At 38.8% G+C, this 134,916-nt stretch overlaps 7 protein-coding genes across 7 annotated transcripts; 1 reads left to right on the top strand and 6 right to left on the bottom strand.

Annotated features, from left to right (window-relative positions):
- Window positions 1-16,087: 16,087 nt before the first annotated feature.
- Window positions 16,088-17,560, bottom strand: LOC130738468 (uncharacterized). The gene has a single exon (XM_057590454.1). The coding sequence runs from the start codon at window positions 17,529-17,531 to the stop codon at window positions 16,227-16,229; it is 1,305 nt and encodes a 434-aa protein (XP_057446437.1). The 5' UTR covers window positions 17,532-17,560; the 3' UTR covers window positions 16,088-16,226.
- Window positions 17,561-22,845: 5,285 nt separating this feature from the next.
- Window positions 22,846-25,825, bottom strand: LOC130738467 (uncharacterized). Its single transcript, XM_057590453.1, has one exon. It carries the CDS (start codon window positions 25,532-25,534, stop codon window positions 23,099-23,101), a length of 2,436 nt encoding a protein of 811 aa, XP_057446436.1. The 5' UTR covers window positions 25,535-25,825; the 3' UTR covers window positions 22,846-23,098.
- A 4,342-nt stretch (window positions 25,826-30,167) lies between these two features.
- On the top strand, window positions 30,168-30,605 carry LOC130736688 (uncharacterized). Its single transcript, XM_057588487.1, has one exon. The coding sequence runs from the start codon at window positions 30,168-30,170 to the stop codon at window positions 30,603-30,605; it is 438 nt and encodes a 145-aa protein (XP_057444470.1).
- A 4,447-nt stretch (window positions 30,606-35,052) lies between these two features.
- On the bottom strand, window positions 35,053-36,512 carry LOC130735476 (uncharacterized). Its single transcript, XM_057587446.1, has one exon. The coding sequence runs from the start codon at window positions 36,434-36,436 to the stop codon at window positions 35,132-35,134; it is 1,305 nt and encodes a 434-aa protein (XP_057443429.1). The 5' UTR covers window positions 36,437-36,512; the 3' UTR covers window positions 35,053-35,131.
- Window positions 36,513-46,369: 9,857 nt separating this feature from the next.
- Window positions 46,370-56,617, bottom strand: LOC130738466 (damage-control phosphatase At2g17340-like). The gene is made up of 12 exons (XM_057590452.1): window positions 56,237-56,617; window positions 55,193-55,258; window positions 55,034-55,100; window positions 54,829-54,897; window positions 53,785-53,925; window positions 53,134-53,262; window positions 52,913-52,999; window positions 48,092-48,166; window positions 47,941-48,018; window positions 47,746-47,823; window positions 46,775-46,837; window positions 46,370-46,685 (listed from the first exon to the last, which is right to left on the bottom strand). The coding sequence occupies exons 1-12, from the start codon at window positions 56,404-56,406 to the stop codon at window positions 46,608-46,610; spliced, it is 1,101 nt and encodes a 366-aa protein (XP_057446435.1). The 5' UTR covers window positions 56,407-56,617; the 3' UTR covers window positions 46,370-46,607.
- An 8,214-nt stretch (window positions 56,618-64,831) lies between these two features.
- On the bottom strand, window positions 64,832-65,614 carry LOC130735475 (kunitz-type serine protease inhibitor DrTI-like). The gene has a single exon (XM_057587445.1). The coding sequence runs from the start codon at window positions 65,569-65,571 to the stop codon at window positions 64,984-64,986; it is 588 nt and encodes a 195-aa protein (XP_057443428.1). The 5' UTR covers window positions 65,572-65,614; the 3' UTR covers window positions 64,832-64,983.
- Window positions 65,615-124,957: 59,343 nt separating this feature from the next.
- Window positions 124,958-125,657, bottom strand: LOC130735474 (kunitz-type serine protease inhibitor DrTI-like). The gene has a single exon (XM_057587444.1). The coding sequence runs from the start codon at window positions 125,612-125,614 to the stop codon at window positions 125,027-125,029; it is 588 nt and encodes a 195-aa protein (XP_057443427.1). The 5' UTR covers window positions 125,615-125,657; the 3' UTR covers window positions 124,958-125,026.
- Window positions 125,658-134,916: the final 9,259 nt, after the last annotated feature.

The raw sequence follows: 134,916 nt of genomic DNA, 5'->3' as shown, positions 1-134,916 counted from the left end.
CGTAATCAGTCAACATCATATTGTGAGGCTGCAAATCTTCGACAGTCTTCCCGATTTTCTTAAGCAAGAACTTCGGCATTAGATTGATTGCGGCACCTCCATCGACTAGTACCTTGTTAACACCAACCCCTTCATTGCGTGCCCACACGAAAAGAGGCTTAAGGTGCTTCTTCATTTCCATATCTGGCTTCTTGAAAACAGCACATTCGTCTTCAACTCCTCCCTTGGTCATTACATAATAGCATAGGGGATTATCGTCGTCTTCTTCAACGTAGTAGTCCTCTTCATCATCAGTGACCTCAGTCTTTACATCGAACTCCTCAAGAAGGATCGAGACTAGGCTGCACATTGACTGAAATTCAGACTCAAGCATCTCAAAATTGTCTTTCATCTCGACATCCTCAGTCTGCTTTTCTTTCCCTTTCGCCTGGTTAGTCGTCACCCAGTTTCCAGCATTCTTCATACTCTGTTTAATAACTTGAATAGGAACCAAAGGGGTCCCTCCACTTTGGTCTCTCAGAGCTTGATTGGCCCACCTCAAGGGCTGACTTCTCCCTTTGGTGACGCCTCCACTGAGTCTTTGTCATTGGATTTCGACCCAAATATGACCTTGGGACATAGGTATAATTCTTGCTGTTTCGAGAATTATCCATATAGGCAGACCCATTTCCCAGTTCGACCACTTTAACCTTAGGGTGAGGCGCCTGGCTCCTTGTCATCCACTTGTTGAATGGCACTCGACTCGGTGGCACATAGGTTCGACCACGCCCCCTTCCAAACCCGAAGGATCCTCTTCCCCTCACGAAAGGAGAACCGGCTCGTCCTCTGGATCCGAATCCAGAAGACCTTTCAGGCATTATCCTCTAGCGGCGCTTCTTGGTTTCAGCATTCTCTATAGTTTGAGCAGCCACTTTGTTGAATATGACACTGCACCTTGGGCACAACATCACCTTAGAGTAAGACTTCTGACAACGTTGCAGGAATTCCAGCAGACTCTCCTCCGAACGAGGATAGACCATCTTCCTAGCAGTTTCGACCTCTTCCTCCACAGATGGAGAATCCATTCCTTCCTCAGAAAGTTCGACCTTCTCTATTCCCGGAGCAACCTGGTTCAAATCAGACAACTCGACCATCATGATTCCAGCTGGTTCGACGTAATTGGCGCTGCCAATCTGCATTGGGTTAGAGTCAATTTTCATCACAGCCTTATCCTTTTCTTCGAATTTGAGTCGTCCTTCTTTGATAGCAGTTTGCACCAGATCCCTGAAACGTACACAATTATTAATCCAATGGCTGAACACATTATGAAACTTACAAAACTTTTTCCCTTTTCTTTGGTCGAAAGGTACTTCTTTTTTGTCAGGAGGGACTTTGATTTGTCCATCTTTTAACAGAATATCATAAATCGCATCACATTTAGTCACGTCAAAGTTATACGATTTCACTGGAAACTTGCTAACACCTTTGTTTGTTTCTGTATTTTTGGACTTGTAAGGCTTTAACATTTTACAAACATAAGGCGGTCCCGACACTAACTCGCCTACATCAACCTCTTGTTGCTCGACCTCATCGTAGATGCCTTGATAAGAGTCATAATCGACTTCATATTCACAACTCTCGACGAACGCAACATTTCCCTTTTTTGGGACTCTATTAAATTTCTCTTTTTCGAGTTTTAAATTTTCAATTTGTCTGACCCTATCAGCCAATTGAGCCATATCCCTAAGATGCTGGGTGTCTATTTTCTTACGATTTGAATAGTCCAAGCCTCCAGCCGCCATTTCGACTAACTCGTGTTCTGGGACCTGGGTGAAGCACTTCGACTTCATTTGCCTAAACCTATTCAAGTAATCGTCTATAGTTTCTTTAAACTTTCTTTTCACGCTAGCCAGTTCCTTCAGACTAACTTTCGACTCACCCCTAAAGAACTATTCATGAAACACTCTCTCTAACTGAGTCCAATTATGGATTGAATTAGGCAACAGAGTAGTAAACCAAGTAAAAGCATTTTTAGTCAAAGAACTCGGAAAATATTTCATTTTCAAGTTCTCGTTAGTGGCTATATCCCCCGCTTCTATTTGGTACCTAGCGATATGCTCGACCGTTGATTCTCCGGTATCTCCCGAGAACTTAGTAAATTTTGGGACCTTCCATCCCCTAGGCAACTCAGTCTGGAGAACAAACTCAAAGAAGGCCGAGGCGAAATGGGGTCGGTTCGCGTAGCCTAAATTGAACCCATGTTGGTTCAATAATTGTTCGACTATTCCCGCTATATTTTGATGCCCCCCAACGTTATTCTGTCTAATTCACTCGACTATCCTATCTGCATCCATATTTCGGTTTATCAAGACAGGATTCTCGACATTCTGAGGCACTTGAATGCCTGGATTATCTAATTGATTTCGACCACCCTACAATGCCGGTATTTCGACATGGGCCTGGGGCGGTTCATTCTGAGGAACTGCGTTAATTTCAACAGCATTATTCAATGTTGTACCCACACGGTTCGCCACCTCGTTTCGAGGGACTCCAAATGCGTCCGCAATTCAACCCATTTGTCTTGTCAATTGCTGATAAGACTCATTTGTATTTTTAATAAAAGGGTGAAACACCGTTCCTATTTGTTGGGCCAACATATTTACCATTTCATGGTTACTATCATCCATCTGCTGTCTTAATACATTAACAGATGTACTCGTCAAGGAATTTCCTAAGAGATTGACATTCACCCCTGCCATTCCTTGAGGGTAAATATTGTTTTGACCCCCAACATTAGAGGTCGAAGCCTGATGTGGATTCTGCGGAGATCCGACTGACACTATGTTGTCTGAATATACGGCAGGGAATGTTTCCACTCCAGCCATTAACCCAGGAGGCATTCCAAATGGCGGATTCATTGGTATGTTCACCAGTTGGGGACGAGGTACCCCAACAACCATCTGTGACACCACTGGAGTTGTCGGAGAAGGGAATGTAGCCGCCTGTGATACCGTAGGTATCACATTTTCGGCCACATTAGTTGTAATTGCCTGTGCCGTTCCAGAATTCAAGACATTTCCCTCGACGTTCGCTCCAACACTGGGATTTTTGGCCTGATTTGCCGAAGGTCCAGAGTTCGCGGGAGGGGAATTGCCACTCCTTGATCTACCATTCGCCATATTCACTAATCTTCCACTTCTTAAACGTATAAACGTGGACCAAGAAAGTTTGAATGGTAACCAGAATCACAATTATTTTCACAAAGAGGTCCCATTAGGCGTGCCAATTTGTTTACACCAAATTTTGGTAAAAACAAACAGAGAATCCAAAGATCAATCTAGGACTGGATTCGAGTCCTCCTGGGTTCTTTGGTGAAAATAAACTTAATTCAATCAAGAAAAACTAAAGAAAATTGATAAGAAGTTGTAAACAAAATAGATAAATTCGACTCAAGTAAATAAAGGGACAAGTAAACTTTCTGAATAACAATTGAATTTAAAGTACAAAGTGTTTCACGAATCCCTACTTTTTTCCTCTAACTTGGCTTGTAATCATTGTGATCAATTGTAAGTGCTTGAGAGTTATTTCGAGTAAAGATTCTGAACCCCAATTCCATACAAAAATCTACTATTTATAGACCTAACATGTAACTGATTCCTAACGGTCAAATGATAAAACAATTACAAGTGTCTTCTATGCGCTCCTTTGTCCTGCACGCGTCCTCACATCTTATACGTGTCTTTCATGAGCTGTATCCAAAATAACCGGCTTCCTGTGCCGAACTTCATTTACCTCGAAGGGAACTTTTTAGTCGAAATTAACATGTCGAGGTCACTTGACACTTAACAAATTTTTCCTGAATCTTCTAATTTTCGACTTTATCATCAAATCGAATTATACAACATAGGTCGAAATTATTCAAACTTTTTGGTTAACAGCAGGCCCGGCTTAGGCCACGCAAAGCTTGGCTCGGCTCGGCCTATTTCCACCCCAATATACAAAGTGTTAACATAATTTTTTCCCTCACGTTGTATATAAAATTAAAATAGAAGAAAAGGATCTCTAAAACACCGAAAAGAAAATATAATTCGTGTACTTGAAGTACATTCTTCTTCCATTAAAAGGGGTTGTCTAAATGACTCTTGATAAAAATAGGGTTAAATCACCCTTGATGAGGTGTCCCCAATAATATTATAACATGTGATTTTATAAATTTCAACTCATTTAACTATTCTTTTTAATTTATATTTTCATTTTACTAACTAATCAATTTACACAATAAACCAATCAATTAGAATAATATAACATAACTCCTTTTTTAAAAATAAAAAAAAAATTCAGAACCCGTATGACATTTTGGAAGCTATCCAAGCTCTGCCATTATTTTCTAACCTGCCATAGCCGCAACACTTAATGGGGTTCAAGAATAATTGTCATGGAACAACAATTAAATCAATTAATTTTAAGTTTACGAAAGTAATAGTACTTCAATTGGGAATTCTCATCACACTATAATCACCGCTTTGCAATTGTTCAAACACTGCTTCAATTGAATCTGGTATAATTTTTGTTGCTTAAGTTCGCATACGAGATTAATCCCAACAACTCCTCATTGATTGTCTTCGCCAAATCTTGCAAATTAAATTCCTCCAGCAAAGAGGCCAAGAAGAAGAGCAAACAAAATAAATTCAGAAATCGTGGAAGAATTGGGGATTAGGGTTCTAAATTGTTTCTTTTGAGAAAAAGGAGTTATGTGTTATTATCCTAATTGATTGGTTTATTGTGCAAATAGATTATTTAATAACATGAATATTATGAAAATATAAAATAAAAAGAATAATGAAATGAGTTGGAATTTTTAAAACCACATGTTACAATATTATTAGGGACACCTCATCAAGGGCGATTTAACCCAATTTTTATTAAGGGTCATTTAGACAACCCCCATTAAAATAATGACAGCTACCCATATATGACTATTTATCTAGACTTTTTTTTATTTAAAATAAAAAAACACTAAACGATAGGGTTATTTTCAGCATAAAAATTAACACAACACCTCGACGTTGACCTTAATTTTCGCTTTTTAACGTTGAGTAGACTGACATAATATGTCAAATTTAAATCTTGGCTCACTTAATCATGATGTCGACAGTGCTAATTAGCGTCACCTTGGCCCCAACAGAAACTACTATGATCAACAAACATGGCATCCGTCTTTCGTTCATTAGTGGTGCATGGTTCAACATTTGCGCTAATTTCACTAGACAATCTTAGCATCGGCATGGACAAACGCTAAAATGAAGTGTAGATTTGGTCCATCTCTTAGACCAAGAACCTTCAGCAGTTACTTTGCTCGATTGACTTTGTCGGTATCAAACTTTCCCACCTCAAGCCCTCACACTTTCAGACCCTCACTCTCACCTAATTACTGCTGCCTCGCATTTCTTCCGCCCCACTACTGCTCCACCTTTCCTCCTTTCGTCGCCTCCACCTCTACTTTCTCAAACCCTCACACACTCAAACCCTACACCCACATGATAATTCATAGGCAAATGTACATAGACATTACATAGTATTAAAAGATCGAACACATGAATTATGGTTGTTTACTATCGATATTCTCTAATTTAGTCATTGAAAGAACAACCGAAAAAGTTGGTTTATAGTGATCTCAATACTAGCAAAATTAAGAAGAAAGCAATTAACACGATTGTTGAAATCATAGAATAAAACACACTGGGGAATTGATTACGTTAATTACTTACTACGCTTACCACTCTAGTTATATGAATTTAGTTTTGATTATCTATAATGTTGTACCTAATTATTCACTTATTAGTCACTTAGTCAATTAAATCTTTTGATCAAATAGTTAGAGTTATCTCTTAGTCCCTAATCGTATTCAATCAAAGCTTGAAGAAAAATTATAATCGGCCCAACACAACAAGGCCCTAACCCTTATCCATAAGTGTATAAATTTCTAATCAATTACTTCTCGAATCCTTAATTTGAACCAATTTTTCAATTGCGCAGAAATTAGCAAACTATCCACATTCATATGGATTCAATAATAACAGGGAAATAAGGGTCAGTACACGGTTCGTGATGGTTATGCGTGGCTCAATGGTTGTGCTCATGACCAGCAGGGAGATCGTAAGATTGACTGGGTTTGGAAGCTTAAAGTGCCCGAAAAGGTTAGAGTGTTTGTTTGGTTGGTTTTACATAATGCGATTCAGGTTAATCAATTGAGAGCCCGTTGTCATCTAGCTGCGGATGCTACTTGTACGCGGTGTTCGAACGGCATAGAAGATGTTCTTCATTGCCTGCGGGATTGCCCGCAATCCTGGGATCTTTGGCAGCGTTTGGGGGCAACAAATTGGGCTAATTTTCGCTGCTCTGATCTCGAGCGATGGGTGACCTCCCTGTCTCGTGGTGTTCATGGTGTGCGTTTCTTGGCTGGGTTATGGGCTGCTTGGAAATGGCGCTGCAACTTGCTGTTGGACGCTCATCCGTGGCCTTTCGAAGTGGCTTGGCGTCGGCTCTCTCATGATCACGACGATTGGATTCGTAGCAGCCAAGAGGTTGATCTTTTGCTGTGTAACGCATGGTCTCCTCCTCCAACTAACATGGTGAAGTGCAATTATGATGGGAGTTTCTGTGATAGTAATCAGCGGATTGGTGGCGGTGGAATTATCAGGGATCACCTTGGCCGTTGGGTGGTGGGCTGCTACTCCGGGGAGTCTGGAGATAGTGCGTTCAGAGCAGAAGCCGTGGCGATGCGAGATGTTCTCCAGTTAGCCTGGGATAAGGGGTTTAGGCTAGTGATCTGTGATGTTGATTGTGCAGAACTGGCCTCCATAATAACAGATGAAGCAGCTTCTCAAAGACATGCAGAGTTTCTGGTGCTTTGTTCTATTCGTTAGCTGCTAGCCCGAGAGTGGAACGTCAGGATCAACTGTGTGCATTGAGAGAGCAATATTGTAGCAGACTACCTTGCCAGGAGAGGTGCAGCATAAAGCTCTTCTGGGGCTTGGGTCATTGAGTCTCCTGACCCGGATATTGAGTACCTTCTCTTAAAGGACTCGTTGTCCATTCTTTAGTTAGTTTTCTTTGTCTTTGTTAAATTTCCGATGTATCAAAAAAAATAATAACAGGGAAATAACACATGCATGAAAAGAAAGATTCATATATAAAATAGATTGTATTAAAACAGAGCAAATAATCAACTACACCATCCCCATTACAAAGGCGTTTAGCTGCTCAAAGCAAACAGAGAAGACAAGGAAGAGGAAATATGATAACTCATAACTATACAAAACAATAAAATATTTTCCCCAAAGGATCTCCAATATCTCCATGACCATAACGACTCTACATTATTTTCCAATGAGTAACAATTGCAAAAAAGATCTGAAAAAATAAGTCTTAAAAGTTAAAACGTAACTTAAGTGAATTTAGTGTGTAACTGGAATGATTGCGCCACAGACCGGTGCGGCCGCGCTCTAGAAAGACGTAGCATTACGATAAATGAATTGACATCGGCGCAATAGGGCCGTTCTTTACAAGGATTGTGTACTTTCAAGCATCAGACATGGAACTGGCGCAATGGCGCACTTCAGCTGTCGCGACGACTCCCCTCTTGTCAGGTTTTTCTAATATACTACCTGATTCCCACACATGAAAACCAAGAAAAACACATAAAAACAGCTAAGAAAATCCTAAGATAAACTAGAAAATGCAAAAATGCATGAACTAAGACTAAAGTGCACGAAAATACCCCGATTTTATGAATAAATATTATATAAAATAATAGAAAATTAATGGCACTGAATCCACAAGTCAACACCCAACATCTGTGTTGCCGCCCCCACCACTCTGTCACCCCTGCTCTGAACTCCTCGTTGCCCTTACTCTCTACTATCCGTTGCCACCCAAACCTTAACGCCCATATCTCCTTTTCCTCAAACTCACACTCTCAAACTTTCATCCCCACATCCCCGACCCCACCGCTGTCGCTACCACAGCCTCTACCGCTAGCATCACCTTTGTTGTCTTCTCGCAAGGTCATCGCCTCTGTTGTTGTCATGTTTTTGCCTTGTTCTTCTTACTTCCCCTTTCCTAGAAGACACTTGTATTAGAATATGCTGATTTGAATATGGTTTAATGATTTCAATTATCACATCCTTAAATTCACATTTTTCCAAGTTGTTGATTGTATGCATCTAAGCTATGAATTGGTTTTGTAAAATGGAATGGAGGAAAAATAAAAAATATATTCATAATTGATGTTCACATATCATAATTTAAACCTTGTGGTAACCCTTGGACAATAGCTCTGAATTTCAAATGCTTTGGTTGTAGAAATGCACCCGCACTTTATGAAAAGGGACCACCACACACACACTATATGAAAAGAGACATATCATTCACTTCTTTGGAAAATGTAATAATATTGAAATAGAAAACTCTCATGTTTTTTATGTTGAAATACTCATGGATATTAGCTTCGAGTGGGAAGCAATATATATGAATTATAGGTTGGATATATATGACTATGGACTTCATAAATGTATTCTTTTCTTACAAATTCATATTTTTATATGAGTGTGTGATATTTACATATAGGTTGTTGCTGGATTGTCTTAATTTGATTATATAAAAGTTTTTCGCAAGCATGTTGTTGAGTTCTCAAATGGTCTCAAGTCCATTTGTGATATAGTAGTCACAGGTAATATAATTCTCGACATTTTATATAACAAGTCATATAAGTTTTTTTTATATAAGCTAATAGAATGTATTAGAAAGGAGCACTAGGGGTGCTTCAACCTTTAAGATAAAAGGAAGAAGAGAGAAAAAGAAAAAGAAAACCAAAATAAACATGGGAATGAATAACAAAACAAAGCTAGAAATTGAAAACTAGCTACAGGCACCAGCTCGCAGGGGAGAAGGAAAATACAAATCTCATTCCTAATAATCCAAGAAACCATCACCCCATCTAATTGCTACAGGTAGCAAAAGATAAACTCAAAATAATCATTCCTTGTGCTCCACCTCCTCTCTCTAGAAAGCCCTTTCACAACAAATACCAACAGAAAGTAATAAGAGCCTAGAAGTGGGAATTATAAGATGGTTATTAATCTTTGGTGTGGATAACATAATATGATTTTTTTTTTAAATAATTGTACCACATAATGTGAAACTGATGAATTAAAAAACTTACCGATATGGTCTAGATGTACAATAATAGGAATAAAAAGACTTCTCAAAATGATCTCAAATGCATTTACAGAGAACACAACCTTAACAACCAATATACTTCACAAAAAACATCTTGCTCCACTTGACTTTCATTTATCATGAAATGTTTCATACATGACAACTTATAAACAATCTTTATGGCTTTAGAGCTATGAAACATTCTTCATACTCTAACTCTTTTTGCTTCTATTTCTTCAGATATTTATCTCAAGAGGGCTAGAAATAAAAACTCTCATAACATAATTCCCCATCAAAATTTCGTGTCTCCAATGAGAAGGATGTTTTTCTCCAAAGAAACCATTTATGTTATTCCCTTGGAAGAAGCAACCATCAAATTGGCAGACGGCAAGGTTTGTGCGGATAATCATGTCAGGATTTTTTCTAATTCTAGCACTCTTGACATGAATGTTCGTGGAAATAGAAACAAAACTTGTTGAAATGAGTAATAGCTCTAAAGAAAAAAAAGTTTCTCATAAGTCATCTTGAAGCATTTCATGATAATTGAAAGTTCTTTAATAAAGCTTCCTAATGACTTGTAGAGACGGACTCCAAGCTTATAAATACATGCGTAGTCGTTCATTTACGTATGTGTTACTCATTGTGCTTAACCCTGAGTTCTTCATATATTTTGAGATTATCTCTTTACTATCTCACTGACTTGAGTCAGAGTGCCTTCTGCAGGGTATACCTCTATTGTGTCCAAGCAACTCCATCAAGCTAGTGAAGTCAATCAAAATCACACACAAGCACAAGAAGCAAGGAGATATGAGTAATCTTATTTTAGTAAGAACAATAAGTATCCAAACAATTCAAAAGATATTTCCTAGGAACCAAATTAAAAGAATAATGTAATCTCAGCAGAAAAAACCTAGTGAAACATAGGTGTTTTTCACTTTTTCTGGAACAGCATGTACAAATTTACTTTAAAATAAAACCTTCAGATGCAAAGTTTTTATTGGATATATAAATTTTTATTGGATATATGAACAAAATAGTGAAAATACCATTTTCTTGTATCAAGGTTTTAATTTTACATAAATGGTTTCTTAACTTCCCAACGCACTAATGAAATCTCACAAAGTCAATTAAAAAAGACATGGTACAAATTTACATGATAAATTTCAATTGACATAAAAACTTTTATTAGTAAAACAAAGAATGAGCACACTTTCGAAACCAATAATGTTATTTACATACCTCTCATTTGAGGTGGAAGAGGTGGAATGAGGAGAGAGATAGGAAAAAAAGAAAAAGTAAGAGATAGAAAGTATGAGATGTGATAGATGATAAGATGAGAGAGATAGAAACAAAAAGAGGTGAAAATGAAGTGGTTAAAAAATGAGGTGTGTATATATCATTACCCCTTTCGAAACAAATTTGAGAACAGAACATTTCACTGTTTTTATTTGTGTTACCTTGTTGTGAATGGCAAACCCTAAAAACAACAAAGGGTTTACACTTCACATAAATTGTTTTTACCACACACGTATAACACGTTACACAGGACCCTCTGTGGAGGGGTAGGTAGGGCTAGTTGATACATGGCAAGCATACCATACCATAGATCTTAAAATCCACAGTGCAAGATTTTGACATAGGAGATGAATTGATTAGTGTGTAATCATTATCCTACTACAGTCCACGTTTGATCGGAGAATAATTTATTAATGTGTAATCATTGTCATCATCACAAACTCAAATTTTCGAATCTAGTAAAATACTACCAAGGTTAAAGTTTACAATGGTTAAATAGCAAATTAGCATCAAAAAGACAATTAAAGGGGAGGGAATTTCATCTGTGTCTAAAATCAGCTCCTCCATAATGTTCCCTTCTGACTTTTGTTGTTTTTTTTTTTAATTTATCATATGCTAGATCAATTAAATTCGAGTCGTGTATGATCATTATGTGAGACAAAACTCCCCATATTAAATATTTAAGCAGTAATTCATAGGGACTCAAACCTAAAACGTCTACTTATACTAAAATAACTTTGTGTAAATTAATCTAATGGTGAAGTTCCCTTTTAAGATTAGTATACTTTTATTTTATATGAACAAAAGAAAAATTTAAAATAAAAACACTAATGGCATGTTCGGATTAGTTTTTTTTCTCTACCTAGAATCAATTCAAAAGATGAAAAAATGTTCATCTCAAAATTGTTTTGATTTTAAAATTAGACTTAATTGCACATTTGCTCCCTCATCTTTCATCATTGTGCAATTTTCCTCCCTCATGTTTAAAACGAGCGAATTTACTCCCTCATGTATGAATTTGTGAAAATTAGCCCCTTCCATTAGTGAGCCGTTTGAAGATTAACGGAGGTTGCTGATGTGGACGTCATTAAATGACGTGGCTCTGACATTTTTGCCACTAAGACTCCATGTAAGTAAAAAAAAACAAAAATTCAATAAATAAAAAATTTCATTTAAATTTAAACAAATCCTAATCATCATTATTATTAACTCTCTAATAAATCCTAATCACCATCATCTTCATCTTCTTCTGCCTATCAAAAAAAATCTTCATCTTCTTCTACGTTCAAACCCAGAAAAATTTCCAAACCTAGATAAATAATCTCAGATTGAATCCAAAGCCCTTTGTTCCTTATACAAAATCCCTTCATCTTCTGTACCTGACGTCTCAACAAGTCCCAAATTCACAGATCCAAATCCGAATCTGAAACTATGTTCATCTCCATCATCTTCATCCCCTTCTTCAAAATCCAGAAAAATGAAAACATAAACACAAAATCTTGATCAAAGTCATCAGACCCACCATCACCGTCCTCTCCCCTCTTCATCAGAGCCACAAGACTTGGCCAAACAGAAAGAAAAAAATCAAAGCTTTCTTAAATCCAGAATTCTTCTCCTCCTCCGCACCTCAAAATCATCAGTCACAACCCAAAATCAACCTTCCTTTGAGTTTTGGGTATCGATCTGGGTTGGAAGCGATCTCTGAGCTTAGATCCAATGGCTATTCGCGATGGATGAAGGAGGAAAATCTGGGGTTCTGGGTCAGACCCACTAACATTCGGACGAGGTTGATGAGACTGGCGGAGGAGGACGGCGAGGACTAGCAGAGGAAGACGGCAAGGACGATGTTGATTATGAAGACGGTGATCTTGTTCCTGGGTGCATATTAAAAAAATTCAATCTTTCAATGTTTCTTTATTTGGGTTTTTATGTGAATTCAGTTGTGGTATATATTCAGATTCGGAAAATGGAAGAGTCATTTCAAATCCGGAAGTCACACAAACCGGTGGAGTTGATAAAATGGGTAATTAAGTACTGATTTTTGCACTTGGCTTGAAAAATCACTTCTTTTCAAGTTACTTACTGGAAGTTTTGATGTTATGAAACTGTTGTGCAAAAAAACGTGGAGCTTGAGTAGCAGCAGCACTGTGCTTTAATTTTAAGTTGGTTGTTGAATTAAATTGTTTTATTTATTTTCTTTTTTATTTACTTATGTGTCTAGGCGGTATAAATAGTAAAGTGGTGCAGAAGAAAGGTTAAGGTGGTGTAAATAGCAGTGCCACATAAGCAATTTCGTTTAATTTTGGATGACAACTTAACGGAAGGGGCCAATTTTCACAAATTCATACATGAGGGAGTAAATTCGCTCGTTTTAAACATGAGGGAGGAAAATTGCACAATAGTGAAAGATAGGGGAGCAAATGTGCAATTAAGCCTTAAAATTAATTGTAAAATAGTTCAAAGGATCAAAAGATACCAAAACCCAAGATAATAGCAGTTACAACACTATTTCTCTGAATCTGGTGCGTATTGTACACTGCTCTATTACTCAACTTTTTTTAATGATCGTTTCCTCTCTCTGCTTTTCTTGTTTGTTTTTGGGATCAAAGGATAGCCTAATTTATGACTCTTACAGAGACTAGATACATGAGGAGCTCTTTCTAGTTTCTACATTTAGTAATGGAAATCAATAAATTCATGAGGGCAGTGAAGAGTTAAGAGTGAAAAAAGTTGACCATATCAATGAAATTATATGGTAAAAGTATGTACCTTCAAATGCAAAACAAGCGGATTGTGTTTAGTGGGAAGAAAAAGAAGAGACATTAAAAAGAAAGATTAATGATGGGGGAACATTGAAAGTGTGAAGATTCTTGTAAAAAGATGGTCTTGTCCTTTGCCAATCATCACATCCTCCTCTCCTATACAACAACCATATTGTAATGAAAAATGATAAAATTATAGATTATAACTTACAAGCAGAGGGAAAATAAATGAAAAAAAGGATCTTTTACATTTAGTTGGTCAGCAGTCAGAATTGCTTGCCATTGCCGACATGATTTACTGTCACTACACCAAATTGAGTAGAAAGATAAATAATCAGTTCTGAAATTAGCAATACACTACTAATGAGTTCAGTGAGCCACAGAACTTTTCATTCACCTCATTGTTTGACTTTTTGACAGTCATTAAGAAGATGCAGAAGCTTTCATTATTTCTGGCCTTGAGGTGGGTGGAGATACTTAAACCCACAGAATAACTAATGTGCTCCAAAAACAATAAACTAGATGGTATATAACAATGCAGATAAGTACAAAATGTAGATTTAATGAACATTTGTTGAGTGCAATATTTCCATATTTTGTAAGAATTGCTCCACAATGAGAGCATGCAGCAGAGGTGGTAGATGATGGAGGTGATCCACACACTTCCTCTAGTCAGCAATTCCAAGTGAGTGTTTGAATTTCAATTCAAATGGGTAGAAAGCACATTCAGTCCATTGACATAAGAGATATAGATCGATGAAAAACACATTTAAACTGTATTGGAATGTACGCTAACAGAATTACAAATACACAAAATTGTTTGATGATATCAAACAGCTTGAATCCATTATCGAAATCTGACTTATCTGATCTTGAACAAGTGACTAGGAATAAGGATAAGCATCCTCTCATGTCACATGAAATTGTCATGTGAGGTCGTGTGTCTGAATTTAAATTTTTATTACGGTCAAGATAATCTTAAATTCACACATTCAAATAATGAATTGTTTAAACTTAATCAAACTATTAATATTTTTTAAATGTGTGAATTTAGGATTGATCTAATAGCGCAGAGAATCCAAATTCAAAATTTGAGCATGATAGTGTCATGTGATTCATAATATACTATGGAGTTTTAAAATGCTTACACTCATGTTTCTTTTACATCTCACTTATACTTTGTTTTTCTTATCTTTTTTCTATTTTTATTACATCACTCGTCTCATTTCCTCTCTTTTATTCCTATTTCTCCCTAGAGGTGTAAAGTGGAGAGGTGTCGAGACAATACATTCTTATTCTATTAGCAAGGAATTCATACTTCATTAGTACTAAAAAGCCTATGACAGAATATTATTTAAGAGCCAATTTATTTATTTCATAGATGATGGATTATGATTTTGCATTCTGTTATTTTCAATAGTCCTATTCCTATATGCACGCATGGTGTTAGCAGAGGTAGTTTTAACTATTGACAAAGAAGACTGGAGAGTGCAGTGCTTGCATAAGGTTGATGGTATTTCAGAATTCAGTACCAATTTCTGAAGCATGACAATTGACAACAACAAAAAAGGTGTCATGTTGATATGACTGACAAAAATGATATAAGATTGCATCACCACCAGAACTCTTGAACCACCAACCTTCTGCTCAGGGCTTCAATAATCCCCTGCAATAATATAGATTCAAATATAGTTCAATGGTGCAAATTGCAATAACCCCCCTCAGCCATATCATGTATACCTCCTAATTACCGACATGCCTCCTTCCTTAATTTTTTCATTTCTTTTTAGATGCTAAACTCCTTGGTTCAACTTTTTTCCCAAGACTTTTTTAGCAATCATGGCAAGGTAGACTATTAATTCTGAAAATTTGCAATTTTTTTAAATTGAGATAAAATTTTACACAAGGTCCCATTAACAGATATATTATATCACAAAAAATAATGTTCGAATCAAAAGTTACCAAAGGTTGTGGGACAGTAGCTAAACATAGAGAATAATAAGTAAAATATGCTTTTAGTGAAATAGTTTTACTTTAATCCTTGATGTGAATAAAATGGTAAATCAGATCATATATACAGGAAAGATAGTATAAATACTAAACAACTATTGACACTGTATTTATTTACTACAGTTATTCAATATATATCAATTTACAGTAAAAAAAAGTTCTTTGGTGCATCCATGGAGAATTAAGTGAAACTGTTTTAAAAATAAGTAACTAAAATCAAATACATACCCTTTTATATGGTCTTACTCTTAACATACTTCACACAAAAATAATACAATGACACTATGTGCATGAGAGAGACAGTGTATGGATGGATTGATGTGAAGGAAGGCCACTCATACCTCACTCTCCTTTGACCATGACATGGATACCCACTCCCCCACTGTGGGCCTAACCATTTTGTAGGAACAAACACACCAGGAGATAGCCAGATTATTAGCTATCACAATGCTCCTTAGAGCAACTCCAACCCCAAAATTCTTATCTGGTTTCTTAACACACTATTCAGCACTATTCAGCACTATTCCTGTGGGCCCTGTCTGCCACATCAGACTTAAGAAACTCCTAAGAAACTGAAGCAGATTTTGCTCCAACCCATGGTTTCTTAAATTACTATTTGAAGGGTCCCACCCGTGTCCCACCATACAACATAAATTAATAATATTTATTTTCACTCAATTTAGATTTAAAATTTAATACTAAATCAATACTTCAACTTAAAAATAATTTAATTAAAATTAATACGAATTTAATTATTAATTACTAATTTTACTTAATATTTAAAACAATTAAATTTAAATATCGGCATGCTAACTTGAAACAAAAATAAAAAAGTACATTGTGTTATTTCTAGCAAAAACAATTTTATTGAATGATAGAAATAAAGACGAAAGAAAATACATGACAATGAAAAATAAGCAACAATACATTTGAAATGAAATACATAATAACACTTGAAGGTTAATTTTCATTATTCTCGTTTTCGGGAAGCTGCCAAATATGCTCCACCAAGTCTGCTTGAAGCTGGTGATGAATTGACCTATCAATTTGATGTGCTCTTCTTTCCAAGATATTTCTAAAAGCGGGAATAGGACCACTTACTACTTCAGCATCCAATATGTCATTATTGACCTGATCATAAACAAAATTACCTCGGTACGTGTTGCGCTCATCTTCAACAATCATGTTGTGCAATATGATGCAAGCATACATTATTGACTTCATCTCATTCGGATGCCAAAAGCGTGATGGACCACGAACTATTGCAAACCGAGATTGGAGAACGCCGAATGCACGTTCAACGTCCTTTCTTGCTCCTTCTTGTCTTTTCGCAAATTTTTGCCTTTTTTCTCCTTGCGGCATTGGGATGGTCTTCACAAATGTAGCCCACGGGGGATAGATACCGTCTGCTAGATAGTATCCCATGTTATACATTGTTCCATTCACGCTAAAGTTCACCATGGGAGCATTTCCACTCAAAACCTCATTAAAAACCGGAGATTGATTTAGCACATTAATGTCATTGTTAGAACCTGCAATGCCAAAAAATGCATGCCAAATCCACAAGTCTTGTGATGCCACTGCTTCAAGCATGATTGTGGGCTTTCCATGATCACCTCGGGTGAATTGACCTTTCCACGCAACTGGACAATTCTTCCATTCCCAATGCATACAATCAATAGAACCCAACATACCTGGAAATCCACGAGACTCGCCCCATTGAAGTAAGCGGGTAATGTCTTCCTGGTTCGGGCGCCTCAAGTATGTTCCACCAAATACTGCACACACACCTTCCACAAAATTCTTTAAGCACTCAATTGCAGTACTTTCACCAATTCGAACGTACTCGTCAACACTGTCAGCAGGTGATCCGTACGCCAACATACGAATAGCGGCGGTGCACTTTTGTAATGGTGACAGGCCTTGTCTTCCAACTGCATCGACAGACATTAAAAAGTACGGGTCATGAGACCCAAGGGCCCCTACAATTCTGAGGAACACATGCTTTCGCATTCGAAACCTTCGTCGGAAAAGCTCTTCCGTGTACACAGGATTTTCGGAGAAGTAGTCATTCCACAACCGCTCGTTCCCAGCTTCACGATCTCTCTCTATCACCTTTCTTGTTCGCTTGGGCCTAACGGTGTTGGCACGTCGTTGATAAAACTCCATCTCCTCCTGCATCATATCTTCTATAGTCGTGTCATTGATAAGTTCGTCAATGACAACGTCGTAAATGTCCAAGTCGGCCATATTGTTTGGATCCATTCTATGACACAATGAGAAACTATCAGTGTAATTGGATAGGAGGAAGAAAATATGAGAGGACAAAACAACTCTTGAATGTTGAGATGAATGAAATATGACATGTATAAATAAGAGAAACAACAACGGCTATATTCTCCAACGGCTATATTCCACAACGGCTATATTCCCCAACGGCTATATTCCCCAACGACTATATTCCCCAACGGCTATATTCTCCAACGGCTATATTCCACAACGGCTATATTCCCCAACGGCTATATTCCCCAACGGCTATATAGAACACATAAGTAGAAACGCAGTACACATTAAGAAAAATTCGAATACTGAAATTACAACATTAATGCAGAATACATAAGTAGAAATGCTAAAATTACAACACTGATGCAATACACATAAGTAGAAATGCTAAAATTACAACACTAATGCATAATCAATAAGTAGAAATGCTAAAATCACAACATTGGCACACGCTAAGAAAGACAACAACAAGAATTAAGACATTCCTAGTTCTTTCATGGCGAATTCAACTAGGCGCTGATGCGTTGCTAACTGCACCTCGTTCATTTCAGATGTGTCCTCCATAAGGATATCTTTGTATTCCTTCAATAACCGCGCCTTTTGAAGTTTGTTTTTTTCCTTTCTCACCTCCAGTTCTTCAGTCTTGAGCTTCTCAAAACTCGCAAGGAATCCCAGTTTAGCTTTCCCGATGGCTATCATCTCGGAGTTAGGAACATAATCGAGATCACTTGAAGCTGTGTCTCCTACTTTGGCCTTCCTTTTCTGGTTCTTTTTTCCCAACGGGCGGGTTGCTGGTTGTGTGGCCTCATATTCGTCGCCCTCGATTGATGCACTCCGGTCAGACGATGTTGCATACACCCCATCTACTGACTTCTTCTGCCTCGTTGAACTGGTTGTCATAAATGTTCCCTTCCACTTTGGTTCATCCTTCACCAACCGCCATTCATTCTCATGTTTGAAATCTTTACCCGTATCTACATGATATAATTGATGCGCCGTAGCCATGATGTCCTTATCTGAGTGTCCACTTTTCCAATGATTGACGGCTTTAGTGTGGCAACCGACAAATTTTTGAAGATCAGCATTCAATTTATTAAAATGAGATTTCAGGGATAACCATGTCCTCGAAGGAGAGGCATCGTCGCGGTACTCCTCATATTGGGCTCGAATCTTATTCCAGAACAAATCTGACTTTTGCTCATTTCCCACGACCCGATCGGTAGAAACGTTGAGCCATGACTGAAGAAGAAGTATATTATCTTTACCACTCCATTTGGTGCGTTTATTTCCGGATTCTTCAAGATCAATATCATCTAGACCCCGTTGAGTAGAAAATTCAGGCTCCTCGGGCATAGCCTCACATTGTGTACTTGAGACTTTTGAACTACTGCTGCTACCAGTAGGAGGTGCTTGGTATTGTGGTGGATACATGCAATATTGTGGATTGTTTGGATAAGACATTTGTGATGGATATGATCCCATTTGACCCTGAGGTTGGTTTTGATGGTAGAACGATTGTGGAAACATTTGATACGAAGGATTTTGAACATTACCACCGGTGTGAGGAGGTTGGTTTTGAGGGTGACACATCTGCGGATGTTGGCTTTGTGGTTGATACATTTGCGGATGTGGGTTTTGTTGTTGGAACATCGGCATAGGTTGGCTTTGCGGGCGAATCACCTGCGAATGTTGGTTTTGTTGTTGGAACACCATCATAGGTTGGCTTTGCAGGTGAATCATCTGCGGAGGTTGGTTTTGTGGCGGAAACATAGGCGAAGGTTGCAAACCTTCACTTGTAGGAGGTGTTTCATTGTCGAGCAGTGGATAATATTGCTCATAAGGATTAGACATTGTGAGAAATTTGAGAATTTTTGGACAAGAGAGAAATTGTGGGAGTAAATGTTGGTGTTTCAAATGGTCTACTGCACTATATATAAGGTAAAGAATCTGAGAATTGAAAAAACGGTCGGAGAATTGAAAAAACGGTCAGAAAACGGGCAGAAAAACCGGTCAAACCGGTCAATTTAAAAAAATTCAAAAAAAAAAAGCCCAAACGGGCAGAAAACCGGCACCAGCCGGTGGGATGACCGGCTCAGCCGGTCACCCACTATATAATCTATTTTTCCTCACTCTCACCCTCAGACCCAACCCTCAACCCTAGCCGCTCCTCTCTTCTTCCTCTCTTCTCCCACGCTCAGCTTCTTCTTCAACCTCTCTCACTCACCTTCTTCCTCAAGCTCTCACTCACCTTCTTCTTTTCCCCTTCCTCTTTCCCCCTTCCTCTTTCCCTGACCTGCAGCGCCTCCTTTTCCCCTTCCTCTCACCCTGACCTGCAGATCCTTCCTCTCTGCCTCACTTCTCCTTTTCTCCTTCCTCTCGACACCTCCCCTTCTCCTTCCTCTCTCCCTCACTTCTTCTCCCTCGATCTCTCTGGTCCACTCCTCCAAAGCCCCAACCGATCACCAAACATCAACCGCCGCCACCAAACAACCACATGCAGTCACCATCGGCCACCAAACAACCACCACCGCCACCATACAGCCTCAATCCGACCCCCACAACCCCTGTTTGCAAGCTTCAAAGCCTTGAAGCTTGCAAAAATCCTTCCTTTTCACACATGCAAGGGCCAATACTCTCAGATCAGAGCTTCCAGAACTTCACCAGAGAAGATTTTTTTATTTATTTATGTAAATATCAATTTTTGTGTTTTAAGTTTCAATTTCTTCATGTAAAGTTTCAATTCATTCAATAAAATTGCAATTTCCGTCCTCTGATTATGTCTCTGTTGAACTTGAATTGTTCAATTTCATCTTTTCTGTTATGTTTGCCTCTGAAAGCTGTTGGGGGAGTGAGAGAAAATATATTATTTTAGTTAAGAAACTGAAAAAGCAAAGTTGCTTGCAGAAGCAACCATGGACTGTAGTTAAGAAATTGAAACTGCCAACTAAGCAAGCTCCAATGGCTTGAAAAGCTAAGAAACGGTTCTTAGCACCTCCAACCTGGTTAAGAAACCAGCGTTGGAGTTGCTCTTAGGCTACAAAGATTCTTATCTTCTTCCGAGGTTGACACACGTCAAAACCTTGTTTGATTTGCCACCCCCTACTGCTTCAAGCAATTCCAACTCTGCAACAAAAAGTAACATTCAAATTTTGGTAGTCAGCCATTTTTTTTTCATATTTCTAGAAACTTAACTCCTTATTTAACAAGGATAGTGAATAATACGTTTGGATTAGCTTCTCTTTCATTAAAATTCATTTGAAATTAATATCAAAAAATAAAATTCATTTGAAAATTTATAAATTATCTTAAAATATTCTCGCCATAATTGATTCTGCATTAGAATCAATTATGTAAGGGTTTTCAAATATGCATGGAGATTGTTCCTATCATGAAATTATATCACAAATTTCACCAGATTTCTTATTTGATGAAGCTCAGGACAGCTTCCTAATTGTGTGAGAACACTAATCATATGATCTCTAGTTGAAGTGAAACCATGACTTAGGAACAGATGTAGAGATATCCCAAGTTATATTTATAAACTGTTGAAAACAGAAGTCAGCTATTTTTAAGTAATGTTTGTAGAAACTAAAGTCCCTATTTAACAAGAGCATCTTGTTGCAGGAGTGCATATCATGTTTGAACCGATCTTCCCCTTTATCATTTTTTTCAAATTCAAAAACTATTCATAACAGTTTCCCCCAATTATTGATTCTCCAATCAAAATCAATCATAGTGGAGTTTCTAAACATGTACTGAGATTGTTTCCATTATGAAGTAATATCACAAATTTCACCAGATTTCTTAATTGATGAAGTTTTCGAGACAGCTTCCCAATTGTGTGATAACACTAATCATATGATCTCAATTCTCAAGTTGTGGTGAAACATAACTTAGGAATAGATGTAGAGAAATCCCAAGTTATGTTTACAAACTGTTGAAAACAGAAGACGCCAAAACTTGAATAATTATAAAAGGTGAGGCCATGAATTGGACAGATACATGTTTCCTCTTTTCTATAAAGGCAATCTCATATGCATCATTAGCCCTCTGAAAGACAGAAAGGAATAACAAATATTGTTCAGAAATGCCACAGCTTGGAGGTTGAAATTTACTAGAAAGTGGATTTTGAGTTACTGACTCACTGGTTTGAAATAGCATGGTGGGGTTGTAATACCTATTGACATGTGAAGTATATCAACAATCATGTGACTAAAGTGTAACAGTTGACTGAATATGAAACCTTTCATAAGTAAATGAGAATCCTCTGTTATCAGTAGAAAAGGTTGGAGGTAAGTCCAAGAAGAAGAATAGGGTCAATGTTCAAGGTGGTTCAGAAACTCCGAAAACATTACGTGTATGTTTGAAAATCCTTCTACAATTGATTATGCCTAAGAAACAATTATGAGAAAGAAGCTTCTGTGAATAGTTTATAGTTTTCAGAATTGGTTCTGACTAAAAAGAATCTGATTCAAACATGCTATAAGAGATAACTGTTTTTGTAACCCTACAAGTAATTATAACTTACATCAGGCAGTTTGCACACAGCAGATAGACCTTTATTTTCTTTGTCAACTCAGTTTATAACTAACCATGAGCACAAAATTCTTTGGATGTGAGGGAAATCAAGTGGTTCAATAGTATGATAGTTCATCTCTGTTCAGTAAGACAACTTAGTTTGGCATGTAGAATCTAGACAAGGTATAGTGTTACGGCCTATCAAGACATGAACTATCATTGAGATCCAAGATGTATAATTTAAATTCCATGGACTACTCCAGTATCCTTTTCTCCATTCAGGTGAAGAAATCATGTTGATATCCCCCTCCCGGTGATGTCATTTTGTCGTTGAAAAAACTTGTTCTAGCCATAATGTTTCCTGCTTTTTTAATAATTTTTCATACAGAACCATAAAGATTCAGAGTGCTTTAATTCTTCAAATATTTTTATGAGTGTTTTATATCAATATCATCATATCAGTGTCAAATGTCAATAGCTTAAAAAGAGAACCACATAAATTTAAAGGTAATCATTAATTCATAAATCCAGGAAGCTATTTCCAAGGGAAATTAATATTTCTGATGTAGCATTTGATCTACACAAGTGAAAAAGAAAAACAAGTAGGAGAGTACTATATTCTTGTCTGAGTATCTCCTTGACAATTTAGAATTGAATTTTTCACACACAACCAACTTCATAAGGAACTTTGTAAACATGGCGTTCCTTATTATGGCCAATTTAGACATTCATTCCACAAGAGATAATGAGGCACAGTTTTTTAAGTTGAAGATTAATATTAGAATTAGGACTCAAAACCATTCTCATTACAAAATCACTAGCAAAAATACTGTGACATTCTTCTTGCTCCTTCCTGATCATAACACAGTCACTAACAACATGCTCTTTAGGTCTCCTCTAATATCCTTTTTGTTTCAACCCAGAGACCAGAAAATTTTCCACTAGATGGAAAAGAATAATTAGAAAAGCACTTCAAAGAATCAGATAAATCCTACAATTACACAATTCTACAGGAGTTGAAAAGAAGCACATTACACTAAGGTTGCATCAGCATAGACCTCAGCCAGCATGCCATCCTCACTACCACTCATGGCAAACAGTTCTGCATCCTTCTCTTCCTCACTGGAAAAATCTCTCCTTTCAAGCTTAGCATGAGCTGCAATGTATACCATTTTCTGAGCTCTTTCCAATGAAGCGCTCGAGTGTTGTTTATTTGCAGAAATTTTCCTCATGAAAGACCAATTACTCTTAAACCCAGATGAGGTTGCATGCAGGAAAATGAGCCTCACTGCAATCTTCCCCAGTGATTTGAACTCACACAAGCATGTTTCCCAGACAAGCCTACTGCTCAGTGGATTCGCAACTTTCATCTTTCCGGTCATCGGATCCCTTTGTTTCATCTGAACAGCCTGTGCATAAAGTGGATCAAGCCCTTCTGATCTCCATTTCATTAGCTCCATCAACACAACATGAGCTTCTTCTCTTGAGGCTAGCCGAGTCAATAACTTATCCACATCTTTCTCCTGCTCGCGTGTCAAACACTTGAATGGAGGAAGGTACTTTCCACTTGTGTCTTTAATCAAGTAAAGTGGATCAAGAATAAATGCTGCTGACCAAGCAGGGTGATAGTTTTTTCTGAACCTTTTTTCAACTATTTTATCAACAGGTCCTTCCATAACATTGTACTTGCCACACCACTCCTTCACTTTGGTTCTCAGCTCCTCCCAAAGAGGCAAGCACCGACCAATCAATGGCCTCTCAGCTTCCATGTCCTGAACCATTCCCTTGATAATCTTCACAAGTGAATAAACTGCTTCTAGTTCATTCCAAAACTCCTCATTCTGAACCATCCCAGCAACTTCTCTGGCCAGTGGATCCTCCATGCACATTACCTTAAACGAGTCCTCCAACATTACCATTTGGATGATTCTAGCACAGGACAAAATGTCCTCCAGCATTGGAAACACAGATGCAAAGTTTGTCATAGGGTCACATTTCGGTGGAGGGACTCGAAGCAACCCGGGATAGTCCATCTCCTGCATCCGGTACTTGAGAAAAATATTCCTCACCTGAGATTCAGTGTCTATAAAATTTGCAACCTTTAGGCAATTCTCAGTCACAACCCTGAAAAGTGGTAGCTCTTTGTTAAAATCCTTGATTAAACTAATGAACCCCTGAAGCTGACAAGAAGTATTTACCATCCAATGGTTCTGAATCTCCAAGTTCCTCAATGCCTTGGCCTTAAACTTGTCCGCAACAATCCCCACACACCTCTGCACCACGCTCCCGCTAACACCGGTCACCGATTCCCACAAAACCTCCTCCGCATACTTGGATGAAACCACTCCCCCGGTGGACACTGCCTTCTGGAACACACTAGTCCCATTAGGAAGATTCACCATAAACTTAACCAGACTCTCACCACCACAACACAAGCTATACCAATTCCTATTCTTCCAACCATCACTAGCCACCTGAAAAAACATTGCATCCCTTACCTTGGCCTCAGACTCAGCCTTGGCCTCACTGAACCTAGCATCAAGCCTAGGACCTGAAATCTCACGCTTCAGAGTTGTTGGCAAACCCACCTGACCAAGAAAAGCTTGGAACTTGCGGTGCTCAAGAGTAGACAAAGACACAGACCCACAACACTCATAGAACCAATCAGCAAGCAATTCCAAAGCAGAATTAACCTGTTCTTTACTCAAAGCAGGACCAGGTGAAGTCTTGGGACTCTTGAGCTTCTTCACACTGTCCTCAAACATAGCCAAAGCACACAAATCTTCCTTCCCACCAGACAGCACCAAATGATGCTGCTGGTGCGGGCTCACCGAGTTACCGTGCACCTGCGGGTACCCCATTTCAACCATTGCCAAGGCATGGTTTTGATAAGAAGCCACAGGTGAACCAACACCCCCCATTTCCGGCGAACTCCTCTTCCGGTTCGAACCGGCCACCGACGAGATGGGAAGCGGCGAAGGGACCGAACCGGGCTTCAAACCGGAGCTGAAATTGGCGCAAGTTCCACGCTTCAAGTGCTCAGAAGCGGTTCTGGAAGGGTTTGAAGCAGAGAAAACAGAGTCACAGAGGGAGCACTTGAGCTTCACCGATTTGGGCATGCCCGTGTCGGGATTTCGAACCAGAAGGGGTTCCAAGTGCGCCCAGTACCATGCCCCTTTACCCTTGATCGCCTTGGTACGAACAGTGACGAGACCCTCGTAGCGTTTGTTAACGGCTTTGACAGCAACGTCGTCGGAGGATGAAGAAGGGAGAGGGTCGGTGGAAGTGGAGGTGGTGGAAGCCATTGTTTTGGCCAAAAGGGTGTCTGAATTGGGGACCAAAATGGAGTCTTGGGGTTCCCTGAGGTGAAGGGTCAGAACGGGGTTGCAGTGCTGTGAAGATGGAGCTGAGCTTGTGGTGAGGGTGGTTTCACCATTGTGGTGACAGTGGGATTCGTTTTGGGGCATTTAGCCCATAAAGGGTCGCACACTGACCCTGTAACAGAGCCAGGGATGCGCAGAGAGATGGGGAAAAGATGAAGTAGGAGAAGGGTGCAAGGTGTTTGATGAATTGTGTGAGTGAAGAAGAAGAAGAAGAAGAAGAAGATGAAGATGAAGAGGATGATGGTGGAAGAGAGTGAGTGGTGATGTTTTTCTACTTGAGACTACAAAAATGAGTAGAGAAGAGAGGTGCATATAGAGGAGCTACTGAACAGGGAACAAGGAAGAGAGAGAGAGATGAGTCAACAAAATTTGTATTTCTCAACCAAAAAGGGGCACTCTTTTTTGTTTTACTTATTTTATTTGTTTCTTTTGTTTAGAAATTAGAGATTGGAGGTTTTTTTTTTTTTCTAGAAGGAAGGGGATAGGAGTTTAAATTATAATATGTAATAGTAAAAAATATCATTTATCATTTAAAATTATTTTATCATTTAGGTTTATTTTTTATTGTTTTAGAGGCAAATATTAATTATTAGTAATGTTAATAAATTAGTTATTCTCAGGATTTGAACCCTTCACCCTTCACTCTCAAACTCTTATGTCTCCTAACTCTTACTACTTGAACTAACCTTTGAGGACCCTTTATCATTTAGGTGTATTTTGGTTTGGATGACATGACTTGACGTATCTCAATATATTAACGAAAAGTCTAATCTACAATGTTAAATTTAACCTCGATTACTGAAGCATAATTTTGGCACGTTAAATTTTTTTTTAAGAAATTCTATTTAAGAGATTTAAATTAGTTTCTAAATTTTTAGATGCACAAGGCTCGAATCTAATACATTGCTTAAGTAATTAAGCATATAATACTTAAGAAATAATTAATGCATTAATTTTTAAATTATAAGTTAATTAGTTTTGGAGATAATGGTAAATACATGGCAAATGTAAAATTTTTCACACAGTCATCAAATTGTTTTTTTCACTACATCAGAAAAATAAATTGTATATTTCATGTTCATGGATTGATGATGGACCTCCCTACTCCAACCCGTATGTTTCATATCCTTTGAGTTATCGTTTAGGGATAGTCATCAAAGAGCTAGAGGACATAAGGGTTGGGGAGAGAAAGGTTCAGGGCTCGAATCCTGGAAGGAAATTTAAAGGGATTTTCTAACTTACTAACAACTAACCACTAACATTTGCCTATAAAAAAAATCAAATTGTTTTATGCAACATAAAAAATACAATTTTAATTCATTTATATAAAAGAGGAACGTAATAATTTATCAAATGTGGCATAAAATAGTTGGATATTAGTGTAAAACTTCTTTTGCTCGAACGTGTATATCTCTTAGTTTTATTTAATAAAAAAATGCAGGAATTATAATTGGCTCTTATTCACTGTTGTAAGTGAATCCATCAAATATCGTGTCTATAATTTAATAATTAAGTTAACAGTGTTTTTTTTTTTTGAATGGGGAAAAAATTAACAGTGTGATTGTATTTGAATTTAGTCATAGCTTAACTTGATCTTGACTGTTGATATTTTCATGTCGTCAAAAATTTAATCTAATTAATCTAATAGACAATATTTGATCAGTTCTTATTTTTCTGGAAGAAACTCTATTTTTCTAGAAAAAAAACCAATTCTAATTTTTTTATCTTACATAAAAATTAGGTTTTTTTCTAGTATTTTTCCATTTACACAAAAACAAAAACCTATACCGCTTAAGATAGAGTAAGATATTGAGTTTGATTGGTTTTCAAATGGAGAGGGCCTGAGTATGGATTGAATAGGAATATAGGATCCTCGAGTGACTTGGGAAGAGGATTTTATGGTCGTTAGCTTTTCTCAAATCATTTTCTTCCTTAAAATAAGAAAAGCTCTTAAAAATTGAGGGTTAACTAATTAACTTCAATTATTAAGCTAGCTACTTGCTTACTTTTGTGGCTTATCTAAAAAAAACTTGCTTACTTTTGTCGTCTGGTTATTTGATTTATTCTACGTTTACTATTCTAATATTCTACGTTTACACAGTATATTATCACTTACTCAAGTAAACATTTAAACTTTTACAAAAAGAAAACAAAAATTTATTTCAATTAATTAAAAGAGTTTAATGGATATGCACTGACAGTGTAAAATAGTTTTACACAGTCATCCAATCAAAGCATGCCACATAGGAGAGATAATTACATTTGACTTTAATTTTAATTAAAAGAATAAGATATTTTCTGATTTGGCGGAATTCAATTGGATGTCTGTGTAAAACTATTTTACACTGTCAGTGCATATTCATTAAACTCTAATTAAAAACTCATCTTGTCGGTAAATATGTTATGATACCCTATTTCATTTCAGTGTTTTCAATTTATTTATTTTTTGTGCAAAGGGAGGGCTAAAGCCCAAAGAAAAAACTAGACAAGAACAGAATGCGGGAAAGAGACTTCCGCTGCATCAGACCACAGGTAAGTTGCGACTCCAAGGGGAGGAGAAACCAAAGAATTCAAGCCAATATTAAGGTCATGAGTCATGTCAACTAACCGATCCGCCACCTGGTTGGCTTCCCTACGCACGTGAACACACGCCACCTCCCTATCCCGCGCCATCAGGGCCTTTACCAGGTTCACCATCGATGCATAAGGGTGAAGAGGAGAGCACCCACCATTAATCAAGTTCACCGCGCAGTAAGGGAATCGCTCTCCACAATGAGACGAGGCCACCCCGATCCTAAGCTAAAGTAATGGCAGAAAGGATTGCCCAAAATTCAGCCCAAAGAACTTTAACTTGGCCAAGGTTCCTGGCGAACCCAATGAGCCAATGACCATCAGAGTCACAACAGTTAGCCTGTAAACCGCCACCCCTCACTGAACCAACAGTGTTGAATTTCATCCACGACACTTGCGAAGGGGACCATCCCACCTGGATGTGATGATAACTACGAGTCGTGGAAGCTGAATGTGACATCGTTGCATGACACTGGCGGTAATCCAAACTCAGACGCCTAGCTGACGTAAGAATCTGCTGCAAAGTATATAACAATAGTTATGTCTTCTTAATAATAAAAATAATAATAACAATATTATTATTATTATTATTATTATTATTATTATTATTATTATTATTATGAAAAGTGTGATTGTTTATAGTTATTTGGACATGATTTGACTTATGTTCTAGTATGTCCAAAAGGCTAATAAGCTTAATATCATCCGGCTCAAAGGTTCCACAATCAAGTGAATAATGTAATATCAACAGGTCAAGACAGACAAAAGTGAGTTCATTTTGTCCGATAATTAGTCGAGTGGATTTAAGATAGTACACTTATAAGACAATTGCAAGCTTGTCTATGGGCATCCATCATCTCAGAAGTTAATACATAAAGGCTTCACTAAGGTTCACCGCCTCGAGTATGTCTCTCACTATGTCTATAAATATATATTTGATTGTTCATTTACATAAGCGTTACTCATTTTGTTAACTCATTGTTCTTCTATGGCTTTGAGTTTGAGTGGAGAAATGATGTTCACAAGTACATCCTTTACAAGGATGGGAAAATAGTGGGAAAAACCTTCGATAATACTCTTCCCCCCTCAATTTAAAAAGTCCAAAAATAATACATGTATGAAATCTAGAATGAAGTGTAAAATTATAAAAAATAGCTACATTAAAATTCCTAACTTTAATACACGCCTCTATAATTCAATAATAACCTGAAATATATGATTGTTGGTTCATTAGTTATGACGCTTCAAGTTTTGAAAAGCTTAAAAGAACCACACGAGTTCAAGAATCTAATAGGTGTTGTCTTAGCCAAGAGATGATTCAAAGCAAATGTTTTAAATTAACACTTAAAAGAAGTTTTTTTATCTTATAATGCTTACAATGCATCTCAAACATTTTATACGCATAAGCTAGTCAAACTTGACATTACATTGCATTGCTTGCCAAGATGGGGCCCACCCTTTCTAGTCAGCCAAAAGGCTAATAGGCCCAATACCGTCTAAGGTAGTCCGAAGGTTCCATAACTAAGTGGTCACCATGTTGGCTAACCGTGACAGCCAAAAACGAGTTTCATCTCATCCAACAATCAGCCAAACATATTTAAACCAACACATTTATAAGAGAATTAGAATATTGTCTACGAGCAACCATCATCTCAAAAGTCATACTCATACGTAAAGACTTAAAAAGTACAAGACTTATCGCATCGAGTATGTCTCTCAACATGCCTATAAACACTTGTGGCGACGATGAAGGGTGTTGAGTTGTGAATTGTGACATATAAGTTATGACAATGGCACGATTGAACGTTAACTATATGCATGTCAATGCCAATGTAGTTTTACGTATCTCAATGCACTAATGAAGAAATTATAATTTGTCATATTCTACTTAATGTGGATTTTAAAAGCAGAATTTTGACATGTTGGTTTTCTCACGTGAAAAATGAATTAAAATTTGGCACTCCTTATCTTCCTAATTATAAGTACATTTTACATGTTTTGCATATCTCTCAATATGAGTTAATTTATTTTGGTAATACATATAACATAAGTTAACTTAAAATGTCAATTAAACATTTAAATTATTTTTGCACGTTAGCCCTTAACAATATTTTATGCTCCATATTCATTTGTAAATGTTAGATAAATGATCAAAGTTAACGTGGATGCAAGATGGTCAGGAGCAAATTCCACGAGCTTCGGTTTTGTTGCTCGATCTCACTCTGGAACGATGCTAGTGGCTGGCACGCACGAGGAAGATCAACGCATGGACCCCTTGGTTGCCGAAGCATTAGCCCTGCGTTGGTGTATGCTACAGGCGAGAGAACTGGGAATGGATAGTGTGATATTTGAATCTGACTCTCTTTCTGTCATTAGAGCAATGAAAACCGATTCAAGTGCTTGGACTATTCAGAATATCATCCAAGACTGCCATGCTTTAGCAAAGGATTTTAATTACATCTCGTTCTCCCATGTAAAGCGTAATGCTAATTCCCCAACCCACATGCTTGCCTCTATAGCTTTTAAGTTTAATGATCATGTATGGTGGGATCATCCCCCAACTGAGAGCATCTTCTATTTGTAGATGCAGCTTTCTTTTAATCAATGAAGTACTGAAATTCAAAAAAAAAAACATTTACAAATGAATTCTTTCAGTGTTTTTAATAAGGGACAATTTAAAATTAACAATCTTTTCATAAATTTAAGATAACTTTTAATTTAAAAATTAGTTAAAAATGGCTTCTAGATAAAATAAAAGAAGTATAATTTGACTCTCATCTTGCAACTTAAATGTCTGTTTGTACATGTTATTTTTAGATAAGTCAAATATTACCATAGCCCAACTCCCAAACACGTTCATAAATATGGATTAAGATCTTTTATTATAACTAAATGATGTCTCTTTTCCAATTTACCTAATGAAATTTATGATACGTAAAAACACATGAATATATGACATTTATAATGTTTTATAAGTAATTTATAATTGCTGTGATACAATTTCATTTGTGGCTCAGGAACTGCGACAGTATTTTGAGACAGAAGACATATAGCCCAAATCAACTTTCATGATGTAGATGAGATTCGATTGTTTTTCCTCACTATATACTAATCAACTATCAACATGATAACTTGCATATATATTGCCGTAGTTCACACTATAGAATTAACATAAACATAAACATAAACACCCCGATAAATTGAATGGAATCCTTCTTTATCATGATTTGGCGATAATTAAGACGACATTAATTATTGAATGATTAAAGAAGGGGGAGGGGGGAATGAACAAAGAACAGTATACATGATTGTGATGAAAAGTCAAAACTATACATACATATACACTTGGTTTTGGTGTGGAGCGATGATGAAATAATTTCACCTAAAGCATGTGGTTGTTAAGCATAGACTTTACAAGTATTATATCAGTTGTAATGTCTCATTCACCTTTTAAAAGAAAATAAAAAAAGGGATAACAACGCATTGTAATTGATGCTTTTATGTCAACTTTTGTAAACACGGACAGTATTTTATTGTCACATAATGTCTCATCTTTTGTAAATTAAGCAGTGATGTACTCAGAAGCAACCAAAACCATTGGATGCGTTTTGATTTTTTTGCCTTCAATTGAGTTGATGATCTTTTCCTTTTTTGGCCACTTACTATTAATCAGTGGAGTAGAACTTAAGACAATGGAGTGCTTAATTTCATTTTATAATATAAAATGATTCTGAATCAGGAAAAAATGAATAAAAATTGGGAACTACTTTGTTCGTTACAAAGGGAAGAAAAAATTATTATATAACTAGTTCTGTAACCCGTGCGTTGCACGGAAATTTAATGTTGTAATATTTTAATAAATAAATAAGCTATTTTTGTATAAGGCAACCCTGTAAAGATAGATGAAGAGAAAAATGAAACAAATAATTGTAATTGTAATTGTGTTGTGTACATCAAACATTTCCAAAAACTTCCTTAAACACTACATTTACAGTACTGGTCTGTTGTTTGCCCGCCTCATCGAGTATACAAAGTTTAAGACATTTTCTTGAGCGTACTCTAGAAAGAGCTACATATAACTGACCATGAGTGAAGACGGGCCTCGGAAGGAAGAGACCAACATGAGATAGTGTTTGTCCTTAGCTCTTGTTTATGGTCATAGCAAAGCATATTGCAATTGGAAACTGTCTTCTTCTGAATTTAATTGGAAATTTGAAATCAGAAGGAACCAAGTCCATTCTTAAAATGTGCACTTTGTCACTGACATTTGTTCCTGTGATAACAGTTGCACCAATAAAACGTTCACCAAGTTCATCTACAATTAACCTGGTTCCATTGCATAAACCTGCTGCTTGGTCTATATTTCTCAAAAGCATGATTGGAGTACCAACTTTCAATAAAAGTTTGTGGTTAGGCATTCCTGAACTTTTAGTGTCGTTCAAAAATTCGGTGCTAAACCACTCACCTTGGATTTCAGAATCCTCATCAGATCGTAAGGCAGAGTCGGAGCTCAGATATTCATGCTCTGGTGCAGCTATCATCCCAAGCATGTATGTGTTTATCATTTCAACAGCCTCTAGTGTAGGGGCCAATATTGCCCTATCTTGAAAGAACTGAGGGTCTTTCATTTTGTGCGCAAAGTCAGGATATGTATATCTAATCAATTCCATTAATGGGCCAGGACTATTTGGGATGAGCAGATCTGGCGGGATTTGGACTTCGTACTCTCCTCCTCCGAAATCTGGATGGTCGCCATTTCCAATTTTACCAATTCCACATTTTACCGAAAATAATTTTGTGTTCATATCTTATCAATAAATATCTGAACTGAACAAGTTAAAGAAACATTAGTTAGTAAATAATTGAGCTCTTTAAACATTTAGTTGAATGTTGAATTTGTTGATTATGAGCATGAATTAGAATGATTTATTGAAAGATAAGTCTATCCACTTAATGTGATCTCAGAGTGTACTGTTGAAAAGATTAGTCAATAGATATGGTGCCCACTAGGGTAGACCTTTATTATTTTGGTCCACCGGTGCACCAGGGCTATTACAAACTTTGCACAAGGGTTATTTCAGACTTTACCCCTTTCTCTCCTTCTTCCTCCCACCCTCTCCTTCCTCCCAGCTTCCAGACCAATCTGAATCTTCACCACTTCAATCTCTCCACCATTGTAGCCAACTCCGTCACGTTGTCAGCCATGGCCCCTGCTTCCACTCTCTCCTTCCAAACCCGAACGCAGCTCTGTCATTCAGAACTCCACCTTCGATTACAGACCCATTTCGACCTCATCGGTGTCTCCACCACTTTCAGTCACCCCATCCCACCCAAAGCTTCTGCACCACCATCATTCAGACATTCACCCAACCTCCATCTTTCTCTCTTTGGAAAAAAAAATCAGATCTGGAGGTTGAAAGCATGTAAATTGCTGCAATAAAATTCTTCATGTAAGTTTCAGATCTGGGTTTTACATAATAAGCTCTCGTATTTCTGCAACCACAACACTGAAAGTGACATTTGAAAAGAGAAAGTTTTCATTTTTACAGTTTTGAAGCCACAGTGGTGGGGGGAGGAAGCCCACAACTCATAGCATTATTAGCCGAAATTAACCATCTGGGTTTTCTTTTTGCTTGCTACTTTTGAGTTCCTGTATGGAATTGGCATAGCATTGGAGAAACACAGACACGCCGGAAGCACAGAGAAAAGAGAAAGAAGAGGGGTTGTCAATTTCCAGTTTTGCCCTTTTAATCATCCATCCAATCCTAACCGTTCACTTAAAGAATATTCTAAGATTCTTGGATCCAATGATATTTAAGACTGGTGCACCGGTGGATCAAAAATAAACTTGTCTATCCTAGTGGGCACCAATAGATATTAGTTGTGAGATACTTTGATGATAAAGAATAAAATAAAAAATCTGAAATATGGTAATGTGGGGAGTGAAAATATTTATTCAATTCGTTTTTTTTTATAAGAAAATTATTAATATGAATTATATGTGGGACATTAAAAGCATTTATCGACTAGGAAATTTTATAATGCCGTATATGTGATGAAATAGTGACGGCTAGCTATTGTAAATGTGAGAGGGAAAAGTTGCTCAGTGCGTGAAATGAAAGCATTTCTAGATCTTCTTGGACATGTCATTTGACTAAGTAAGACTAATGTTACTCCTTAATCCTTCCACAACTGTCACCTACCTACTAGATGGAGAATATATTACATTATTTTTTATATTTCTAAAATATCTAAGAGCATTTAATTAGTTAGATCAAACATTCAACTAAAATATGGGACAATTACCATTGGGACATAAGCGCTCAATCAACCACAACATATCGGACATAAGCACCACTCTATATGCCATCCCACACATCTAGTTCTTACAACTCAACAAAAGATCTTCATCCTAATTTTTCAGTAATTATAATACTCACCATTAAACTTAAGTGACCTATTCATAGAGGTAACCTCAATAAGAAAGGATCTAGATGAAGTCATTTTATGTGTTCCAATCCAGATATAAGGAGTATTAATGTTTCCAACGAAGCTCTGATGCCAATTGTAATGATTAACTCACCTAAGGGTGTAGGGTGTGGGGAATTAGATGGTTCTTCAGAGCAACTCCAACCCCAAAATTCTTATCTGGTTTCTTAACACACTATTCAGCACTATTCAGCACTATTCATGTGGGCCCGTACTGCCACATCAGACTTAAGAAACTCCTAAGAAACTGAAGCAGATTTTGCTCCAACCCATGGTTTCTTAAATTACTATTTGAAGGGTCCCACCATACAACATAAATTAATAATATTTATTTTCACTCAATTTAGATTTAACATTTAATACTAAATCAATACTTCAACTTAAAAATAATTTAATTAGAATTAATACGAATTTAATTTAAATTTAATTTTACTTAATATTTAAAACAATTAAATTTAAATATCGGCATGTTAACTTTAAACAAAAATAAAAAAGTACATTATGTTTTTTATAGCAAAAACAATTTTATTGAATGATAGAAATAAAGACGAAAGAAAATACATGACAATGAAAAATAAGCAACAATACATTTGAAATGAAATACATAATAACACTTGAAGGTTAATTTTCATTATTCTCGTTTTCAGGAAGCTGCCAAATATGCTCCACCAAGTCTGCTTGAAGTTGGTGATGAATTGACCTATCAATTTGATGTGCTCTTCTTTCCAAGATATTTCTAAAAGCGGGAATAGGACCACTTGCTACTTCAGCATCCAATATGTCATTATTGACCTGATCATAAACAAAATTACCTCGGTACGTGTTGCGCTCATCTTCAACAATCATGTTGTGCAATATGATGCAAGCATACATTATTGACTTCATCTCATTCGGATGCCAAAAGCGTGATGGACCACGAACTATTGCAAACCGAGATTGGAGAACGCCGAATGCACGTTCAACGTCCTTTCTTGCTCCTTCTTGTCTTTTCGCAAATTTTTGCCTTTTTTCTCCTTGCGGCATTGGGATGGTCTTCACAAATGTAGCCCACGGGGGATAGATACCGTCTGCTAGATAGTATCCCATGTTATACATTGTTCCATTCACGCTAAAGTTCACCATGGGAGCATTTCCACTCAAAACCTCATTAAAAACCGGAGATTGATTTAGCACATTAATGTCATTGTTAGAACCTGCAATGCCAAAAAATGCATGCCAAATCCACAAGTCTTGTGATGCCACTGCTTCAAGCATGATTGTGGGCTTTCCATGATCACCTCGGGTGAATTGACCTTTCCACGCAACTGGACAATTCTTCCATTCCCAATGCATACAATCAATAGAACCCAACATACCTGGAAATCCACGAGACTCGCCCCATTGAAGTAAGCGGGTAATGTCTTCCTGGTTCGGGCGCCTCAAGTATGTTTCACCAAATACTGCACACACACCTTCCACAAAATTCTTTAAGCACTCAATTGCAGTACTTTCACCAATTCGAACGTACTCGTCAACACTGTCAGCAGGTGATCCGTACGCCAACATACGAATAGCGGCGGTGCACTTTTGTAATGGTGATAGGCCTTGTCTTCCAACTGCATCGACAGACATTAAAAAGTACGGGTCATGAGACCCAAGGGCCCCTACAATTCTAAGGAACACATGCTTTCGCATTCGAAACCTTCGTCGGAAAAGCTCTTCCGTGTACACAGGATTTTCGGAGAAGTAGTCATTCCACAACCGCTCGTTCCCAGCTTCACGATCTCTCTCTATCACCTTTCTTGTTCGCTTGGGCCTAACGGTGTTGGCACGTCGTTGATAAAACTCCATCTCCTCCTGCATCATATCTTCTATAGTCGTGTCATTGATAAGTTCGTCAATGACAACGTCGTAAATGTCCAAGTCGGCCATATTGTTTGGATCCATTCTATGACACAATGAGAAACTATCAGTGTAATTGGATAGGAGGAAGACAATATGAGAGGACAAAACAACTCTTGAATGTTGAGATGAATGAAATATGACATGTATAAATAAGAGAAACAACAACGGCTATATTTTCCAACGGCTATATTCCACAACGGCTATATTCTCCAACGACTATATTCCACAACGGCTATATTCTCCAACGGCTATATTCCACAACGGCTATATTCCACAACGGCTGTAAGGCCCAAGTTTTAAAGCTTTGGATAAGTGAATAAAATAAAAGAGTTTATTTGATTAAGATAAATTTGTGAAGGAAAAAGGTTCAGGAAAAGTCCAAGAATTATCGAAAAACCGATAAGAGTTATAGCACGACTAACATACGCTTAATCCTAGGTCAAAGGTATTAGTGAATAGTTAATTTACGCTTTAGGACACGATGGAAACTAATTCCAAAAATCCTCAGAGAAATGTTAGAACTTCTCTTTTCCGTCCTTAAACAATTATTTCGATGCGAAATCCTGGAAAGTACGAACGTCAAATTCCAATTCTCGGAAGTTTGCCGAAACGGAATCCCTGATAGTTCGAGAAACCTAAGATCAACAGACGATGAAGACTTTTTCTATTCGGAGCTGCAAATGAAGATTCCACCCGCGTTCTCCTATTTCTCTCGTCATTCCTAATCTTTCTTCAGAAGGAAGTTTTCTCATCCGACGATCACTGCAAAAAGTAGTTTTTCGGGATAAACCGACTTGAACCGACTCACACCGATTTGGTATCATTTGGTTTAATTCCAAGAATCCTGTTTTGAGTTCTGGAATTCTGTCGCCAGAACCTATCTTAGAATGCGCAGGAAAAATCGGAATCGCAAAAAAATCATTTTTCCGCATTTTCCAAAACCTATAAATAGCTCAAAAATTAGATTTTTTGCCAAAAAACTACCCATTTCCCTCCCCAAACCCGCGAGCATCAAGAGAGAGAGAGAGATCCGGATCTTCGTCGTTTCTTGCCCGTTTGCTTCACCGATCGTCGCTAATCGAAGACCTCGAGGTAGGTAAACTATACTCTCCTTCGAATCGTCGTTTCTGTCCACTTCTCCTACGTCTTTCTGAGTTCAAAATTTTGAGGTTTTTGAAAAACTGTTCAAATAAGCTGATTTCAGTGTCTAAACTTATTCCCTGCATGCTCCTGAGCGTGTTCTGCGGATTAGATTTTGTCAAATGTCGACAAAATGCCGCCGGGATCAATTTCTACCTTAAATACCCATTTTTCGGCAAAGTCGCAACCTTTAAGCTGAAATCTATCGACTTGGCTTAGTGCTAGTAGGATTAATCGTCATAAACGTCGTTGTTGACATCCCCATCCAATTTGTTTTTCAAAAATCCAGTTTTGAAATTCTGAGTTTAAAATAATGACCAAACTACCCCTATATCAGTTTTCGATCCGAAAATTTTTCCGAGCTTAGAACCGTCTTAGTTACGGCGTATGTTAACCTAGGAACCAAGTTTGATCGAAGAAAAATCAACCCTCCCAATTAAGGAAAGTGGCCGAGAGCTATACCAAGGGGGGAGGAAATCCGACTTTTTCGAAAACTTGTCTTAACGCGTTAGATTGTCGTACCACAGAGTTTGTAATGTACCGTGTAACCCTAGGACTTATTGCTTGCTGAGTTTCTGACTCAATGTGTTGATTTCTGTGATTTTGGCTTAAGGTTCTTTTGAGGAGTTTCCTGGAGATCAAGGCGAGGAACGTGAAGGAGGTTGTGAGGAAAACGCTGGAGGAGTTACAGGTGAGGGCTACTCTCTGAATTACTAGATAATGCTTTAGGTGTCGATGAAATGCGACTTGATTTATGTGTTATGCACCTAATTGCTAAATGTCTGAAATGATTTCTGAGGCTTCGGCCGAACTTGTTGAGTACTTGATGCCATGATATTGTGTGCTAAATGATTCACATGCTATGTGCTACATGGTTAACTTAGGATGTGTTGGAATATGCTGTTTATGCCTATTGGTTGAGCTGTTTCATTGATGCTATTCCACTCGTGCCTATGTTTCTGGAAAGTGAGGATTACGGGCAAGTCATGCCGAATTTTTATGAGATTTTGAGAGAGTTTGAAAGGACGAACGAAGTTCGGACCTTGTTATATTTTAATGGATCGAGACCTTCTCAGAAATTAATTGGGATTATGGGATCCCTGAAACTCATAGGAAGTATCATAAGACTAAACGAAATCTATTTTCTCAAAGAAAATTCATAAGACATTAATCAATCTCTAAACCCCTTGAACAATGATAACAACTTTAGATAAGAGCTTAGAGCCTGAATATTAGTCTTGAAGATATGAGAAGTGTCGTCGAGTCCAAGTTTTGAGGAACTTACAAGTTTTCGAGTATGTTGATACTCTTTTGCTCGATGAGCAGGTTAATGTTTGGCTATCTAAAGTTTAGCCGGAAACTATGAGTTTCCAAGTACTTCGGTACCTTTTCGCTCGATGAGCAGTTTATTGATTGGCTATCTAAAGTTTAGCCGGGAACCATGAGTTCCAAAGTACATTCTTCTTCTTTTGATTAATTCATTTTGTCGCAGAATCGACATTTGCCTTAGGGTATTCTTTTTAGAGACTTTAAGTTATTTAGAACACGTGGCGACGTGTCGGGTGAGGTCGGAGACGTTGTTTGGCTAATCACTTGCATTCATGCACTCATTTTGAGGTTAATACACGGCGTGATACCGGACCTCGGTGGATTCCAAAATGGTCATAAGACCCGGATTTCCATATTTAGGACACTACGGTGGTCCTCAGTAGCAGACGGAATGGCAGACCTACGGGTTCACTGCTGATCTGACTACTTTTGTGTGGTGTAAGAGACGCCCGAGCGGAATGGTCCCACTATGGCCGGTGTTAGGGCTGACTCGTTGGTGTCCATCCTTCTTCCGGAATGCATTTTGTTAACCAGCATTGCATTTCATGCAACATACATTCTGACTTGGTTGCTGAGTGTGATTGGTACTTGTTTACCCTAATTGAGGCATGCTAATTGTTATTATGATCTTTTATATTTTTTGCGATACATGCAACCCTAGGATGTTATCCCTAAACTCTAAGCCTGAGAGGCTAATAATTATTATCCCATATATATATATATATCTGGCTTTAATATTTATATAATTCTTTGGAGTTGACCCTCGCGTCTTCTGTGTGTGTTTGGGCGGACTATGCCTTTGTCAGATGTCCATGGCGGACCGGTTCACGATGGTTCACCCTTCAGGGGAAACTAGGTTGAAGAAGCTTGATCAGGAGGACTACGGTTCAGGGGTGGTCGACCCCGCTGGCCACCGAGCGACTTACTCGAGATGAGATTAGTGTAGGAGTAGAGTCTTAGCTCTGACCGTCATTGTTTCTTTGGGGACAGGGTAGTTTCCCGCCTATAGCTTTTTGTGTGGTTCCTCTACGGGGATCACAGAGAGTTGGTTGGGCTAAGAGGTCTTGTTTTAGGCCATCTGGGCTAACTCATTCTCATTTTGAGGGATAGTGTTGCGGACACTTGACTTTTCTTTTGGTTTGTACTTTTGCCTACGGGCGTTACTCTCTTTTACTTTCCGTCACTGGAGGTTTACTCGTGACGTGGTTTACAACTTACAGTGGGGGCTGTAATCATATTGTATATTAGTTCTGTTATCTTCGTTTTAGAGTTTCATCTCTTTCTGTCTTTACTTACATTATCGAAAAAAAATAATTCACGTTTTTCCGCTTAAGTATTTCTTTTTGGTTACTAAAGTGACGCCACCGAAATCGGGGTGTTACAACGGCTATATTCCCCAACGGCTATATTCCCCAACGACTATATAGAACACATAAGTAGAAACGCAGTACACATTAAGAAAAATTCGAATACTGAAATTACAACATTAATACAGAATACATAAGTAGAAATGCTAAAATTACAACACTGATGCAATACACATAAGTATAAATGCTAAAATTACAACACTAATGCAGAATCAATAAGTAAAAATGCTAAAATCACAACATTGGCACACGCTAAGAAAGACAACAACAAGAATTAAGACATTCCTAGTTCTTTCATGGCGAATTCAACTAGGCGCTGATGCGTTGCTAACTGCACCTCGTTCATTTCAGATGTGTCCTCCATAAGGATATCTTTGAAGGTGTGAAAAACGACTAGAAGGGGGGGGGGGTTGAATAGAGTTTTGAATATAAAACTTTCCCCTTAAGATTTAAAGTAAATCTTTTCGGTTTCTCTGAGATAGATGGTGCAGCGGATAAAGATAGAGAGAAGAGAGAAGCACACAAGTATTTTATCCTGGTTCACTTGATAAATCCCTCAAGCTAATCCAGTCCACCCGTTAAGGTGATTTCTTCCTTCTTAGAATGAAGGCAATCCACTAATCAGATAATTGTTACAACTGCACTTGAAACCTACAAGTGACTAACAATACACCGACTTAGCTCACACTAAGATTCACTCTCTTAGTCTTCTCTAGGATCCGATCAACCTTGATCTCCTAAAGGAATCACCACTAAGATTCACTCTCTTAGTCTTCTTAAGGATACTGACCTACCCGGTCCCTTAAGGAAAATCAAACAACTGTTTGAGGTTGGTGTTTACAAAGGTTTGCTTCTAAATAAGCTGAGTGTAAACTACATAAGAATAGATGAAGAAAGTAGAGGCTTGAATCTTTTCTTGTATTGCAGCTCTTGATTTCTCTCACACTTCTTTCTTCTTTTCTTCAGCCTTTTATAGTCCAAGGTGCAAAGGATATTTCCGTTGAGAGAATATGACCGTTGGAGGGCATTTCTGGAACTTCCAGAACCTGCTGTGGCTGAACCTTGGTAGGTAGGCTTTTCAGAATAGTACACTGCTCTTGTACTTCTCGATAGAGACATTTGCCTTTAACCATTGACTTCTGATCAGAGTTATGCTTCGTGTTGGAACTTGTGAAGCTTGGTGATCAGAGTCAGAGGGATGCTTGGATCCTCTGACCTTCGTAACTTCTGCTTCTGGACCTTCAGAGCTTCTGAACCTTCAGAGCCTCTGGTCCCTCAGAGCTTCTGGTCTTCAGATCTTCTGATCCTCTGATCTTCTGATCCTCTGATCCTCTGATCCTCTGATCCTCAGATCCTCTGATCTTCAGATCCTCTGATCTTCAGATCTTCTGATCTTCAGAACTTCTGACGAATATATCTTCTGGTGTCAGAATCAGAACCTGTTTGTCAAAACACTCAAGACAAACATTAGAGTATCATAGTTGTTCATCCACAAATAAATACTTGTTATCATCAAAACATAGAGTTGTACCACATGACCAAATCTTGATCTTACAATCTTTGTATTCCTTCAATAACCGCGCCTTATGAAGTTTGTTTTTTTCCTTTCTCACCTCCAGTTCTTCGGTCTTGAGCTTCTCAAAACTCGCCAGGAATCCCAGTTTAGCTTTCCCGATGGCTATCATCTCGGAGTTAGGAACATAATCGAGATCACTTGAAGCTGTGTCTCCTACTTTGGCTTTCCTTTTCTGGTTCTTTTTTCCCAACGGGCGGGTTGCTGGTTGTGTGGCCTCATATTCGTCGCCCTCGATTGATGCACTCTGGTCAGACGATGTTGCATACACCCCATCTCCTGACTTCTTCTGCCTCGTTGAACTGGTTGTCATAAATGTTCCCTTCCACTTTGGTTCATCCTTCACCAACCGCCATTCATTCTCATGTTTGAAATCTTTACCCGTATCTACATGATATAATTGATGCGCCGTAGCCATGATGTCCTTATCTGAGTGTCCACTTTTCCAATGATTGACGGCTTTAGTGTGGCAACCGACAAATTTTTGAAGATCAACATTCAATTTATTAAAATGAGATTTCAGGGATAACCATGTCCTTGAAGGAGAGGCATCGTCGCGGTACTCCTCATATTGGGCTCGAATCTTATTCCAAAACAAATCTGACTTTTGCTCATTTCCCACGACCCGATCGGTAGAAACGTTGAGTCATGATTGAAGAAGAAGTATATTATCTTTACCACTCCATTTGGTGCGTTTCTTTCCGGATTCTTCAAGATCAATATCATCTAGACCCCGTTGAGTAGAAAATTCAGGCTCATCGGGCATAGCCTCACATTGTGTACTTGAGACTTTTGAACTACTGCTGCTACCAGTAGGAGGTGCTTGGTATTGTGGTGGATACATGCAATATTGTGGATTGTTTGGATAAGACATTTGTGGTGGATATGGTCCCATTTGACCCTGAGGTTGGTTTTGATGGTAGAACGATTGTGGAAACATTTGATACGAAGGATTTTGAACATTACCACCGGTGTGAGGAGGTTGGTTTTGAGGGTGACACATCTGCGGATGTTGGCTTTGTGGTTGATACATTTGCGGATGTGGGTTTTGTTGTTGGAACATCGGCATAGGTTGGCTTTGCGGGCGAATCATCTGCGAATGTTGGTTTTGTTGTTGGAACACCATCATAGGTTGGCTTTGCGGGTGAATCATCTGCGGAGATTGGTTTTGTGGCGGAAACATAGGCGAAGGTTGCAAACCTTCACTTGTAGGAGGTGTTTCATTGTCGAGCAGTGGATAGTATTGCTCATAAGGATTAGACATTTTGAGAAATTTGAGAATTTTTGGACAAGAGAGAAATTGTGGGAGTAAATGCTAGTATTTCAAATGCTAGTGTATAAGGTAAAGAAGCTGGGAATTGAAGGTTAAATAGTGGTTTGGGCCAATGAATGCGATACTTGTTGTTGTTCTTGTTATTGCTAATACTATATATAAGGTAAATATGCTGAGAATTGAAAAAAACGGTAAGAAAACCGGTCAATTCAAAAAAATAAAAAAAAAAGCCCAAACGGGCAGAAAACCGGCTCCCGCCGGTCTAAACCGGTCTGGACTGGTCCATAACGGTGGGATGACCGGCTCAGCCGGTCACCCACTATAAATACATTTTCTTTTCTCCCATCTTCAGAACCCTAGCCGCTCCTCACCCTCACCCTTCTTCCTCCTAACCCTCAAGCTCTCTCCTTCACCTTCTTCTTCCTCAAGCCCCTCCAAACGACCTCCACCGGCAACAAACACCCACCACCGCCATCTCCACCTCTGTCCCTCCTCTCTATCTCTCTCACCCACTCGCTCTCTCTTTCTCCTCTCCTGTTCCTGTTCGCGATCTCCTCTCTCGGTCTCACTCACGCTCGCAGGAAGAAGAAGAGTCACGATCCACCTCAAAAAGTCAGGCTCCGCCACAATCCTCCGCCAAACAGCCATGCTCCAGGCCTAACGCCCCCAACCCGCTACCCTCCGGCCACGATCCGGCAACCATCGGCCTTGTTTCATCGTATCAAGGCCTTCAATCTCGCAAAGAAGCTTCCTTTCCTCACATGCAAAGTGATCTGAGGTGAGTTCGTGTTGTTTTCTCTTTGTTTTGTTGATTTTCGTTTGTTCATGACCCTTCTATTGAAACTCTCTCATCTCCCTTTGCAGATCAGAGCTTCTGAGTCAAGATTTGGATTATGATTTTTGTTTTTTTTTTTTTTCATGTAAATTTTAACCTCTGGTCTGTAAATTTGAGGTTCTGTTCATGTAAATTTATTGCAAAAAAATTATGTTCATGTTCAATTTCATCTTCTTGCCTTCTGTTTTCCATTATGTTGTTTTCCCACTGAAACCAGTTGGGTTTCGGTGAGAGAAAATATCATTTTTTAACTTAAGAAACCAAAAAGCATAGTTGCTTGCAGAAGCAACCATGCACTGTAGCTAAGAAACTGAACCTGCCAACTGAGCAAGCTCCAATGCTGAAAAAAATAAGAAACCGTATCTTAGCAACTCCAGCTGGGTTAAGAAATCAGCGTTGGAGTTGCTCTTATAACCTCTACATCTTCCAAAATAAGAGTATACAATCCAAAAAATAAAATTAATGCAACGAAATAATAACAAAAACTATATTGAATTGAAACAATATCCGAATATTACAAATGAATCAATGCAAGTTGAATCTTAAAAGTGAAAACCTATCTAAAATCCAATTTGAGAATTACAATTAATCACATTATGAAATTGAAACTAAGAAAATAGAATCTATAAAATTACACCAAAATTTATCCTTGTTTACATTTCACCACCGAATGCTACATCCAGCCCCCAATAACCTATTGAGATTTTCACTATCACAATAGAAGCTAAATTACACCTTGCTTCAAGATACCCTTGAAGTCTTTACCCAGCAAGAACACTCTCTTGCTAATACAATTTGCAATACAATGAACAACCAATATTAAATTGGAGTTAGGAAGAATCAAAAAACTCAACAGAAATCGGTTGTATTTGTGAACATATTGTATATTGTTTCAGCACTTAATTTTTCATTTGTTGCAAAATATTTTCCTAAATTGTCAAGTTCATAATTATTAGGAAATTAACACTATATGTGAATGTTCACAGCTCAAACATGATTGTCTCCCCAACATGATTGTCTCCCATGATGAAAAGAAAAAAAAAAACTTCAATGGTTATTGGTTGGAGATTTGACAATCAACATTAGGTGACTTGAAAGAATATGAAAATAACTAAATCCTTCAGCCACCCACTGTAGTTTCCTTTTATTGGTAGGCGGATTAAACAATTGAATTGTACCATCATGGCAGCAATAAGGCGAAGGCTAAAATCCTAATTGCATCATACAACACTTTGGGAAAGAATTGTCAAGTTTCAATGAATCTTCATGTAATCATATCCATTTATAAGAAATCCATCTCTTGTGGAAAACGTCTCCTTAAGTTATTTAAAGCATATAAGCACCAGGAATATTTGGGCAGCATGAGGTCAATAGAAACTATTATAAATACAAAAGATTTTAGTCACATGTTCATAGCAATGGATGTCAATTGGTTTATTGTACGAGTATGAGTATAGAGAGGAGTAATGTTTTCAGTGCATGTCTCAAAATCATTTTACAATTAATTTTTAAGTTAAAATCAATATAAAAAAAAAACATATGAATGGTTTCTGCGTGTCTAAAGTTATATGATCCAAAGTATGCTTTGTTTTTGTATTGTTTAATTTAGTATTGCAGTAAGTATTACTCCTATGTAATACTTGCGTGGAGTTTGTCTATGTGATGTGAATACCGTTTGACCGCTTGAGTGACATTATTTTAATTATCTTCGACAAAGAATTGTGATATTTGGGTTTTGATTTATGAGAAGTGCTAATAATACTCAATTAAATACTCTTTTTCAAACATTTTTTCTAATAAATGTAATTCAGTAGATCTCACGTGGATTTTAACCAATAAAAAAGAGTTAGGAAGAGTGGTAAAGGCATAAAATGTATTGTTAGCATTTTTCTTTCTCTTCCTTTCATCATATTTTCATTCACTTTATTGTTCATTTCTCTAATTTTTTTCTATCAAATGATATATATATATATATATATATATATATATATATAATTCTTATCTCTCTTTCTATGTGTGTATACATTTGGGACCAGACTTTATTCATCATGCGATTGATCAAATAAGATTTGATGGACTATCATGGGACTATTCGGGGGTGGTTTCATGTTCTTTAACAAGATGGTTGAGCTGTTGTCTGCTTATTGGTAAAGGAGCTTACATGCATAATTTTTACCTTGTGTCATGTATGTCAAGAATTTAGGCTTCTTTTTTCTTATTTTGGGTCGAAGAATTTAAGCTTCTTTAATTGCTTTGTTTTACTGCATTTAAAAGGGAAGGGACTGGGACTAGCATTGTGGTTGAAGAATAGTGATTCTGTGGTGTTCGCTAAGCTATCACTTTGGTCTTTATTTGGAGATATGATTTAATAATGTATTAATGAAGGGATATCGTAATGTGACCCCTAACAATGATGGGTAGGTGTCTCAAGCGCAAACCTCAAAGACGGTTCATGTAATTTCCTCCAAATTGCAATACCTATGCCCCCTCTTTGTTAGCTTGAGTGCAAGTCATGCATGTTGAACAATTGTTTATTACAAGTAAAATATTCAATTTTTTTGCCTCTCTAATTCTAAAATGGCATTCTTGATAGAGTATCTTGCTACACGCATATAATGGTGTATAAAGTAGAAAGGTTAACACCAGAAATTTCAACGAATGCACCATATTAGTAGACAAAAGAATACGACTTATAATCATGAAGCTTCATTGTATTTGAATACGCAGTCATACAGGCGCCCCCCAAGAAATTCTGCAACCTGAGGATGCTTGACCTGAAGAAAAGATGCCAAGATAGATGTGAGAACAAAGAATAGTATCATCATTCATTAGAGCTCAAATTTTCATTGAAGTAATGCATTACCATTCCAATCTTAAGGGAATCACATTTGAATTGAGCATAAAGATTTGTTTCTATTCCCCGGCCCTGCCAAAATAGATCCATTAGAATTTGAAAAACAACAACCTTGTATTAAGGGCACCTATATGATATGAACTTATGATCTAATGGAGAATAAGAAAAGGAAACTTGGTTTCAATCTATGTAAATATGCAAAGTACCCCCTACATGGTGCCAAATTACCAGGACAGATGTTCAATACAAATTCTAACAAATGGTAGAAATCTAGATGAAATTGGATAAGAAAAAAAATCTGTGAAAAGAAGCTTGACCCGATAGTAGATCTTACAGTTTTCACAAAGTTCTTTAGAGTATTATGATATAAATATTAAAAATATTGTTTTTCCAGTTTTTATTCAACTTTCTACAATGGGTGTCTTACTAAATCTGTAATTACAGCAATAAATTCCATTTGTGTATCATTTTTGTGTCTTAGGATTATAACTTTATTTCCTGTTTCTGCAATATATTATTATACTCTAGTAAAGGGTTCTAAATTCTTAAAAGGTCCAAGATGTTTGTAAGTTTATATCAGAGAACTTTCTGCTATGTTTCATGATTTATACTAATAAAATCACAACTCTTACCCTCTAGAATTTCCCCTAAACATCATTATATTTTAGAAGACAATGTGCATGCTTATAAATCCTTCTGCAGTTCATTCTGACTCCAAAATCAATTCTCGAGAGAAGCTTTAATGAGCAGCTTTTGTGTGCCATAACCATAATTGATATGAGGAAAAAGAAGCCGATCCAAACATCCGCTATAATAAGGTGATAATGAGTTCAGACAGCTAAATATTGAGTCCTAAACCTTCCTTCGAAAACTATATTTCTTTTGTTATCCTACTTCACTCCCAAGTATCAATCCCATCAATGCATCTACCACCCATCAACGCAATATAAGTTTTCAACAATATGAAAGGAGGGACTTACCATTCCTTCTAAGATGACAAGATCTGCATCACTTGCAAGGTAAGCAAGCTCCTGAGACACCCTTGTAAGATCAATAACCTGCAATCCATGAATAAAGCAAGAAAGATGCAATCATCATACACGTTAAAGATCTGATTTCATAGGTTTAAAATACCATATTGCCTAATTAGTAAAAAGTATTGTTTATTTCCTTACAGGTAAATCATTGCCAGAGTTAGCAATTAAAAGATTTGAAGTACTGACACCCACAAGACGTCCTTCTTCATCCTTTAACTGGAAACCAACATGAAAAGAGTTAGCAAAGAATGTGGTAATATCCGAAGTTTACAAAACCAATTTTTATTACCTTTGATATAATTTCAATTAGCTCAGAATAAGTCACATCATTGATGGAAGGCAAGTCATTAGCAGCCAATACAACCTGCATTCAAATATAATCATGTAAAATACGCTGAAGATGGTAGCTGTAAGAACAGCACATCAAAAGCAGTTTCAGTTCAAGCATGATTTTGAAATGGAAAAATGACAAACAGATACCTACAAGAAGACAACCAAATCAACCAGAATTTAGAAACTTTATAGGATTGAATTAGAATTAAAATGTTGGAGAATTTTGCTTTCATGACTTGAATAGAAATTCAGGCAAAATGTTTGTTGCAACGTGCAACCCGTGAAGCACTTTGGTCCGTTTGGTTGAAGCATAACTTCTGTATTTCTAAAGAGGTTACTATGGAATGACACTTGATTGATTCGGTACAAAATTAGGCATTTGGCTTTTCTTTGGTGAAAAGCACATCTTTAGTAACTAGGGTATCCATCAGAGATGTGTTAAGTAGGGTGATAGGAACTCAAGGTTTGGGGTTAGTTAGTTAGTTAGTTATACTTAGTGAGTTAGTTAGAATGTTGTTGAGGCATTTAGCCTATAAATAACAGACATTAGAGAGTTAGGGGTATCTTTGTATTCAGTTAGGAATTGGGTTTAGAGAGAGAAGTGGTTCTCTTTCTAGGGTTAGAGAGGGTGTTTGGTATCCCTTTCTCTTGTATCTTTCCCCTAGTTTCCAATTGGGAATTAGGTTTTCTATCAATAAAAATCAGGTTTCCATCATTGGTATCAGAGCACCATCCTGGTGCCTGAACCACGACAATCCTGGGCTGCACAAGAGGAAAGGAGAAGAATGGCAAGTTCAGAAGTTGTTCAGGAAAACCAAGAATTGAGAGCGAGGATGGAGTCAGTGGAGGCTATCACCGGGAAGAACGAGTTCGTACTAGCGGCGGTGGCGAAGAAAATGGGGGTGCGACTTGTTGCAAATCCTGATCTTGAGAAAGAAATCTCAAGATTGGAGAACAAATTGCGAGAACTTGAAGAGAGGAGAAAACAGAGGGAACAAGAAAGAAGAGAAGCAGAGGCATCGCAGATGGAATCTGATGTCAGGTCGGAGGAAAAGTTAGCGGCAGCAAAGGAGATTCTGGAGAAACCAGAGGTTGCAGTGATGGCTAACAAATCGACACCCGTTGATCATGAAGCGGCAGAGACAGAGCGTGTAGCGGCGGCGGTATCGCCAGCGAATTTGGAAACCGCGACGGAGACAGTTTCAGCAGTGGTGAAGGCGACTCAGAAATCCATTCTTGAAACAGATAGAGAATCAGAAACGGCGGCGGAAGAAGACGCTACGGTGGATGAGCAAGCGTATGAAACAGAGGGGGTTTTCACCTCTGAGATGAAGCAACTCAATCTTGAAGTAGCGGAAGACAATCGGGTAACAGAGGAGAGGGAGAAGGAATTGGGGTCGACATCAATGGCGGAGAAAAACCTGACCTTTGATACAGAGGTTGAAGGAAGAGATGGTTGGGAGAAGTTTGGATGGAAGATCCATCAGCAACCGATGATGGAGAAACACATCCATCTCCGGCCACCGACGCTGAAAGGAGGAAAGGCCAAGGTGTCGCCAGTGGCGGAGACCCGACAACCACAGAAGATGCAATCGCTTCGACGGCCGCCACCGAAACCGCCGCACGTCGGGGTGAGAGTGTTGCATGCAGGAGGATCGTTGAATCGACATCCTTGCAGGCAGGAGGAGGCAAAATGGTCACTGGCGAAACCACCGGATTTGTTTGGTCCGCCGGGTTTATTGGGAGGTGACAGTTCCGACTTGGCGCTGCTGGCTCAGTCGTGCTGTGAAGGAGGTGGTGTGATAGTGACATTGCATTGGCTCCCAAGTGCCAAAAACCTTATGCGGTGGCCACTGAAGGTAGACACGAGGCAGGAAGAAAAAGTGGTGCTGGCAACACATGACACAAGCAAAGACAAGTGTCCCACTGGAGTGATTTTCTACAACAGCAGCAACGTTTATGAAATGGGAAAAAGGTATGCACATGTTTTTGGTAGATTGGGCCAAGCACAACTTAGGATAAAAAGAGGGTCTGTTGATTGTATTGTTAAATGGGTTGCTATCCAACTTCTTACTGGATTGGGGAACATTGTGGAAGACAAATTTCTGAGAATAATAGGCCTTGCATGTTTCAATTGGGAAATCAAGAGAAAGCTACAAAGAGGGTTTATTCAAACCTGGAATTGTTTTCCCAATTACTGTTTGTTCCTAATAGCTGGGAGTCTTACCAAAGTTCCAGATTTTTCAGTGTGTCAGGGTGCTGTTCTGAATGTAATGGGATTCTGTATCTGGTGTATCAAAGCAAGCTTGAAGGAGATGGGTGAGCTATGTGAGTTCCTTCTGATGTGTCAAAATGGTTTGGTAGCAACCCAGGTCAATGTTGAAAATTTGACAGCAGGAGAGAATTATCACTACTTGGGCTCATGGGGCCAAGACCAGCTTGACATGGATTTTGGAAATCAAAGTAGAAAAACTGAATTGTGTTTGGACTCCATTGGGTATCAAATTGATTTGGAAAATATTAGTTTGGAGGGGTTTTCTTTTGATGATTTCTATGGCTTGCTATTCCAATTGGTGGTGGTCACCAATTCATCCATGGTTGTGATTATCTGCTTCATGCACTGGGATCCAGGAGGAAACATGAATTGTCACTTTTGGATCTTTGGCATAGCTGTATTTGAGATTGTTCATTGTTGTAGCTTGTATTTTGTTACAGCCACAATTGCAAGGGAAGGGGAGGATTGTGCTATTTGTATTCAACCCATACAGTTGCAACCTTCTGAATTAATGTCATTTGAGAAGACATCCAATCAGCATTTGTTGGCTAGTTTTGGGAAGATACCTGCCACTTCTTTCATGTTGGGATTTGCTTTTAAAAATGCTGCAACAGTGCTATTTCAACCTCTTTGCATCAACGGGAATTTCTGCTACTTGTTTTTCCAGCAATGGTACTTATGCCACATTAGTTTCAGCAGGACAGTGAAGATTTCCCCCAAGTCATACATGTTTTGGACTTTTTGCTTTCGGCTATGGGCCCTGGGTGGAAGATGTGATTACCACTCTTGGGAGTTTGGAATAGCAGTTCAGGAATTTGTCACTTTTGTATAGTAGGCCTACTTGTTCACTGTTTTAGTTTGCTTTTTGTTCCTCACCTTGAGGACAAGGTGAATTTTCAGGGGGGGGGGAGTATTGATAGGAACTCAAGGTTTGGGGTTAGTTAGTTAGTTAGTTATACTTAGTGAGTTAGTTAGAATGTTGTTGAGGCATTTAGCCTATAAATAACAGACATTAGAGAGTTAGGGGTATCTTTGTATTCAGTTAGGAATTGGGTTTAGAGAGAGAAGTGGTTCTCTTTCTAGGGTTAGAGAGGGTGTTTGGTATCCCTTTCTCTTGTATCTTTCCCCTAGTTTCCAATTGGGAATTAGGTTTTCTATCAATAAAAATCAGGTTTCCATCATAGGGTTCCTTATCCTCCCAAGTCTCATCTCTTATTAACTTATTTTTTATCTTTATCTTAATGAATTTTTTCGGGTTCATTTACCGTGCACAAATATTTTCTTGTGCAAAGTTACACAAGTTCCATTTTTACTTGCTATTGTAAGTTTTCAAGTCACCTATATTTTTAATTTTAAAATTTATATGTTTAATTCCTCCTCCCCTCCACCAGCCTACCTCCCCTCAATCTCACGCCATCCACCGCCGCTGCCACCACCAGATCTTCTCCTCCCTCCCCCACCAATCCACCAATCACAGCCCTTCCCTTCCTCCACCACCGGCTCCACCCCGTTCATTCTTTTCCCACTCCTCCTCCTTCCTCTAGAACCCAGCAACAACAAGGAATGTATCATCATCCCCACAAAGAATACCCAGAAACATATCATCCCTAGCACAAAAAATTTCAAGAAACAAATCACCATTTCTCTTCATTAATTTATCTTTGAATCTGTACCTACAGAAAAAATTTCATTTTCTCCTGCTTCTGTGATAAAGACCAGAAATCCTCCTCCTCCCTCAGAGTAGAACGAACCCAGAAAATCCCCAACCCCAATTACTCTCCTCCTCTCAATAGCAAAATCAGAGAAAGACTTCGTGAGAGAGAGGAAATTAAATTGGAGAAAACCCACTGCAGCCACCGTCGTCCACTTACTCCTCCTCTCCACCCTTTCCACCGCAAAACCCTCATCCTCCTTCAACAACAGAATCAAAGAAAGAAAGGTGGTGACTTTGTTCTTAAGAACCCAGATCTGAAAGAAGAAGTTGGCGGCTTTTGTGACTTCGAATCTGCCTCCTTCGCACCGCACCAACGCAGTCTCCTGTTTCAGATCCGTCATTCTTCTACCTCTTGTTGGTGCGGCGGAAATTGGAGCTTCGATATGATCAGCGGAAGAAGAGATCGGCGGAGCGAGTGCGACAGAAGGTGGAGCTTCGACGATGAAGGTGACAGAGGAGGAAGGGAGAAGTGGAGGAAGGACTTGTGGTAAGGTCCTCAGATTAGAGCCTCACTCTAACTGCCACCGCCGGCGCCACCACTTTCTTCTCCTCCTTTCCTCTCTCTTCAGCCAAAGTCGTAAGAAGATGGTGGTGGGTTAAACACTTAAACCAGGGTTAATTAAATAATTTTTTAACAAAAAAATTCAAAAAGATGTTACCTGCAAAGTAACCTACTATAGCAAGTAAATCTAGGTTGGTGCAACCTTACACAAGGATTTTCTTGTGTACACTAAATGAACCCAATTTTTTCTTATATAAAAAAATAAAAAAATAGAATGTCAGCAAACCTGACTCCCATGCCGAAGCAGCTCCCTTGTAAATGGTAAAATACCCAAAATGATATCTGCACCAGAGTTATCGACAAATATAATAACCTGCCATGATAAAGGGAACAGATTAAAACAGCATATCAGTACACAGAAGAAACTATGCGAGAAGACAAAATAATAATAAAGATAATAATACTTCATCATAAGATTGTATCTATTTGTATACATGTAAGACTTGCCTTCTTCCATGACTTCTTGCCCCATTTCATTTTGAATGTGTCAAGATCATCAATAACCCATGGTCGAGGGACAAGATTTTGATAACTAGCCAAAAAGGACATTCCATCCTTGGAGAAAACCTCTGCAAGCTTCAAGAAATTGTGAAAAGAATAAGGTAATAATAAACTAGATATAACTATCCAAACTCCTGCACATGATAGTGATAAATAGCAGAACATTTGTCTTCTAGTAGGGAAATAAATTCAGACCTAGGTGAAGTGAAGACTATGTCTGGTTACTGACACAGAATCATCGCTGTATGCTTGCTTACAGATTTAAGAGAATGAGATGAGGCCAGTGAAAAATAGACAATAATATAACAACCAATTCAGAGGAGTCAAGGAACGCTGTTTAAGGATAATTAGGCACACCGCACCCTTATTCTTCACTCAGAGGAACAGAACCAGAAAATTGGGAAATGGAAGGAAATAAGGATTGGTTAAAGCCTAGCCTAGAGGGGGGTGGAACCATACCAGGGTACAAGAATAATCACAAACAGAGACCTGGGCTTAACCAAGTAAAGTAGGGCTTTGAACGAATGAGTAGGCTTAGGGAGCCATAACTTTACTTATCCAGAAGTTATGAAAAGGATGAGAGAAAAAATATCTTACCTGTGCAGAACCAAGATCAAATATGTTTCCTGCAAAAACTCCTCTTACTAAATTCTCAAGTCGCATGCTTTCATCTTCAATGGCATCATTAAGACGAACAACATCCTCAAATAGAGTGATGGCATTTGCATTTTCTTCATCCTGTTGCATTTGATTAGGAAATTGTAATGTATGTTGGGAAGAAGTGTCAAAGTGATCCAACCCAGGTGGCTCACCAGGGGTTGATAAGAGAAACAGAGCAAATCTTCAATACTAGTGCTCCCTCTCTCACATACAGAAATCCTTTTACCTTCTTGTCTAAAAAAAATTTATTTAAATAGGAAAAACTAACCATACATGGACAAATTAGTGTTACATAGTTACAGGTGTAGTACAAACTACAGCAACACAAAAGAAACTCCAAATAGTCAGCCCAATCCAGTTCACTTTTTTTGTGAGCAAATAGCCAACATGACTCAACCTTACTCCAGGTTAGTGGGTTAAACAGGCTAGGTCACATTAATTAGAAAAATATTTAAAAAATCATATAAAATGTAAAGAATTAAAAAAAATTGAAAATGCAAAAATCATGGGAAAAAAACTCAAAAGGAAAAAAGTGAGTCCGAGTTGAATCCACATAATCCGCAGATTAGTTGAATCAACTTATAACCTGAGGTCAATTGTTTTACAACCCAACCCACCTGTGACCCAACTGAGCCAGAGCCAGTATGCTCATGAGATTGACATCTCTATTGTTGGGCAAAATAAAACATTAAAACTACACGCTATAATGTCATGAAACTACCCAAGTCCTCTTTTATTTAAATTGATAGCATGTGCTAAAATTCTATTCACTTTAGCTAGTAATTGTACACCTTTTCAGCCAACTACATCAGAAAACAATTCCATTAAACTTTCCTCTATAATGCATGCAAGGTGTTTCTTACTTCAACCACTATGTCCACTACAATCAGATAGGCACACAATTTTCATCGACTTTATATTACCCATAACTGCATAGCAATAGAAACAAACAAACTAGATCCCAATTGCAGATAAACTTACCTTCACATTTTTGAAGATATCCCTGAATCCCAATTCTCTAAGAATTAGCTCACGGAGTCTGCAGAGAAGCTAGAATATCCCAGAACAAAAGAAACAAAGAAGGAAATTAACACATCACCAAACTGCTGAAATTTTTGTTCTTTCATTTTAGTTTTATTGTGAGGGGGGAATCAGGTTATAATATCAGCAACACTGCAGAACATACAATGCAATCAGGTGGCCCTCCATGACTTTCGGGATCTTTTTTGAAATCTTCAAGTATGTCAGCATACCTTTTACAGGGAATGCAAAAACCAAAGATGTAATTAGGAAGTCCTGTACTACAAGCTAATAAATAGATGAATTAAGCAGAGAGACACATCACCTTTGAGCAAACTTTTCAGCTTTATTTGCAGCATCAGGAACAGAAGTATCACTCGCTGCACGCTCCCTGTCAAATCATAGCTAAAATAAACACGGAACACACAAATAAAGAAGCCTTGCAATAATATAAAAACTACATAATTCACTAAAACCAGTAAAGGCTAGTTTAATATGGTCACCAATTAGTTGCTTCTAGTCCTAGAGTTCTACTTACCTTAATTAGAAAAAAGTAACTCTAAAGACTTGTAAATTGAAAAAAAAAAAAAAAAGATGTGCTCATAAATCTAGATTAAGAGGTACCATCGAAATCGGTTGTGCCTTATAAGAAAACAAGACAATTGCATAGATAAACTCAGGAATTAATTACTATTATGCTTAAATATTTACCAAACACTCAACTGCAAATAAAGCAACTTTTCTATTTCGTCTTACGGCAACTCCAAAATCTTCCTTTAAAAGGTGGTATTGGTAGCAAACTTAAAGAAGCAACAAGAATAACCAACTCACCCTAACCCAGTTTTAAAGAAATGGGAAAAAAGGTTCTAAAAAGGTCAGAATAACCAAAATCATGAAAATCATAAGCCCAATTGTACCACTTTGGCAGTTACTTCCACAGAAAATAAATCTTACAAACATGTCAAGGTCCTATTTTGATAGATAAGTAGCTAACTAATGGTGATGCCAAATGAATATGTTACAAAGGCATTGGTTAATATTGAGAATCATCATTAAAAAACCAGTCAAATTACATGGAAAAAGCCTTGAAATAACTTACAATGCACAAGGAAATGAATGAAAAAAATCAAATACACACAAAATACAAGTGGTACAACTAAAAACCTCAAAAGGGTAGAAGATAAACGACCCATCATACAGCAAAACTAAGAAATTCCCAAAGCTCCAATTTTTCTTAAAAACAATAGCAAAACAAACAATTACAAGTTAAAATGATCAAAAGGATATGCTACGAAAGATCAAAAACTGCGAAAAAATCAAATTAACAAAATTGAATTGAAGAAGAAGAAGAAAAGGAGGAGAAAGATACTTGAAGGAGGGTATGGATTTGACGAAGAGATCAATCCAAGAGAGCTCAATTGGAGTGGGCTTGCGGGGATTATCAGAAGGGAATCTGTAAGGAATGGTGCAAGCCCTGTAGTGAGTATCAATGGGGGTCACCAACAACGGGAATTCCACCAACTCCGATGCGCTTTCCATCTTCAAAGACAAGACGAAACCTGTCTGAGGATGAAGAAGAAGAAGAAGAAGAATTGGTAGAGTAATTGTTGGAAGATAGAGAGAGAGGGAGCGTAACGTAGCGTAGTGGTACTTCTCTTCTCACCTTCACTTCTCACACACGAATTACTCTTGGAAACTCGTTCCTCTAGTCAAACAAGGCTTTCAACTTTTATTTTTTAATTCACTATTTGTTTTGTGGAACTCATTAAACTTTGTCTACCATGATATAATAATGTCAAGTGAAATATTGTGTATACTCCTTCTAAAAGACAAACATAATGAATTATCAAGTCTTATACACGAACAGTGGAATCGTTTTAGAAGGGCAAGAGGCATGAACATTGGAGATTGAACCAACGACTCTAATTAAATATAATTGAAATAATTAGCATATTTACATAAATATCCATGTTTAATTTGAGAGAGGTGTACAATGGATTATTGAATGACAAAATTATCCTCCTGCAAAAACTCTCCCTTTATAGATAGATAGATATCTATATCTATCTATATATATATATATATATATATATATTATATAAAAGAGAAGTTTGGCAACAAGGAGGGTAAAATAGTCATGACTCATGAATGAATATTTTACCGTGGGTCTTTATGTAATGGCTTAATAGCACCTTTGGTCCCCACGAATGTGGTTCGTGCAAAATGAACCCCTAAACTTTAAAAATAGAATTTTTGGTCCCCAACGTTATACTCCGTCAATAGTTTTAGTCCCTTTTCCATTTATCGTAAAAAAACTAACGGTTTTGGGACCAAAACTTTAATTAAACTAAAAAAATCCAGAAACATGTTGATCATCATGTTCATATATGATCTTCATCTTCAGCCTCTATCATCTTCAAACCTAAAAACCCCAAGTTTAAAAACCTGAATTACAAATAGAACTCAGAAATTAAAACTTAAAATACCTACACTTTATCCTCTCCGTCAATAAAAACCAAGAATGTTTGTAGATGTGAGGAAACCAGAAAAAAAATCCAGGCTTGAAGAAGCATATAAAACCCAAAAACCATAAGCCACCAAAACCAAATTTAATTTCTCCCAATCAAACTTTGGTGGGTTCCATTTCTCATAAAACCCAAAAACCATAATTCATGATAAATCAGTGACAATTTGGTTAAGGTTTATGTAACAAACCAAAAGGTTAGTTATTTTGTATATATTGTAGTTTCTTCTTTGAAGTTTGGTGAAGAGGAACCACAAGTATCATGTTGGGGTATGTACAAAGATTATTCATAGAGTGTAGATGGAGGGACATGGAGGAATGTGACCCTCCAACGCAACTTCTCCTGGCAAGTTTGTTGTTAAGTTGAAATTTGCTGCAGAATGAGTTCCCTTGTACTTGTCATTTTTGTTGTGATCGTCGATTGAACAAGTAGTCAAGGATCTAAGGTTCGATTAATAAGGAAGGTTCAATATGCTTCCTAATACGCGTCTAAAATGCATTATAAATACCCCCATTTCACTATCATTTTACACTCATTTTATGCACTTACAAATTAGAACTCACGTGCTTTCAAGTGTATTTGCATAATGCAGGTGAAAATAGTAACAAAGTAGAAAATGATGAAAAATGAGTAAATAAGGATGCCAAATGTGGACTTTGGCGAGTTGACAAAGAACCACGATGGTGATGACTTCAAGCCACGACCATGTTGAGACAAAATAGGAGTCCATGATCATGCATCACTCCAACATACTTATAGTGGCATAATCAAAGCCAACACGACCATGTTACCTAACCCGCGATTGAGCCAACTCGAGCCACAAGAAGGAAACGCTCAAACAAGCCAACACGACAGTACCACCGACGCTGATAGAGCCTCAGGGAAAACCTTAATACCTTAATTCTCAATAAAAGGAGGTCAAAACACATGAGCTTAAGAGGAGAATATCAAGAGAAAATCACCATAACACAATAAAGAGAGAATAGCGATCGGAAGCACAAAGAGGCAGCAACAGAAAAAGATAATGCGCAACAGTAGAGGAGAAGGGATCAGGAACACCGAATTCATTCATCGTGTCTATAAGATGATCTTAGATAGTAGGGATATGTTGGTTTGTAATTTAATTATTATGAGTAGGTAAATCTCCTCTCTTAGGGTTGCAATGTAGGATATGATTTGAAATCCGATTTATTATATATGTTTATCTTTTAGAGTCGGTTTTACTGTTCAATTAGTGATTATATTTTAAGTGCTTATTTCATATGGAGTAATTAATCATATAACTAGTAATTGATTAGACCCTAATCAGAGGTATTAATTACGGAACCATAAGAAAGAATGAACATATGAGAATCAATAATAACTCCCTCCTAACTACAAGCTTTAGGATTAATTTTTGGATGTTTCTAACTTCCTATGAAATTAGGTAGTGAAATACTTATAGGTAACTTTTATGCACTTCATGATTGCTTTCACTTATCACATTACAATGATGCTTGCTTGTAAGCTAATGCAGTTGAGGAGGACTATTAGCAATAACTTAGCGGTGAGCTAGCTTTATAAGAAGGTATGGTTGACACAATAATGAAACTAGGATTGCCATATATAATAACGAGGGGAGATATTTCAAAAATCATTGCAGTTCTGATGCTTTCTCTATTGTAATCTCTAATTTATTATCTAACAACTTGAATGTTTTTAACGCAAAACAACCTTCAAACTTCAAACCGTAACTTTGATTCACTTCTAGGAAGTCACAGTTTCCTAGTCCCTTGGGTGCGATAACCTGGGGCTTCAATCTTATATTACTTTGGCGATAGGGTGCACTGGCCACAAAAGCGTGTATAATTTTAACAATACACATCCTAGTTAGCTAACTCAATATTAGTAAAGAAGGCAAACCAAAAGTCGCGAATATTTATAGACTATAAAGATCTAAATAAAGTCTATTAGAAAGATCGATTCTCTCTCCATAATATTGATAAGTTGATGAATAATTCTACTTTTTCATCTTCATGTTGTGGTTAAAACCAAATTCACGGACGAGAAAAACCAGGTTTCATAGAAGATCTTTTGTTATAAGATGATGTCGTTCGGCCTTAAAAATGTTGGAGCTACTTATCAGACGACACAACAATAAAACACATAATTAATGACAATTTTTTATTGGCGGCTTGAAAATCAGTCGTAATTTTTTGTTGTTATCAACATCAGGTATTTTCTAAAAACATAAGTTTTTGATGGTTAAGACCGTCGTCGTTAATTTGACATTAAGTATATTTTTTCGTGGGGGGAGGGGGATTAGGTTTTCCTCATTATAATGAAATTACCGCGTAATTACTTACGACCTTGGCCTAGTGGGCTTGAAAAAAGTTCGAACATTAGTTACCAACTGGACTGGGCGAGCCCCTAGAGGGGCAACGCCCAGGGTTCACACCGCCCGGTGGCGCCCTAAGCCAGTAGGGTTGGGCCTTGTTCAGCCAGGCCCACACGGCCCATTAAGGACCCTAGCATATGGGGGCCCAACACTACCTCTATAAATAGGTAGCAGATACCAATTGTAAGGGACTTTTGGCTCATTTTATGAATACACACATGAAATTCAGTTATTCTCTCTCTCTAGGGATTACACCCTTTCTTAATGTTCTTATCCGGAACATTTTGGCGCCGTCTGTGGGGACTGTAAACTTTCTACTCCCATTCACGTGGATTGATTGTGCATGAAGTTACCTCTGATTGTGATTAGGCAATTCTCTGGTTTTCTGATTTTGATTCTGTGACTAGTGATTGGTTTTCCGATCGAGTTTGCATCGTTTCTGGTTTGGATGGAGACTCGACGCAGGAGGCAACATCATTCACCAATGCGACAGCGGATTTCGCCGCCTCGGCGGCCTCATCGTGTGGTCCTGGATTCTCCGGTACGAACGACAGGAGTACAATCGCCTTCTCCTCCTCCATCGCCTTCACAGGTGGGATCTCTGGAGCGCTCACCAGAGAATTCACCTGCTCCGGAACAACAACCGGCGGTGACACAGGAGCAATGGCGCCATTTGATGCGCAGCATTGGCAACATCCAGCAGCGGAATGAGCATCTACAGGCTCAGTTAGATTTCTACCGCCGCGAGCAGCGAGATGATGGAAGCAGAGAAGCAGATTCCGTGGCTGAGTTCCGTCCGTTCTCGGAAGATGTCGAGAGTGTGGCGATTCCGGATAACATGAAAACGTTAGTTTTGGATTCTTACAGCGGAGATTCCGATCCGAAGGATCATCTTCTGTATTTTAATACGAAGATGGTGATAATTGCGGCGTCAGATGCGGTGAAGTGCAGGATGTTTCCATCGACGTTCAAATCGACGGCGATGGCGTGGTTCACAACTTTGCCGCGAGGATCGATTTCAAATTTCAGAGGCTTCTCATCCAAGTTTCTAGTGCAATTCTCGGCAAATAAGAATCAGCCGGTGACGATCAATGACCTATACAATATTCGCCAGCAGGAACGGGAGTCACTAAAAGAGTACATGGCAAGGTACAGCGCGGCGTCGGTAAAGGTAGAGGACGAGGAGCCTCGAGCTTGTGCTTTAGCATTTAAAAACGGTTTGCTGCCGGGAGGGTTGAACAGCAAATTGACACGTAAGCCGGCGCGCTCGATGGAAGAGATGCGTGCTCGTGCCAGCACTTATATTCTCGACGAGGAGGACGACGCTTTCAAAAGAAAGCGCGCGAAGTTGGAAAAGGGCGACACATCGCCCAAGCGCGCGAAAAAAGATAGGAGCGGCGAAGATAAGGGGGATGGCAAGCAGCAGAGACCAGGTAAGGGGAAGTCGGTATTCAAACCGACCAAGGAACAGTTGTATCCACGGCGCGATGATTATGAACAACGTCGGCCTTGGCAATCTAAGTCTCATCGCCAGCGGGAGGAAACTGATATGGTAATGAACACAGATTTATCGGATATGCTCCAAGGGGCGAGGGACGCAAATCAAGAAAGCTGATCAGGTTTCGAAAAGGAAAAAAGAAAAACAGCGATAAAAGGAGAAGTTTCAGATCGAGAACAACAAAGAGACTGATGAGGAGTAGATCAGTGGCAATGCGGAGGGGAAAGAACAAGGTGCGTTCACGAGAGAATGACAGATCGAGATTCAGCGTGAAGGCGCATCCAGCGATGGCAGATCGGAGCAACATGGTTCAGACCGACAATGAAGAACGTCAACAGAGGTGAAGCTTCAGATCGAGGAAGCATGTAGGCAAGGGAGAGCAGATCGGTAATGACGAAGAAAAGAACAAAGGCGAGGAATCTGTCTAGAGCACAATACATGAGGAGCAGAACCAATCCCGAGACGTTGGAATTCTGGCGGGCACGCTTTTGCTTTGGCGGGCACGTGTTGAAGTTAGGCGGTGAGCAAATTCTGGCGAGCAAGTGTCGACGGCGTTGAAGTTAGGCGGTGAGCAAATTCTGGCGAGCACGTGTTGGCTTTGGCGAGCACGTTTTGAAGGTAGGCGGCGAGCTAGTGTTGTTGGCGATGGAGTTCGACGGCGAGAGAATGTCGTTGGCGTTGGAATCTAGCAAGCACGTTTTACTCCGGCGGCGGAATTCTGGTGGGCACGTTTTGTTTTGGCCATGGAAGTTTGGCGAGTAAAGCGTTGCTATGGTTAAGATCGCTGGCCAACAAATTTTCCAATTCCTTCAAACTTTTCCTCCCTCCATCTTTCATTTGATTCCCTTCTCAGTTGTTGTATTTCCTAATTTTCTTATTTTGAAGTTGATATTAGAAGTTATATTGTCTTCACTGGTTTTGATTCAGACAGAGAGGAGCAAATCGGATCAAAGAGAAGGAGTGGGTGAATTGAGGCACACCATTAAAGTTTTGTGAAACTTGGAAGACTCTTCCATAAGCGGTTTGTTATTGGGTGGGACAAGCTCCTGATGGCGCGATTTAGTTACAAAGTGAAACAAGTTTCACGATGAACTAAATTAGCCCCGGAAAAGCCCACGTAACAACCGGATTCATTGGCGATGTGTGGGGTACAAATTGTCCATTCTACTGAGCACCGCTTTGGTAATCCAACTGGCCATTGGAACCCAAAGCACTTTGAGTCCCGAAATGGGACGATCACACCAAGGGTGGCGACCTACCGCTAGGGTGGTGACCTCATGCCAAAGGGTGGCGACCAAACGCTATGGGTGGCGACATGTAAGACTCAGTTTTTAGACACACAAAAGTCGCCAAAAGGGTGGCGACCTCACGCTAAGGGTGGCGACCTACCGCAAGAGGGTCGCGACCTACCGCAAGAGGATGGCGACCTACCGCTAAAGGGTCGCGACCTACCGCCAAAAATGAGGGTAGCGACCTACCGCAAAATGGTGGCGACCTACCGCAAGAGGGTCGCGACCTACCGCCAAAAAATGAGGGTAGCGACCTACCGCAAAATGGTGGCGGCATTACGCTGAGAGTGGCGAGCAAGTCAAACTAATTTCTTATAAGGCTAAAGCAAGATGGTGATGGCGATGCGGCAAGTGAGGACACTCCTACTCCTCATGACTTGGACACAGAGTCTGGTGGACTTGTAGACTATGGCGAGTGAAGGAGCATGCGTGCTGGGCGGATCTTCTCCTAGGGACGATGCGGCGGCGACTTCAGCTTGAAGACACATTGTGCTCTCATGCTTCGAGCTCGGTGTCTTGTGGACTGGTTGAGTCCCTTCACCATATTAGGGGACTCGCCCAGGAAGCAACTTGATCCATGAAGATGCTACGAGGGGCGGATGCGGGAGAGATTGGCGGGAGACCATGTCACCAGGCGAGCCAGCTTCTATTCAGCGAGTCACGTCATATGAGGCGGGCCACCACGACTCCTTAATCTTGTAGGCGTTTGTACACCATCTTTCTAGGTCCCGCGTCAATCGGAGATTCATGTATTTGCGTATTTCCTTGCGCTATTGGCGGTTTGTGTTTCATTTGCGCCGTGTCGGCGACCTACACGCTTTATACATTCTTTGTTGATCCCGCCAAGTAGCGTGGCTAGGTGATCTTCTAGGCGGGGAAGCTATTGCAACTAGACGCTTGGGAATAGTTCCTGCGCGTTGGTCGAAACCGCCAGCCGAGGAACGCCGTACCAAGTGGAAAGTGGCAACGGGCGACCTGCTAGGGGGATCACAAGGGGGACAGAGATTGACGGTCACATTTTGGAGACACACTTCGCTCTCCTGCTTCGAGCTTGTGGACTTGCGGACCAAGGGCGCTCGCCCTTCATCTTTTCACGCCATGTTGGCGACTTGGATTTTTGCATACACGATGGATAAGCATTAGGCAGTTATGTTATAGTTTTCTTAAAGACACACTTAGCTCTCATGCTTCGAGCTCGGTGTCTTGTGGACTTGTGGACTGGGCGAGCCCCTAGAGGGGCAACGCCCAGGGTTCACACCGCCCGGTGGCGCCCCAAGCCAGTAGGGTTGGGCCTTGTTCAGCCAGGCCCACACGGCCCATTAAGGACCCTAGCATATGGGGGCCCAACACTACCTCTATAAATAGGTAGCAGATACCAATTGTAAGGGACTTTTGGCTCATTTTATGAATACACACATGAAATTCAGTTATTCTCTCTCTCTAGGGATTACACCCTTTCTTAATGTTCTTATCCGGAACACCAACGGTTAAAGCCATAATTAATTTCTATCTAGTGGAGCAGTGTTTAGCTCTTTTATGAATTCTAAATGTTTTTTTTTTTTGATGAAATCATAATAATCAACAAAGAATTAGAATTCACCTAAACCATTAGCATCTTCTAGAGTAAGATCTTAAGCATAAAAAACCTTTAACATCAGAATGCATTCAACACAATATTTTTGTATTGCACATGAGGCTTCTTGGGAACTTGACTTCCAAGATGTTTCTTCTTAATCATCTGACTTCTTATGACGTATTACTCCCCTCGTAACTATATTTCACCGTGAAACAAATTTCTTAACTTGAAGCTAACATCAGTATGAACATTCTTCTTCCACAAATTGACAATTTAATGTACAATTTCATTAGATCTTTATCTTAATCCATAATTAATTTCTTTAGCACAAGACTTCAAAACTTTCTACATACTGTCTAATTGCTTTTTCCACAAATGGCTTGTCAAAACTTTGATAAAGAACAAGAGATATTTCTGAAATCTTGTGACAAGAATTTGCTACTTCAATAAGTGAATCCCTTTCTTTAGAATCACTGATCCACAACTAATTCTCTTTGATACTATTGAACTTGATGTACTTTTTGTATATAAATAGAATAAAGTATGCTTAACTTTTTTAAAAAATGCGTTACATCATGCAAGTTAAGCACATAAAGTGACAATTAAGTGTAATTTTCTAAAAAACTGAGGTGCAAGTATATGTAACGAGTGCTAAATTTAGAGATATAAGCGTACTTATTCCTTTTTTCTCGAAAAATTTAAACTAACATAGAATACGGATATAGAATTGTAGCTCTTGTTGTTCTAAGACCTTATTAGTGTTTAGAATTTCAAAGGATTGAATCTAAGAGTTAATATTACTATGACTTATCTAAAACGATTATTAATAATAGAAGATAATACATATACATTCATATGCTATCCTTTTTGAACTTAATTAACAACGCGTTTCCAGTGAGAGCTAGACGTTTAATTCCACCATTCTCTTGATATACTCCAACATCTTTGCAAGATGTGTTAGCGATATCACTACAAAAAACAAACTTGTAGAGAGCACCAATGGACTCAATTTTGAAGGTTCCCGTCTTAATTTGGTGACTGGGGTAATCTTTAGCACTACCGACAGCTACATATGGCACTTTAGCCGATTTATCATAGATAACAATCCAAGAAGAAGAACCATTATATTTAGGAATGTTGGTGAAATTTACCGATACAATGTCATCGGTAAGGATGGCCTTTGTTGAATTGGAGTCTGTAAATGTGACTGGCAAGGCGCTGCTAGAGAGAACAACAAGTAGTTGATTTTTCACCTCAGTTTTAGCAACCGTAACTCCGCCATGATTTTCAATTGACGGCAAGATAGAGTACTTGCTTGTAATATTCAAAACGTTGCCGTCTATGTCTTTAACAGTACCACCAGCAATGGCAAATTTCAGTTTTATGGTAAAGGTAAGGAGAAGGAAGAAGAGGTTAAGCAATGAAGAACTTGTCGTCATTGTGTGCTTCCAAGTCTAGGAGTGTGTCTGTGTATTTATTTATTGGGATGAGAAAATAGAGCTTTAGGAGTGTCTATTTATACATGGTTAAAACCATGTGAAAACAAGAAGAAAAAGATGGATATATAGATCCAACGGTGATGCTTAATTAAGGGATCCCAACTTCTTTCAATTTAATGGTATGGAGTTAAAAACTTTAAATTCATTTAATGGTATTTATGAGAGAAAAACAAAAATTGTTGACTTGAAATTGCACATGCTAGATAATAATACAAAAATTGAATGAATGATATTAAAGATTTAAAGTATATGAAATGACTACAATACCCAGACCTACCACCACACCTTAAAGCCTTTTACATAATGGCATGAGAAATAATTAATGAAAACAATAAAAGCGAGTTGAAAATTTTGAAATCATTTAATAATAGTTATGAAAGAGAGAGAGGTACAAGAAATAATTAATGATAGAATAAATATTGAGTTGAAAACCTTAAATTCATTTAATGATATTTACGAGTGAGAGAGAGCACGAAGACTTGAAATGGACCATGAGTTTGGATAGTTTTGTCTACAATGGTTTATATGCTAAGTGAACTACTTAAGTGAGTAGTGTTTTTACCCGTGCAGCGCACGGCGAAAAACGATTATGAAATTCTTACATTGATAACATCATCGTTTTGAGAATGAAAATGTAATCTTAAGACTTGAAATTGAATAGATTTGTTGTGATGAACATAAAATACAATTGAACCAAAATTGAAAAAATATCCACAACAATAAAATCTCAATTGAATCCAACAAAAGTCCAATATTACAGCAATACAATTTAGCAACAATTAGAGTTTCCTTATGCATTAGAGTTGTTGTTTGTTCTCCCACGTTGAGTTCAAATCTAATTTGGAAAATAATTAAAATAAGAAAAAAATTACAGCATGTTAATTACAATGCGCATGATACAAAAAATTATAATATATAACATAAAAATTCTAATCATTCATATGTTCTGGAATACTTCTTCGTACACGACATTCCGAAGGTAATTATATACTACCCCTTTGTCATCCACAATAAGTATCTACAACCTTTTTCTATATTTAACTCTCGATAAGGCTACATATAGCAGACCGTGCGTGAATACATGCCTAGGAAGATATAATCCAACATGGGATAAGGTTGGCTTTGGCTCTTATTTATAGTCATAACAAAACAGACAGTTATAGGGAACTGCCTTCTTGAGAATTTGAATGGAAGGCCAGTGTCAGGAGGAGTTAAGCTTAATCTAGGGACTGGTTTATCTGATTTGTACCTGAAAGAGCTGTTGCAACAATAATATACGGTGTCAAAGCAGTCACTATCAATCTAGTTTTATTACACAATCCAACAGACTGATCTAAATTCTGAATCAGCATGATATGAACCCCAACTTTCAGTACAATTCGGTGGTTTGAAATACCAGAGCATTTAACATCATTTATGAATTCAGAAGTGAACCATTCTGCATCTATATCAGAATCCTAATCTTCCACATAGAAGTATACTACTGCATTTAATTCATCATAAATACTATGATTATAAAAGAACAATTATAATAAGGATGTAGATACTCACTTTCAAACAAAAAAAAAAAAGATGTAGATACTCAAAAAATATAAATTCAAACATTCAATTATAATGTTTTGTTCTCATAGATCGATTTAATTTATATAAAAATTTTCGAGAAAAAAAGAATTAATTCAATTATGCACACATGTGATGTATAAAAGGAAGATTAAAATGCATATATTTGGACTTATTAGGTTGGAGACTTACAAACAAAACCAAAATACACATATATATATATATATAATTACTCATAAATTTAATTTAAAATTATGAACATTGCACCTAAATTATTTGAAAATAATTTTTTCTATTAGTTTTAATATGAAAGTGTATTCATGTTGAATTTTATTACCCATACACGGTGAATTTCACTCTTATTATTTAGACATGTACTAATACAATGATTCAAAACAAAATTGATATACTAAAATCAATATTTATCGATTTTTTTAGTTGCTAGAATTAAGGGACTTAAAAACATGAGTATTCAACAAAACAAAACCGCAACAATTATCACACAACCTGCAAAATTTCCTAAACTTATTAAAAAAATTATGAAGAATATACTAAAATTTTATGAAAAATTATACTTTTATTATGTTTAACATGATAGTATTTTCTTGTTAAAATGTTCCTCCTTGTAGGAGAATATTACCCTTGCAGTTTGTATAAAAAATAAAAGTTGACTATATTATTATGTTGAACAAATTTCCCATAATACTTTATTGTAAACCGGGGAAAAGTTGTTAAAATTTATTTGTATATTTATTTTAATGTGTTTCTCATCCAATAATATATATCATTTGCTGTAAAATAAACACTAATTTTTATGTGAACGTTTTTTTCATTCAAAATGTTCCTCCCATTGGGAGCTATTAACCTTGTAATTTAAATATAAATAATATAAATTATATATGCATTAAATTAATCTAATCTCAGTTTAAAAAAATGTCTTCTAATCTTTGCACGACATATTTTCATCATCAAATTATCACATATATATACAATTATATAATTATGAAAAAGTACTAAAATTATATTAGAATTTATCTTTAAATTAGTTTTAACTTAAATTTATTTTCATGTAAAATATTTCTCATGTGAGAATTTCTTACCGTGCAATTCAAATATTAAAAATTGTAACTATATATACATACTAATACTTTTAAATCTCAGTAAGACATTTTTAGTGTCAAATTGCTCTTGTAAATATCAGTTCTTGTGTTATATTTGTACTTAGGATAATATATTACTACATCCGTTGGAAGAGAAAGTTCACACGAATTAATGAAAAAAATTAATTGTGTTGATTTTCATAAAAGTATTATTTGTTTTCCTATTTCAACCTTTACAATGTATTTTATCTTGTTTCATTTATTGTTTGTGTAAAGACATTTCTAAGAAAAACATCAATAATATTAAAGTGGATATAGGAACAATTTTTTTTCTTCAAAGTGGACAACTAATAAGGAACAAAGGTAGTATTATTAAAGCCAATATATTACCAATTTTAAAAATCAATAAAAATAATAACCTTATTATATAATTGTAATTCTTTATAATTTTAGATAATTAGTTGTTATTAAAAAATAATTACTTTGAAATGAGTATTTCGTTTAAGAATAATCATTTTAAATTTTCTATTACCCGTATGTGTTTTTCAATATCATTAAAAAATGTTTGAAATGTGTTAGTCTTCTAAGATAAAAAACTTAAGATACTAATTATTGATTCTCGTGCATTATATTTTTCTATATAAATGTATTACCCAAAGTTACATGTTGTGTCATTTTTATATTTTCAAAACATTACTCATAAGTTTTTTTTGGTACATCTTAAAGATAAATTGCACCCGGCAGGAATCAATCTCTGGATCTCCCCCTACCTAACTCATATGTCTCCAGCTCCTACCACTTGAGCTATTACTTTCACAATCAAATTATAATTCTTCTGTATATATACCCTTAAATTATTTACACAGTTTGGGAAGAGTACTAAAATCAAATTAAAACATATTTTCTTTTAATTCCAACTTAAAAGTATTTTCATGTAAAATGTTCCTACCCGTATGAGCTTTATAATATGTAACTTAATCATAAATAAATAAAAGTTATATATGTTCATTTATTCCAATTCCCATCTAAAAATCATATTTATATATATATATATATATTTAACTTTAAACTTATGAAAAAAATCTCAAATTTATTGAAGTTTACTGTTTGTTATTTTCATATTGAAAATATTTTAATATAAATGTTCTTCCCTGTTTTTACATATTAAATTACATTTTTTTTACACTATATCATTGTGATTTCCTAAACTCTAAATAAATACGGATGGGTAAAAAAATTTAAATGATGCAATAATAATTCTCTTATATAAAATACTATGATATATTTATCAAAAAGCAAGAACATTTAACTAAAAATCGCAATAGATATCTCTGGTGGAAAAACACCACATTCCAGTAACGCATACAAAATTGTTGAATTTTAAAATCCAATCTATCTAATTGTTAACCGCCAAGAAAATTAAAAAACACAACTGAAAAATTTCAATAATTGACTTTTGGTTGGAGAAAATTTTCACGAAATTAATTCGTTCGTGACTCCAACATGAATAACGCGTGGATCATCTTTATGAATTCAAAACCAAACAAAATGATTCTCTGTAAGGTTATTCGCTTTTATGAATTTTTTCTACCATTCTTCAAGGTGCACTCAGACTCTCTCCTTAGGTTCCAAACCAATTCAAAGTAAAATCTCATGTTTTTATGATCTCGCAGAACCAAATTGTAATGCTTTGTATATCTACTCTTAAAAATATTTAAAAAGTCTAAAAAAAGTCAAGTGACGGCAGGGGCTGAAACCTCAGTATTATTCAAAATTTAGGGGTGTATGCAAAAGAAAATATTTAGAGGGGCCTAAACCAAAAAACCATAATTTTAGAGGGACCAAAAACAAATTTAAGCCAAAATTATATTAAAACATTTTCTATTAGTTTCAACTTGAAGGTATTTTCATACTAAATGTTCCTCTTCGTATCAGCCTTTTTTTATACTCCGTACAAATTTTGACTATATATTTTCTATCCCCGTGTGATAAATTACTCTCTCTCTCTCTCTAAAATTATATTGTTTGTTATTTTCAACTTGAAAATATTTTAATATAAATGTTCTTCCCTGTGGAGTCTATATTTTCCCAATCAAATTAAAATGATTTTGTATATCTACTCTTAAAATTATTTAAATTATATTAAAAATTTTGCTATTAGTTTCAACTTGAAAATATTTTCATGCAAATTGTTCCTCATGTAGGAGCCTTTTAGTATATAATTAATAAATATATACTAAATATGTTTATTCTTCTCCAATTCCCCCTAGGAGCCATATATTCACAATCAAATTAAAATATTTATGTATATTTACTCTTAAATCATTTAAAAAGTATAAGAAAAATACTAAAATTATAACAAAACATTTTCTATTAGTTTCAACTTGAAAGCATTTTCATGCAAATTGTTCATCCCCGTAGTTGGATTGTACTCCCTGCTTGAGAGTCTTGCTCTCAAGCATTTAGCTAATATACCTTTTGCTTTCTTAGAAAAACTTAAACAAAAATAAATATAACTGAAAATGTTCTCCCCTCTTGCTTCCCAATTTTCACAATTAAATTATATTGCTTCTATATATATTCTCTTAAAATCATTTATAAATAACATAAACTTATGTAGAAAATAACATAAACTTATGTATAAACTTATGTAACATAAACACTATAATTGAGTGCTTAAATTTATGCTTTCTTAATATCTACATCTTTATTTATTCCAATTTAAAGTATTTTCATGCAAAATGTTCCTCATGTTGGAGCTTTTTACTATATAATTAATAAGTATAGACTAAATATAGGCTAAAAATAGGTCTTCCCGTATGAGCTTTTTAACATAAATAAATATAGGCTAAAAATGTTATTTATTCCAATCTCCGTGTGACCATTTTTTAGTATCAAGATTTCATATTCTTATATATATATATATATATATATATATGTAAAATTAAGAAAAAAAATCTAAAATTAAATTTTTTTTTTGCTACTTTCAACTGGGATATATTTTAAAAATTATCCTCCACTTCTCATATTTAAATTTTTTAACACTTGGGTAAGGAAAATGCTGTAGGGCACGACCTTGGGGTTCGTGCACCACGCACGAAGCATTTTCTGGCGGTTTTAAACCGCCAGAAACCGTAGTTTTTCTTTTTATTTTGACAGTTGTAATTTTGTGGCGGTTATGAACCGCCAGAAACAGTAGCTTTGCTTTTTTTTTTTGCAGTTAAAACCGCCACAAAATTACTCTCGTGCATCACTCGTACCTACCCTCTCGTACTATATAGCATTGCTCCTTGGGTAATTGGTAATTAAACACCTTTTTTTTAAAAGCTCCATTTTCTTTTCTCCTTCACAATTCTCTCTCTTTTCAAGCCATATTTTCCACTGCCATCCACGTTAATGGACTGGGCGAGCCCCTAGAGGGGCAACGCCCAGCATGTAGCCCGCCCTGAGGCGGGGCCCTGGCCTTAAAATTGGGCCTTGATCTCGGAGGCCCAATTGACCCAATAGGTAGTACCCAAGCTCTATAAATAGGAGGTAGTTATCAATTGTAAAGGACTTTTGCTCATTTGATGAAATGACACATGAAATTCAGCATTCTCTCCCCCATTCTCCCTCTCATTCTCTCTCTCTAGCACAATCACTCTACTCTTAGGTAATATACCTTTCCTCAATGTTCATTCCCAGAATATTTGGCGCCGTCTGTGGGGACTGTAAACTTTCTACTCCCATTCACGTGGATTGATTGTGCAGGAAGTTATCTCTGATTGCGATTAAGCAATTCTCTGGTTTTCTGATTTTGATTCTGTGACCGGTGTTCGTTTTCCGATCGGGTTTGCGTCATTCCTACTTTGGATGGAGACTCGACGCAGGAGGCAGCATCATTCACCAGTGCGACAGCGAATTTCGCCGCCTCGGCGGCCTCATCGAGTTGTCCTGGATTCTCCGATACGAACGACGGGGGTACAACCGCCTTCTCCTCCTCCATCACCACCACCTCCTCCGTCGCCTTCGCAGGTCGGATCTCTGGAGCGCTCACCAGAGAATTCACCTGCTCCGGAGCAACAACCGGCGGTGACACAGGAGCAATGGCGCCATATGATGCGCAGCATTGGCAACATCCAGCAGCGGAATGAGCATCTACAAGCTCAGTTAGATTTCTATCGCCGCGGGCAACAGGATGATGGAAGCAGGGAGGCGGATTCTGTAGCCGAGTTCCGTCCATTCTCGGAGGACGTTGAGAGTGTGGCAATTCCGGATAATATGAAAACGTTAGTTCTGGATTCCTACAGTGGAGATTCTGATCCGAAGGATCATCTACTGTATTTCAACACTAAGATGGTGATAATTGCGGCATCGGATGCGGTGAAGTGCAGGATGTTTCCATCGACGTTCAAGTCAACGACGATGGCATGGTTCACGACTTTGCCGCGCGGATCGATTTCAAATTTCAGAGACTTTTCATCCAAGTTTCTGGTACAATTCTCGGCGAATAAGAATCAGCCGGTAACAATCAATGACCTGTACAACATTCGCCAACAAGATGGCGAGTCACTGAAGGAATACATGGCACGGTACAGCGCTGCATCGGTTAAGGTAGAAGACGAAGAACCTCGAGCTTGTGCTTGGCATTCAAGAATGGTTTGTTACCGGGAGGGTTGAACAGCAAGTTGACACGCAAACCGGCACGTTCGATGGAAGAGATGCGTGCTCGAGCCAGCACTTATATCCTAGATGAAGAGGACGATGCTTTCAAAAGAAAGCGCGCGAAACTGGAAAAAGGCGACACGTCACCCAAGCGCGCGAAAAAAGATAAGAACGACGAAGATAAGGGGGATGGCAAGCAGCAGAGACCAGATAAGGGGAATGCGGTATTCAAACCGACCAAGGAACAGTTGTATCCACGGCGCGATGATTATGAACAACGCCGGCCTTGGCAATCTAAGTCTCATCGCCAGCGGGAGGAGACCGATATGGTGATGAACACAGATTTATCGGATATGCTCCGAGGGGCGAGGGACGCAAATCTAGTGGATGAGCCGGAGGCCCCAAAATATCAGCCACGGGACGCCAATCCCAAGAAGTGGTGTGAGTTCCATCGGTCCGCCGGGCACGATACGGACGACTGTTGGACTTTGCAGCGGGAGATTGATAAGTTGATTCGGGCGGGGTATCAAGGGAATCGCCAAGGTCCGTGGCGCAACGGTGGCGATCAAAACAAAGCGCATAAGCGAGAGGAGGAACGAACGGACAATAAGGGTAAGAAGAAGCAAGAATCAGCGGCTATCGCCACAAAAGGGGCCGATGACACGTTCGCTCAACTCTCAAGACCGCCCGTAGGGACCATAAACACCATCGCCGGAGGATTTGGCGGCGGTGGCGACACCCATGCGGCGCGAAAGCGTCATGTTCGTGCAGTTAATTCGGTTCATGAAGTTGCTTTCGGATTCGTGCACCCTGACATCACAATCTCGATGGCAGACTTTGAGGGGATAAAACCCCACAAGGACGACCCGATAGTGGTGCAATTAAGGTTGAATAGTTTCAACGTCAGAAGGGTATTTCTGGATCAGGGTAGTTCGGCTGATATTATCTATGGTGACGCATTCGACAAGTTGGGACTAACTGACAATGATCTAACTCCGTATGCGGGAACCCTGGTGGGTTTTGCAGGTGAGCAAGTGATGGTGCGAGGATACATTGATCTAGACACAATATTCGGGGAAGATGAGTGTGCCAGGGTTTTGAAGGTAAGATATCTGGTTCTCCAGGTGGTGGCATCTTACAATGTCATCATCGGGCGAAATACATTGAATCGCCTTTGTGCTGTAATCTCAACAGCCCACTTGGCGGTCAAGTATCCGCTGAGCAGTGGAAAGGTTGGAAAGCTGAAGGTGGACCAGAAGATGGCGAGGGAATGTTATAATAATTGCCTTAACTTGTACGGCAAGAAAAGTGCGTTGGTCGGTCATAGATGTTATGAAATTGAAGCTTCGGATGAAAATCTTGACCCACGTGGCGAGGGGCGGGTAAACAGGCCCACGCCAATCGAGGAAACAAAGGCGCTAAAGTTTGGCGATCGCACTTTGAAGATTGGGACCAGACTGACGGACGAACAGGAGACGCGCCTGACAAAGCTCCTTGGGGAGAACCTAGATTTGTTTGCTTGGAGCTGCAAAGACATGCCCGGAATTGATCCAAACTTCATCTGCCATCGGTTAGCATTGAATCCAAGTGTCAAGCCAGTTTCACAACTCAGGAGGCGCTTGGGTGGCGACAAGGGGAAGGCAGTGCAACAGGAAGTTGACAAGCTGCTGACGGCAGAATTCATCAGGGAAGTGAAATATCCGACGTGGTTGGCGAACGTCGTAATGGTAAAGAAGGCGAACGGGAAATGGCGGATGTGCGTGGATTACACAGACTTAAACAAAGCATGTCCAAAGGATTCGTATCCCCTTCCCAGCATTGATAGTCTCGTTGATGGTGCCTCGGGCAACGAACTGCTTAGCTTGATGGATGCTTATTCTGGCTATCATCAAATCCGCATGCACCCGGCAGACGAGGACAAAACAGCTTTCATGACCGCCAGAGTCAATTATTGCTATCGCACCATGCCGTTTGGACTAAAGAATGCTGGGGCGACCTACCAAAGATTGATGGATAGGGTGTTTGCTGGGCAGGTGGGAAGAAACATGGAGGTTTACGTTGATGATATGATTGTTAAATCAGTACATGGTTTGGACCATCATCAAGATCTAGAGGAAGCATTTGGCGAGATAAGAAAGCACAATATGCGCCTCAACCCGGAGAAATGCTCTTTTGGTGTTCAGGGTGGCAAGTTTTTAGGATTCATGCTCACATCCAGAGGAATAGAGATAAACCCAGATAAATGCAAGGCGATTCAGCAGATGAAAAGCCCTTCTAATGTGAAAGAGGTCCAACGTTTAAGAGGGCGAATAACAGCTTTATCTCGGTTTCTTCCTAAATCTGGTGACAGATCTTTCCCTTTTTTCAAGTGTCTTCGCAAGAATGTTGCATTTGAGTGGACGGTGGAGTGTGAGGAAGCTTTTGTTCGCCTCAAGGAGCTCCTGTCATCACCGCCAATTTTGTCAAAACCAATACAGGGACACCCGCTGCACTTGTATCTTGCTGTGAGTGGTAGCGCTCTGAGTTCGGTGATACTACAGGAGATAGATGGCGAGCATCGAATTGTTTATTTTGTTAGTCATACACTCCAGGGCGCAGAGGTCAGATACCAGAAGATTGAGAAGGCGGCGTTGGCGGTCCTCGTCACCGCCCGTCGGTTGAGACCTTATTTTCAGAGTTTCCCAGTGAAGGTGCGGACGGATTTGCCCTTGAGACAAGTGTTACAAAAACCGGATTTGTCAGGTAGATTGGTCGCTTGGTCGGTTGAATTGTCGGAGTATGGGTTGCAATATGATAAGCGGGGCGCGGTTGGTGCGCAGTCACTAGCTGATTTTGTGGTCGAGTTGACTCCATATCGGTTTGAAAGAGTGGACACTCAGTGGACTCTCTTCGTGGATGGATCCTCCAATAGTAGTGGCAGTGGCGCGGGAGTAACGTTAGAAGGGCCGGGGGAACTAGTATTGGAGCAATCGTTGAAATTCGAGTTCAAAGTAACGAACAACCAGGCTGAATATGAAGCTCTCATCGCCGGATTGAAGTTGGCGCGGGAAGTGAAGATCGAGAGTTTGTTGATAAGAGCAGACTCACAATTGGTGGAAAATCAAGTGAAGGGAACTTTCCAGGTCAAAGATCCCAATCTGATCAAGTACCTCGAGCGGGTGAGATATTTGATGACACTTTTTCAAGAGGTCGTGGTAGAGTATGTTCCTCGGGCAGAAAATCAGCGGGCGGACGCACTGGCCAAATTGGCAAGCACACGGAAGCCCGGCAACAACAAAAGTGTGATTCAGGAAACGCTGGCGTACCCAAGCATTGAAGGCGAGCTCATGGCATATGTAAACAGGGGGGCGACATGGATGGGTCCCATAATATCTATCTTGGCGGGGGACCCAGCGGAAGTGGAGCAATGCACGAAGGAACAACGGCGGGAGGCGAGCCACTATACTCTCATTGACGGACACTTGTATCGCCGTGGTTTTTCAACGCCGTTGTTAAAATGCGTACCGCCAGAGAAGTACGAGGCGATAATGTCTGAGGTACATGAAGGAGTGTGTGCGAGCCACATCGGGGGAAGGTCTTTGGCTTGCAAGGTGTTGAGGGCGGGTTTCTACTGGCCCACCCTCAGGAAAGATTGTATGGACTTCGTGAAGCGATGCAAGAAATGTCAAGTGTTTGCGGATTTGTCTAAGGCACCGCCAAAAGAGTTGGTAACGATGAGCGCCCCATGGCCTTTCGCCATGTGGGGTGTGGACTTAGTTGGACCTTTTCCGACCGCCAGGGCGCAAATGAAGTTCATATTAGTAGCGGTGGACTACTTCACTAAGTGGATTGAGGCCGAGCCCCTGGCCAAGATTACTTCTGCGAAGATAGTCAATTTCTACTGGAAGCGTATTGTTTGCAGGTTCGGGATCCCAAGGGCGATCGTATCCGACAACGGGACCCAGTTTTCAAGCAGCCAAACAAGGGAATTTTGCAAGGAAATGGGCATACAGATGAGGTTCGCCTCTGTAGAGCATCCGCAGACGAACGGGCAAGTGGAATCTGCAAACAGGGTAATCCTACATGGACTAAGGCGACGGCTTGAGGAGGCTAAGGGAGCTTGGCTGGATGAACTTCCGGTGGTGCTGTGGTCGTACAACACCACTGTGCAATCTACTACAAGGGAAACCCCCTTTAGAATGACCTATGAGGTAGATGCCATGTTGCCGGTGGAGATTGACAATTTTACATGGCGGACTCAACCAGATTTTGAAGGGGAAAATCAGGCCAACATGGCGATGGAGCTGATTCTTTTGGCAGAAACGCGTGACGAGGCGCACATTCGGGAAACGGCGATGAAGCAACGCGTGGCAGCCAAGTACAACAGCAGGGTTCGCGTCCGAGATATGCAGGTCGGCGACCTGGTCCTCAAGTGGCGATCAGGAGCCCCGGGAAACAAGCTGACTCCCAACTGGGAAGGGCCCTATCGCATTGTCAAAGTTCTCGGTACCGGGGCCTATCACTTGGAAGAGCTTGATGGAAGGCGGTTACCCAGGTCGTTCAATGGTCTGAGCTTGCGCTACTATTATAGTTGATCGCAGGCGAGAAAGTGAACAAGGCGGAGTCGCCGAAGCTGGATATCCTTTAAATTTTTCTGAAAAGTGTCTTCAAATTCTCCAATGTATTGCTATAACAAAGCGTGCTCTTTTTCTCCGAAAGGAGTTTTTTAATGAGGCGCTCCATCAATAAAATAAAACGAAAATTCATGAAACTTGTGTCCAAAAATTCCAGGGATTCCCTGACGATCGGAATTGCCGATCGACATAAAGAATTACGGCGATCACTAAGTGGGACAAGCTTGATCCCCAAAGGGGCCTGCTGGAACCCTGATGGTGGCGGCGATTCCACAAATGGCCCTTGACGCCTGGGAATCACCCCCCGGAAAGTCTGATGTGATCGCCGGTCCCGTAAACGATGTGCTGGGTAAGTCTCGCCAGAATACGACGAGCATCGTTAACTAGGCAAAAGTCTTGGGACCCCCAAATGGCCATTGGGACCCAAGCATTGTAAGCCCCGAGCGGGCAAAGCCCTCAAGAATGGAGGCCATTTATCCCTTTGTGGAAAATGTTAAAGTCTTGGTGGGGAAATACCAAGCAACAAGTCCTAGTTAAAATTAACGCACAAAATCGTTAGGCGTAATTCAATCACATGACGCGTGAAAAAATAGCGCAAGATATAAGGTCGGCGAATGAATATTTGGCGAAAGCATTCCAACATGATTTACAAAATATCCAACGGCGATATAAAAGCTATGGCGAAAGGTTGCTTATATATATGAATGGCGGAAAAGTGCATTACAAGAGGGCGGAAAAGGCTAAGTGACATTAAAATTACATTATTCATTGTTTCTGTCTTTTTCTCCTATTTCTTCTTCTTCCTCTTCTTCTTCTTCAGTCGCCATCCAGAGGTGTTGGTCAATCAGGGGAGGATCGTCAGGACCAACCAGTCCTTCAGCGGTTATCTCTTTCATCACTCCCATAGCGCTGAAATCAAAGTTCGGGTACAAATGTTGGGCCTGATCTTTGGCGAGGTAGAAGCCGCGCTCGCGATTGTCAAGGGCAATGTCAGCGGCTTGTTCCCTCGCCTCAGTGGCTTTGGCTTTCTCCGTCGCCAGCTCGTCCTCTAGCCCTTTGATCTTTGCCAGTTGGGAGGCAATCTCAGCATCTTTTGTGGCGAGGGCCTCAGCATGAGCTTCGGTCGCTTTCTTGATCTCCTCGGACGTGGCCTGCGTCACCGCCTCCATATCAGACTTCGCCAAGGCCAAGGACTCAGCAAACTTTTTCTCTTGCTCCGCCAGCGCTTTCCTCACTAACTCCAGCTCAGCGCGCAATGTGGCGAGCTCTGACTCCTTCGCGACCAGCACCTCGCTTCTGGCGATCAGGTCCTTCTCAGCTTGCTCTTTTTCCTTCTTGCAAGCTTGAATACTTGCGTCAAGATCATCCGCTTCCTCCTTCATCAGCGCCAGCTGATCCTCCAGTTCGCCGATTTTAATCCCCGCCGTGCCAATCATCTTGTCGGCATAGACTTTGTCTTTTCCTGCCTGCGTCGCCAGTTTGTCGAAACGCTTTTCCCAAGCAGCGGCGGGTTCTTGATGCTTAGCACTTTCGGCCTTCAACCGCTCAGCTTCAACGGTGGCGGCGTTGAACTTCTTAAACGCGTGGGCAAAGATGCACCCAGCGCGTAGGAGACCAGCAAGAGTCTCCTCCTTGGTTTCATTAAGGCCCCGACTCAAAACTTCTTTTTCTATGACGTCACGGTTGAGGCCAGTAAGTAAGAATTCTGAGGGTTCAATGGCGTTGGGGAGCATATTATAATAGCTTGAAGAACCGCCCTCGGGAGCAGGAGCTTGCTCAATTCGAGCTGCTTCAGAGGTAATGGCAGCGCCAGGACAGGATTTTTCCCCTTGTTGAGGCGGGGAAGGCATGGAGCCTGCATCATGTGTTGGGGGCGGGCTAGGAGGTGCGTCTTGGCGAGAGGGAGACTTCGGGGTTTCATTTTCTTTTTCCTTCTCTCCAACGGGAGTGTCGGAAGACGCAACAGCTTTTGTGGCGTTGACGCCGGCGAGTTTCTCAACAGCTGAGGATTGAGAAATGTTGGTGGTTGTGGCACCGACGGAGGCAGCTGTGGCGCCAGCAGTGGACTCAGCGGCAACAGCGGCGGCCGCGCCGGCGGTCGCAGGAATAGAGGCTGGGACGGTGGTTGGCTCGGTAGCCGCGGCGACGGAGGCTTCAGTAACATTTTGGCCTTTAGGCGCAGCAGCAGTGGTGGGCTGAGCGCCAGGGTTGGAGGTGCCGGCGCCGGAGGAGGCTTTGACCAATTTTCTCCTCTTGGGAGCTTTGGCGCTCTCAGCTTGGTTCTCAGCACCGCCCCGCTTTTTCACGTCGCCCTCAGCGTTGAACTTTGGGGAAAAGCGAGCCATTCTCCTCTCGCGGGCCTTCAGGAGCTCGGCGTTCGTGAAGTTCATATCTTCTGCAACAATAAAAAAAAAGATCAGTGACAACACAGGAGACGAGAAAGAAAATGTCGATAATAAAAGTAAGCTATGGACAACCTAAGTATTTGGGAGTTCTTGAGAGGTCAGCGCCCTCAAGGACTGTTGTGCAGTCAAGGATAGGAAGCGGGGCAAGGAGATTTAGAAAGGCTTTGTCGTTGGCGGACAAAGATTCCTCTGAAGGATCGGTAATCCCATTGGGCTTCTCCGTCCAGTAAAGAGGGAAAAGGGCGGTCCCATCCCTAAGGGTGAAGGCCTCTGGGTAGGCGGGGTGAACCGCCACACGAAAGTACTTCCGCGCGAAGGAAGACTTCGCGTTACTTTTGTGGGGATGCAAGCACTTCCGGCCGGCCCGGGCCTTTAGGGAAATCCATCCTCTGTTTTTTATGGACTTGGGGTCAACATCGTAGAGGTAGAAGAAACTGGCGGGAGATGGGGCGATGCCAACCGCAGCGCATAAGATTTCAAAGCACCGAATGAAGGCCCAGGCGTTGGGGTGGAGTTGGCAGGGAGCCGCGTTGATGTCGCGGAGGACGGTTTGGACAAAGGGCGAGAAAGGAAGCCTGATTCCAAGCTCGCTAAACATGTATTCATACGCAAAGAAAAAGTGGGATCTCTTTACGTTGCCGTTTGGCTTATGAAGCCAGGGGCGATCCCCAGGACTGCAGATCCAGATCCTGAGTTTGGCGTTAAACTCATCGTCATTAGATAAACCACCCAGGGACCTCACGAATTGCACAATGAGATCGCTATCCTGGAAAATGGAAGGTTGGTCTATAGCCTCGTGAGTGGGGGCTCTTTGGACTGGAAGGGGCAGAGTGGCGTAGGTTTTTAGTCGGTAAGGAGGGATCTCCGGGACCTCTAAACGGAGGCCGCCGACGGCGGTGGAGTCAGGGTCGCTTCCGGAGGAGGAAGAGGAATGATTAGGGGAGGTAGGGTTTGAAGCCATTTTTAGAAGACAGCGAAGTGAAAGAAAGGAAAAGATGAGTGTATATATGATGCAGAAATAAGGGCAGTAGGACTCACCGGAGAAGGATGTGTAGAGTGGGTAGCGGAAAGGATGATAAGCGACGGCTCCAGAACGGAAGTTGGCAGAGGGAGTTTGGTAAGCGATTAGGGAAGTAAAGAGAGGTCTCGGAAAGGGATGATTGTCGGGAAGAAGGGTTTTTATAGGAGAAGGGGGGAAGCTGGAAGGGTGACGCGTGTTGGACGCGTGTGGATGGTTGAAAGTCATGATAGTTTTGGGAGAGTGGGTCGCGTGTAGTGGGGAGTTACTGCGCACGATGGGACAGTTATGAAAAGTGAAATGACGGTTCCGGAGAAAGAGGGAAATTGATGTAACTGACGCATCACGTGGGGCAGTTAGGAATTTGAAAAGTTTTTGAAAGAGGGAAATTGATGTAACTGACGCATCACGTGGGGCAGTCACGTGGGGCAGTTAGGAATTTGAAAAGTTTTTGAAATAGGGGAAAGCGCGAAAGGCCTCGCCACTGAAGAAACCAAACACCATCGCCTGACAGGTGATACCAACAGCAAAGTTTAGTCGCTCGCCGGGAATACTGCCAGTCCATAGTTGAATGATCAGCACGTGGCCAATGCCTGCCACCTCTCCCGCCGGCGAACGATCATGTACCTGCTCCAGCTAATCGCCAGCACAGAGCGATCGCTCTCGCCGCTTGTGGACTTGTGGACTTGTGGACTTGCCGGCTCGGGCTGCTCGCCAAGTCAGTGGACTAGGTGGCTAAAGATGTTAGTTTCCTTTTGCTCACGCCATGTTGGCGACGTAGTTTACCACACTTTTCTCAAGTCATGTTGACAGCTTAGATCCCAGTGTACAATAGGACACATGTAAAGGCATTTAAAAGACACACTTAGCTCTCATACTTCGAGCTCGGTGTCTTGTGGACTAGTGGACTGGGCGAGCCCCTAGAGGGGCAACGCCCAGCATGTAGCCCGCCCTGAGGCGGGGCCCTGGCCTTAAAATTGGGCCTTGATCTCGGAGGCCCAATTGGCCCAATAGGTAGTACCCAAGCTCTATAAATAGGAGGTAGTTATCAATTGTAAAGGACTTTTGCTCATTTGATGAAATGACACATGAAATTCAGCATTCTCTCCCCCATTCTCCCTCTCATTCTCTCTCTCTAGCACAATCACTCTACTCTTAGGTACTATACCTTTCCTCAATGTTCATTCCCAGAACAGTTAACTTCTTCACCATTCCCTTCAAGAAGTATTAAATTTCTACTGTAATCTAATTAATACACATTCAAAAGTAATAGAGTGAATGTAATAGAAGAAGATGATAAGGAATTGAAACATCCCGTAGTTAAATCCGTTAAAACCCATGAAGTATTGAAAAGAAATTTATTGTTTGTTATTTTTAACATCAAAATATCTTAATGTAAAACTTCTTCTCAGTGGGAGCCCTATCTTTCATAATGAAGTTGTAATGCGTCTCTAAACTTATTCGATAATGTTAAATAATAGAAAAATCTAATTATTGTTAAAATTCAATATTCCATCATGATTACTTAAACTTCTTGATTTCTCTGACAAAATGGTAAGACTTAATACACCTACATCCACCTCACTATAGACATACAGAAACATTTTAATGTCTAGAAAGATGAAGAGGGGACCTCGTGTGCGAAAGAAATCACAAAATTAGTTTTTTAGAGTTTTTAACACCATAATCAATTCAATAAGTAATATATTTCATAAGAATGATTTGTACTCCAAAATTGATAGCAAGTAGAATGTGTATATCACTTCAAAATTCTCATGTGTTCTCTCAATATATTGGTAGTAATCTCAATAATATAATTTAGTCCCTTATGTTAAGCAGCAAAGATCTCGAATCACTGTGTTAAAATGATAAAATACTATGTTTGAATGATATAACCCAGTCACTACTTGTAGCCACATCCGTAAATGTAGAATATGCACCAAAAAATAGGAGATCTTGAAATTAGATAATTAAGTGCGCCAATAAAATACAATCACACCAAATGAGCCTTTAGAAGAATGAGATCTAAAAAATTAAAAGTGATTAAGATTCCATCATATAAGTGACTTCAATGTGAAATATATAAGATCTAAAAAACTAAGAATGTTCTTACTATATCGCCATTTGAATTACACTTAAGAGGAAAAAGAAGAGACTAAAGTCCAAAATATTTTTTTATGAGACATACTACAAAGATGGTTGATGCCAATTACAGCTGGACTTGCAGGCATTGAGAATTCGAGCAGAAGGTTGTGTGACAGGTCCCTGCTTGGTTCGCTCTTATAAGTCCAGAAATTGGTGCTTTAGTGTATAATTACTAAGCTGCTTTTTGGCTTTTGTTGCATCATTTGCCTGCAACTCTTTACATTCGTTCTTTACCTATATATGCTTCTCTGGTAATAGGGAATAGCACCATTTTTGCTATATATTATATAATTATTTGGCCTTCCGGGAAAAAGGAGGAACCACCAAATGACAATTGAATCTTACCAATAAGGCAGAAGTGGAGGCAAGAGTGACATGGCGAGGCTGCAAGAAACAGAAACATAACATGAGAAGCTTGTAGTAGAATTAAGGGATTCATAACAACAAAACACTTTAAAGCCAAGAAGAATACCTCCCAATATTGCTATTAAGCAAAATCTTCAGAAATAGGGCTGGTTCAACTACTTGCAGCAATGAGAAAAACGGAGAAAGAAGAAAATATTAAATAAATATATATACTCACACGTCAAAATAAGTAAAGGCCATTTAATCTTTTTTCCAACCAAAAGAGGATGGTCATCCAAATGCATGAATCTTTTCTACATAACTTTTGAAGGGAGAAAAAAAATTGTAACTTGCATCAGGAATGAATGATGTGGGAAAATAAATTTGATAAACAAAAATATAGTTTTATTAACAAAACATAACTTATACTAAAAAATATATATACTCACTTATATAAGGTTTTTTAGTTGTTTCTTGTCATTCTTTTCCCTCTTCTGTGAATTTTAACTACAACTTTCCATGACTCTTATCATCAATAGCTATACCCTCTTAGCATCATTAATCGTAGCACATTTATTATAATTATTCAATAATATAGCAGAAAACTAAGATAAGTGGACATAAATTTATAGCTATACCTGATTTCAACAAAAAATTATATATTTAAAGCTATACCTTCTTGTTCCTTCTTTTTTTTTTGAAAAAACTCTTTAGGGGGAAGCCACCAGATATGATTAATGTGATCAATGGGTCAATGAGTAGTGTAGAGAGTCATGTTGATGAAGAAGCCACCACATGTGATTAATGACCCATCTGAAACTGCAAAATAAAAATAAAATTATTGACCTGAAAGTAGGAGTAATATTAGTTGTTTCAAGTATATTAAATTCGATCAATTCCAATTACAATCAAGACATGCAAAAGTTTAAAAGCAATTACGAAAAATGGTAAGAGAAAAAATTCTTAACAGCAATAATATTTGTCCTACAAAATAAGATGAAGGTTGCATCCATGCTACCTACAAAATGACATACAAAATTGGAAAAAAAAAACTGTTACTTAGTGAGCGAACTTAAATTATAATGACTATGGCGTCTTATTGAATTTGAAACGATATAACTCGAGAACCTGCATCAGCAAAAAAAAGTACAAATGGGAAGAAAATTAAGCAAAAAACAGCCAAGAAATAAACCAGGAGGCCTTAGTATACATGAAAGAAAAAGAGAAAATTAAGCAAAACACCATCTTACAGCATATACAGCTCCAATGCGGAGAAAAAATATATGTTGGAGCTTTCTCTTCCACAAAATTTATATTGCCTCATGACCTCTTTGTGGAATCTAAAGCAAGATAAATTGTGTTAGCCATTGGAAAACTCATCACCATAGATACAGAACTGGAAAATATGGTTGGAAAACTTGGGTTGAATGAGCCAAGGCTTTGAGTGATTGTTGATAAAAAAAACCACTCATATATATAGGATAAGGTGAAAGGAATAAGAAAGGTTTTGATTTGAAAGAAACTATTCAAAGATGTCAAATTTTCAATAGCATGAGTATTAACTCATGTTGTTGGGAGTTGACACAAACATATTAGCCAGGGTTGAAAATCGTGTTTAGCTAGTTATCATTGGAAAAACAAATTAAAAATTCAAATACCACCTTTAATTATCTTGTGTAAACAAAAAGCAACCATGAAAAAATGGAAGCACTTAATGATAGTGAGATTTTACATAAAGGATTTTAATTTTTAAATGCATATTTGAAAGAAGATATAACGAACTTAGATGGTATTGGTCAATTTCAACAGCAAAATTGAATACATAATAATCATTTATTAAAAATGGAGTTTTGATATTGAGATTGTCAAAGGAAGACGGAAAAAATGGATAGTAGTTATTTCTGATTGTGTTTTACGATAATGGGTATTAAATGATTTTTTCAAAAGAAAATATATGTAAATTCAAATTTTAGTTAACTACAATTATGATTGGTCAAATAAATGATAATGGTTGACAGATTGTATATGAGTATTTAATATCAGTTATAAAAAAGTAAAATTAAAATGATTATCTTAAATAACTGTAAAAAAATTTAAATAAAAGTGAAGGAATCAGAATATTAGAATAAAATTGAAAGAAAATGAATTTAAATCTTCTGGAAATATAAAAGGTTGTTTTGGGTTTTGGGATATTAATGGGAGGCTGGCTAGTGGTTAGTGATTCAATGAAAAAGTAGAATTAAATAGGAAGGTTGATGGAAGAGAGATAATAGAGAAGGAGAATATTTTGGTTTGAGATAAGGAAATGGTACGAATTAATGAGGGAGAGAGATTAGGAAGGAATGAGATAGTGGGAGAGAGAATAAGATGAAGGAAGGAATATAAATTAATAAAATAAATACGAGAAAGAGAAGGAATAGAAGTAGAGAATTGTATAGAAAATATATTGGAGAGAGAAAAGGAATGGAATGAGAATTAATTGCACATAGAAGTAAACACTCAGAATAAATAGTTGAGGAGGCCGAGATAATGGGGGAGAGAAAATATGATGGAGATAGTGGGAGAAGAGGGAGAATGAAGGATTGATGAATAAATCTGAATATAATAATCTAAGTGAGACACGTGTCGAGTTGTGGTGCAAAGGGAAGGGAATAAAATATTGCAAAATATTCAGGAGCTGAGTTTTTGATAATGGCATGCTTGGAATGTTACTGCTTTACTATATATATAGATGTTATCTCATTGATACCTCATCCACCTAAAATTCTTCCTACATACTAAATGTAAAGTATCTAAAGGCTTAATTATATTTTTGGTCCTTAATTTATGGCGGTTGTGCGATTTTTCTCCCAAATGTTTAAAAGAAACGATTGTGGTCATTGAAATTTTAATTTATGAAAACAGGGCCATTCCTTTTGATTTATACCCAATCTTTAACAAAAAATTACTGACGTAGCACTCGTTTATGACGTGGATTTGACCATTGTGTCATTGTGATGCCATGTATTTTTTTAAAACTATATAATTAAATATATTTTAGTTAGGTTGGTTTAATTAATTAGCCCAAAAAATCCTTCTTCTTCATCATCATCATCTACTTCCATTGATCATCACCTCAACACCAAACCACAACTAGAACCCTCACCTGAACGATCAACTTCAATGCACTACCATCACCCATATTGTGAACCACCATGTTCTAGTATCAAACCCATGCTAGGGTCTTCGTTGTTCCATATGTTCCCTGGCCAGCAACCTCTGCGGTGGACCCCTATAATTGCAAGGAACTAACCACTGCAAATGAATCTCCTACTTTAGGGGTTTGAAGTTCTAATTGATCACACCATTGTAGTTGCCATAACTTCCTCCATTTCTGCGAGTAGATTTCCCTTTTTCGTCTCTCTCTATTACGACCTTTCTCCTTCACCCTCAAACTTCTTTCTTCTCTTTTCTCTATGACTACGCAACACGTCCAAAGCGATTAAGAGAAGATATTGCACCTTCTTTCGATTTCTTACTCAGATATGGTGATAAATTCCCATTTTTTTGATTTGTGTTTGCTTGATTTATATATTCAATAATTCTACTTCCATTTTCATGAATTTGTGTATTCTTGTTGTGATAGATTTATTCTTCAGCACAATATAACAATGTTATTTGAGAAATTCATCCCCAAATATACAGATCCTTATTTTCCCAATCTTGATCATAATACTTTTTGTTATATCTCATTAATATGATCCGACTACATTTTTTATTCTGTTTATGTTTTCTAATTTCACAAATTTAAATCTTTTGTTTTGTTTCTTTCATGCATTAGAAGTTTCAAGACTAGCACCGCACAAATTTTTGGGAAATCTGGAAGGGTTGGGAGAATGGCGGAGCAGTAGCAATTTCACCCCAAAGGTGAGTTCTTTCCCCCACCGAGAACTAATTAAGGCCACAAAAGTACTCATGATGTTTCTATGCTTACCATGATGCATGTTCGAGTTGTTGTGTTCGTTTCTGGATATTGTTGATGATGTTGTGAGTTAGAAAATAAGGCATAGAATTTATTGTTGAATTCTGGCAAAGGCTTGATTGTAGTTTTGGTTTATGAATTATCGTCATTGTGAGAGTTTGGTCTCTAATTTTAATATGAGAAATTTTGGTCCCCGAAATTTTTGTTTGTAAAAGTTAGATCCTTCCATTACTCTTTCATCCGCAGATTTAGCTTATATGACCTTCATTTAATGAGGTGTACGTCGAAGTGTATATCACTTAAGTTTTTATCTTTTTAAAATAAATTTCATGTCATGTCATCTTCTTCTTTTACAACCTTCGTCTCCCTCACTCTCTAAACCCTAAAATTATAGAAAGAGGTACAATCCCTCTTCCTCTCAAAGAGCCTCGCCTTTGCTCCATGGAGGCCATCCTCTCCCCCCCACCCTCCATCACAACTCACATCCACCCTATCCTCATATCTTATCTCATTCTTCCTCCTTTTACTCCAATATACATTCATTTCAATATATCTAAATCTCTCTCACTTGGATCCTTACTATTATAATTAGTAACTTCACCTACTCTATGGAAAATATCATGTCATCCTTCTCATTCTCAGTGATTCGTCATAATCTACATCAATACATAATCACAAACTCTGCATACGAAGAACATAACAACAACTTATCAGTTGGAATTTGTAAGTTCTCACCGCGTTTTTCCTGTAACCTTACATCCAAATTGTACGCCGGTTTGCTTTCAAGGAAATCGAGTAGAAAGTCACTCTCTTTACCCAACACGAAGATAAAAAACAATCTCATATTTGTTCAAGACTAAAATCAGTGAGTGTTTCATTAAGGTTTAAGTCATAAACTAAAAGGTTAGTTATTTTGTATATATTGAAGTTTCTTCTTTGAAGTTTGGTGAAGGAGAACCACACGTGTCGTGTTGGGGTATGTAATTCATCGAGTGTAGATGGAGGGACATCGAAGAATGTGACCGTCTGACGCAACTTCTCCTATAAAGTTTGTTGTTGAGTTGGAATTTGATGCAGAATGAGTTTTCTTGTACTTGTCATTTTTGTTGTGATTCTCGATTGAAAAGGTAGTCAAGTTTCTAAAGGTCGGATTAATAAGGAAGATTCAATAAGCTTTCTGATACGTGTCAAAAATTCACGATAAATCAGTGACAGTATGGTTAAGGTTTATGTAACAAATCAAAAGGTTAGTTATTTTCTATATATTGTAGTTTCTTCTTTGAAGTTTGGTGAAGGGGAAACACAAGTATAATGTTGGGGTATGTACAAAGATTATTCATAAAGTGTAGATGAAGGGACATAGAGGAAGGTAACCCTCCGACGCAACTTCTCCTGGCAAGTTTGTTGTTAAGTTGAAATTTGCTGCATAATGAGTTCCCTTGTACTTGTCATTTTTGTTGCAATCGTCGATCGAACACGTAGTCAAGTTGCTAAAGTTCAATTAATAAGGAAAGTTCAATGTGCTTCCTAATACGCGTCTAAAATGCATGATAAATACCCCCATTTCACTATCATTTGACACTCATTTTATGCACTTACTATTTAGAACGCACGTGCTTTCAAGTGTATTTACATAATGCAGGTGAAAATAATAACAAAGTAGAAAATGGTGAAAAATGAGTAAATAAGGATGCCAAATGTGGACTTTGGCGAGCTGATAAAGAACCATGATGGTGATGACTTCAAGCCACGACCATGTTGAGACAAAATAGGAGTCCATGATCATGCATCACTCCAGCATACTTATAGTGGCATAATTAAAGCCAACACGACCATGTTACCTAACCCGCGATTGGGCCAACTCGTGCCACAAGAAGGAAACGCGCAAACAAGCCAACACGACCGTACCACCAACGCTGATAGAGCCTCAGGGAAAACCTTAAAACCTTAATTCTCAAGAAAAAGAGGCCAAACACACATGAGCTTAAGAGGAGAATATCAAGAGAAAATCACCATAACACAATAAAGAGAGAATAGCGATAAGAAGCACAAAGAGGCTGCAACATAAAAAGATAATGCGCAACAGTAGAGGAGAAGGGATCAGTAACACCGAATTCATTCATCGTTTCTATAAGATGATCTTAGATACTAGGGATATGTTGGTTTGTAATTTAATTATTATGAGTAGGTAAATCTCCTCTCTTAGTGTTGCAATGTAGGATATGATTTGAAATCCGATTTATTATATATGTTTATCTTTTAGAGTCGGTTTTACTATTCAATTAGTGATTATATTTTAAGTGCTTATTTCCTATGGAGTAATTAATCATATAATGAGTAATTGATTAGAACCTAATCAGAGGTATTAATTACGGAACCACAAGAAAGAATAAACATATGAGAATCAATAATAACTCCCTCCTAACTACAAGCTTTAGGATTAATTTTTGTATGTTTCTAACTTCCTATGAAATTAGGTAGTGAAATACTTTTAGGTAACTTCTATGCACTTCATGATTGCTTTCACTTCATGTTTGTAAAAGTTAGATCCTTCCATTACTCTTTTGTCCGCAGATTTAGCTTATATGACCTTCATTTAATGAGGTGTACGTCAAAGTGTATATCACTTAAGTTTTTATCTTTTTAAAATAAATGTCATGTCATGTCATCTTCTTCTTTTACAAACTTCGTCTCCCTCACTCTCTAAACCCTAAAACTATAGAAAGAGGTACAATCCATCTTCCTCTGAAAGAGCCTCGCCTTTGCTCCATGGACGCCATCCTCTCCCCCCCCACCCTCCATCACAACTCACATCCACCCTATCCTCATATCTTATCTCATTCTTCCTCCTTTTACTCCAATATACATTCATTTAAATATATCTAAATCTCTCTCACTTGGATCCTTACTATTATAATTAGTAACCCACTCTATGGAAAATATCATGCCATCCTTCTCATTCTCAGTGATTCGTCATAATCTACATCAATACAGAATCACAAACTCTGCATACGAAGAACATAACAACAACTTATCAGCTGGAATTTGTAAGTTCTCACCGACGTTTTTCCTGTAACCTTACATCCAAATTGTACGCCGGTTTGCTTTCAAGGAAACCGAGTAGAAAGTCACTCTCTTTACCCAACACGAAGATAAAAAACAGTCTCATATTTGTTCAAGACTAAAATCAGTGAGTGTTTCATTAAGGTTTAAGTCATAAACTAAAAGGTTAGTTATTTTGTATATATTGAAGTTTCTTCTTTGAAGTTTGGTGAAGGAGAACCACACGTGTCTTGTTGGGGTATGTAATTCATCGAGTGTAGATGGGGGGACATCGCAGAATGTGACCGTCCAACGCAACTTCTCCTATAAAGTTTGTTGTTGAGTTGGAATTTGATGCAGAATGAGTTTTCTTGTACTTGTCATTTTTGTTGTGATTCTCGATTGAAAAGGTAGTCAAGTTTCTAAAGGTCGGATTAATAAGGAAGATTCAATAAGCTTCCTGATACGTGTCAAAAATTCACGATAAATCAGTGACAGTTTGGTTAAGGTTGTTAAGTTCAAACGTGTTACAACGTGTTTCAATCTTATTTTGATCCTAACAATTTTTATAAATACTTTTCTCTACTAAAATCTAATTCCAGATGTTAATGACATTTTTCAGGAAATATATATTATAAGGTCACATGCTTCAACGAATATGTCTAAGCCTTATAAGGAAAAAGAAGTTTACGCAAGATATGACCGCATCGTCCAGCAAACGAGGAAGACACTCATTCTGTATCGTTTCATGCCACGTCATACCTCAGTATTTCAGAAAAAGCCTTTGAGCGGGAAAGTCAAAATTGTATCTCAACTATTTGCCCCATGCTTTAGTCAGAAGGAAACTAATCCGGTCACGTGCAAACTGATTTATCTTTGAAGAGAGAAGTCTCGATGACCAATGAAAAAGAAAAAGGACAACACGTCAACATTACTTTTCCTAAATGTCTCTCTTCTGCAAAGTAGCCCAAAGTTATCACCACCTACTAGCTGACAAAGTACACCTTTTTGGCTAAAGGATAGCTTTGAACAGCAGCATGCATTTAATGAAGCTACCAACCGGAGATTTGAATCAACGGTTAGATGACACTCACAACGGCTACAAACAACGGCCAGATTTTGTGTCTCAACGGCTACACAACTAGCAAGATCATATATAAAGGACATATCTGAAGATTGAAAGAAGAGAGGAGAAAAGAAAAATTTATTGCAAGAAAAGAAAGAACTCAGAGCAATTACTTCAAACATTCTTCAAAGCATTAAAAGCTCACAGCAGATTTCCTAAGAGTCAAATCCGATCTCATACCTCTGCTAAATCAAGAGAGAATACCAAACCTTAAAAGAGTCAAACCTCTTCCTTTACTTCTCTCTTAGATTCTGAACTCCTGTGTGTTCCAACGTCCCTTCAGAACCCAAAACACTTGAGAGTTCCAGTGCCATAAATTGTCTACACCAACTCTTTTAAGAGATTTCTTGTAGAACCAAACAATCTTGTTGATTGTAGGAGGAGTCCTGTACAATACTTGGAGAAGTCCGTGATAATACTAGGAGGAGTCCTGTACAATACTTGGAGAAGTCCGTGACAATACTTGGAGAAGTCCTGTCTAATACTTGTACTGGAGAAGTCCTTGATACTTGCTAGTGAAAATCTTGGTGGTGGCCAAGTACTGGACGTAGCCCAATCGTTTAGGGTGAACCAGTATAAATTCCTGTGTGCTGATCGTTCTCAGAGCAAGAAAAGAAAGAACTCAGAGCAATTACTTCAAACATTCTTCAAAGCATTAAAAGCTCACAGCAGATTTCCTAAGAGTCAAATCCGATCTCATACCTCTGCTAAATCAAGAGAGAATACCAAACCTTAAAAGAGTCAAACCTCTTCCTTTACTTCTCTCTTAGATTCTGAACTCCTGTGTGTTCCAACGTCCCTTCAGAACCCAAAACACTTGAGAGTTCCAGTGCCATAAATTGTCTACACCAACTCTTTTAAGAGATTTCTTGTAGAACCAAACAATCTTGTTGATTGTAGGAGGAGTCCTGTACAATACTTGGAGAAGTCCGTGATAATACTAGGAGGAGTCCTGTACAATACTTGGAGAAGTCCGTGACAATACTTGGAGAAGTCCTGTCTAATACTTGTACTGGAGAAGTCCTTGATACTTGCTAGTGAAAATCTTGGTGGTGGCCAAGTACTGGACGTAGCCCAATCGTTTAGGGTGAACCAGTATAAATTCCTGTGTGCTGATCGTTCTCAGAGCAAGAAAAGAAAGAACTCAGAGCAATTACTTCAAACATTCTTCAAAGCATTAAAAGCTCACAGCAGATTTCCTAAGAGTCAAATCCGATCTCATACCTCTGCTAAATCAAGAGAGAATACCAAACCTTAAAAGAGTCAAACCTCTTCCTTTACTTCTCTCTTAGATTCTGAACTCCTGTGTGTTCCAACGTCCCTTCAGAACCCAAAACACTTGAGAGTTCCAGTGCCATAAATTGTCTACACCAACTCTTTTAAGAGATTTCTTGTAGAACCAAACAATCTTGTTGATTGTAGGAGGAGTCCTGTACAATACTTGGAGAAGTCCGTGATAATACTAGGAGGAGTCCTGTACAATACTTGGAGAAGTCCGTGACAATACTTGGAGAAGTCCTGTCTAATACTTGTACTGGAGAAGTCCTTGATACTTGCTAGTGAAAATCTTGGTGGTGGCCAAGTACTGGACGTAGCCCAATCGTTTAGGGTGAACCAGTATAAATTCCTGTGTGCTGATCGTTCTGCTTTATTTACTTACTTCCGCTGCACTAAACAGTTTTTGAAAAGTCACCAGAACAGTTTCCTTAAGAACTTATCTTCTTTTCATAAACTAAAGTTTTAACAAGTAATTTTTAAGAACACAATTCAAACCCCCCTTTCTTGTGTTACTTATTTACATATCAATTGGCATCAGAGCATAGGCTCTAGAACTAACATCTTAACAGGTGTAGAGTAAAGATCCATGGCAGAAGATCAAGCTATCCCTACGGGCTCATCCACCAATGTTGAGAGATTTTTCTACACTGATACTACTTTCAAAATCCTCAAGATTCAATTGTAGTATAGCATAGGGTTTTGTCGTATCCGCAGGGAATTGCTAACACAAATGCCGTTCTTTAGTAAAATTACCCAAGCAATAGATTTTCAAAAGGTTGATAATTCTTTCGGTGACCAAAACACATTCAAATTAAACAAAGCGAGAGTAAAACGATTGATATCAAGATGAGAAAGCTGTTGGAATTGGAGTTCACCGTTTAACTATTAGTGTCCTATGATTCTATATGAATATTCATTCCTATCCATGATTCATCTACACCATTTCTACCCTACTTCATTGATTCCTCACATGAGTGGATATCTATAACTTACTTTCCTAAACATTGATTCCTCACATGCATAGAAAAGCTAAGTTATCTTTAAGCTCAGATGTTTAAGGGACTAACAAACCTAACTCTATTCCTAGCAATTAGATTTATTAGATGGTTAACTCTAGGTCGGACTCTAGACGTTGTAGCTTCCGCTCTTGCGCCGAATCAAGCGATATGTTCTAGGTGCGCAAACTAAAACATAGCATTAAGAACAAGAGAAAACCATTGAATCATGTAATAGAAACGATATTTTCATATAGAAATCAAGAAGAACAAGTCATAGTTAAAGGCTACATCCAAATCCAACAAAGAAACTTAGCAACCCATATCCATGGATTGCTTACAAAGCTTACAAGAGGAAACTAAGGTGAAAGCGGTGACCCGTGCCGTCCTCGGTGTGTCTCCAGCACGATGGATGGTGGATCAAAGCTCCCAAAGTTCCTTCTTCTCTATGCAATTTTCTCTCTAAGAGGTCCAAAATATGTCAAGAGATCCAATTCTGATCTGGTCGAGCCTTTTATAAAACAGGGCAACAGTTTCGCTTAAGCTGATAAAGGTGTCGCTTAAGCGAGCAGGTTTCTTCACCTTCAGGTAAGGTCTTTGGCTTAAGCGAGACCATTTCTCGCTTAAGCCGAGTTGTCTTCCAGAACCACTGCTACTGCCATGTAATTTGGCTTAAGCGAGGCAACATTTGGCTTAAGCGAAGTTCAATATATCTGCCACTGCTACTGCCATGTAGTTTGGCTTAAGCGAGCCAACTTTTGGCTTAAGCGAACTTCAATATTTTTAGCCCCTTTTGATCTTCAAATAGTTGGATCTTCTTGACTTTTTTCCTACAATAAAAACCAAAGAGTCTAAATGATAAAACTAACATATCTTACATAATATCTATATATAAACTATCTACTTACTAAATTAACTTATTTGAGGGATAATTTGAAAGATAACTTACACATTTAGAACAGATAAGTACCCAAATTAATATAGAAAATCAGGTAAATTTGGCACTTATCAACTCCCCCAAACTTGGAACTTTGTTTGTCCTCAAACAAAAGGTATTGGCTAACAAAACATATTCACAAAGGTTCTTGAACAAGCATGGCTTATGAACTACTAATGTCAAAGTTTCTTTTCACAAGCTTGATTCAAGCATCAATTACCAACTAGAACATGTGAAGCCCAGAACAAATGGTTACAATAGTGATACAAAAACACACCAGCATGAAATCATTGACATAACATTGAATCCAATACTCTTCAATCAGGGAACCATTCAAATTCTCATCAAACTATTCACTACTCTTCAATTCTCTATGAGGTAAGTGTTTCACACTATTCAGCCATTGATTCACAACATGTCAAACTTGTTACCTGTCTCATCAACTATTAAAACTGCATGGAAACTCAAAAATCACAAAGGTCTTTCTGGGTTGTAATGTGGCTAGGGTTATCAAGAAAATTGGTTTTTCTAGATTTCAAGATATTTTAAAGTCAAGAGCGCAATTACATTTGGATTCATGCAAAAATTATGAACATTTTTCACTCTCCTTCTACCAATCCTTTTTTTCACCCCTTTTACACAATTTCATGCACATAAACCCCTTTTCTTCTCATTTCCATTCTTTTTCAATCATTTTTTCTTTTCTTTTCTTTTCTTTTTGTTTTCTTTTTGTTTTTTGTTTTTTTGATAGACTATGCACAAGCATTTTTTTTTCAAACATTATATATACAAAGGATAGAAAACTAACAAAAATATATCAAAGCCTCCAATCCCCCCAACTTAGCACATTAGCATACAATCCTCACATAAATGCTCTCTTAACTTAAAAAGTATGGGAGAAACATTGTTTTATTTTGTCATTTAAGTTCGGGATCATACAAAAAGAACAACAAAATTTCCATTTAGGCTCAAAAGGGGTGTAATTGGAATTCCTAATCAATGGTAGGCTTATTTGGCTAAGTAGTTTATGTACACTAAAGAACAAAATTGCCTTGATCATTTTCTATCATTCCCATGCAATTCAATAGTTGGAGACTCAAACAAGTAAAACTGTGCAAAACAATGGCGAATCTCTCGAATCTCACCAAGTGTTTGGCTACACTCCTCACTAGGCTTAGGAGTCCCTGATTTCAAGCATTTTCAAAATGAGCCTATGACATTTATGTGAATGATGCATTCATATCATATAATGACACCAAGTTAGTGCAATCACAATGAACTAAGAACTTTTAAAAACACACATCATGCTCAACTTAGCATTTCATAGCCCATGCTCATTACCTAAACCAACAGCCAATCATTTGCAACTCAGAACAGTGAGCAAAACAAACTCATAATCCAAAATTCAAAACATGTGCTAGCAATTAAGAACACAGCAAAATAAAAACCAAAACCAAGGAAAGTACTAATAGTTAGAAAGTGAAATGACAGAAAATAAAAATGAACTTGGATGAGTGGCTGTGGTCATCAATCCTCAACTTCATCCTGCTCCTGATCATCAAACATGTAATCATCAGCTCTCAAGTTAGCTGCTGCAGAAGTAGTAGCTTCATCTCCATCTCCATGTCCAGCAGCTCTCTCCTCCTCCCTGGAATTCGTCCTGTCCTCAGGCCAAGCATCACGGCCCTGTCTGTGCTGCAACATTTGCTCCTGAACAGCCTAGATCTCATGCATTAGGTAGAAGACAATTTTAACATTTTCATTCATGCATTTTGTCAAACACCTAGGGTGCACAACCTTTAACATATGAAGCATATAACAATTTGAGTTTACAATCCCGTAACCAAACTTAAGAGCCTCAAACAGTCCTATTCAAAGCATGCAATTCTTTTCCTAATGAGACCACAAATTCCTCAATGCTCATCAGTGCTTGCACAATCAAAATCTCTAAATTTAGAGCTCTAGAATGTGAAATCAAATTGAGGGAGGAATGAGAAAACTTTACCTGAGAAGTAGAAAACCAAAATCTCCAATTCACAAGTACAATTGAAAAGGAGAGAATGGAGAAACCAGAACCAAGGAATTTAAAATCCTACTCATGTGTGTGCAATGGAACCAAGTTACGTGCTCTTGTGTGTGAGAGGAAGTGATACGTGATTGTGTGTGAGAGTGGGGTCTGTGTTTTAAAGAGTGAGTGATTTTTTTATTTAATAGGTATCTCGCTTAAGCGATAATTTTCTGGCTTAAGCGAACTTGCCAGTTCTTGTGTGCTATCTTTTCTTCAGAATGTCGCTTAAGCGGAACTTTCTCTGGCTTAAGCGAAACTGAACCCTGGTACACTGTAACTGCTTTCTGAATTTGGCTTAAGCGGTCATTTGGCTGGCTTAAGCGAAGGACCTGTAATTATGCAGCAGAATACTGTCAAATATTGCCAAAATTCACAAGTCTAACCTCCAAAATTTGTATGTCTCTTCTTCCTTGCTTTTCAATCATAATGAGACATTTCTATCTTCAATTTAAACCTGTAATTCACTTGAATTCCACATGTTAATCATTAAAGAACATGAATTCAATTTATCACTCTTTTTGACTATTTACACAAGTGGATACCTCAAATTTTGATTCATCAATTCTCAATGCTTCATAAGAGGATAAACCACTTACTTATCATCTAAGAAACTTGTGTGAAGACTAAAATCATGAAAAGAGACACAAGATTCTTATTTCATACTCTAACTCATCATTTACACACAATTATGCTATTTTTACAACCCAACACCTCAATTTCTTCTTTTCACATTTTCCTAGCTTTCTAAGTCCTTAGACTCACCATTCATATCATTTAAAACTTGTGAGAGGCCTTAAACTACACAATTGAAGCACATCCCCATAAGACACACTCCAAGATCAAGAAAACTACACAATGAGCAGTCTTAATGCACTTTCACTTCAAAGCCTAAATTTTCACATTGGTTCCTATTATAATATTTGAAAACTAACATTAAAACACAAACATGAGTTTGTTCAAAAGTTATGGAAAGCAATTTTGCACAGTTAATGCAGAAAATCACCTAGAGTGATTTGTTTATCATCATGAGCACACTACTACATACCTCAATTTTCTCAAAACACACCAACCTCAAAAATCATCAATTCATATGCATGGTAAGCATCAAATTAGACCTGCTATAACTTTGAAACTCAGGTTTTAAACAGAAAATCACAGGATGCACAATTTACTCAAGTTCACATGCAAAAACAAGTCACAACCCTATCTTTTACAAATCCATCAAATCATTGATCTCTAAGCCTTTGAACATACTCAATATGGTGACCAAAAGCTGTGAAGCACAGGAAAACACAAATTAAAGTGAAACTTCACAAAATCACCATGTCACTTACTAAAATAACTAGAAAACTGGAAAATCTAACTAAACACTGGGTTGCATCCCAGGAAGCGCTTGTTTAACGTCATTAGCTTGACACAAAAACTATCATGGTGACCACAAACAAGGGTTATAGTATAACCCCTTCCGCTTCTTTGGCTTTTTGACCTGGTTTTCATCAAGTGTTCTATCAAAACCTTTCCAAGCCATCCAAAAATCATTCTTTTTCTTTCTTTTTTCAATCAACCCTAATTCACAATTTAAGCTATATACATTCTTTGAAGTATTCAATGAAATATTTTCATCAAACCTATCACCAAATACAGAATCTATATGTTCAACGATATAAATCATACCATTGCATTGGTGATGCTGAAAATCATCAAAAACTTCAAAGCTTACCTCAACCTCTTCATGTTTTACCTTTGGGGAATTTGGAGGTGAGTTGTGAATTGGTGGATCATTTTTTTTCTTTTACTTCTTCTTCCTCCTCACCTTCTTCCTCATTTTCTTTCTCAATTTCTTTTGTTTCCACAACAACCTTACCATATTCAGCTATTTGATGTGCTAGATGCCCCACTTGATTTTCTAGGTTCTTGATGGAAGCCTCGGTATTCTTTTGGTTAACTATTGAAATCTGCATGAATTGGACCAAGGTATCCTCAAGCCTAGCAATCTTATCATGTTCTGGGGAGTAATATGGTAGGTATGGTGGTGGTGGAACTTGTTCTTCCTGGAAATGACAATAACCCACATAGTGAGTATCAAAACAAATATCACACCACATTACCTGATCTCTTAGGGATGGTTGTTGCATCTTTGGAAGTGGGTGATTCAGAAGCTAGAGTTGCTATTTTCTCTTAAGCTAGTCGATTGAATGAACAAGAAAACACAAGCTAACACAAGAGATTAGCAACAACAAGGAAAATTTAACTGAAATTAAAACTATACACTATATTCACAATTGCTCAAAGTAAGAAAACTAAAGTAATGCTTTTGTATTGACGCAATTCCCCGGCAACGGCGCCATTTTGTTGAGAGATTTTTCTACACTGATACTACTTTCAAAATCCTCAAGATTCAATTGTAGTATAGCATAGGGTTTTGTCGTATCCGCAGGGAATTGCTAACACAAATGCCGTTCTTTAGTAAAATTACCCAAGCAATAGATTTTCAAAAGGTTGATAATTCTTTCGGTGACCAAAACACATTCAAATTAAACAAAGCGAGAGTAAAACGATTGATATCAAGATGAGAAAGCTGTTGGAATTGGAGTTCACCGTTTAACTATTAGTGTCCTATGATTCTATATGAATATTCATTCCTATCCATGATTCATCTACACCATTTCTACCCTACTTCATTGATTCCTCACATGAGTGGATATCTATAACTTACTTTCCTAAACATTGATTCCTCACATGCATAGAAAAGCTAAGTTATCTTTAAGCTCAGATGTTTAAGGGACTAACAAACCTAACTCTATTCCTAGCAATTAGATTTATTAGATGGTTAACTCTAGGTCGGACTCTAGACGTTGTAGCTTCCGCTCTTGCGCCGAATCAAGCGATATGTTCTAGGTGCGCAAACTAAAACATAGCATTAAGAACAAGAGAAAACCATTGAATCATGTAATAGAAACGATATTTTCATATAGAAATCAAGAAGAACAAGTCATAGTTAAAGGCTACATCCAAATCCAACAAAGAAACTTAGCAACCCATATCCATGGATTGCTTACAAAGCTTACAAGAGGAAACTAAGGTGAAAGCGGTGACCCGTGCCGTCCTCGGTGTGTCTCCAGCACGATGGATGGTGGATCAAAGCTCCCAAAGTTCCTTTCCTTCTTCTCTATGCAATTTTCTCTCTAAGAGGTCCAAAATATGTCAAGAGATCCAATTCTGATCTGGTCGAGCCTTTTATAAAACAGGGCAACAGTTTTGCTTAAGCTGATAAAGGTGTCGCTTAAGCGAGCAGGTTTCTTCACCTTCAGGTAAGGTCTTTGGCTTAAGCGAGACCATTTCTCGCTTAAGCCGAATTGTCTTCTAGAACCACTGCTACTGCCATGTAATTTGGCTTAAGCGAGGCAACATTTGGCTTAAGCGAAGTTCAATATATCTGCCACTGCTACTGCCATGTAGTTTGGCTTAAGCGAGCCAACTTTTGGCTTAAGCGAACTTCAATATTTTTAGCCCCTTTTGATCTTCAAATAGTTGGATCTTCTTGACTTTTTTCCTGCAATAAAAACCAAAGAGTCTAAATGATAAAACTAACATATCTTACATAATATCTATATATAAACTATCTACTTACTAAATTAACCTATTTGAGGGATAATTTGAAAGATAACTTACACATTTAGAACAGATAAGTACCCAAATTAATATAGAAAATCAGGTAAATTTGGCACTTATCAACCAACAAGCCCCCTTTCTTTGATGGAACCGAATATCCCTACTGGAAGACGCACATGCAACTTTTCATAGAATCCTCAAGCTACAAGTTGTGGGATATCATTGAAAATGGCAACATCGTCCATAAAGATGACGCTGGTGAACCCATCAAGAAAGATCAGCGGACAGAAGCTCAACGCAAAGACTATCAACTCAATTCAAAGGCAAAACTATTTCTCTTATGTGCCTTAAGCAAAGCTCAGTTGGACAAAGTTGATGGACTCGCAACTGCCAAAGAAGTATGGGAAGCCCTAGGGCTTGCCTATGAAGGTACAGCAAATGTACGTCAAGCCAAAGTAAGTTTACTAGTGGCTGAATATGAAACCTTCAAAATGAAGGAAAATGAAACCATTGATGAAATGTTCGTAAGATTTCAAACCATCATCAATGGTCTTCGAAATCTCGATCGCACATACTCACACATTGATCAAATCACAAAAATACTGAGGTGCCTTCCTAAAAAATGGAGACCCAAAGTTACTGCTATCCAAGAAGCAAGAGATCTTAGCACACTAAAACTTGAAGATCTCCTGGGATCTCTAAAGGTTCATGAGATTGAACTTTCTCAAGATGAAAGCCTAAAGAAGCAGAAAAGCATCGCCTTCAAAGCCAACATCTCCAAGAACAGTCAGACGAAAGAAATGTCTGATGAAGAAGATTCCTCAGAAGAACTGTCCGATGATGAGCAAGCACTGTTCAACAGAAAGTTCAAAAAGATGTGGATTAAACAACAAAGAGGAAAAGGCCTGAAGAAGGACAACAAAAGAGAATCAAGTCAGAAAAAGAAATCCTTTCCACACAAAGGTGAAAGCACCTCAACTGCAGACAAAAGCAACATTACATGTTTCGAATGCAAAAAGCCAAGTCACATCAAACCAGACTGTCCCAGACTAGCTAAAAAGCCTGTCAGGAAACCATTCTACAAGAAAAAGAAAGCTCTAGTAACTGGCTGGGATGATTCTGAAAACAACTCTGAAGATGACGAGGAAGAGGAAGATGAAGAATCTCTATTCGCTCTCATGGCTTCAGTAGATGGATCAGATGATGATGAAGATGATGAGGTAAGATCTGAAAACCTTGAAGAAGAATTTAATGAACTGCTTGAACATTCTTACACTTTATCTGAAAAATACAAGAACCTGAAGAAACAGTTTTCCAAGCTGCAAAAAGAGCATGAGAAAGTTTTAAAAGAAAAAGATTCCATTATTCATGAAAATGAGTTTTTAAAGAAACAAGACTCCACAATGGAAGTATCTGCTTTAAAGAAAAGAATCAAAGTTTTGATTGATGATTTATCTACTTTCACAATAGGGCATGACAACTTAGTTAAACTATGTGGAAACAGTAGAGGCTTATATGATAAAAGTGGTCTGGGCTTTGACAGCAGTGAACCGTCAAATGAAACTATGTCTGATATATCGTTTGCTTCTTCTATTGATAGTGAATCTAAATTTGTTGTGAACTGTTCAATAGAAAGGGAAGGAAAGAAAATTTTCTATGAGAAGAAGATTCCTCCCAAACGTGCAACTAACCCTATAGGACCCAAGAAAATCTAGGTACCTAAGAAATCAATAATTCCTGTTGCAGATTTACTTAACAGAACGAAGGAAACGCCAACAATGGTACCTGGACAGTGGATGCTCGCGTCACATGACGAGAGAAAAGTCTATGTTCCCCAAGATTCAAGTTAGATCTGATGGTGGATTTGTAACCTTTGGTGGAAATAAAAAAGGATTCATTGTTGGAGAAGGTACTGTTGGTAAGGAACCTCTTCCAGTAATTAATAATGTCTTATTAGTTGAAGGGTTAAAACATAATCTACTTAGCATAAGTCAATTATGTGATAGTGGGTTCACTGTTTCCTTTAATAAAGTGAAGTGTAGTGTTACTGATTCCAATGACAAAATCATCTTTGAAGCTCAGAGACAAGGGAATCTATATAAGACGAACTTGGAAAACCTAGCAAATCAAAATGTAACTTGTCTAGTATCATCAGATGATAATACATGGCTTTGGCATAGGAAGCTAGGGCATGCATCCTTAAGGACCATTACTAAAATCATAAGTAATGACTTAGTACGTGGTTTGCCAAAACTATCTATTAAATCTGATGCTACATGTTCTGCATGTACTCAAAGCAAACAGCATCGTACCTCCTGTCGTGCTAAAAACTTTGTCAGTACTAGCAAACCTCTGGATCTCTTACATATGGATTTGTTTGGTCCCACTAGAGTAGCTAGTGTTTCTGGAAAAAGATTTTGTTTTGTCATTATCGATGACTACACAAGATTCTGTTGGGTCTACTTCCTAAGAAGCAAGGATGAAACATTCCAAGCATTCAAGATCTTCAGCAAAAGAGTTCAAAATGAAAAGGGCTACTGCATCACAGCCATTCGCAGTGACAGAGGAGGAGAGTTTGTGAATGGAGATTTTGAAAATTTCTGTGCACAAGAAGGTATCAGCCATCAGTTCTCAGCTCCAAGGACACTACAGCAAAACGGTGTAGCTGAACGGAAAAACAGATCACTTCAAGAAATGGCAAGGACAATGCTCAGTGAAACTTCCCTACCAAAGTATTTCTGGGCTCAAGCTATTGAAACTGCATGATACATTCAGAATAGAATATCTATGCGACCCATGTTGAAAAAGACTCCATATGAACTATGGAAAGATAGAAAGCCTACTGTATCGTACTTTCATCCATTTGGATGCAAGTGTTACATTCTCAACACCAAGGACAACATCGGAAAATTTGACAATAAGTCTGATCAAGGAATTCTCCTTGGATATTCTTCTCACTCCAAAGCCTATAGAGTTTACAACTCAAGAACAAAAGTTGTTGAAGAATCTATCAATGTCAAGTTCGATGATAGTTCAATCAAGACCGTTGATCGTTTAGAAAGAGATTTTCTCAATCTAGACTTATCAGATCATGATGAAGCAGATGACGACACAACAAGAGCTCAACCATCAGAATCAGTTCATGAAAATCAATCTCCGTCACCTCCTGGTACTATTCCTGAACAGTCCGACCAAGTCATGACCTCAAGCGGAATCTCACTTCCAAAGGAGTGGAAGTACAGAAGTGATCATCCACCAGAGCAGATCATTGGAAGTGTATCAGAAAGAGTAAAGACCAGATCAGCGTTCAGAGAAGAATCAAACAGCGCATTCATCTCGGAGATTGAACCAAAGAACGTTGAAGAAGCTCTACAAGATGAAGGATGGATTCTGGCTATGCAAGAAGAATTAAATCAATTTGAAAGAAGTCAAGTATGGACCCTAGTTCCAAGACCAACTGGAAAATCTATCATTGGTACTAAATGGGTCTTCAGAAACAAGATGGATGAAAATGGGAAAGTCACTAGAAACAAAGCGAGACTAGTAGCACAAGGTTACAACCAACAAGAAGGAATTGACTACACTGAAACGTTCGCACCAGTTGCAAGAATTGAAGCAATAAGGATACTCCTAGCTTTTGCATGTCAACACTCCATCAAGCTATATCAAATGGATGTCAAAAGCGCTTTTCTGAACGGAGTAATTGAAGAGGAAGTCTATGTGAAGCAACCGCCAGGCTTTGAAGAACCATCCACTCCAGACTACGTGTTCAGGTTGAAGAAAGCTGTGTACGGTTTAAAACAAGCCCCAAGGGCTTGGTATGATCGTCTAAGCAACTTTCTCATGAAGAATGGTTTTTCAAGAGGAAAGATTGACAACACCCTCTTCAGGAAGCAATTGAAGGACGACTACATTCTTGTACAATTGTATGTTGATGATATCATCTTTGGTGCAACCAGCGGTAAACTGTGTAAAGAATTTTCTACTCTCATGCAAAGTGAATTTGAAATGAGTATGATGGGAGAACTGAAATTCTTTCTGGGACTTCAAATCAAGCAAGAGAAAGACAAGATCTTCATACATCAGTCCAAGTACATAACGGATATGCTCAAGAAATACAACATGCACAAGTCAAATGAGATGAGTACTCCTATGTATCCCAACACTGTTCTGGACAAAAGTGATGAAAGCTCACCAGTTGACCCAACATCGTACAGAGGGATGATTGGTTCACTTCTTTATTTAACGTCCAGCAGACCAGACATAATGTTTAGTGTTTGTTTATGTGCAAGGTTTCAGGTAAACCCACAGCAATCTCATCTTAGTGCTGTTAAGCGAATCTTTAGATATTTAATTGGTACTGCTAATCTTGGTCTATTATATGAGAAAGGTGAAGATTTCAGGTTGAAAGGATTTTGTGATGCAGATTATGCTGGTGATCGAGTTGAACGGAAAAGCACTAGTGGAGGATGTCACTTTCTGGGAAACTGTTTAGTATCCTGGACAAGTAAACGTCAAAGCACTATTTCCTTATCCACTGCTGAAGCTGAATATATGGCAGCAAGTTCTTGTTGTACACAACTCCTATGGATAAAGCATCAACTTGAGGATTACAACATTCATGAAAACAAGATACCTCTTTTGTGTGATAACACGAGTGCCATCAATATTGCCAAGAACCCAGTTCAGCATTCGAGAACAAAGCACATTGAGATCAAACATCATTTCATCAGAGATCTTGTGGCAAAGGGAAACATTGATATATCTCATATACACACAGAAGATCAACTTGCTGACATACTCACAAAACCTCTTTTAGAAGGCAGATTCTCAGATCTAAGAACAAGGATAAATATGCACTCTGCTCAATAAAAGGTATGGAAACAAATGGTTCTATTTTGCAGGTTTCGCTCTTCGAAGAACATCCGCACTGTTCTGTCCTCTCACTGTTCAACCAGTGGATCAAATCGTTCAACAACTCTTCGTTCAATGAAGTTGCTTTCAGGAAATCTATATCGTTTGGTTAACAGCTGGCAAAGACATTGTTTAGTTCAACGCATCATTACTTTTGCACGTGCTACAACAGTGAACTTTGAAAGGTCTCATCACATTAAATGCGGAGCAGTTATCCTTCTTGCTTTTAACGCGCGTGGTCTCAACTGCCCAATTGTTTAATAGTTTCCCTCTCATGAAAAGAAAACCGCTATCTGCACATCACCCAAAACTGCCATTCTTTATTCCAAATCAAATATATCCAAAAGATTTCTTTCTCTCTCTTTCATCTCACTTCATTTGACATTTACTCTCTCTCTCTCTCTTCCAAGTAAAGAAACCCTAAGCCCTCTCTGCAATTTCCTCTCATTCCCAAATGGCCGGAGTTCTTGCTACCTCTTCCAAAGCCCCTTCTAAATCTAAGGCCCCATCCAAGAAAGGTGGTAAAACACCTTACTCTGCTGAAGAAATGGAGATCATCCAGAAGAGATCAGAGAGGATCAACCGCCAACGCTCTGTTCAACTCAAGGAGGTTGGAGCTGTGAAAACTGAGAAACTGGGTGACAACTCTCTTGTGTCCCCAAGGTACTTTGATCTGAAGGTGTTTGCCTTCGTGAAGATGGCTGGGCTTGCAGACTTACTTCATCAGGACTGGGAGACGGTGTACACCATGGCTCAGCGCGAGGTGTATGTGCCTTTGGTGAAGGAATTTTATGACTGTGCTGTTGTGATAAATCACAGACAAGTCATCAAGTCCAAAGTAAATGACAAGATCATCTCAGTGACCCTCAACGACATGGCTGATGCACTGAATGTGAAGTTGGTGAAGGTATGAAAAACGGTAGAAAGGGGGGGGGGTTTGAATAACGTTTTCAGAACAAAACTTCCACCTTAAAGATTTTGACAAATCTTTCGAGAACTTAAGTGCTAAAGATAAGAGATAGAAAAGCACACAAGGATTTTATCCTGGTTCACTTGATAAATCACTCAAGCTACTCCAGTCCACCCGTTAAGGTGATTTCTTCCTTCTTAGAATGAAGGCAATCCACTAATCAGGTAAGAGTTACAACTGCACTTGAAACCTACAAGTGACTAACAATTACACTGACTTAGCTCACACTAAGATTCACTCTCTTAGTCTTCTCTAGGATCCGATCAACCTTGATCTCCTAAAGGAACTAAACAAACTGTTTATCAAAGAATTGTTTACAAGAGATTTGCTTCTAAAAAGCTAATAGTAAACACAATGAATTTCAGATGAAAGAAAGCTTAGAATATTTTGAATATGTCTTGCGCGTGTGTATTGCTTCTTCTTAGTTTCTTAGCCGCTTCTTTCAATCTTCAGCCTCTATATATACTCCAAGGATTAGGGTTGAGCGTTGCATGGGAAATGCTACCGTTGGAGGGCAGTTCTGGAAAATCCAGCTTCTGCTGTGGCTGAGAACGTTAGGTAGGTCGTCAGGAAGGTACACTTGCTTTTGTACTTGGATAGCGACTTGACCTTTTAACCTAGGAGACTTCTGATCAGGGGAATACTTCATATTGGAACTTGTGAAGCCGGTTGATCAGAGTCAGAGGGAAAGCATAGATCCTCTGACCATTGTATCTTCTGATTCTGAACTCAGAGGGAAGAACATGGCCTTCAGAGTTTCTTGCTTCTGGACTTCAGAGTTTCCACTATTCAGCTTCTGGATCTTCAGAGTCTTCTACACCATCAGAACATCTGAGCCTTCAGTGTTTCTTGGTTATCAGAACTTCTGGATCATCAGAGCTTCTAGCGACTGAGTCCACATCAGAGTTTGTATAGCTTCAGAACTTCTGAAGTTTTTCCACTGTTCATACTGAACATGGTGAATGCGAAAGCGTTGCTTGGGTTACCCTTTATACACAGTGCTTCTGATTTGTGTGAGATTGAGTTGAGGTCAGAGCCTGTAAATAGCACACTCAGAAAAACACGTTAGAGTACCACAATTGTTCATATCAAAAGGTTAACTTGTAATCATCAAAACATAGAGTTGTACTACTAGATCAAAACTTGATCTTACAATCTCCCCCTTTTTGATGATGACAAAACTAAGATTTTTGATGAACAATTCTTAAATATTAAACTGAATTCACTCAGAGTTTAGAGATATAGATTAATACTTATCCTGATGTGAATAGTTTATCTTGCTCATTCTGAATTCAAGTCACTGCTTGATTCTGAGCTTAGCTCCCCCTGAATCTAATACTTGATGAAAACGTTAGTAAAGTCTAGATTCTGAGCTAAATGATGTAAGAGTTCAGAGTGAAAAACTTATGACATAGATGAAAAACGAATAATCAGAGCGCATAAGTGATCAGAGTCATGGACAAGGTATCAGAGTCTTGGGTATCAGAGTCAACTTATAATCACTTCAGAAGAAGTGAAATGTATTCCTTGTATTTGCCCAGTGACACATCTATGGTCATGAAGGTGGAACTCTTAAATTCTCCAAAAGAAAAATAAATCACACTAACACATCTTACACATCAAAAACTGGGTTTACTCCCCCTTTTTGTCATAAGCAAAAAGCTTGGGGTGTGAAAAACTTAGCTTGAAGTACAAGGTACTCCCCCTTAGAGAAGGTCTAAGTTTAAAGAAAATGAAAATGATGTAAGAATCAGAGTCAGGTGAGATAAAAAAAAGGAGTTAATGCAAGGGATGAACGTTTACCACCGGTCAAGTGAGTAAATAGAAGGGTCAGTTACCAAGAACTTAACCTCGAGAAACCGTAAGAGCATTAACTTTCAGAGAGAAAGTGAAGCCTATAAAAAGCGTTGGAGAGAAAGGTAAGCTTCACACCTCGAATAATTTTCAGTAAGAAAAAATGGCATCATACAACGTAGCACTAGAAGAGCTGAGGAAGAAGGCCTTTGAAGAGGACTTGTTCCTGAACATCAGGCATCCAGAGGGTGCAACTACCATCTCGGAGCTAACACGGACACTGCTGGAGGAGAACCTGCGTCCAGAGTTGGAGAGAGATCTGAAGGAATTTCTTGCCTTCGTGGAGGAGGTGCAAGAACTCAGCCGGCTTGAACTCAAGCTGCTGGAAGAAAAAGAAATTTTGGAAGAGAAGCTCAGGACTTCAGAAGACATTCTGGAGAGGGATGAGCTAAAGATCAGGCTCAGCAACATCCAGCATGTACTGGATCGTCTGGAAAAGGATAGGTCAGAGCAGCGCCAGGAGTGCAGAAGAATGAGGAGGGACCCTCCATTCTAGATTATATGATGGAAAGAATTATGATGTAAACACAAAACAATTATGAATAAAACGAGTTTAGCAAACATATGTGACATAAGTATATAGTTATGTATATATAATCACAAACGAACAAAAGAGAATAAATAAATAAAAAGAAACAGAGTTTAACAAAGGAAAACAAAGTTAACGAAAAAGAAGAAAAAGAAGAGATCCTAAAAACTAAGGTTTGTCAGTGCGTCTCAGAAGTTCCATCATCATTTGCTTCATCTCAATCAGCATGGATTCATGAGTGTCAAGACGTTGTTCCATGATGTCGAGTCTGGATGAGCTTGTCTGAGTAGAGCTGGAAGGAACATTCTGAGCAGCTTGAGGTTCTGGAATGGAAGCAGAAGCAGCAGGAGTAAACACAACTGGTGCAAGTCGCTCTGCCTCAGCCTCAGCTTCAAGACGCTCTGCCTCAAGTCTGGCTTGTTCAGCCTGAGCTGCTGCTTGACGTGCAGCTTCTTCTGCTTGTTCTTTCTTTCTCTTGGCTTCTTCAATAGCTTCAAGAAGCTTATTTCTCTGTTCTAGTTCATGAAGAGCCACCCTCCTAGCAAGCCTTTGCTTTGCAGCCTCAATGCTCTGACTGCCCTCTGCATGCAGGAGCTGCATCATAATTGGAACTTGAGCCACTAGCCAAGTGCTCAGATTGTTCCACTCATCAGCCACATTTTCAGCATTCTCACTGAGATCAGTCTGACCGTGCACATTGCGGAGCCTCAAAGAGGCTTCATGATAGAAGATATTGATGCACTCAGAGAGAGATGTGGGTTGAAGGTGAGTATAGGGAATTATGGAGAGGTTGGGTTCAGGAGAGGCTGGGTGATTGCTGCTATGAGCTTCAGAGGCACCTTGTGGAGAACCAATGTTAATCATGAGAGCATTGGGTTCAGAGGTTCCAAGGTGAGGGTCTGAAGTGTCAACCAGAGGGTGAGGTGATCTAACCGAGGATTGGTTAGACACTGATTGTTCAGGTTCAGGGTCTGGTTGAATGGGCTCTTGTTGGTCAGGGACAGGGTGAGCTTGTTGAACTAAGGGATCTGCCTCTTGGATAGGATTGGCCAAGATAGGTTCATCTGGGTCAACTAGACGTTCAGGTCTAGGGCCAGGATATCTCCTAGGGCTTGGACAGGTAAGGTAATACTCTTCCAAGGCAGATACCTTTTCTTTTCTAACCTCCATGAATTTTCTAATTGATTCAGAGGTATTGGAGGGAGGAGAGTCAATAACATTGGTTGGGAAGGATACAGGTGTAAAGGCGGTTGAAGAGTCTGTATCCGTGGTTCTGGCAGCAGGACGTGCTGATGCTCTGGGAGCAGAGTGATCAGACGTTCTGGGTTGTGGTTCTGTTTGGTTGGGCTCGGGTTGTTCATGGATGATGGGTTCAGAAGATAATGGGTCGTACGGAATGGTAAGGAGAGAGGTTGGATCTTCTGACCTAGAGGTTGGGTTCTGAAGCAAATTCCAGAGAGGTGCTTCGGTAGGAGAAGGTTGAAAGAAGGAAGATCTTGGGGAATGTGGTGGAGAGAGGTGGTTTGTTCGGCTGGCTGGGATTCAGGAATAGGAGTGAGGGGATTTGAGGAGTGTTGGAGCAAAGCAGAAATAGGAAGTGCATCAAATAAATTCAAATCATCATCAGAAGCAAGTGCAGGCTTACTTGAATGTGCTGATGATCGAGTCACTCTGGCAGGAGGTTCAGTCCTTCTGACCACTGCAGCAGCTGGTTCCACCCGAGTAGGCTTCACCACGATTCTGACCTTCTTCTGCTTCTTCTTTGGAGGACCATCCTCACTATCACTATCATCACCATCATCAGGCTTTCTCTTTGTCTTCTTGACCAGAGGGACATCAGATTCTTCAGAGGATTCTTCCAGAACCATCTTCCTCTGAGCTTTCTTCTTGGGAGGAGAAGGAAACTCTGGAGCTGGCGGCAGTCTGCTGACGAAATCATCAAGGTCAATTTCGAAACCTTGAGCCCTGAGGTCTTCAACATAGCATCTGATGGCGTCAGGATTGTCCGCTTGAGTCCACAGTGGGTAGTCATTCAGAGGCATCCTTCTTCCTCTGATCTCAGAAGATGTGTCTTCATGAGCAGGAGCAATCTTCTTCTGGATTAAGCCCATCTTCTTCAAGGAGTTTGCAGTGAAGACATCACTGACAATTGTGCTCAAATCCTCTGTGCAACCAGCATTGATCAAATCTTGCACCAAGTTGCTTTCAATGAGAAAGTCTGAGAGCAGCCTCCCAAAAGGGATATATTTGATTGCAGACTTGATGGAGGCGGTGGTGCGAGACTTCCGGATGCATTCCTTTAAGTAGGAGAACAGGAAGTAGGGAAGGCAGATCTTCTCCTTGTCTTGAATGAAGAACAGCATCGCCTTCTGGTTGAAGTTGATGTAATCTGGGGAACTGCCCTTCGGTCTCTGATTGATGCAGTTGAGCAGGATCTTGTGCCAGATCCTGAGTTTGGGATGAAGATCCATCACCTTGTAACTCGTCTTGCCCGGTTTGAAGGTGGTGTACAGGGCCTTGTTGACTTTGTCTTTGGTGCTGGGTTTCAGCTTGGATTCCGTCAGTTGGAACCGATACCCATAAGCAGTTTCTGCTCCTAGCAGATTCACGAATGACTTCTCAGTGATGATGATCTTCCTGCCAAGAATGTGAGAGACCACTTGAGTATCATCGCAGTCTGCGTGCTTCCAGAATTCCTTTACCAGTTTCTCATACACCGGTCCTCGAAGTCGATTGAAGTAGTTTCCCCAACCTTGAGCTTGGACTTCAGGACGAAGATCAAACCCATTTGCAGCCAGGTTGTCGAGGTCGAATCTCCATTCTGCCAGGACTTGGAGTTCCTCAGGAGCAAATACGCAGTGAACGGCACAGCCCCGTTCTGCAATTGGAACAATCTGCTCTTGAACTTGAACTTGTTCTTGTGCCGGGTTCTCAGAACCCCTTTGACCCGTTGCCAAACCAACTTCCATGTGAGGGAACTGAGGTGCATCTGCAGTAGATCTTCTGGTTTGTCTCACCATTTTGAAGAGGTTGAAGGTTTGAGGTAGAAGATGAAGTTTGAAGGATGAAGAGAGATCGAGAGAGAAATCAAGAAAGAGGCGGTTTTGAAAAGCAGAGAGTGCGAGAGTGAAAACCGGAAGTGAACGAGAACGTGTGTGTATAGTGGGTTTTATCAAATAACCGTTGTTGATTCAAAAAGCACTTTAAGATCAACGGTTGAAAATTAAAGATAGATAGTAACAGTAAAATACACAATCACACACAGGAGATAAGCATATCTACACGCAATCATAACAGACTGTCACACGGGCACAAGGAATTATGCATCAGAAATTCTGACACACGTGTTGTTGTCTCAGCTTCAGAGTCAGTACCAGTGGGCACACACACTCTGATTGAGTTACCTTCTGGACTAGACATCTTCTGATCAAGAAGTATCATAGTCAGAGGTTCTGATCCATCTTCACTCTGGACAAAAGTCCATGTTTAGATTTTTCAGAATAAAATTAAATCTATCCTCTGCTAAGGGCTTTGTAAAGATATCTGCCCATTGATGGTCAGTATCAACAAACTTCAGAAGAAGTACGCCCTTCTGCACATAATCTCTAATGAAGTGATACTTTACCTCAATGTGCTTTGCCCTTGAATGCAAGATAGGATTCTTACTCAATGAGATTGCAGCAGTGTTATCACAATAGATTGGGATATTGCTCTCAAGGATCTGATAATCCTCCAGCTGATGTTTCATCCAGAGCATCTGAGTGCTGCATATTGCTGCTGAGATATATTCTGCCTCTGCAGTTGATAGTGCAATGGTTGATTGCCTCTTGCTTGCCCATGAGACTAGATTGCTTCCCAGAAATTGACAATTTCCAGAAGTACTTTTTCTCTCTGTTCTATCTCCAGCATAATCAGCATCACAATAACCTGAAAGCTTATACTCTGATGTTTTCTTATACATCAAGCCAAGGTTAGTGGTGCCTTTCAGATACCTTAGGATCCTCTTAACAGCAGTTAAGTGGGTTTCCCTTGGATCTGATTGGAAACGAGCACATAAGTGAACACTAAATAATATGTCTGGCCTAGATGCAGTTAAGTATAGAAGTGAACCTATCATTCCACGATAGAGCTTCTGACATACTTTACCACTTTTATCTTCTTTCTCCAAAATGCATGTAGGATGCATTGGAGTCTTGGCCACTGTAGATTCCAGCATATTGAACTTCTTCAGAAGTTCTTTAGTGTACTTGCTCTTATGGATATATGTTCCTTCTGGTGTTTGATCAACTTGTATTCCCAGAAAGTACTTTAATTCTCCCATCATACTCATCTCAAATTCAGCCTGCTCTTATGGATATATGTTCCTTCTGGGGGTTGATGAACATAGACTTCCTCTGAGATATAACCATTTAGGAAGGCACTCTTTACGTCCATCTGATGTAGAACTATGTTGTGATTTACTGAGAAGGAGATCAACAGTCTAATTGCCTCCAGTCTTGCTACCGGAGCAAATGTTTCAGTGTAGTCTATTCCTTCCTGCTGGCTGTAGCCTTGAGCAACTAGCCTTGCCTTGTTTCTGACTACTTCTCCTTTCTCATTTAGCTTGTTTCTGAATACCCATTTCGTTCCAATAACATGAACATTCTCAGGCTTCTTCACTAAGCTCCAAACATCGTTCTTGGAAAATTGATTCAATTCTTCTTCCATGGCCAGAATCCAATCCTTGTCCTGAAGAGCTTCATCTATGGACTTGGGTTCAATTAAGGACACCAATCCTTTCAGACTCAGCAAGGTCTCTTCAGAGGGTCTGAAGGCAGATCTGGTTCTGACTGGTTCATCTTTGTTGCCCAGAATCAATTCCTTAGGGTGAGCTGCAGTGATTCTGCTCTTCTTCAGAGTTTGTGAGTTAGAGGGACCAGCTTCTTCCTCTGGTTCATCTTCCTCTGGCTCAACTTCCTCTGGAGCTTTTCCTTTGTCAGAAACATTAATGCTTAAATCTGCAAACTTTTCAACTAGCTTTGACTGGTCAGAGTCAAGCTTATCATCAAATCTAACATGAATAGATTCTTCAATAGTCTTAGCATCAGTATTATAAAATCTAAAACCTTTAGATCTATCAGAATAACCAAGTAATAGACACTTAGAAGACTTAGCATCAAATTTATGCAATCTATCCTTAGTATTGAGAACATAACAAACACAGCCAAAAGGATGAAAATAAGAAATGTTGGGTTTTATGTTCTTCCACAATTCATAAGGAGTCTTATTCAGAATTGGTCTCACAGAGATTCTGTTCTGAATGTAACATGTTGTATTTACTGCCTCTGCCCAAAAGTGCTTAGCCATGCCAGTTTCTTGGAGCATGGTTCTAGCCATCTCCTGAAGAGTTCTGTTCTTCCTCTCAACAACACCATTTTGTTGAGGAGTTCTGGGACAAGAGAAATCATGTGCAATTCCATAGGAATCAAACAGACTCTCAAACTTGTCATTCTCAAACTCTCCACCATGGTCACTTCTGACACGCACAATCCTACAAGCCTTCTCGTTTTGCACTTGAGCAATGAAGGTAGAGAACACAGCATGAGACTCATCCTTGCGGGTTAGAAACTTTACCCATGTCCAGCGGCTATAGTCATCAACGATAACCATCCCATATCTCTTGCCACCTATAGACTCAGTTTTCACTGGTCCAAACAGGTCGATATGCAGAAGTTCTAACGGCCTTGAGGTTGAGACAACATTCTTTGCCTTGAAAGGGACTTTTGTGAATTTGCCTTTCTGACATGCTTCACAAAGAGCGTCTGAAGCGAACTTCAGATTGGGTAAGCCCCTGACAAGGTTTAGCTTGCTCAGCTGAGAAATCTTTCTCATACTGGCATGCCCTAACCGTCTATGCCATACCCACTGCTCTTCATTAACAGACAGAAGGCACTTCACATTCTGAGCCTCCAACTCAGATAATCTGATCTTATAAATGTTGTTCTTCCTCTTGCTGTTAAACAGAACAGAGCCATCGATCTGACTTACAGCCCGGCAGGACTTTTGATTGAATATAACATCATAACCCTTGTCAGCTAATTGACTTATAGACAATAAGTTATGTGTTAAGCCGTCTACCAATAAAACATTATCAATGCATGGACTACTATCTACACAAATAGTACCAGTACCAACAATTTTACCCTTTTCATTTCCTCCGAAGCCAACTTCGCCTCCAGGCTTAAGTTTCAGCTCTCGGAACATACGCTTTTCTCCCGTCATGTGACGCGAGCATCCACTGTCCAGATACCATGATTGGTGTTTCAGTGGAGCTATCAAGGATATCTGCAACATAGATAATCTTGTCCTTAGGTACCCACTTTCTGGGTCCTCTTTTGTTAGTTACCCCAGAGGTTCTGATCACCTTGGGTGTCTCAACATAATATTTTAAAGGAATATTTGCATGATATTTAGTCATAGAGAAAGATCCCTTTTTAAGAGGGTTTTTAGCAATTTTAGCAGGTACAGGATCAGGCAATATGGTACCAGAGGGAACAAAGCATTCATACAAGGATTTAGCTTTAGACACAGAAGGCTCATTTCTAATTGGTTTAGAATAGCCAATGCCATGCATTCCATTTCTGCTTACGCCATAGATCATTGAAGCCATTAAGCTTCTATCCACGCTTTTAGCTAGGAATCTTTGAAAAGACTTTTCATACTTAGATTCATTTCTACAATCAGAGGCATCACAGGCAACAATTTCTTCTAACTTAGCAATCTGGTTCTTAAGCACAGAGTTAGAATTTACCAAAGCATGATTTTCATTTTTCAAATCAGAAATAATTTTCTCATGTTCAGAAGGAGTCTTGGAGACAGCCGATAAGTTCTTTTTCAACTTTTTATGCTTAGACAATAAAGAGTTATACTTATCCATGATATCAGACAAAGCATGTTTCAGTTCAGAGGTAGAGAAAGAAGCAAATACCTCATTTTCATCGTCTGAGTTAGGATCTCCTTCTAATTCTGAGTCAGAGTCAACAACTTCCTTTGACTCTGATCCTTTGTCTTTGACAATGGCCATGAGTCCTTGGACTTCACCATCAGAGTCAACATCCTCTGACTCTGATTCATCGAATGTCACCATCAGACTCTTCTTGGTCTTGAAGTGCTTCTTTGGCTTCTTGTCTTTCTTCAACTTTGGACAATCACTTTTGTAGTGCCCAGATTCTTTGCACTCAAAACATGTGACTTCCTTGATTGAAGACTTCTTCTGGCCTGAGGACTCATACTTTCCTTTTGCCTTTCCAGAGCCTTTGAACTTGCTCTGCCTGTACTTCCAGATGCGGTTGAGTCTCTTGGAGATCAGAGTCAGCTCATCTTCATCAGAATCTTCTGATGCTTCTTCAGATTCTTCTTCTTCAGCTTGAAGAGCCTTTGACTTCTCAACCTTAGCCTTTTCAGATTTGGATTTCAAGGCTATGGACTTTTTCCTCAGATCTTGCATCTCTGAGCGTTTCAGCTCATGGCATTTCAAAATGCTGATGAGTTCTTCTAAACTCATATTCTCAACGTCTCTCGTGAGCTCTATTGAAGTCACCAAAGGCATCCAACTTTCAGGAAGACACCTGATGACCCTTATGACATGATCTTTTGTTGTGTAGCTCTTGTTGAGAGGTCGTATGCCAGCTACAAGCAATTGAAATCTGGAGAACATTTCTTCAATGGACTCATTTGGCTCCATGATGAAGGATTCATACTTTTGGATCAAAGACAATGCCTTTGATTCTTTGACTTTCTTGTTTCCTTCATGAGACATCTTCAGAGAATCAAAAATGCCTTTAGCAAACTCACGATCTGTAATCTTCTGGTACTCCTCATAGGAAATAGCACTTAGAAGAATTGCTCTTGCTTTGTGATGTTGTGAGTACAGCTTCTTTTGATCTGCAGTCATCTCTGACCTTGGGATCTTCTTGCCATCTGCATCAACTGGACGCTCATAGCCATCCACAATAATATCCCAGAGATCTGCATCGAAACCCAGAAAGAAACTTTCCAGTCTATCTTTCCAATATTTGAACCTTTGACCATCGAACATAGGAGGCTTTGCGTTGTAACCATCTCTTTGAGTTTCACTGGTGGTGGCAGCCATTGTTTTTCACACCGGCCCGGATCACCGAACACTGTTAGGTGTGGTAATCAGAACTTGCGCTCTGATACCAATTGAAGGTATGAAAAACGGTAGAAAGGGGGGGGGGGGGTTTGAATAACGTTTTCAGAACAAAACTTCCACCTTAAAGATTTTGACAAATCTTTCGAGAACTTAAGTGCTAAAGATAAGAGATAGAAAAGCACACAAGGATTTTATCCTGGTTCACTTGATAAATCACTCAAGCTACTCCAGTCCACCCGTTAAGGTGATTTCTTCCTTCTTAGAATGAAGGCAATCCACTAATCAGGTAAGAGTTACAACTGCACTTGAAACCTACAAGTGACTAACAATTACACTGACTTAGCTCACACTAAGATTCACTCTCTTAGTCTTCTCTAGGATCCGATCAACCTTGATCTCCTAAAGGAACTAAACAAACTGTTTATCAAAGAATTGTTTACAAGAGATTTGCTTCTAAAAAGCTAATAGTAAACACAATGAATTTCAGATGAAAGAAAGCTTAGAATATTTTGAATATGTCTTGCGCGTGTGTATTGCTTCTTCTTAGTTTCTTAGCCGCTTCTTTCAATCTTCAGCCTCTATATATACTCCAAGGATTAGGGTTGAGCGTTGCATGGGAAATGCTACCGTTGGAGGGCAGTTCTGGAAAATCCAGCTTCTGCTGTGGCTGAGAACGTTAGGTAGGTCGTCAGGAAGGTACACTTGCTTTTGTACTTGGATAGCGACTTGACCTTTTAACCTAGGAGACTTCTGATCAGGGGAATACTTCATATTGGAACTTGTGAAGCCGGTTGATCAGAGTCAGAGGGAAAGCATAGATCCTCTGACCATTGTATCTTCTGATTCTGAACTCAGAGGGAAGAACATGGCCTTCAGAGTTTCTTGCTTCTGGACTTCAGAGTTTCCACTATTCAGCTTCTGGATCTTCAGAGTCTTCTACACCATCAGAACATCTGAGCCTTCAGTGTTTCTTGGTTATCAGAACTTCTGGATCATCAGAGCTTCTAGCGACTGAGTCCACATCAGAGTTTGTATAGCTTCAGAACTTCTGAAGCTTTTCCACTGTTCATACTGAACATGGTGAATGCGAAAGCGTTGCTTGGGTTACCCTTTATACACAGTGCTTCTGATTTGTGTGAGATTGAGTTGAGGTCAGAGCCTGTAAATAGCACACTCAGAAAAACACGTTAGAGTACCACAATTGTTCATATCAAAAGGTTAACTTGTAATCATCAAAACATAGAGTTGTACTACTAGATCAAAACTTGATCTTACAGTTGGAAGTTGGTGAAAAATATTCCCCAAATTGGTTTGCAAAGGTTAATGACTGGAAGTGCATTTGGAAGAACCAAGAGGAACCACTAACTGTGGAAGTGGGCAATCTCATTGATGATGTAAAGTTCAACAATGCTGTGATTAGCAAGGTTGTCTTACCAAAGGATGGTGCAAGAAATTATGTAAATGCGCATGCAAGGTACGCACTGTACAAGATCTTGAAAAGAGTAAAAATTAACCCTGCACACTTGATGTGGAACTACTTGATCAACTATCTGGAGAAAAGCCAAGGATACCTTCCTTTTGGCTCGCTGCTGACCGTTATCTTCGAGAAGAAAGGTGTTATCAAAGAATTTCTGGAATCAGAGGATCGCTTGAATGAAGATGTGATCTTTCCTTCACCAATCAGACTGGGAGATGTGAGCAAGATGAACATTCCCTTTGATGCCTCTGATGTTCCTGAAGAATACCTGCCCAGAACAAGGAAAAACACCAGAGGAAAAGAAAAGGTATCTGATGAACAGACTGTCCAGACAAGGAAGAAAAATCTGACAGAACTGTCCGATGTGTCAAAGAAGGAACCGTCCAAGAGAATCGTTCCTGCAGCTCTCCGCATCGCACCGTTCCCTGAGGACGAGGAAGACCAGTCCGTTCGAATCAAGATTGTGAAGAGTGGTGAACCATTGCATTCTCAATCCAACCCCATCGCTTCAAGAACCAGATCGGGAAAAGGTTCTTCGCCTGTCAAAATTGCTGAACCCAAAAAGCTAAAGAGATTGAGGAAGCAATTTGAAGAATCTCAAGTTCCTGCTGAACCACAACCTGCACGTCAGCAAAGGAAGATTTTCTCTGCTGAACCTGAGGAGCCCTTCTTTGATGAGGACATTGTTCTTCACACAAGGTTAGCAAACTCTCTCTTACCTTATCAAGAAATTCCTTCTGAAATGTCCAACAAAGAATTTCTGGATTCACTGTTTGTTGACAATACTCAAACACCACACTCCTCTCCAACACATTCACAACACCACACTGAACCATTGCCAAAACTCCCACCAAACACAAACCTCAATGAACCCTTGGCTGAAACAACAAATGAACCACTCACATCTCAACCAAACTCTACCATGCACACTGCCTTCATCACTAACCAAACTGCCGTTGCACAAGAGAATGCCTCTGCATTCCAACTTGTTCAATCTTTGCCTAAGTCATTGATTGCCAATGAGCATATGACCTCTACTCTCAAACCGTTCATGAAAGCAAGCACTCTGAAGGCAAGCAGATCCGGTACTGTTCTCTATTTTTCTCAAGCAAGAAAGAGGCGCCTTCAGACGCTAGTGTCCTCTGCTATTCAACGCAGACGCACCTTGAGGACTACCAAGGGGTCGTTCAAAAGCTACCTGAACATTCTGGCAAGAAAGATTGACAAGTCTTCAAGCAATCAGCTCACCACTACATGGAAACGACAAGAGGGTGACAACTATTTGTTCCAACTTCACGCTTGCAAAGTTCCTGATCCAGAGTTCTGGAAATTGAGTGTTCCTGAGGGATATGTTGGTACTCTGCCATATTCTCTCATGAATCGGACCTCAGCGCTTTCACTGAAATTTGGAACCTGGGTGTTTGTACTTCTACCCACTCACATTCCTGAAGTCATTTCTCATTCTGAGAAAGCCCACACTGAAAAAGGAAAGGAGAAGATGCTTGAAGAAGCAGATGATACAGAGTCACAAATGAACAGTTCTGCTGATGGAAAAGAGGAAGATGAATCTGAGGGACTTCAAGCTGATTTCAAGACTGAAGGTGGAAGCTCAAGTGCTCAAGTCTTGGCGACTCAGTTTGTCACCAGAGAAGACTTTGAAGATCACCGTGACCACATCAACCAGCAGTTCATGACCCTTGCCCAGAAGATCGATCAGTTGCTGACACGCTTTGGCTAATGACCAACTCTCTATCCTGAACAATTCGCATTTACTTTTATGTTTTCAGACAATTGTTCAACTGACTATGCATATCTTATCGTTCTGTCATGCTTATCGTTTTATAACTAACATTTGCCATGTTTACTATGCATATTATATCTTTCTACTAATTTCTTTTCCCTTTCTTTTTAATAATGCCAAAGGGGGAGAAAATAGGAATTAGGAATTATAGAAAAGTTTAAGATCAAGTTCAAGTTTGCTTCCTTAACCTAACACCATAGTTTTATACAACTCAGGGGGAGTAATATGATTTGAATTAGTTCTTTTTATCATACCCAATTCAGGGGGAGCATAAACTCTTTTTACTCTTGATCATTATCCTTTTCAATAAAAATTGTCATTATCAAAAAGGGGGAGATTGTTAAGTTCAAACGTGTTACAACGTGTTTCAATCTTATTTTGATCCTAACAATTTTTATAAATACTTTTCTCTACTAAAATCTAATTCCAGATGTTAATGACATTTTTCAGGAAATATATATTATAAGGTCACATGCTTCAACGAATATGTCTAAGCCTTATAAGGAAAAAGAAGTTTACGCAAGATATGACCGCATCGTCCAGCAAACGAGGAAGACACTCATTCTGTATCGTTTCATGCCACGTCATACCTCAGTATTTCAGAAAAAGCCTTTGAGCGGGAAAGTCAAAATTGTATCTCAACTATTTGCCCCAGTCACGTGCAAACTGATTTATCTTTGAAGAGAGAAGTCTCGATGACCAATGAAAAAGAAAAAGGACAACACGTCAACATCACTTTTCCTAAATGTCTCTCTTATGCAAAGTAGCCCAAAGTTATCACCACCTACTAGCTGACAAAGTACACCTTTTTGGCTAAAGGATAGCTTTGAACAGCAGCATGCATTTAATGAAGCTACCAACCGGAGATTTGAATCAACGGTTAGATGACACTCACAACGGCTACAAACAACGGCCAGATTTTGTGTCTCAACGGCTACACAACTAGCAAGATCATATATAAAGGACATATCTGAAGATTGAAAGAAGAGAGGAGAAAAGAAAAATTTATTGCAAGAAAAGAAAGAACTCAGAGCAATTACTTCAAACATTCTTCAAAGCATTAAAAGCTCACAGCAGATTTCCTAAGAGTCAAATCCGATCTCATACCTCTGCTAAATCAAGAGAGAATACCAAACCTTAAAAGAGTCAAACCTCTTCCTTTACTTCTCTCTTAGATTCTGAACTCCTGTGTGTTCCAACGTCCCTTCAGAACCCAAAACACTTGAGAGTTCCAGTGCCATAAATTGTCTACACCAACTCTTTTAAGAGATTTCTTGTAGAACCAAACAATCTTGTTGATTGTAGGAGGAGTCCTGTACAATACTTGGAGAAGTCCGTGATAATACTAGGAGGAGTCCTGTACAATACTTGGAGAAGTCCGTGACAATACTTGGAGAAGTCCTGTCTAATACTTGTACTGGAGAAGTCCTTGATACTTGCTAGTGAAAATCTTGGTGGTGGCCAAGTACTGGACGTAGCCCAATCGTTTAGGGTGAACCAGTATAAATTCATGTGTGCTGATCGTTCTGCTTTATTTACTTACTTCCGCTGCACTAAACAGTTTTTGAAAAGTCACCAGAACAGTTTCCTTAAGAACTTATCTTCTTTTCATAAACTAAAGTTTTAACAAGTAATTTTTAAGAACACAATTCAAACCCCCCTTTCTTGTGTTACTTATTTACATATCAAAGGTTTATGTAACAAATCAAAAGGTTAGTTATTTTCTATATATTGTAGTTTCTTCTTTGAAGTTTGGTTAAGGGGAAACACAAGTATAATGTTGGGGTATGTACAAAGATTATTCATAGAGTGTAGATGGAGGGACATGGAGGAAGGTGACCCTCCGACACAACTTCTCCTGGCAAGTTTGTTCTAAAGTTGAAATTTGCTGCAGAATGAGTTCCCTTGTACTTGTCATTTTTGTTGCGATCGTCGATCGAACAAGTAGTCAAGTTGCTAAAGTTCAATTAATAAGGAAGGTTCAATGTGCTTCCTAATACGCGTCTAAAATGCATGATAAATACCCCCATTTCACTATCATTTGACACTCGTTTTATGCACTTACTATTTAGAACGCACGTGCTTTCAAGTGTATTTGCATAATGCAGGTGAAAATAGTAACAAAGCAGAAAATGGTGAAAAATGAGTAAATAAGGATGCCAAATGTGGACTTTGGCGAGCTGACAAAGAACCATGATGGTGATGACTTCAAGCCACGACCATGTTGAGACAAAATAGGAGTCCATGATCATGCATCACTCCAGCATACTTATAGTGGCATAATTAAAGCCAACACGACCATGTTACCTAACCCGCGATTGGGCCAACTCGTGCCACAAGAAGGAAACGCGCAAACAAGCCAACACGACCGTACCACCGACGCTGATAGAGCCTCAGGGAAAACCTTAAAACCTTATTTCTCAAGAAAAGGAGGCCAAACACACATGAGCTTAAGAGGAGAATATCAAGAGAAAATCACCATAACACAATAAAGAGAGAATAGCGATAAGAAGCACAAAGAGGCAGCAATATAAAAAGATAATGCGCAACAGTAGAGGAGAAGGGATCAGGAACACCGAATTCATTCATCGTTTCTATAAGATGATCTTAGATACTAGGGATATATTGGTTTGTAATTTAATTATTATGAGTAGGTAAATCTCCTCTCTTAGGGTTGCAATGTAGGATATGATTTGAAATCCGATTTATTATATATGTTTATCTTTTAGAGTCGGTTTTACTGTTCAATTAGTGATTATATTTTAAGTGCTTATTTCCTATGGAGTAATTAATCATATAACGAGTAATTGATTAGACCCTAATCAGAGGTATTAATTACGGAACCACAAGAAAGAATAAACATATGAGAATCAATAATAACTCCCTCCTAACTACAAGCTTTAGGATTAATTTTTGTATGTTTCTAACTTCCTATGAAATTAGGTAGTGAAATACTTTTAGGTAACTTCTATGCACTTCATGATTGCTTTCACTTATCACATTACAATTATGCTTGCTTGTAAGCTAATGCAGTTGAGGAGGACTATTAGCAATAACTTAGCGGTGAGCTAGCTTTATAAGAAGGTATGGTTGACACAATAATGAAACTAGGATTGCCATATATAATAACGAGGGGAGATATTTCAAAAATCATTGCAGTTCTGATGCTTTCTCTATCGTAATCTCTAATTTATTATCTAACAACTTGAATGTTTTTAACGCAAAACAACCTTCAAACTTCAAACCGTAACTTTGATTCACTTCTAGAAAGTCACAGTTTCCTAGTCCCTTGGGTGCGATAACCTGGGGCTTCAATCTTATATTACTTTGGTGATAGGGTGCACTGGCCACAAAAGCGTGTATAATTTTAACAATACAAATCCTAGTTAGCTAACTCAATATTAGTAAAGAAGGCAAACCAAAAGTCGCGAATATTTATAGACTATAAAGATCTAAATAAAGTCTATTAGAAAGATCGATTCTCTCTCCATAATATTGATAAGTTGATGAATAATTCTACTTTTTCATCTTCATGTTGTGGTTAAAACCAAATTCACGGACGAGAAAAACCAGGTTTCATACAAGATCTTTTGTTATAACATGATGTCGTTCGGCCTTAAAAATGTTGGAGCTACTTATTAGATGACACAACAATAAAACACATAATTAATGACAATTTTTATTGGCGGCTTGAAAATCAGTCGTAATTTTTTGTTGTTATCAACATCAGATATTTTCTAAAAACATAAGTTTTTGATGGTCAAGACCGTCGTCGTTAATTTGACATTAAGTATATATTTTCGTGGGGGGGGGGAGGAGGATTAGGTATTCCTCATGATAATGAAATTACCGCGTAATTACTTACGACCTTGGCCTAGTGGGCTTGAAAAAAGTTCGAACATTAGTTACCAACGGTTAAAGCCATAATTAATTTCTATCTAGTGGAGCAGTGTTTAGCTCTTTTATGAATTCTTAATGTTTTTTTTTTGAAATCATTACAATCAACAAAGAATTAGAATTCACCTAAACCATTAGCATCTTCTATAGTAAGATCTAAAGCATAAAAAACCTTTAACATCAAAATGCATTCAACACAATATTTTTGTATTGCACATGAGGCTTCTTGGGAATTTGACTTCCAAGATGTTTCTTCTTAATCATCTGACTTCTTATGACGTATTACTCCCCTCGTAACTATATTTCACCGTGAAACAAATTTCTTAACTTGAAGCTAACATCAGTATGAACATTCTTCTTCCACAAATTGACAATTTAATGTACAATTTCATTATATCTTTAACTTAATCCACAATTAATTTTTTAGCACAAGACTTCAAAACTTTCTACATACTGTCTAATTGCTTTTTCCACAAATGGCTTGTCAAAACTTTGATAAAGAACAAGAGATATTTCTGAATGCTTGTGACAATAATTTGCTACTTCAATAAGTGATTCCCTTTCTTTAGAATCACTGATCCACAACTAATTCTCTTTGATACTATTGAACTTAATGTACTTTTTGTATATAAATAGAATAAAGTATGCTTAACTTTTTTAAAAAATGCGTTACATCATGCAAGTTAAGCACATAAAGTGACAATTAAGTGTAATTTTCTAAAAAACTGAGGTGCAAGTATATGTAACGAGTGCTAAATTTAGAGATATAAGCAGACTTATTCCTTTTTTCTCGAAAAATTTAAACTAACATAGAATACGGATATATAATTGTAGTTCTTGTTGTTCTAAGAGCTTATTAGTGTTTAGAATTTCAAAGGATTGAATCTAAGAGTTAATGTTACTATGACTTATCTAAAACGATTATTAATAATAGAAGATAATACATATACATTCATATGCTATCCTTTTTGAACTTAATTAACAACGCGTCTCCAGTGAGAGCTAGACGTTTAATTCCACCATTCTCTTGATATACCCCAACATCTTTGCAAGATGTGTTAGCGATATCACTACAAAAAACAAACTTGTAGAGAGCACCAATGGACTCAATTTTGAAGGTTCCCGTCTTAATTTGGTGACTAGGGTAATCTTTAGCACTACCGACAGCTACATATGGCACTTTAGCCGATTTATCATAGATAACAATCCAAGAAGAAGAACCATTATATTTTGGAATGTTGGTGAAATTTACCAATACAATGTCATCGGTAAGGATGGCCTTTGTTGAATTGGAGTCTGTAAATGTGACTGGCAAGGCGCTGCTAGAGAGAACAACAAGTAGTTGATTTTTCACCCCAGTTTTAGCAACCGTAACTCCGCCATGATTTTCAATTGACGGAAAGATAGAGTACTTGCTTGTAATATTCAAAACGTTGCCGTCTATGTCTTTAACAGTACCACCAGCAATGGCAAATTTCAGTTTTATGGTAAAGGTAAGGAGAAGGAAGAAGAGGTTAAGCAATGAAGAACTTGTCGTCATTGTGTGCTTCCAAGTCTAGGAGTGTGTCTGTGTATTTATTTATTGGGATGAGAAAATAGAGCTTTAGGAGTGTCTATTTATACATGGTTAAAACCATGTGAAAACAAGAAGAAAAAGATGGATATATAGATCCAACGGTGATGCTTAATTAAGGGATCCCAGCTTCTTTCAATTTAATGGTATGGAGTTAAAAACTTTAAATTCATTTAATGGTATTTATGAGAGAAAAACAAAAATTGTTGACTTGAAATTGCACATGCTAGATAATAATACAAAAATTGAATGAATGATATTAAAGATTTAAAGTATATGAAATGACTACAGTACCCCGACCTACCACCACACCTTAAAGCCTTTTACATAATGGCATGAGAAATAATTAATGAAAACAATAAAAGCGAGTTGAAAATTTTGAAATCATTTAATAATAGTTATGAAAGAGAGAGAGGTACAAGAAATAATTAATGATAGAATAAATATTGGGTTGAAAACCTTAAATTCATTTAATGATATTTACGAGTGAGAGAGAGCACGAAGACTTGAAATGGACCATGAGTTTGGATAGTTTTGTCTACAATGGTTTATATGCTAAGTGAACTACTTAAGTGATGTTATATCATTGATACCTCATCCACCTAAAATTCTTCCTACATACTAAATGTAAAGTATCTAAAGGCTGAATTATATTTTTGGTCCTTAATTTATCGCGGTTGTGCGATTTGTCTCCCAAGTGTTTAAAAGAAACGATTGTAGTCATTGAAATTTTAATTTATGAAAACAGGGCCATTCCTTTTGATTTATACCCAATCTTTAACAAAAAATTACTGACGTAGCGCTCGTTTATGACGTGGATCTGACCATTGTGTCACTGTGATGCCATGTATTTTTTTAAAACTATATAATTAAATATATTTTAGTTAGGTTGGTTTAATTAATTAGCCCAAAAAATCCTTCTTCTTCATCATCATCATCTTCTTCCATTGATCATCACCTCAATACCAAACCACAACTAGAACCTTCACCTGAACGATCAACTTCAATTCACTACCATCACCCATATTGTGAACCACCATGTTCTAGTATCAAACCCATGCTAGGGTCTTCGTTGTTCCATATGTTCCCTAGCCAGCAACCTCTGCGGTGGACCCCTATAATTGCAGGGAACTAACCACTGCAAATGAATCTCCTACTTTAGGGGTTTGAAGTTCTAATTGATCACACCATTGTAGTTGCCATAACTTTCTCCATTTCTGCGAGTAGATTTACCTCTTTCGTCTCTCTCTATTACGACCTTTCTCCTTCACCCTCAAACTTCTTTCTTCTCTTTTCTCTACGACTACGCAACATGTCCAAAGCGATTAAGAGAAGATATTGTACCTTCTTTCAATTTCTTACTCTGATATGGTGATAAATTCCCATTTTTTTGATTTGTGTTTGCTTGATTTATATATTCAATAATTCTACTTCAATTTTCATGAATTTGTGTATTCTTGCTGTGATAGATTTATTCTTCAGCACAATATAACCATGTTGTTTGAGAAATTCATCCCCAAATATAAAGATCCTTATTTTCCCAATCTTGATCATGATACTTTTTGTTATATCTAATTAATATGATCCGACTTCATCATTTATTTTGTTTATATTTTCGAATTGCACATATTTAAATCTTTTGTTTTGTTTCTTTCATGCCTTAGAAGTTTCAAGACTAGCACCGCACAAATTTTTGGGAAATCTGGAAGGGTTGGGAGAATGGTGGAGCAGTAGCAATTTCACCCCAAAGGTGAGTTCTTTCCTCCACCGAGAACTAGTTAAGGCCACAAAAGTAGTCATGATGCTTCTATGCTTACCATGATGCATGTTCAAGTTGTTGTGTTCGTTTCTGGATATCATTGATGATGTTGTGAGTTAGAAAATAAGGCAGAGAAGAGGAGAAGGCAGGTGCGGTGGTTGTGTTTCTGAATTTTTGTTGTTAGAAGAGATGAGTGAAGAGGAAGAAGTTGTTTCATGTCTTCATTTAAGATGTAATATAAAACCTTTGAATCTGATTTTTTTTATTTGTTGAAGGAGGTGTGTGGAAGATGATTCTTGAAATTTTGGAATGGAGGAAGATAAACTCACTTGAATCTGAGTTCTTTTAATTCCATTAATTAAATTAACATAATTTCATTTTTTTTAAATGAGATCGCATCCCAACGACACAATGGTCAGATCCAAGGTCATAAAAAGAGCACCACATAAAAAGAGCACCATGATGGTATCAATTAGACGTTCATCTTATAGATTGACCTAATTTTCACAAATTAAAAATTCAGGGATCAAGATCACGCACTAACATCAGGAGTCAAATTACATAATTGCGATACATGATATATCAAAAGTCTTATAAACACTAACATGAGGGATCAAATGTGCAATTAATCCTAAATGTTTTCATATTTCCAAGATACCAAAGACGCATTATTTTCATTCATTATATTCGTGATAAGCCAATCTGCAAGTATACATATTTGCCCGTAGTAATATAAAAGATATCGTACCCAAGGGATTGTGTTCAATTATCGATTCAAACTAATTCTATGATTTAGAGAATAAAAGTAAATACGATTGAGGTGGTTTGATTCAATTGTTGAATTTTTCAGAAATAAAATAAAGAAATTAAAAATATTTTTTAATTTATATGAGAAAGATAACACCTGAGTATAGTTTCACCAATTTAATCTATGCCTTAAACAAAACAGTGTTTGTATGAAATTGAGAGTTCTCTCTATGGTGATTTAGCCTATGTTCTTACTTACTAAATTAATAGTTAAGCAAAACTTTCAATTCAATTACTACGTCTGTGTTACGAGCACCTAGACCCTTGAATTGAAGATTAAAATTTCTTATACTAGCCACCACAGTTAGATTCTACTCTTATTCCTAAGAGTATGGAAGGTCTAACAAATTTGCTCCTGTGTTTCCTAATTCTTAATATAACGTTCGTTCCTATAAGAATTAGTAAAAAACTTGCATCGATTCAAGCACAAATTAACTAAAACGAATACCACTACAAAAAAAAAGTTATTTAGTGGGGTTTTTTTTTTTTTGCATTTAGTGGGGGTTTTCAACCCCCGCGAGTTACTTAGCGGGGGTTTTGAAAAATCCCGAAGTTACACTCTCCACAAATCATTATCGGCGTTTTTCAGCAAACCCGGGTACCTGCATAGGCATTTAGCGGCGGTTTTTAGCGGCGGTTTTGAACCTCCCTTACCCGTAAGCTTTTTTTAACGGGAGTTTTCAACCTCCCTTAAATGCAAGAGATTATTTACAGCTTTAAACCTCCCTTGGCTACTAGAGTTTATTCTAGGACATTTTTAACCTCATTTAATTGTGGAGTTTACTTATTAACCATTTAAAGAGGTTTTCTAAACATCCTACAAATATTAATATTTAAATGCATATAATATGAATTAAAAAAGCTCTATTGCTCTTGATAAGAAAACAAAAAATTGCTCATGATAAGAGTAACAATACTGCATAAAGAAAGAAATACCAAAAGATATTTGATTGACTCTACAAGTAAAGATTGAAAAGAAGTAGCAGCCACCTTAGAATCTTGCTTCTCTTCCCTTCCTTTTGCGCAACTTGTTCTATCCAAGAACATAGAGATGAGGTACGGTACCCATAGCGAGAGGATCGTGATGTGAGAATCTAGAGAGAGTAAGAGCGTAACTGCTTAGAGAGAGAAAATAACTGAATTTCAAGCTTGTGTTTCTCAAATGAGTTAAGAATCCCTTACAATTGGTAACCGTCCCCTATTTATAGATTCAAGGGTTGGGCTTGGCACCCTTAACTTCTCCTAATGGGCCAGTTGGGCCTCCTGGGAGAAGACCCAATTCCCTGGTCCACTCGTCGTCCCAAGCGGGCGCACTTGGGCGAGGAAAAAGTTGATTTATGTTCTTTAATTCTTGCTTTGAATATTATTTTGGATTCAAGTAATATTCTGTTTTAATTGTTATTATCCAAGCGAGTTGACTCAGTTAGATGATTCTTTTACTGATGATGAGACGATGAAGCGATCGTGAATTCGTTCTCTAAGAACGTAGATCTCTAACGCCGATCGGTTGTTAGCTTTGAGGATTCCGTGGGCATAGATAGTTCTTGTACTTTGAAGCGACGATCGCCAAGCTTCTTAACTAGAACGAATCATATTCTGAACGATTGTTCCCTGAAGAATCAGGGTTCCATCTCACTATTGTAAGGTTGGATTCAACTCAGAGCCTTTTTGAAAAGCTGAATTAATCTTTTATAACCAATGAAGGTTTGTTGCACTTGAATGTTATAATCCGAGGGCTAATGTTCTTTTTATCTGATAATTCAATCTTTTATCTTTCTACTTGATAATCAACCAAACCCCCTTTTTATTTGCTTTAGTTTTACTCTAATATCAATTAATACTTCATCAAGTCCTCGTGAGATCGATCCTGGTGTTCAACACCTTGTACTGCATTCAAAGCAGAAATACTTTGACACGCACCTGCGACAGTGCGTTCGTCATCGACCTTGGGGATGCTGTGGAACAAGAGAAGAAGACATGATGTGTTAATTTATTTTGAATAATTTTAATGCAACTTCTTTTTGCTTTGTTTAATTGTTATCGTTGTACTTCCGTCTTTTAATTAACCAGTTAATTTTTACTCCCTACGTCTGTTTTAACGCTCCCTACGTTTTCCTCACTCTCTTCCGCACCCCCTTTCAGTTTCTTTGTTCACGCCATATTTCCCGTAAGATCAAGCGTGGCCTGGCCAGCTTTGCTTGGCGAGGACTTATAATCGCTCGGGTCCCAATGGCCATATAGGTTGCCCGAGACTTAGCCTAGTTAGGTCCGCTCGCCCATATTTCGGGGAGGTTTTATGGATAAGAAGCTTATCCGCACACATCGCCGACGAGTGACGGCAAGTGGCATCGGCTTTTCCGGAGCGATCCCCAGACATCAAGGTCGTGTTGGGATCGCCACCTTCAGGGAATTTTTCCCACCTAGCTCTTGCCGCAATTCAGTGTGATAGAAATGGCTGGATACAATTTTTGTATTTTCAATCAGACGTTATAGTCAACAAACTCCCGAGATGGAGAACAAGAGCGTGTCTTTGTTTTTACTATTCGGGCGTTATTTGCCAACAAACTCCCGAGATGGAGAACAAGAACGTGTATTTGTTTTTAGTTCATCAGTTGCTCGCCCTTGTGCCAAGCCGGGCTTTCCCTTAACTTCAACTATAATAGTACCTCAGTCTCGCCGCATTCCAAGACCATGGCACCCGCCTCCCATCTAAGCTTTCTAGGTGATAGGCCCCCTTCCCCAATACCTTCAAAATCCTGTAAGGGCCCTCCCAAATCGGGTTTAACTTGTTGCCCGTGTTCCCGGTTCGTCTCTTAAGCACCAAATCCCCCTCCTGCATCGCCCTTGGGCGGACCTTCATGTCATACTTTGCTGCAGCCCGCTGCTTCATTGCCGCCTCTCTGATACGAGCCTCGTCCCACGTTTCAGATAGCAAATCCAGTTCCATTGCCATGTTGGAAGGGTTCTCGCCTTCAAACCGCGGTGCCGTCCTCCAAGAGCTATTGTCTATCTCGACGGGCAGCATGGCGTCTGCGCCATAGGTCATCCTGAAAGGGGTCTCCCCCGTTGTTGAATGTTGTGTTGTGTTATAAGACTAGATCACCACCGGAAGCTCGTCCAACCAAGCTCCTTTTGCTTCGAAAAGTCTACGCTTTAAACCTCGCAGAATCACCTTATTAGCTGATTCTGCCTGCCCATTGGTCTGAGGGTGTTCTACCAAAGAGAATCTTCTCTGGATACCAATTTCTTCACAGAACACCCTCGCCTGATTACTTGCGAACTGCGTTCCATTATCTGAGACAATCGCTCTCGGGACCCCAAACCGGCACACGATTCTCTTCCAGTAAAAGTTTACGATCTTTGCTGCAGTAATGCTTGCTAGGGGCTCGGCTTCTACCCATTTGGTGAAATAGTCCACCGCCACGAGGATGAACTTCATCTGTGACCTAGCGGTTAGGAAAGGTCCGACGAGGTGAACTCCCCACATGGCGAAAGGCCATGGTGAGCTGATCGTGGCTAGCTGCTCTGGCGGGGCTTTGGGTAAGTCTGTGAACATTTGACATTTTTCGCATTTCTTTACAAATTCCGTGCAATCTTTCCTTATCGTGGGCCAGTAAAATCCCGCCCTAAGGACCTTGCTCGCCAAGGATCTCCCTCCTATGTGGCTGGCGCAAACCCCTCCATGAACCTCCGCAATAACGCTCTCATACGTACCGGGTGGGAGACACCTCAATAGGGGCGAGCTAAATCCCCGCCGGAAAAGCGTCCCATCAAGTAGTGTGTAATGCCCTGCTTCTCGCCTTTGCTCTTTTGAATACTTCATCACTCCACTTGGCTCTCCCGCCAAGATCTCCATGATGGGGTCCATCCAGGTCTTTTGGCGGTCAACAGAGGCTACGAGCTCTCCTTCTATGCTTGGATTGGCGAGTGTCTCCTGGATCACACTCCGATTATTTCCGGGCTTCCGAGTGCTTGCCAGTTTTGCCAGGGCGTCCGCCCTTTGATTTTGTGTTCTCGGCACGAACTCGACCACTACCTCCTTCAATCGACTCAGCAGGAGCCTAACGCGCTCCAAATACTTTATCAAGACCGAATCTTTCACCTGGAATACTTCATTCACTTGGTTTGCCACCAACAGCGAATTTTTCCTTACTAGCAAACTATCGATCTGAACCTCGATGACCAACTTTGTAGTTCTTTTGATTGGCTGCATTTTGCTTAAAACATGATGTGCAACCATATGTTCCAACATCTGGAGCAACATGTTGTGCTTATGTATGTTGGTAGTTCAATCGTTGAAATCAAGTTGTTTGTTGGGCTGCTGACTGGATGGTGATTCAGAAGATTTATTCTATGTTGTGTGTTTTATCTTCTGAAGGCGTGTTTGTTTTTAATCTTGGCTGAAGTAACAAGATTGATAACGTGTGAACCAAGTCTATCTCAAAGTTTGAATTCTGTTTTACTTGGTTCTGTTTCTTTATTATGGTAAGATTTGATTCCTTGAAGATTCTTTCCAGAAGTGCTGTTGTGGACTCTATGACATTCGGCCCATTGAAGATCCAAGCCACAAGTGAATGTCTATTTAAGGAGGCTTAACCCTAGTTGCAAAGTGTGCGTTGGGCACCCAAGGATTGGGTTTTTAGGGTTTTGTTTTGTGAGTCCTTGTTCTGTTATTTTGTACACCTCTCTACTGCCTCCATTGATAATCATATGGCTTAGAGTTGGTTTGTTTAGTTGAGTTGTAATCTCTTCAAATATGTGTTTGATCTTGAGATCATCTTTGCTCTTGTTGTGAGTTGTTAAATCATTGTGGCAGTGATTGAGAGAAAGTGAGAGGGGGTTCTCATTCTTAGGGGGAGACCTAAGTAATAAACCACGGGTAGGAATAGGTAGAAAGGCTGGGAACTGGGGCAGTTATGTTAAGACCTTTTTTTTACTTGATTCTCTATAATAGTGGATTATCTTTCTCGGGCTGAAGCCCTCCAGATGTAGGTGATGTTGCACCGAACTGGGTTACCAATCCTCTGTGTTCTTTATTGTTATATTGTTGCTACTGTGTTGTTTCTACTGTATTAAACGTTGTGGCTTAATTTATGTACTGTTGTGCAATTGTCGAACCGATTGTCCCAACATCGTGTTCGACATCTGTCCTGTGCGAGAACCAGAATTTCAAACTTCAAACCTGCAATTAAAGCTTCATATTCTGCCTGATTATTGCTAGCTTTAAACTGAAACCTTAGAGACTGCTCTAGTACTAACTCCCCAGGCCCCTGCAGCGTGACCCCTGCTCCACTCCCGTTCTCATTTGATGACCCATCAACAAACAGCGTCCACTGCGTGTTCACCCTTTCACCGACTTCTGGCGTTAATTCTACCACAAAATCAGCTAAAGCATGTGCCCCAACCTTTTCCCTCTTGTCGTACTGCAAACCATACTCTGACAGTTCCACCGACCACGCGACAAGCCTTTCTGATAAGTCTGGTTTCTGCAGCACCTGTCGCAAAGGTAGATCAGTTCTTACCTTTACCTGAAAGCTTTGGAAGTAAGGCCTTAAGCGCCTGGCGGCAACGAGTACGGCGAGCGCCGCTTTCTCTATTTTTTGGTATCTGACTTCCGCCCCCTGGAGCGTATGGCTTACAAAGTAAACTATTTTTTGTTCACCATTTATTTCTTGAAGAATTACTGAGCTGATTGCGTGGTCGCTGACGGAGAAATACAAATGTAAAGGGAAACCTTGGATGGACTTCGATAGAATGGGCGGTGCAGACAACATTTCCTTAAGGCGATTGAAGGCTTCCTCGCATTCTGGACTCCACTCAAAAGCTGTGATTTTCTTGAGGCATTTGAAGGAGTAACCTGGAAAGGGCCACGATCCGCCCCGTCAGGCGCTACACCTCTTTCACACTGCTTGGGCTCTTCATTTCCTGAATTGCCTTGCACTTATCTGTATTGATTTCAATGCCCCTTGATGTTATCATAAAGCCTAAGAACTTCCCACCTTGTATCCCAAAAGAACATTTTTCCGGATTGAGTCTCATGTTATGCTTTCGGAGTCTGCCAAAAGCTTCGGAGAAGTCCTCATGATGATCGATTCCTAAAACTGACTTTACGATCATGTCATCGACGTAAACCTCCCTGTTCCTTCCCACTTGATCTTCAAAAACTCTATCCATCAGTCGTTGGTACGTCGCCCCGACATTCTTTAATCCAAAAGGCATCATTTGATAACAATAATTCACTATGGCGGTCATGAAGGTTGTCTTGTCCTCGTCTGAGGGATGCATCTTGATTTGGTGATACCCTGAATAGGCATCCATCAGACTTAGCAGCTCATTCCCGAACGCCCCATCCACCAACTTGTCGATGCTCGGCAGCGGGTAGGAATCTTTAGGACACGCTTTGTTCAGATCCGTGTAGTCCACACACATGCGCCATTTTCCATTTTCCTTTTTCACCATCACCACGTTCGCCAGCCATGTCGGATATTTGATTTCTCGAATAAAATCTGTCGCCAGCAATTTATTAACCTCTTGTTGAATCGCTTTTTCATTTTCATCGCCCATTCGCCGGCGCGTCTGGGTTATTGGTTTGACGCCGGGATTTAATGCCAGCCTGTGGCAAATGAAGTTTGGGTCTATTCCAGGCATGTCTTTGTGACTCCAAGCAAAAAGATCCAGATTTTCACCTAATAGTTTTGGTAAC

The sequence above is a fragment of the Lotus japonicus genome, chromosome 2 (assembly GCF_012489685.1).
Source record: "Lotus japonicus ecotype B-129 chromosome 2, LjGifu_v1.2".
Taxonomy (NCBI): Eukaryota; Viridiplantae; Streptophyta; class Magnoliopsida; order Fabales; family Fabaceae; genus Lotus; species Lotus japonicus.
This window is presented reverse-complemented; position numbering and strand designations above follow the sequence as displayed.

Coding starts and splice junctions, on each gene's coding strand:
- LOC130738468 (XM_057590454.1), bottom strand. CDS start 17,531: ATGGATCCAAACAATATGGCCGACTTGGACATTTACGACGTTGTCATT.
- LOC130735475 (XM_057587445.1), bottom strand. CDS start 65,571: ATGACGACAAGTTCTTCATTGCTTAACCTCTTCTTCCTTCTCCTTACC.
- LOC130738467 (XM_057590453.1), bottom strand. CDS start 25,534: ATGCCCCAAAACGAATCCCACTGTCACCACAATGGTGAAACCACCCTC.
- LOC130738466 (XM_057590452.1), bottom strand. CDS start 56,406: ATGGAAAGCGCATCGGAGTTGGTGGAATTCCCGTTGTTGGTGACCCCC. Junction 55,259..56,236: donor AAATCCATACCCTCCTTCAA/GTATCTTTCTCC, acceptor ATGATTTGACAG/GGAGCGTGCAGCGAGTGATA. Junction 46,838..47,745: donor TTGTCATCTTAGAAGGAATG/GTAAGTCCCTCC, acceptor CTATTTTGGCAG/GGCCGGGGAATAGAAACAAA.
- LOC130736688 (XM_057588487.1), top strand. CDS start 30,168: ATGATCAAAGTTAACGTGGATGCAAGATGGTCAGGAGCAAATTCCACG.
- LOC130735476 (XM_057587446.1), bottom strand. CDS start 36,436: ATGGATCCAAACAATATGGCCGACTTGGACATTTACGACGTTGTCATT.
- LOC130735474 (XM_057587444.1), bottom strand. CDS start 125,614: ATGACGACAAGTTCTTCATTGCTTAACCTCTTCTTCCTTCTCCTTACC.